The sequence below is a fragment of the Panthera tigris genome, chromosome D3 (assembly GCF_018350195.1).
Source record: "Panthera tigris isolate Pti1 chromosome D3, P.tigris_Pti1_mat1.1, whole genome shotgun sequence".
Taxonomy (NCBI): Eukaryota; Metazoa; Chordata; class Mammalia; order Carnivora; family Felidae; genus Panthera; species Panthera tigris.
The window spans coordinates 16437285-16578441 of NC_056671.1; the positions used below are offsets into that span (position 1 = coordinate 16437285).

Below are 141157 nucleotides of genomic sequence, written 5' to 3' on the forward strand. Positions count from 1 at the left end.
TTAATTGTAGGGAAAAAGGGGTGGATTTTTCAGGAAAAAAGGACAGCATGACAGATCACCTCCATAGAAGAGAGAACACAACAGGAGTGCCTGTGTGGCTCAGTTGGTTAAGCATGCAACCTAGGCTCAGGTCATGATCTCACATTTCTTCGGTTCAAGCCCTGCATCAGCCTCTGCACTGACAGCACAGAGCCTGTTTCAGATCCTCAATCTCCCTCTTTCTCTGCCCCTCTGCTCGCTCTCTCTCTCTCAAAAATAAGTAAACATTAAGAACAGAGCACATCAGACCAGGGGCAATCCCCACTGCCCTACCGTATAGCTGAGCAGAGGGTTCAAGTGGGGAAGATGGGGACAAGGAGCTGGCTGGGGCTTGCAAAGCCTAGTAGACCATGTTATAGAGTGTGGACTCTACTGAAAGCAGTGAGTAGCCATGAAGGGTTTTAAGGAGTTATGCTGGGATGAGATCTTTTCAGAAGGAAGTGGCAGTTGAGCAGATTAGAGATATGGAGTAGGAGTTACAGAGTCTCTGGGAGGAGACCAAGAGCTAATTTGACTAGAGGGCAGCTGCAGGATAGTAGGGAAAGGAAAGGGAGTGAAGGAGAGGTGTGGCAATAGCTGCCATAATGGGGGGTGGGGGGAGGAGGAGAATCTTGGGCAGAGATGAGAGACCAGAAGTCTCTGGTAGGAAGTATTGCTATGTAATTGCAGTGTAAGCCCCCTCCTGTGACTTCATAGATTCCTTCATTTAAAGCTACATTGTCCACTAATGACTTTGGAGTTGGGTTTTTATTGTTCTGGGAAGATATGACAATGTAGTCAGGTTAGCCTAAAGGTGAGTATAGGCAAGAACAGGGATAGCCCCAAATGGCCCATTGACTAGCAGGTTACACAGAGAAGTAACATGGGAGCTGGCACAGGGAGACACCAGTTGGAAGACTGTGGCAGTCCTCCAAGCAAGAGATGTCAGTGGCCTGATGTAAGGTGATAGATACTAAGGAGATGGGTTATCTCAAGGAAAAGATACCATAAGGACATGGGAGATGAGATGGGTTGGGTGTGGGGCCTGAGAGAAGAGGAGTCCAGGTTGATTTCCAAGTCTCTGGCTTAGAGAACTGGTTATGCAATAGTAGCATTCTAAAATGGGAATAAAGCAGGAGGTGATCTATAGGGGATGGACGATGATGATGAGTTCAGATGTGTATGGAAAACATAAAGAAGGATAAGAAATGTGATGGCTCTAGGCTCTATGTGTCCACTGAAAACAGAATTCCAGGTGCATGACCTAATGATGGTGGATGGGCATCAGAGTCCTCAGATACATGGGATAGGACTGCTGTTCCCACAGGGATAAGCTTTCACCTAAAATACATAGGAGCTCAATAATGTCAATCATTCGTACCATGAAGATAAGAATGGCACCAATGGAATTATCTTCATCTTGAAGACTTTCATCTTGGCAGACTATGAAGAGTTAATGTATTTCCCACAGCAAGCCGTTCACCCCAAAAAATAATAAAACAATTATCAGTAGGGATAAAACATTCTGCGAACCAGCCCATCTGGTTTTCTCCCTTTCCCTATGACATCAGTTCCCTCTGGCATGCCAACAAAATGTTTTCTTCTGTGTCAGGCTCAGTCATGAGTTTCTCCCAGACTCTGGTCCTTGGGAGCAGCGGACTGAAGAAGTGATGGGGGAGTAGACCATTGGTGGGAAAATGAGTCATCTGAGAAAAACTGGTCCAGGCTGCCAGGGAGAGCTGTGGGTTGTGTCACTGTGGAACATGTGCCTAGTCACATCACCCAGGGAGCCTTCTCTTTGTTATTCTTTGCCACTGTATTTGTGTGATGGAGTAAAATAAAACATATTCTGCAGAGGTCCCTAATAGAGAAATTTGCTGTGCAGGGGAGGAAGGGGAGAAGCAGCAGCAGACTAGGTTTGGAGAGGGTTTGGATGGGGGTGCAGAGAGCTTTCAGGAAGCAAGTGCCACGTGTGGGAGGATGAGAAGAGGAAAAAGATAGGAAAGATAATTCAAGAAGATTTGCAGTGTGTTGTGAATATTATTCCCCTTTGTTGTCTCCTTAAGAGACTGCAGAAAATCCTTAGTATTTGTTTTTCAATTATTTTTGGATAAGCTGATGTTTCTTTGAATGTGACCATCCAGGTAGGAACCCTGGTTTTACATGAGGAGGTACATTTAAAGCAGTGAGCATACTGAATTTGTAACAGCTTTGTTGCTTTATTTTTGTCAGCTTGCTCTATTCTGAGATGGAGTGTTCAAATAGCTTGTCATATCAGGGCTTCTTTGTCTTGGATTCAGGGGCATCAGGGACCAGTCAATGACGACTGCCCCCCCGCCACACACACACACACTCAACTCCCACCCCAATCTTTCAACATTGTAAAAATTGTAAAGTCAGATGTAAAGGATTGCACATTGAAAGAAGAGTCTTTTTTTCTGGGGAGAATAGCCATGTGATGCTGTCCAATCGAACTTTGTATGGTGATGGGAACATTTGATATCTAAGTTCTGTGTGGTAGCCATTAGCCACATTTGGCTATTGAGCACTTGAAATGTAAGAACTCCAACTAAGATGCTGAACTTTTCATTGTGTTTAATTGTAATTAGTTAATATGACTTTAAATAGCCAAATGTGGCCAGTGGCTACCATATAGGATGGTGCAGTTCATCATTCTCAAAGGTCACACCCCCCAGAAAAGGTTAAGAACCACTGAGACCAATCACTTCCCTTTACAGCCATGTCATGTTGGCACATAGTAGGTGCTGTTAAATAACAACAACAAAAACAAATTTTAAAGATCTAAATGACTTTATTTTTTTTTTAATTTTTGGTTTTTTTAATTTTATTTTTGAGGGGGGGGGAGAGAGAGAGAGACAGAGAGAGAGAGAGAGACAGAGAGAGAGGGAGAGGGAATGAGTGGGGAAGGGGCAGAGAGAGAGGGAGACACAGAATCCGAAGCAGACTCCAGGCTCTGAGCTATCCACACAGAGCCTGACACAGGGCTTGAACCCATGAACTGTGAGATCATGACCAGAGCTGAAGTTGGATGCTTAACCAGCTGAGCCACCCAGGTGCCCCTGACTTTAGTTTTTTGACTTTATTTATTTTTTAGTAATCTCTGCACCCAACATGGGTCAAACTCAAGACCCCAAAATCAAGAGTCACATGCCACTCTGAGGCAGCCAGGCACCTCTCTAATTGGCTTTATTTATCAATTCATGAATCAGGCAGCATCCAGTCTAGCTAGTAAACAAGAATTCCAAAGGGCTATAGAAGAGGAAACATTTTTAAAGGTAGAGAGGGAGTGGAAAAAAGCAAATTATTAGCAAAGAATCCATTGTTTTAAGCAAAGTCATCCTCCTGAGGGGAACTGAAGGGAGCCTATCAGTAAATTTCCTTGTGTTAACCAGAAAATTCCCATGTTGACTGGTTAAAGTTTTCATTTCTGGGGGGGTTGGAAACTGCAGTTAGGTTAGGTGTTAAGTCTTGGTTTACTGACTTGGAGCCTTAACCTCAGTGACACTATTTTGGGCCTGTGGTTTTCTTTTTAACAGTGCTTAATAAACACCTGTTGACTTTATTAACTAGTACTTAAAAAAGATTTATTCTAGCTCCAGAAAAGGGGAACTAAGATACAAAATGACAGACGGACTCTTCAAGTTCACCAAGTTTTGTTTTCTCAGCCCCAAATTCCTTACCCTCAACCCAGAAATTTTCCCTAAACATTCTCCACCCTATCACGTACCTTTGAAACTTATTTCACAGCCGAATTAAACCAGAAACACAAGCAAAGGGTTGAAAGGGTGTGAAATGATTAATGAGAGTGCTAATGATTTTTTTTTTGATGCAGCAAGAAGATACATTTATTTAATAGAATCTTAATGTTTTTGGACTCAAATCAATTTTTTACTAAGCAGATTTCTAATGAGCTGTGTCAATATAATTTGGTAATGGCACCTCAAAAATAAAAACACTCCTTAAAGCTAAACAACCAAACAAACAAACAAACAAATATGGGAAATATCTGGAGATTTTATTTAATTTTTATTTATTTATTTTCAATATATGAAATTTATTGTCAAATTGGTTTCCATACAACACCCAGTGCTCATCCCAAAAGGTGCCCTCCTCAATACCCATCACCCACCCTCCCCTCCCTCCCACCCCCCATCAACCCTCAGTTTGTTCTCAGTTTTTAAGAGTCTCTTATGCTGGAGATTTTATTTAAGTAAAAAAAAAGAAGAAGAAGAAGGAAGAGCCGAGAAGCTTCTAAGCCACACATCCCTCAGTGCTAACACATGCACAGTAGCTGAACCTGCTTCTGTCTGGCTGAGGCTGGCTCTCCCCCTCAGTCAGCACATGTGCAGGGCTTCTGTCAATGTCACACTGACAAACATTCCCTGAAGCTAGGCAGCTGGGGACCAGTTTCTTTTGTTATTCCATCCTTTCTCTTGGGTTGCCAGACACACTCCTTGAAGGTACCTGCAGGAAACCAGATTTTTGTCCCATTTTGTCCAGATTTTTGCTTCTTCCCCAGCTCTAAGAGCCTACAGTGGTGCATGTAGCATCTGGGACATTGGTGGCTTCCCCACTGCTTGCCCACTTGACATTTGTTCATTCATTCAACTGATACTTATTGAGCCACAGAACCGCCTGGTGCTGTCATGGGCGCCAGGGACAAAACAGTGAACAAGACCCAAACTTGGGGCGCTTGGCTGGCTCAGTCAGTAGAGCGTGCGACTCTTGATCCAGGGGTTGTAAATTCAAGCCCTGCGTTGGGTATAGAGATTACTTACAAATAAAATCTTGGGGCACCTGGGTGGTTCGGTCAGTTAAGCTTCTGACTTCGGCTCAGGTCATAATCCTGCGGTTCATGACTTCGAGCCCCGTGTCAGGCTCTGTGCTAACAGCTTGGAGCCTGGAGCCTGCTTCAGATTCTGTGTCTCCTTCACTCCCTGCCCTTCCCCCGCTCTCTCTGTCTCTCTGCTGTCTCTCTATCTTTCTCTCTCAAAAATAAACAAACAATGGGGTGCCTGGGTGGCTCCGTCGGTTGAGCGTCCGACTTCGGCTCAGGTCATGATATCGAGGTCCGTGAGTTTGAGCCCTGCGTCGGGCTCTGTGCTGACAGCTTAGAGCCTGGAGTCTGCTTCGGATTCTGTCTCTCTCTCTCTCTCTCTCTCTCTGCCCCTCCCCGCTCATGCTGTCTCTCTCTCTCTCTCTCTCTCTCTCTCTCTGTCAAAAATAAATAAACTTTAAATAAATAAATAAATAAATAAACAAACAAACATTAAAAATAGTAAAAAATAAAATAAAATCTTAAAAAACAAAATAAAACAAAACCAACCAAAAACCGCCAAACTCTGCCCTCACACTGTTCACAAACTACTAAAAACGAAATTGCAGTGAAGTGGGATATGTGCTACAAGAAGTACAGGGTGCTTCTGTAGCTCTTAACCCAGACTGGAGTGGGGTGTTCAGGGAAGGCTTCCGGTGGGGGCAAGGGGCTTGGGAATGGCTTCTAGGACCTGAAGAAGAAGCTGGTGTTACCCAGACACGAGAGGAGAGGAAAAGGAAAAGCATGTGCAAAGAAAGCTGGGAGGGTCGGAAGAGAGCTGGGTGCTCTGGGGGAAACTAAATAGTTCAGCACAATAAGGCCAAGGGTTGAGGGTGAGGGGTGTTCTTTCTCCTTCTAGAACCACAGGTGACTTAGGGTGAGAAGCCCTAATGTAAATCAGAACCAAGCTGGGTTAGAGTATACATTAAGTCCTAAGTATTTCAGCGCTCAATGGAAATCAGTGTGAGTTGCCTTTACCATACAAATGTTTATTGTATATCCCTGAATAGCATGATTGTAAAGGGGAGTTGATGTGCGGGCTGGGGGGAGGAGAAGGCCTGAGGGGAATATAGTCTCACAGTCTCAGAGGGGACCATGAATAGCAAAAGGGTGCTTGTTTGGGAACCAGAAGGAGAGCAGAACAGGACCAAGCAAAAAAAAAAATCCAATGATCCCTCTTGGCCCTGGGGAGGAAAGGCCACAGGAGGAATCACTGAATACAAGGATCCTGAGTACAGGAGAGCTGTATTCAAAATGCTAGGATATTTCTTAATAATAACTATGATTCCCAGGGCGCCTGGGTGGCTCAGTCGGTTAAGTGTCCAACTTCGTCTCAGGTCATGATCTCATGGTTTGTGAGTTCAAGCTCTGGGCTCTGGGCCGAGAGCTTGGAGCCTGGATCCTGCTTCAGATTCTGTGTCTCCCTCTCTCTCCGTGCTCCTCCCCCACTCACACTCTGTTTCTCTCTCTCTCTGTCTGTCTCTCTCTCTTTCTCTCAATAATAATAATAATAATAATAATATGATTCCCTAATAATAACTGGAAGCAATCTCAAGGTCTATCCAGAGGGGACCTGTCACATGGGAAATGTGGAAGCCTGAACACTTATCAGAAGTTACAAAAAACAAGTCCGTTTATACAGGTATGAAGAGATCTCCAAGATATTTGTAGAACACCTACTGCGTGCACTGGGTTAGTTGCTAGGGACTCAGCAGTGGAGGAGACAAAGTGACTGCCCCCTGGAGAGATACCCTATTTCCACATCCTTATCTTGGCTCTTCATGATGTGCCTCCCCCAGCTTCTCTTCACCTCCCACTGCTCCTCAGCCAGCTTCTCTAGGATCTGCTGTGTCTGAAAGCATACACTTGTTCTACCTCTTGAAACACTGATTTCTCCACCTCTGCCTCCCCAGTCTTTTGCCTGGCCAAACCCTCCGCGGCCTCCAGGTCCCTGATTTGGTGACTTGGTATTCAGTGGTGGCAAGAACAGTGACCCCAGTCTAGAACTTTCCTCCTAATTTGTACCTCTGGAAGGCTTAGTTCTGTTGCCAATCTGTCTAAGCATAATCTAGCATCTTTCTATCAAGTTTTGTACATCTTATTGGTATTTTAATTGGAACGGTGTTAAATCTACAAATTTACACGTGGAAAATTTTTTCATTCACGCTATATTTGGCCTTCCCATCTAGAACCTTGATGTTACTTTCCATTTATTCACATCTTTTTTTTTTAATTCTCTCCTATTTGTGGCTTATAATTTTTATATCAGTTGAAGTCCGTGTATCTAACACTGTGCTAATACTCAGTGATTTTCTCTGGTGTCTTTTTTTTTTTTTTTTGATACGTAATGTGTCATTTTTCCATATCAATTCTCCAATTCTCCCACACCAACTCTGTGTCCAACAATTCAATTCAATTCTGACACTACCCAGAGTTAGTGCAGAACCCCACAGGCTAAGGGCTCAGCCCTGTAAGACTTATCTTTACTTTAGGAGAGGGCTGCAAATGGGGTTCTCAGTTTACCCACAATTTTTTTTCTGGCTGACTACAAATTTGAAGGCTCCAGCAGACTGAATGTTTATGTACCCCCCAAATTCATATGTTGAAACCTGTCCCCCAGTGTGATAGGATTAGGAGGTGGGGCTTTGGAGAAATATTAGGTCATAAGGGTAGAACTCTCATGAATAGGAATATTCTCATGAATAGGCCCTTATAAGAGAGACCTCAGGAAGATCCCCCTACTCCTTCCACCATGTGAGGACACAGGGACAGCCGGCTATAAACCAGGAAGTGGGCTCTCACCAGAACCCAACTGTGTCAGCATCCTGATCTTGGACTTCCAGCCTCCAGAACTGTGAGAAATGAATTTTGGTTGTTTAGAAGCCATCCAGGTTCTGGTGTTCTGTTATGGCAGCCCAAGCAGACTGAAACAGGAGTCCCAGACATGGAGATGGTTTTTAGAGCCAGGAAAATAGAGACTATGAGAAGTGGCCCAAAGAGTGAGACCCAAAGAGTGAGACTCCTTCCTTCAGAGGTCAGGGACAAGGGGTGGAACAAATAGGTGAAGCTGAGGAGCACCCAGGGAGATAAGAGAACTGTCAGAGTCCAGGGGGTCCTGGAACCTAAGCAAAGAATGAACTTCAGAAAGAAAGAAAGCAGGAGCGCCTGGGTGGCTCAGTCAGTTGAGCCTCTGACTTCGGCTCAGGTCATGATCTCGTGGTCTGTGGGTTCGAGCCCCGCGTCGGGCTCCGTGCTGACAGCTCAGAGCCTGGAGCCTGCTTCAGATTCTGTGTCTCCCTCACTCTCTGCCCCTCCCCTGCTCATGCTCTGTCTCTGTCAAAAAAAAAAAAAAAAAAATTAAAATTAAAAAAAAAAAAGAAAGGAAGAAAGCAACTGTGACGAATACATCAATGAAAATGCTAAGAACGAGTCACCAGATTTAGCACATGGCAGTCACTGGGCACCTTGATGAGCCGTTTTGGTGCAATAAATGGAGGAGACAATGGACAATGGCAGATGGCTCAGTCCTTTCAGGTTGCTATAACAAAATACCACTCACTGGGTGGCATGTAAACAACCAAAATTCATTTCTCATAGTTCCGAATAGGAGATATTGAGAGAATAATCCTCCAGCCTTATCCGCGGTTTCACTTTCCACCATCTCTGTTACCCGCGGTCTCAGTTACCCACGGTTAACTGAGGTCTGGAAGCAGATGATCCTCCTTCTAACTATACTCAGAAGGTCACTAGTAGCCTAACACTGTGTCACAATGCCTGTGCCATCACCTCAATTCATCCCATCACGTAGGCACTTTATCATATTATCCTCTCACATCGTCACAAGAAGGGGAGTCCAGTACAATAAGGTATTTTGAGAGAGATCATATTGACACAACTTTTACTACAGTATATTGTTATAATTGTTCTATTTTATTATTGTTGTTAATTGTTAGCAGAGTCATTGTTGTTAATCTCTTACTCTGCCTGATTAAGAAATTAAACTTTATCATAGGCATGTCCGTATCGTAAAAACATAGTATATATCTAGGATTCGGTAGCATCTGCAGTTTCAGGCATCCACTGGGGTCTTGGAATGCATCCCCCACAGATAAGGGGGGACTAATTATATAGGTAACTCTTTGGAGCTGAATGGGATGGTAGCTAGAGGAGAATGTATAGTTAAGAGAAAGGCATTTATGAAAGATGGAGAATGCTGCAGGATGTGTGTACACTAATAGGAATAATCTAGTAGATGGGAGAAATTAAATGATGCAGAATTTGACCAAGTAGCAATCACAGGAGTGAGAGAAGATGGGCTCAGTACCAGGGAGATGACTTTAGATAGGAGCACTCATGGTTCATGCCTGGTACCTGGAGGGGAGGCAGTACGTGCATACACCTGAGCGTGGGCAGGTGGAAATGGTGGGAATGTAGGGAAGTTAATTAAAAGAATGAAGCAGATTTATACGTCATGACATGGAAAACTCAGAAGCACCCCATTTTGGTAAAAAGAAGAAAAAAGGCTATTAAATACGTTTTTAAAAATCTAACTTTAACAGCTGTTATCTTTGAATTGCAAGATTACCAGGAATGTTCTTTTCCAGATTCTAAATTGCTGCGGTGTTTGACTTTCATACAATGAGTACCTATTGCTTCTGAAAGTAGAATAAAACAAAGATTATTTTTAACTTTGAAGGATGTTCATCAGAACAAAGCATTGTTACAATGCTGAGGAATTGAAACAACCCGAGTGTTCAATGATAAGAGCTTGTTTCAAAAAGTTATGGATGGAAAATAGTTATGGATGGATTATTGAGGATCTATGAAAAATTATGTTGTAGAAGTCTTCCAAGGGCATAAATAGCCTTTCAGAGTGAATGGTGGCCTCAGGACAGTCCATGTGTCTTCACCAGGCTCACAAGATGCCAAAGGTCTGGCTGCTGCCCCCTCTTCCAGCCTCATGTCTCCCACTCCCCAGATCGCTGCTCTGTAGCCATGTTGGCCTTCCTTCAGTTGCCAGTCTCCTTCGAGCCTTCAGGCCTTTGACTGTGCTATTCCTTCCACCCGAGAAGCTTCTGTACATCCCCTTCTGCACGTTCCTGTTCCTTTAGATTGCTCCTCAACTGTGACTTCCCAGGAAAGCCTTCCTTGCCTCCCAGGCTTGGTCACAGCCCTCATTAACAGAACTCATACTAGCCTACCTTCTCCGTCTTTGCATTTGTCACAACTACACTCACATTATCACACGCATCTTGTTCGACGCCCGCCTCCTCCACGTATAAAATGTGAACACCATTAGGATGGAGTGATATCTGACTTACTTCCTTTCATGTCCCTAGTGCCTAGATGGGAAACTTGTACAAATAGGTATTTAATAAGTATCTGTTGAAAAAAGTGAATAAATGACTAAGGGCACGACAGGAACTCTCAATGTTTATCCTTTAAATGGCCAAAGCACTTAGGAAAAATTAATAGAGCGTCTCTTGGGCAGGTGCCTAGGGATATACATCTTTATACCTAGCACCTACCTTAGGGCCTGGCCCATGTTAAAAGCTCAGATAATGTGACTAGCTGAATAAGCATAACGTCTTCCATCTTCAAGTACTTCTCCCTCAGTGGTGATCTCATCCAGTCCCATGGCTTTAAATGTCATCTATAAGCTGATGACTCCCCAAATTATAGCACCAGCCTGGACCTCTTCCCAGAACTTATATATCCAACTACTTATTTATCCAACTCTCCACTTATATATCCAACTACTTACTTATCCAACTCTCCACTTGGAATGTCTAATAGGCATCTCAAACTTAACATGGCCAAAACAACTTTTTGTTCCTGATTTGGCCAGCCTTCCCCAACCCAATCTATTCTTCTGGTTGCTTAAGCCACAAGTCTTAGAGTCATGCTTGACTCCTCTCTTCCCTCACACCTTGCATTCAATTAATCAGCAAATCTGTCAGCTCCACCCTCAGAATACATCCAGAAGTCAACCACCTCTCATCCTAACTCCTGCCTGGTTCAAGCCATCTGATGTCTGGCCTCTCTGCCTCCACTGGCTTCTGTACACTCTATCCTCCACCCAGTAGCCAGGTCATCAAATCTTGGCTCAAATTGCACCTTATCAGAGAGTCCTTCCCAGAAACCTCTATTTAAAATAAGACTCCTGGGGCGCCTGGGTGGCTTAGTCGGTTGAGCATCCGACTTTGGCTGAGGTCATGATCTCACTGTTCCCTAGTTTGAGCCCCGCGTCGGGCTCTGTGCTGACAGCTCAGAGCCTGGAGCCTGCTTTGGATTCTGTGTCTCCCTCTCTCTCTCTGCCCCTCCCCCACTCATGCTCTGTCTCTGTCTCAGAAATAAATAAACATTTAAAAAAATAAATAAAATAAGACTCCTCATCCTGTCACCCTTGGTTCTCTTGTTCTACTATATTATCATCCATTGCACTTATCAGGGTATGACGTATTTTTGCTTGTTTATTATCTTTATTCTCCTGTTAGAATATAAGTTCCATGAAGAAGGGACTTTGTCCATTTTGTTCTCTTGTACATTCCTAATAGGGTTCTGGTCACCAATCACTATATATGGGGAGGATGTTTTCCCTCACACCAACAAGCAATTCTCTGGACACCAGCTGGATGTTCTGTAGTTCAACTCAATTCTGACACTATCTACTTGGAGATAGCATTAGAACCCACAGGTTAAGGGCTCAGTCCTCTTAAGACTGCCGCACCCGCCCCACTTCAGAAGCCAGTCTCAAGCCCAGGTTGTTACCTGTACTTCTGACTAACTGGCTATAAATCAGAGATTTCCACGCCCCTCTCCTTGGGTTTGATTAATTTGCTCAAGCAACTCGCAGAAACCAGAGAAACATTTTATTTACTAGATCACCAGTTTATTATGAAAGGATATAACTCAGGAACAGCCAGATGGATGAGACACATAGGGCAAGGTATGGGGAGAGGGCTCAGAGCTTCCATGCCCTCTCCCGGCATGCCATTCTCCCTGCATCTCCACGTGTTCACCAACCCAGAAACTCTCCAAACCCTGTCCTTCTAGGGTTTTATGGAGGCTTCATAACATAGGCACGATTGACTAAATCACTGCCCATCAGTGATTGAACTCAATTTCCAGCCCCTCACCCCTCCCCTGGAGGTCAGAGTGGAGCTGAAAGTTCCAACCTTCTGATCACGTGGTTGGCTCCACTGGCAATCAACTCTCCTTAAGTACTTTCCAAAAGTCACTTTATTAACATAAACAGTAGAGAAGGACTTATTATGATAACAAGACACCCATTTCACCCATTTCAGGAACTGAGACTAGAGACCAAATGTCATGACAAAAATGCTGCCATAGAGATGCAAACTGATTATTTGCAAATAAAATGACAGAATAGCTGAGATTTGTTTAAAAAGAAAAAAAAAAAAGCTGCTGCCATTTCTGTAACTGCTCAGGAAATTCCAAGATTTTGGGAGCTGTGAGCCAGGAACCTGGGTGAAAGATATATTTATATATTATTTATTTATATATATAAAAATATACATATATATAATTTATATATTATATATATACATATTTCTCATTATAAATCACAATATCATAATCCTCAGCACCCTGAACAATGACTGACATCTAGTTCTCTCAAAAATCTCTCAGCAGTCAGGAATGAAGGTCTGAATGAACTCTTGAGTTCTGGAGAATCAACTTTTCTCCCAGTCAGTGAAAAAGAATGCAGATGCCAGAAATCAGATACCAGCTACCTGTCCCTTTGTCTGGGCCCTAGAATAATTGAGATTTAACTCAGGCCACTTTGCATAGAATTAAAGAGTAACACTGAGGTCACTAGTGAGTCAGAGGGGGCTGTTAGCTCCTAGAGCAAACCTAGGTCCAGCTTCTTAGTGTTCTCTGGAGGGAACCTGTTCTGTAATTGTTGGATGTCTCATCCTTTCATCCGTAGTAGGCCTACCTGCCTTGTCTTTACACGGGGCTGTGAGTTTGGGATTTGTGACATTTGGACTCAGTCTAGGTTGTTTAGAACAATAGTTCTCAACTGGGGCCGTGTCACCCACCAGGGGACTTTTGGTGCTGTCTACAGACATTTTTGGTTGACAGTGGGTATGAAGTGCACTTGGCATCCAGTAGGTAGAGGCTATGGATGCTGATAACATCCTCCAATGCACAGGATGGCCCCCTAACAAAAAACTTTCTGGTCCAAAATGTTAGTGGAAAAATCCTGGTTTAGGGTAACAATGATAATTGGTAGCTGGCATTGTTGACTTCTGCCGTGTGCCAAGTCTTGCACTGTCTACTTTACACACACCATCTCAATCTCCAAATTGTTCCTAAGAAACAAGGACTATTGCAATCCCCATTTTACAAATGAGAAAACTGAAGCTCAGAGAGGTGGACTTACCTAAGATTACACACCTTAGAAAGGGTAGAGGAGGTTGAGGTGGGCTACTAGGCTTCTCTGGCTGGATGTTCCTGAATTTATCTGCTGCCACCATGGACAGGAGACTGAACAGTAAGCCTTCAGAGGGGTCTGTCCACTCAGTCAAGGCTTGGCTATTGGCCAGAGAGGAGATTTTTCTTCCCTGAGTTGTCCTAGCCTGCATGGCCTCACTCTCCCTGCACTGCAGTACAGTACTTGGCTCTAAAGCTCAGTTCCCCTGCCAGCCCCAGGCTAGTGCCAGCCCTTCTCCATGGGGAAGAAGCTTCTGGATTCAAACCTAGGCCTTATCCACTCTCCCATGAAGCCCATCCTTTCTGGGCAGGAGTCCTTGAATCAACTCTGGGGGCTGTAAGGCCATATCTCACATGTCCTTTCAGGTAGGGAGGGCTAGGGCTGCTAGGTTGGTGACAGAACTGATCCAAGAAAGGGCTTGAGGTCCCAGAAAACCTCAGAAAGTAATCGCTGCACAGGACTGGGGACGGTGTAATCCTGGACCAGTGGCGAGTGGAGGTGGAGCAGGTAGTCACCCTTTCTAGCCTGTTTGTGTGAGGGTAGAGCTCCAAGCCCTGCAAGGAATCCCCCAACCTGCTTATGAACAATCCCAAAGGGCTTTCTGAAGGCCCTGGGAAAGTGTGGTGGCTAAAATACAAAGGTAGTTTTTCCAGAGAAGATCAAGACAGTCAAGGATCAATCTAGGGTCAAGTGTGAGAGGAAGCAATGCTGAATCAGTTTGAAATATCCATCCCTTCCATCCATCCATCCATCCATCCATCCAACATATATGTAGGGGACTTCTGCCAGGAGCCAGGGATGCTTAAAAGTCTCCAGGAACACCCATCAGCTCATTTTGTCTGGGGAGGTGGGACAGCTCAGAGGTTCCATCTATCATATGTGACTGTGGAGTCAGACCCAGCTCTTTTATTTCTGAGCAGGGTGACTTCTGGCAAGGGACCTCACCTCTCTGACCCTCTTTCCTCCTATGTGTAATGGAGAGACCAGCAGTTCTTGATATCCTTGTCATAGAGTTGTGAAAACTCGGTGAGACAATGTGTCCCAAATGCCTGGCATATAGTAGGGTCTCAATACACAACAGCAATAGCTACCTGTTTTTGTTTTTGTTTTTGTTTTTTTTTTTGGACCTTGGTTAGGTCTTTAGACACTTTATTTATTTATTTATTTATTTATTTATTTAAATGTTTACTTAGAGGGGGAGAGAGAGCAAGCAAGCATGAGCAGGGAAGGGGAAGGGAGAGAGGGAGAGAATCACAAGCAGGCTCCACGCTGTCTGCAGAGCCTGACTAGGGGCTTGATCTCACCAACCATGAGATCATGACCTGAAATCAAGAGTCAAGAGTTGAACACTTAACTGACTGAGCTACCTCTGTATGAATTATTTAATACAATCCTTACCACCACCTTATCATGAAGGTATTAACTCCATTTAAAAATCGGGAACGTGCCCCTCTAGAGGTTAACTAACTTGCAGGAGGATGCACAACTTAGGTTTTTCCTAGGCAGATCTGTCTGATCCCAAAGCCTATGTTTGTAGAAATTTTGCCTCCTGCTAATTGTGATTTCCCATGGTAGGAATATAAAATGCATGTTTTCAGGTTTAGAAGGTTTTTCAAGCAAATTTAGCACCTAGAAGTGGAGTAGAGTGAGTTGCCCAGACTGGTGAAGCTCTGGAACGCCAGGTGGGCCAATTCAGTGGGATCTGGTGAGGGAATTGTGACATTCATTCCAGGAGTTTGGGTTATTCTAGGGCAATTGTTCTTTATCTTCCGTGGGTTCTAAATCCCTTCATGCATCTGATGGAAACTATAGATCCTCTCGCTGGAAAATGCCTGTGAGCACAACACACATTTTGTGCATAATTCTAGGGGGATTGTAAAACCCAACCATGGACCCCTTCTAAGAACCCTCCTCCACTAGGGCAGCACATCCCAAGTGTGGGACCATATCACTAGTGGTCTCCAAGATCAGTTAAGCAATATGAGGACAAAATGTTTTATATTCAAATATTTATTTTATAGTTACTTACCTTACATTTATAACAAATGAGACTGGTTTTCCATTTATGGTCATAACATACATTTGCCTTTTAAAACATACTTATTTAAGAAAATAAAAGTTTAATTAAAGAAAAATATGGAATAAATAGTAGTAGAGGTAGGGTGCAGGTTTGGCAAAAATCATGAAGGATGATTTCGGAAACTTCTCTGAGGTTTCTATTTGGTGGCGTCATAGTGGTTTTACTCTGGTGTCATCTGAACTTCCAGAGGACCCTGGAAATGACCTATTCTCAGGCTTTCTAAATCTGATCAGATGGTTCTGATCAAACAAGAATGTGGTTTGTTGAGTCTCTGCTATAATGAGTTGTCCCCTTCCTGCTGCCAATCAAAACTACACCAGATATCATCTTTGTGGGGCTCTACGTGTAGGCATTTTGGTGCTATATCCATTCATTTATTCAGCATTCATTTAGCAAACATTATGTGCCAATTAGCAAGCATACACCACACTCCACTCACTCCCAGAAAATATAAAATCCTCAGCACCCAAGGACAAGCCAGTCTGTATGATGTGACAGAATACCAGATTTGGAGTCAGACCAGGTTCCATAAGTAGCTCGCTATGTAATCATGAGCAGGTCCCTTTACTTCTGTAGTATCTTTTTTCCTGACACAGTTTTTCCCCTCACCCCCAACACTAAGTACTTATTTTTCCATACCAATTCTTCAATTCTCCAACATCAACTGGGTGTCCAACAATTCAATTCTGACACTGACTTCCAGAGTTAGCACAGACCCCACAGGCTAAGGGCTCAGTCCCATAAGACTGCCCCCACTTCAGGTGTCCCTGCCCATGGGCTTCCCAGGCTACCTTCACTTCACCCAGGAGACTAAAAATTTGGGGATTCCCATGACAGCTTCTTCAGGTGTGATAATTCTCTAGAACAACTCACAAAATTCAAGAAAGCACTCTACTTACAGGAGCAGCCAAATGGAGGAGAAGTATATTGGGGGTGGGGGTATTGCAGATTTCCACGCCCTCTCCAGGGGCACCACCCTCACAGCACTTCAAGGTTTTGGAGCTTTTATGGAGATCTCATTATATAACATGGACACTGGAGATTCAATGTAATCTCCAGCCCCTCTCCCTTCCCAGGTGAGGAGATGGGGAGGGTCAGGGAAGGGGACATGACTGGGGTGGGAACAGAAAGTTTCAAACCTCTAATAACAGGGTTGGTTCCTCTTGTGACTAGCTATCTAGATATTTGAAGCTATCCAGCACCCTCCTCACAAAGAGTCACCTCATTGGCATCAACTCAGGTATCAGTAGTTAATAGGGGCTCATTATGAATAACAAAAGATGCTCTTATCACTCAGAAAATTCTAAGGGTATTTAGAGCTCTGTGTCAGGAATTCTAGACAAAGACTATATGTTTATATATTATACCTTCTCTGAGTCTCCTGAATACAAAAAGAGAGTATTCAACTAGATGAGAGGACCATAGGCCATATCTAGCCTGCACTGTATTTTATTTTATTTTTTAATGTATATTTTGAGAGAGAGTGAGCAGGGAATGGGCAGAGTGAGAGAATGAATCCCAAGCAGGCTCCATGCTGTCAGTATAGAGCCCAAAAAATATTAAAACATTTTTTTAAAAATATTTTTTAAAATTTTATTTTAGGGAGAGAGAGCACAAGTGAGGGAAAGGGGGAGGGGGAGAGAGAGAGAGAGAGAGAGAGAGAGAGACTGACTCCTAAGCAGGCTCATGCTGAGCCTGGAGCCCAAAGTGGAGCTCGATCCCATGACCCTGGGATTATGACCTGAGCCAAAATCAAGAGTGGGACGTTCAACTGACTGAGCCACCCAGGTACACTAAAAACAATATTTACCACAAAAATAATCCAGGTCTCTGATCTCTCTTGAAAATCAGAAGATTTAGCATCACTGGGGCAGCATTCCCAAATGGCAGTATCCGCCTCACACCTTTGAAAGGGTTTTTCTATTTGTCATAGTTCCTACCACTCCCACCTATCTCACCTCACTAAGAGTTAGTGGCTGGGCCCCTGCATTCTGAAGTCCCTTCAAACCCCAAACCTATGATACTAGAAGGTTTAGGTTACTATTGACTAGAAGCTCCTTGAGGATGGGAGTGTAACTGATTCTAGGCACATATTTGAAGCATCCTTACTGCACAGTACATTTCTCTGATAATTAGGGGATACCTCACTGTGGAATGAATAGATAGGAAATAAGAAATAACTCTGCAAAAGTAAGTGCTAAAGGAATGAAAAAGGCAGCAAGGTTTTTGGTTCCTAGAAACCTAGGAGTTTCTAGGGGTTAAGCATAGCCCAGGAAGGCAAGGGTCTCTGGTAGTACCCTACTTTCCAATTTAAAATAATTAGAGTCAAGAGCTGGTTGAGATGAGTGGTACAAACACAGGAGATGCTAGGGAAGGCAGGTGCCACAAATGGAGGGAAAGTTATAGGCATTTATTAAAGAAAATCCTACTCTCTGTTAGAAAACTTTAGGAACACCTGTGTGACTCAGTCGGCTAAATGTCCGGCTCTTGATTTAGGCTCAGGTCATGATCTTATGGTTTGTGGGATTGAGCCCCTAGTCAGACTCCTTGCTGACAGTGTGGAGCCTGCTTGGGATTCTCTCTCTTCCTCTCTCTTTCTCAAAATAAAAAAATAAACTTAAAAAAAAAATAAAATTTTAACATTATCCCATTTCAAACTCCTTATCTTCAAAGTTATAAATAAGAAAAAGGCAGATTGTCTACTCAGCTAACTATAATAACACTGAAGTTAAGAGAATGGATTTTAGGTCATCCAGACCTAGAACTTATTAACAATGTGACCTTGAGAAAATCAACTTCCTAATCTATTAAATGGGGATATAAGACCTGGTAATTTTAATTCCACACATATTTAATTCAATGCATACTATATATTCAATGCAGACATTGAATTAGATGCTGAAGATACAGCAGTGAACAAGACAGGGATGGAGAGACAATAACCAAGCAAATAAATACATGAGATAATTCTTCTGAAGGAATAAATGCAACAAGTACAATGGAGTAAAAATAAGCGTTGTAGAAAGTCACTGAAGCGTGGTGGTAGAGGGCAGGTAGAGATGGGATGTCAGGGAAGGTGGCATTTGGGCTGTAATCTAAATGAGCAAAGGGGGGTGCCTAGGTGGCTCAGTCAGCGAAGCGTCCGACTTCGGCTCAGGTCATGATCTCACGGTCCGTGGGTTTGAGCCCCGCATGGGGCTCCTGTGCTGACAGCTCAGAGCCCGGAGCCTGTTTCAGATTCTGTGTCTCCCTATCTCTCTGCCCCTCCCCAGCTTGTGCTCTCTCTCGCTTTCAAAAATAAATATTAAAAAAAAAAAAAAAAAAAGCAAAGAGGAAAACAGGAGGAAAGGGGTCCTAGGTCCAGCTGTTGTGAGGAATAACTGAGTGAATGAAAGCACTTGGTGGTAAACAACCACTCAATAAACAGTTGCTATTCTTATTATGGCATATACTTTACTCTCAGCTCCTTCTGTTCAAACAGAAGCTGGCCAAGCCATAGATCAGAGAGATAAATACATATATTTGAAAAAATATATAAGTGTGTGTGTGCGTGTGTATATATATACATATATACACACACACACACACACACATATATATGTATAAATATATATATATATATACAGGCCCCCAAGACAGTACAGGCTCTGGAATCATGAGATTCCACAGCTCTGAATCATGCACCCAAGTCAGGTAGAAGCAGCAACCCAGCCTCACCCCTATTTCCAGCCCAACTTCTTCCTCAGGAGCAACACCATACAGAATTATTTTAACTCCTGAGACTCATAATCCCTCCATTGGAAACCTGGAACTTGGAAAAGCCTCTTAATTTTACTTAATTGATACGCACATGTGATGCCTGAGGCGCTCATTATTCCCATCTGTTTCTCTTTGGAGTTATGTGCCTGTCTGGTCCAATTGTTTTAAGGGGTTCTGGGTTAATGAGAGTGAGTGGTCAAGAAGAAAAATGCAGAAATGTAAACAGAAAGCTTCTGGTTGCATGATGAGTCTGGTAACTTGCTTATTGAAGTTCAAAAACACATCATGGGCATTTAAGGGTTGGTCAAAATCTTGCTGGACTCTTGGGACAGTTCCATCAGCTGATAGTCTTTTATAAGATTCATTGAGCACCTAGTACATGTCAAACATTGTGTTGAAGAACTTTAAAGGCATTATTCCTTCAATATTCCCAACATGCCTATGAAGTGGTTTCCTTTTATATTTAGTCCCCCTTCACAGATAAGAAAACTGACATTCAAACAGCTAGTAAATAACAATGCTGGGATATAAATCCAGATCTGACCCTGCTCCCCAACCCTCCAAGACCTAGCTTTTTTAACCACATAGTGGTTGGTCTCCCAAAGCCAGAGGAAAATACCTCTGAGGGATGCCTTTCTATCCATTTGGGCACCTCCGCCCTGGAGAAAATCCTCAACCAAGAAACTCCCACACAGGAAAGACTGCCTCATCAAAGCAAGAAGCCCCACCCTAGACACACACACCTGGGATCAGCACTCCCAAATCCACCCAGATGGCCCCCTAGCCCCTTAAAGGAAGTCTCCATTGCCCAGCAGGATAAAGAAACCCTCTCCCATTCCTGAAGACCTCCCCACCTCCCTTGGCCCACTACCCCAAATTTCAGAAGAGGAACGGCTATAGAATTTGCAGGACCTACTGCAAAATGAAAATGTGGGATCCCTTGTTAAAAAAACAAACAAAAAAAAATCAATAATTTCAAGAATTCGAGAGTAGAGCATTAAACCAAACCCTGGGGCCCCTCTTCTCCGACTGCACTGGTCACTTGCTCATAAAGCCGGCCCTGCTTCAGAGATACACTTTCAATGAAGGGACTGGCTACCTCAGTCAGAATCCCCAAATCCTTGGGACCTGGGGTGGAGGTGAGACGTACGTAGGACACCCAACTTCCCAAGATATTCGAGAACACCTTCGCAAATTTGGGACAAACTTCGAAAATTTGAAGGCACTTCTCCCGGCTTGGGCACAAAGTCTCCTCGCACCCCTCTGGTCTCTGGGTGGTCCTTACGACCCCGCCCCAGCTCCACCTTCGGGGTGTGTGGGCCTCACCGCGTGCAGCCCATTGCCGGGGCAACCGACGCCGCGAGAGATGCATTGTGGTCCGCAACAAAATGCAGGAGAAAGATCCTGAGGGAACCATTGAGGTCATGGGCCAATGGGAGAGTCCTGGGGGCTGCGTCAAGCCAATGGGGACGTTCGATGGGGGGCGGGGCCGGCGGGAGCAGGGCGGGGCCTAGGCACTAGGCGGCGGCGGCTGGCGTGGGGCTCCTTAGATGCGCCACGGCTTCGGTAGCGACGGTAGCTTCAGCCGGCTGTGAGCGTCGCCAGCCCCTCCCCCAGGAGACCGTTGCAGTTGGCCACCCCCTGCTCCTCGGTGAGGGACTCGGGGGCTGCGGTCGGCTTCTTCGCCTGGTTACATCCCCCGACAGACTTCTCCCGCCGTTCGGTCCGCGCGGCCCGCGCTTTCTGAGAAGTGGGGTGGGGGGCGGGAGGAGCGGGCTGGGGGAGCTGGCGCCTCAGGCACAACCTGCACCCCAACTTCTTACCCCTTGCCGGGGCCTCGCCCCCCCCAGGTAACCATGTGTGACCGAAAGGCCGTGATCAAAAACGCCGACATGTCGGAGGAGATGCAACAGGACTCGGTGGAGTGTGCGACCCAGGCATTGGAGAAATACAACATAGAGAAGGACATTGCGGCCCATATTAAGAAGGTGAGGACGGAGTGCGGGCGGGGGGCTCGAGCCGTTTGCGCACAGCTGGGGCGAATCACAACTTAGTCCTTCTCCCCGATGCTGCGTCCCCAGGGCGCTTGGCAGAGGTCCTTGGAGGCACGCAGGGCAGCTCGGGTGTAGAGGATTCCAGAAAGGACGCAGATGAATTTTGCGCTCCTGATGAGAAGACCAGACCCTCGGCTCCTGAAGTTTTTTTATTACCCAGCTCGGCGGGGGGAAAGCGCCACCTAGCAACGGTTTCTAGGATCATGGAGCAGCGATTCCCCCTTCTGCAGGATTCCTGCGCGGAGGATCCATCTGGGTGTTCCGGAGGGGCGGGGGGGGGGGGGTGCTGCGTGGGTGTTTCCAGCCGGGCCGGAGGGGGATGTTGCCAGCCTTTCAGTGGGGAGTTTAGTCGGCAGTTGAGGGAAAGTGGGTGGTGGTGGTGGTGGTGGTTAGGGGGCTGGGGTGAGGGCTTGGTAAACAGCATTCTGTAGAAAGCTGGCAGGACTGCCAATTTCTCCGAGCTGTGTTTTCTGGAAGGGAAGGAAGCTGGCAGCCTAAGCCGTGGGAGGGTTCCCAGTTGAGAATAGGGAGATGAAAGACTTCAGATGGAACAGAAATACCTTTTTTGACCAACGCAGCAGTGCGTTCATCTAGCTTGTAAGAATGTTATACCAATAGGTCTGAAAGATGTTCATGCTGCATGCACTGTATAAGAGCCGACTTTTGTGTAACTCATCACAGAGACTTGTAAGAATTTTATAGACAAAGGTTAGCTTTGGTCCCTGCCCTACAGTCGCCTAAGTGAAGAAATCATCACGGGCGTTTTGCTCCTCAGAGCCCCTTTGGGTGAGGAAAACAGGGAAAGTTGTTTCTGCAATTTGCTGTCCTTGTGTACCAGGTGGTAGATGGGCACCATCAGGATAGATGTGGCAGAGAGGGCTACTGAAATTACAATTAAGGATAAAATCTGACCAGGTGGCTGTCGGATTCTGCTTCTAGCATCCTTTCTGTAGAAACAGTGGATTGCTGTGCCCCTTTCAAATTTTCACACAGTGGTTTAGATGTTAATTGAGGCTTTGCCCTTTTGGACATATTTTTGTTTTCATTGATACTGGAGCGCGCTAAGGAATGGGGTATTTTCAGCTAAATAGTGACCATTTTGGATTTTGTGGTGCATGACCTACAGAGGGATAATTTTGACTTGTTCTGTTTACACATGACTTGATAGACTGAAACTGTTATCACCTGCTGTTAATTAACAATATCATAAAAGATACGGAGGTGAAATTACCATGATAACAAAGCGCCCTTTGAGGCTGCCCTTTCTGCCTTTTACCTCCCCAACCCCCATTCTCAGCTTAGCTCAGACTGCAAGTATGTTTGCCTTAATGCACTATGTAGGCGACTTGGAGCTGGGGAACATTCTTTCATGCTAAGAATTTGCAGATGCTAACGTTCCTCCTTTCTGCCCCTACAGGCTCTACTTATCTAGGAGGCAAACTGACCTCTGGTTTAGCACTGAAATTCTAGTGTTCTCTTTTTCTTCCTCCCTCTCCCCCCACCAGGAGTTTGACAAGAAGTACAACCCCACCTGGCACTGCATCGTGGGGAGGAACTTCGGTAGTTATGTGACACATGAAACCAAACACTTCATCTACTTCTACCTGGGCCAAGTGGCCATTCTTCTGTTCAAATCTGGTTAATCGCATGGACTGTGTCACACACCCAGTGATCCATCCAAAAACAAGGACTGCAGCCTAAATTCCAAATACCAGAGACTGAAATCTTCAGCCTTGCCTAGGGGAACACCTCGATCTTTGAACCTTTATTGTGTTGTTTTGTACAGGGCATTCTCTGTACGAATTTGTTGTGGTTATAAAACAATTAGCAAAACAGCTTACATTTGTATTTATTTTCTATTCCATATCTCTATCCCATGTTTTTCCTCCTCAAAATCCATTCCTTTCAAAAATAAATCTGTTGGAGAAGTGTGTGTTAGTTACGATTTGTTCAAATCTAGGTTTCAAGATGGCGCATCACTTGATCTTGACTAGGTTAGTGGGAGTCAGTCTTCGAAGTTGGTTTCTGTGGGATTTAATAGACTGGCCTGTGCCTCGTGCTCTTGAGTCTTTCATCTCTCCCATCCTGCAGCTGTTCTGCATGGAAGACCTACTCAGAAGTGCATGTTGAGAAATACATGGCAGAGAAACTTTCGGATTAAATATTATGGCTAATCTGATAAATATTATCCTTAAGTGCTCATTTTGTTAAAAGATGTAGAATGTTCTGGACCTTGGGCCTTGGGAGGTGATGAATGAATGTGTAGAACTTCACCAAAGCTTTCTATGGCTGTAAAATAAGCCAATTACAAAGTTGAGCTAATGAGAAATTTTCTGGGGTGTGGGCTATCCGCGCCCCCCCCCCCCCCTTTTCCTGCCTTGTCCCAAAAGGACACTCAAGATTAAAAGTGGTCTTAAAAAGGAAAATGAAAGTTTCTGAGCAGCAGCCGTCCATGTGATTCTAATAAACTCTTTGCAGGAATTTAAACGTGTAAGCCTGCTGTGCTGTGCTTAACTAGCTGTACTTAGAAACCCCATTAACAATTAAATGTGAATTGAGGCTTTCATTAAAAGACCCAATTAAAGCTGTGGATAAGTAACTTTCATTAAAGGTTTCCTGCTATCAATTTTAAGAAGACTTAAGTCGTTTCTATGAAGAAAAACAAATATAGCAGACTTGACTTTTGTAGGTATAAAGGAAATATGCTGGAGGCTGAAACAACCCACGCTCATCTTGGGAAGTTGCAAGGAAGGTCCTGGCTTTCTGGTTTCCCTATATTTTCAGTGTTCACGTGAAGTCAGGCTTTTTATTTTACTTTGGATCTGTGAGATGCAATTAGGATTTCTGAGCAGCTGAGCTATTGCTAGCACAGAAGGGGAGGATAGAGTTGAGAGGACTCCAGCTTAAGAACAGCATTAGGTTGTAATATCTTTGGGAGATTATTATTACCAGAACTTGGCGTTTTAGGAATCGTAGTGAAATTGAGCTATGTTAGGATTGGGAAAGTTTCAGGGTAAAGAGGCAAACCATTGTTTTTCCTGTTTATTACAGTAGTTAAAATGGGAGGATTTCCCCCCTGCTTGCTGCAGGGAAGAAGGATGAGGTTCTGTGGAACAATACAACTGAGTTGATTTAGGTTTGTATTTATATAAACAGACTGAAGATGTTCCCATAGTTCATTTTTCTTTTTCTCCTCTTTCTATATTTCTATATTTCCTCTTTTTTCTCCTCTTTCTATATTTCGATTTGAAGCTTTTAAAGATGTATCAGTCCTGTTCAGTTATCTCTACTTCCAAATAGTCTGCCAGCAATAGATCCTAGAGCTGGTAGAAGTCCACAAATGGCTGGACATTGGGGAGTTCTAATTTGATCAGGCCCATATCTACTGCCTGAAAGTGGCAGTTTTTAATTATTTTATTTTTAAATGTTTGAGAGAGAGTATGCAGGTTCAGGGGAGGGGCAGAGAGAGAATCTTAAGCAGGCTCTGGGCTGTCAGCACAGAGCTGCCCAATGCAGGGCTTGATCCCATCAATGGAAAGATCATGACCCAAGCCAAAAATCACGAGTCATGCTTAACTGACTGAGCCACCCAGGTACCCCTATGTTTTTGATTCAGATGTGAGAAAACCACTTTGCCAGGGAGATAGAACTGGGCTGATGGTTTATGAAATTTCTTCCAGTGTCTGCTGCCTGTTAATTGTAATTTCAAAGGCCAGCTGGCTGAGAAAATGTAAGCTAAAAGTTTATCTAAGGGTTAAGGCTTGTCAAATGTTCTTTTGCTATTCTTTGAGATAGTTGTATATAGATAGCTGTGTGTCTGAAAACTTTATTTATTTTTAATATTAGAGAATGTATACTTGTGAGCCGGGAAGGGGAAGAGAGAGAATCGCAAGCAGGCTCCACACTGTCAGCTTGGAATCCAGCGTGGGGCTTGATCTCACGAACCGTGAGACCTGAGCCGAAATGCTGAACTGATTGAGCCACCCAGGTGCCCCTGAAAGCTTTTCAATGACAGGGCAAGATCTTGTGAGTGAAGGTACATAAATGACCCCCACTGTGCTGGACCAAGACGCAGCATATACCTGAAGGCTTCTGAAATACCCTTGAACTAAGTTCACCACAATTAATACATGGCCAGCCAAGTCACAGGTTGCTTTCTGCAGTTTCTTACTAAAATCCCTTAAAAACCATAAGCTTCATTCACTTCGCAATATTTATGGCCTCGCTTTAACATCAAACAGTAGACTGTACTGAGGAGATGAGTGCTCTGCCCAGCTCTGCCCCTTAGTACTGGGGCGGAGAGGGTGGGTAGGCTAGATAGTTTTCAAACTTTTATAATTTTTTTGGCTATAGAACCCTTCAAACGTATTCTGATAAAGAAGCTCTCGAGGGGTGCCTGGGTGGCTCAGTTAAGTGTCCAACTCTTGATTTTGGCTCTGGTCAAGATCTCAAGGTTGTGAGATTGAGCCCCATGTTGGGCTTGATGCCGGGAGTGGAACCTGCTTGGGATTTTCTCCCTGCTCCTCCCCTTCCTGGTCTCCTGCTTGTGCGCGCGCCCTCTCTCTCTCTCAAAAAAAAAAAAGCTCTCCATATAAAACACAAAAGCAGGAGTTGGCTGGTACATTTATTCTTTCAACAAGGATTTATTGTTTTCTTCATGACAGGCACTGAGGATACAGTAGTCGTTTTTGGTGGAAGAGGAATGAGTGAGTGTTGACAAAAATGTATTTCCCTCACTGATCCCTCCCCAAGAAGAAATAACAAATAGTGCACAAATTGTAAACTCCTTTAGTGGTTCAGTTCATAATTCTAGTTGTGATTGTTAGCCCTCTGACTTGGGCCCTGGTTTTTGGCCCCAGACTTAGTCCTAGGCTGGAAGGCTGACTCAGGTACAGCTAGGACATTTTCTAGTTCACATAATCATTGGATTCAAATGATTCATTATCCCTCTGGAAGGCAGCACCAGCAGAGAAGCTACAAATACACTTAAAAAATGAGAAGTTTTACCTCAACTACACACTGCACGGCCAAGAAAAATTAGCAGGAGTTGAGCACAAAATATAGACCAAATACCTCTGGGAGAAGGCCTGAAGCAGCTCCCAATGAAAGTTGCAACAAAGTGACAGGAATCTGGTTCTTCCACTTGGAGATTGGTCACATCAGAACATGAGTCCAAGGCCCACCTCCTTAAGAGGAGATGTTCTGCTACTGGTCTCACTTCCTTTACTTCCAGGCTTTCGACAGGATGTGACTGGTACACACTCCAGAACAGCAAAGGAGTTACAGTTTGAAGCCAGAATGAATGGCCACAATGCCTGACGTGAGACTTTCGTAAGTCACTTTCTCAAAACCCGCATCCTCTATCATCTCTTTGAACTCCTCCTAAAACACAAAGAAAGATACAGCAAGGATCACCTGGATTTAAACTCCAGGCCCTTTGTTGTAAAATTATGGTTTTGTACCTGAGGTGGGAACTGTCGGATACTCTCTACAAGGTACTGGTAGGACTTCCAATCTCCTGCGATGACTTCTCCCAGGACAGGAATGACCTGGAAGCTATACAGATCATAAAGCCTAAAGAAAAGGATGAAAGATTAAGATTAGAACATGACCCCTGATAAGCAAGAAGTTTTAGGCCTGGAGTCATAAATCCAAATGCCTTGTAGGGTCAGTACCTGAAATAAGCGATGCGGGCCAGGTGCAAGACCAATAGGGAGTAACAAGGTACAATTAGGAAGTAGCATAAAAGTGGAGAAGGCGTGGGGCGCCTGGGTGGCTCAGTTGGTCGAGTGTCTGACTTCGGCTCAGGTCATGATCTCGCAGGTTCATGGGTTCGAGCCCCTGCATTGGGCTCTCTGCTATCAGCGTGGAGCCCACTTTGGATCCTCTGTCCCCATCTCTCTCTGCCCTTTCCCCACTTGTGCTCTGTCTCTCTCAAAATAAGTAAATCTAAAAAAAAGTGGAGAAGGGACAAGCACTACTCAGCTCTGACTACTGCCATGTGGGAATAAGTGCTTTCTCAGTGTTGCCATACATCTGATTTCTCAATTGAAGCTGGAAATTTTCATGTAAAACTTCCTGATTTTTAAATATGAACATCTAAGTCAATTTCTTAAAAACTGATGAGTCAAAATACATCTGTGGGCCAACTTGAGCCTTTGAAATTCTTCTGGCTTAGGTGTTGTCGTTAGAACTGGCTGACCTGAGGTGGCACTGTGTCCCCTAGAGACTCTGAACTATGAGGTTCATGCTTCTAGCTTACTGGCTATTTTCTGTCCATTTGGGGATGGGAAGCCCTTGGCTAGACAATGAGAATAAAGCCCTGTTAACAGTGCCAACCTGGAAATGAGGGGATTGTTCACTTGGCTAAACTCCAGACAGAGAAACCGTCCTCCTGGCTTCAGGACTCGATGGGCTTCCTGGAGTGCCTGAGCAAGACAAGGAACAAGAGAACATACTCCTCAGCAGAACTCACTCAATTCCATGAGGCCAAGACAGCTCGAGCTTCGGTGGGCATTATAAAAGTTAGCATTTCCCATAGCTCCCTTGTGCATTCTTAGCTGGAAAGCTGTAGTAGCAGAGATAACCCTACACTATTCTAAATTTTATAGGCACGAAAAGAAGGTTACTTGGAGCATTCAGACTGGTATAACCACATGGTGGCCAATTTCACAATTATTATTTATTAAAAGCTTATTTCAGGATTTTTTTTCTTTATTTTTTAATGTTTGTTTATTTTTGAGAGAGACAGAGTATGAGCAGGGGAGGGGCAGAAAGAGAGGGAGACACAGAATCCGAAGCAGGCTCCAGCCTCTGAGCTGTCAGCACACAGCCGGACATGGGGCTTGAACTCACGGACCTTGAGATTATGACCTCAGCCAAAGTCAGATGCTGAACTGACTGAGCCACCCAGGCGCCCCTTTTTTCTTTATTTTTAAAAGTAAACTCTTGGGCACCTGGGTGGTTCGGGTGGTTCAGTTGGTTCAGTGTCCTACTTCAGCTCGGGTCATGATCTCATGGTTCATGGGTTTAAGTCTTGAATCGGGCTTGGTGCTGTCAGCACAGAGCCTGCTTTGGATCCTCTGTATCTCCCCACCCCTCCTCTGCTGTGCTCTCTGTCTCAAAAATAAACATTAAAAAAAAAAAAAAGTAAACTCTGCCCAACGTGGGGTTCAAACTTACAACCCCGAGATCAAGGGTTACATGCTCTACCAACAGAGCCAGCCAGGCATCCCTACAATTACTTATTTAAATCACAGTGGATATCCTTTTTGATCTAGCAATTTTACTTCAAGGAACCTATCTTATAGAAATGCATCTATTGGGATATGCATAAAATAAATGTTTATTTTTAAGAGAGAGAGAGAGAGAAAGAGAGAGAATGTGTGTATGTGAGCAGGGGAGGAGGAGAGAGTGAGAGAGGGGGTCAGAGGATCCGAAGTGGGCTCTGTGCTGATATCAGCTAGCCCAATGCGGGGCTTGAACTCCTGAACCACGAGATCATGACCACGAGTTGAAGTAGGACACTCAACTGACTGAACCACCCAGGTGCCCCTCCAAGATACATATTTAATGGAAAAAAGCAATGAGCAAAATGTTTCATATGCTAATATTTGTATAAAAAAAGAAAAAACCGATAAAGACATTGACACAAGAAATTGGTGATTGTCTGGAGGGAGGGGATGCACTGAATGGTTGGGACACATGGATAGGAGGCATACTTTCACTGATACACCTTTTTGTACTTTGAACCTATTCAAAAACATTTTTTTAAATTAACATAATAAACTGGCTACATACACAAGCAGGTCATAAAAACCAAGCTGCAGTGCATCATAAAGATGTCCCACCAAGGTGGCTGAGTGGCTCAGTCGGTTAAGAGTCCAACTTCAGCTCAGGTCATGATCTTACGGTTTGGGAGTTCAAGCCCCATGTCAGGCTCTGTGCTGACAGGTGAGAGCCTGTGTCTTCCTCTCTCTCTCTGCCCTTCCCCCGCCCACACTGTCTCTCTCTCTCTCAAAAATAAATAAACACTAAAAAAAAAAAAAAAAAAGTCCCACCGAAAGCAGAGAAACCAGATAACTAGAGCCCCCATTATAGAACCAAAACGTGGCACCTTGCCTATTACCTTCAAATGCTTTGGGATAGAATGTTGAAGTAGAAATAAAGAAGAACTGCATCAGGTGGTGCCTGGCTGGCTCAGTCAGTGGAGCATGGGACTCTTGATCTCAGGGTTTTGAGTTTGAGCCCCAAGTTGGATGCAGAAATTACTTAAATATAGGGGCGCCTGGGTGGCTCAGTCAGTTAAGCATCTGACTTCGGTTCAGGTGATGATCTCATGGTTTGTGGGTTTGAGCCCAGCATCAGGCTCTGCGCTGGCAGTATGGAGGCTACTTGGGATTCTCTTCTTCCTCTCTGCCCCTCCCCAACTCATGCTGTCTCTCCCTCTCTCAAAATAAATAAACAAACAAATTACTTAAAAATAAAATCTTAAAAAGAAGAACAAAAAGCTGTGTCAGATTACAAGCTGAATGTTCCCTTCTCCCTATAGAGGAACCCATTACTCTAGCTACCTTCTGCCAAAATAGTGTTTGCCTTTTTCTGTGTTGGCCTTGGAAATGCCACTGATCTGCAAACTCAGAGTCAGACAACTTCACAAATGAGAGGAAACAGACGGAATGCCAGAGCAAGACAGACAGCTCAAAGATGTGAATACCAACCCAAGCAACAAAGGCTTCTATGAGGATCTGCTCTGTGGTCTTGGTCTTTTTCAATTTTGTGAGTAGGAAAATTGGCAACTTCAAGGATTGAAGCCCCTAAGCCTGACATGGTCATTCCACTCAAGAGCCGGTTCGAGTGAAGAATCTCTCCCTCCTTCCTCCTTTTCCGTGGGGCCATTCCAGGAGATCTAATATCGTGAGAGTCACTCAAGCTGAGGATGCAGCCATTCATACCTGATCAATGTGTGTGACATTCCGGATCCCAAAGGCAATAGTGTAAACATCAAACTTGTCATCATCAAAGGGCAGTTCTTCAGCATCTCCCAATACCCAAGCAAGTCCTGAAAGAGAAAATCATTTCTGGTCTCAGTCTGGGTAGCTGTCTCTTCTGCACCCAGTGAATTGTCAAACCTGAGGAGGGCATCATGGGAACCCCCCAATTTGTGTAGTCAGCCAGGCAGAATCATGGGCAGCCTGGACACCCCCTAGATGGCTGACTTCTCAAGTGGGGGGAGTCTTATAGTACGGAGCCTCTAAATCTGTGGAATCTGAGACTAACTCTGGATTAGTCTCAGAATTGAACTGAATCATTGGACACCTACCTAGTTGGTGTGGGAGAAATGGAGAACAGTTTGGCGCTGGGCAAATACCATACATGTGGTATCAGCAACCATCACACGCCTGCCTTCATCACTGGGTTCCTGGCCACTGTCTTCAAGGTGTCCTGTCCCCCTGAGGATTTCTTGAAGTCAGCAGGAAGTTCTTTCCCCAAGGGTCTCAGAGTAAAACCTGATGAATACTTAGTTATGCCCACCCTCAAGCAACCTTTACCCAACTAAGTGTTTTGTGTAAAGCACCGTGGTTAAGATCCCGGGTCCTGGGGTTAGACTGCCCGGGTTCTAACTCCAGCTTCACCATTTATTAGCTATATAATCTTGAATAAACTACTTTGACTTGGTTTCCTCATCTGTAAAGTGGAGTTAATAAGAGTATCAGAGGAAATGAAACATTAAAAAAAAATGTTTTTAAAGGGCACCTGGGTGGCTTAGTCGGTTAAGTGTCTGACTTTGGCTCAAGCCATGATCTCATAGTTCATGGGTTCGGGCCCCAGGTTGGGCTCCGTGCTGACAGCTCAGAGCCTGGAGCCTGCTTCGTGGATTCTGTCTCCCTCTCTCTCTGCCCCTCCCCCACTCACATTCTGTCTCTCTCTTGAAAATAAATAAAATGTTAAAAATAATTTTAAAAAATAAAAAAATAAGAGTATCAGAGTGTCATTGGAAGTATTCTAAGTACACAATTTAGCCTAGTTATATTGGTTCTATTGGAGAATTAAAGGGTCAAGACCCAAGTCTGGTCACAAATTCAGAAAACACCCAAGGGAACCCTATAACGGTGGCTATGTCCTCTAAGGATACTGATTCGGCTTTAGTATTACCCAACTTGCAGTGAATTAGACATAAAATGCAATATAGAAGGAAAGCTCTGTAGAGGACAGTAAATGAAAATAACCTCCCTGGAAAGCAAACTGGCAGTAGTTAACAAGCATAAATAAAATAAAATAAAAATAAAATAAAAATAAGCATACCCTTTGACCCAGCTATTTGATTTTTAGGAGGAGGACATTGATGACATCATCATCATCATCATCATTGCAACTGCTCCGACCCCTTGGTGGCAGGGTCTGTATTATCACTTTAAATACATTATCTTATCACATTCTCATACCAACTCCATGGGATAGCTCTTATTATCATCCTCACGTTTTAGATGAGCAAAGCTGAGTATCAGAAAGGTTAAAGCAGCTTACCCAAGGTCATATGGAGGGACTGGAACTCAGGTTGTTTTATCCCAGAGCCTGTGTTTTTCAATAGCTATGGTATATTACCTCCTTCTATAAGGTGGTTTTTATTCTCTTTATTTAAAAATTTTTTTTAAGTTTATTTATTTTTGAGAGAGACAGAGACACAGTGTGAGTGAATGAGAGGGTGAGAGAGAGGGAGACACAGAATCCAAAGCAGGCTCCAGGCTCTAAGCTGTTAGCACAGTGCTCGATGCAGGGCTTGAACTTACGAACCGCGAGATCATGACCTGAGCTGAAGTCGGCCGCTTAACTGACTGAGCCACCCAGGCGTCCCTATTCTCTCCATTTTATAGATAAAGTAATTGAAATGTAAAGAGTTTAAACAATTGTCCAAGGTTATATAGAAGGTAAAAAAATTAACAAACGCATGCAAAAATTTACAAATATGGATGTTACAATGCTGTGCAATGTGCAAAAACACTAGAAAAAAAAATGAAAGATCAGTTGGTTATTGGTTATGTAAATTGGTTATGTGAAATCTTCATGATTCACATCCATACAGGAGAATATAATAAATAATGATTTTAAGGAATTTTTAATGACATAGAAAAATCTCATGATACAATGCTGAATTAGGGCAGGATACTAAATTTGTATATACAGGAAGGCTTTAATTTCATAAAAAGGAAATGAAAGTGATTTGCAATTATAGGTAACATTTACTTTCTTCTTAATACTTTTCCAAAATCCAAAAGTTCTCCTAAATATACCACTTTTATAACCTATGAAATAATTTGTTTAAAGCTCCAGCCCACAGAGCTTACATTTGGGGAAGAAGTGCTCCACATAAAATACAAATAAACAGCGCTACACATAAATATGCCTTTCACATTAACTTTTACTATTACAAAATAATTTCTAGGATCCTCCTTAGTTTCAACTCTTTTTGCATGAGAGTTTTTACAAAGACATCATTATCGGAGACTGACAAAGCCAGGAGGAAAGATAAAAAACTGTCCTATGCAGCACTTGGTAATTCCTATGCCAGTGGATTTGTCTTGGCAGTTGGGAGAGGCTGAAGGGCAAGCTATGGTATGGAAGAGGTGAATCCAGAAATGGAACACTGCCTATCATTTCTTTCGTTGTTCTCCATTCTTTACGGCTAAGCACCAGAGGGAAGGGAAACACGTTTTTCAGTAGGAGTAAGGAAACATAGTGCCTTTGTCTAAAAACACTAGGGACTGTCTGCTTTCTGATCAGCGTTGATGGTTAACAAAAGAGCCCTTCATCTTGTAGGCCAAGTGGGTTGTTCGTCTAGGCAGCTTGTTCTGGGGGTGGGAGGAGGAGGAGGAGGAAGAATTGAACTAAAATAACCATAGACACTCCTGGTGGGGGAAGGGGAGGCCAGGAACGCTGATGGTGACCTGAGGGACTTTATTTTCTTTGTCCTATCCCACTGTCTCACACAGTGGCTGCCTGCAGTGCTTGGCGAGCTGGGAAGAGGGCAGTGCAGCAGCTGTGAAAAGTGAGCTAAACGGTGGTGTGGCTGCCGGATCCTTACTTCTACTTGGAAAAAACTGGGGGAGAGTATTTTAAAATATGAAAACAAACAGAAAGCGAAATGTGAAATCTAGGTCTTTAAGCCAGGGCACAAACTGCCCATTTTCAGGTTGCAGTGGGTTCCCAGAGATGTGCAGTCACCCTCCTGTCTGCTGCTGAGAGTACTGTTTACAGGTGTTTCTTTAACTCTATCAGCTGGGGCCTCTGAAAAACAGATGCTGATAAAATAATTAAAAAAAAAAAAAAAAAAGCAAGGAACATGCTGAGATGATGGAGGAGTGCAAATGTTTTGTTTGTTTGTTTGTTTGTTTTGGAGGGGGAGTGCAGGGGAGAACACCCAGGGAAGATAAAAGGAAGAGGAAGCAAGACTGAGCAGAGAAAGCCTACAGATCAGTGCAGATCTGATAAAGCTTAGCCAAGCCAATAGGGAGCTCTGGAACCCTGCCAGAAAAGAGCCCAACTTGGAAGCTGAGGCAGAGCCTAAAAGTTGTAAGAGCTGGAGGCTGTCAGCTGCTTGCACTCCTTGTGTCTGAAGGACATGTTTCTGCTTTAGGGGCAAAGCACCTTCTCAGCTACCACATCTGTCAACCCCTTTGAGTACTGATGGGATATGATATGGCTCAAAAACAGGACACTGGGGTCAGCAGGGAGTTGCCGGGAATTGAAAGCAAAACTGTCTCAGGGCCTAAGGGCTAAGATCAGAAGATTCAGCTCCAAATTGGGGTCTGCCTATTTAAAAGTTGTGTGACTTGAGTAGGACACTTCAACTTTTTGGGCTTTGGTTATCCGCTCAGTCACATGGGGCTGATAATCTAACTCCCTGGGTTGCTGAAATAACGTACATAACAGCATACAAACTGGATTCATGCAAATTATCATTGATTCCTGCCTATCTGTACGTTTTTGGAAGCTGAAAAATAAAGCTCTTCAACATTTTATATATCTTATTTCATAAACATACAAAAATGGGGCGCCTGGTTGACTCAGTTGGTTAAGTGTCTGACTTCAGCTCAGGTCATAATCTCCTGGTTTGTGGGTTCCAGCCCTGCGTTGGGCTCTGTGCTGACAGCTCAGAGCCTGGAGCTTACCTTGGTTTCTGTGTCTCCCTCTCTGTCTGCCCCTCCTCTGCTCGTGCTCTGTCTCTTTCTGTCTCTCAAAAATAAATGTTTTTTTTTAATTTTTTTTAATGTTTATTTATTTTTGAGACAGAGAGAGACAGAGTATGAACGGGGGAGGGGCAGAGAGAGAGAGGGAGACACAGAATCGGAAGCAGGCTCCAGGCTCTAAGCCATCAGCCCAGAGCCTGACGCGGGGCTCGAACTCACGGACTGCGAGATCGTGACCTGAGCTGAAGTTAGACGCTTAACCGACTGAGCCACCCAGGCGCCCCTCAAAAATAAATGTTAAAAAAAACCCCAAAAAACAAAAAGGACACAAACATTTCTGTAGTGTCTACTTTCTGTAGGACTGACTTACCAGCTTTGTATCCCCGAGCATGGGCTTTCTGCTTTCCAATCTTTAGCATCTCCTTGTTGATGTCACAGACCACAACCCGGGAACCGCCCAAGGGGTCCTCTTCATTTTGGTACTTTTTGGCAATTTCTTCCCAGGATAAATTTTGCTGGGCCCGTAACTGCCTCTTCTGCTTTCCCTTATGCTGTGCCTGAACATAATTAAGGAACCGGAATGCAATGTCACCTGTGGAAAGCCAACAGGAGGAAAGATGCAAACACAAATACAAACAAAACCCCAGCATTTCCAAAACCCAAACAGAGATACAAAGGGACAAGATTTGAGGAGTGTACAAAAATTGAAATTTCTCTTCATTTATATAGTAACTACTAACATCAATTTTTAAAAACTTCATATATATATATATATATATATATATACATTTAAAGCTTACTTATTTAATTTTGAGAGAGAGAAAAAGCAAGCACAAACAGGGGAGGGGGGAGAGAGAGGATCCCAAGCAGGCTCTGTGCTGCCAGCGCAGAACCTGACATGGGGCTCGAACCCACAAACTGTGAGAACTTGACCTGAACTGGAACCAAGAGTTAGCTGGATGCTTAACCAACTGAGCCACCCAGGTGTCCCTTCTAATATATTTTTTAAGATTTCATTTTATTTTTTAATGTTTATTTTATTTATTTTGAGAGAGAGAGCACGCACATACGCAGGAGTGGCAGAGGGGCAGAGAGAGAGAGAGAGAGAGACCCAAGCAGGTTCTGTGCTGTCAGCGCAAAGCTCGACATGTCCATCCCATGAACCGTGAGATCATGACCTGGGCTGAAATCAAGAGTCAGACACTTGGGACACCTGGGTGGCTCAGTTGTTGAACATCCAACTCTTGATTTTGGCTTAGGTCATGATCCCAGGGTCGTGGGATTGAGTCCCGAGTCGGGTTCTGCGCTGAGTGTGGAGGCTGCTTAGGATTCTCTCTCTCTCTCTCTCTCTCTCTCTCTCTCTCTCTCTCTCTCTCTCTCCCCCTGCCCCTCCCCTGCTTGTGCTCTCTCACTCTCTCTCTCTCTCAAATAAAAAATTGAGAAAAAAAGAGTTGCATGTTCTATCAACTGAACCAGCCAGGTTCCCTGTTAACTTCTAATATTCTTAAAAACCTTTTAAGGCGCCTGGGTGGCTCAGTTGGTTGAGCATCCAACTCTTGATTTTAGCTCAGGTCTTGATCTCAGCATCGTGAGTTCAAGCCCCCCGCTGGGTTCCACGCTGGGCATCGAGCCTACTTAAAGAAAAACAAAAAACAAAAAACAAAACTTAAAAAAAAATAGCATAAGTAATGCACGGATACGTTCTCACTACAAAAGACTCATCTAAATATTTAGAAGAAAACATAAAAGTTCCATTCTTTCTCCATACCCTCTCCAGACACAACCAGTGTCAAGTGCTTAGTGTGAAGCCCTTCTAGTCTCTAATAATTGTTAGGAAAGCAACATAAGGGTATAGTTACCAGCAATGGTTCCCTGCCCTACCACTTCCCATGCCCAGTTCAGCTCCCTAGAGACCGTCTTTCTCAACTCTTTCAGCTGTTCCTCCTGTTGGTTCCAGCTCTTTACTTACCGTGCTTATAATGATACCCCGCCCCTCTTCTCTGGTTGCCTCCATCTTCCCAATATATTTGTATCACATTTCATAGTTCCTCACAGATCCCTTTGTAAACTAGAGTAACAGACTAATTAATATTTTATTTCTATCTCATCAGCTACAGATGGTACCTCTTGAACCCCTTCAGCCTTCTATTGTGTGAAGTTTAATGCCGTCATGACTGATAACATACATTGTTCTACCGCTATAATTATGTCTCCTCTGCTTTGTTGGTTAGAGTCTAAAAGCTGAAAATCAAAAGTGTTTATGTTATCGTGACCAGGTAAATACTGTTTGGGCCAAAACAGTGCTTTCTAGGATCGCATTTCCTTTGTTACAAAGTTGTCTTTGTTATCCTTACGCTATTTGCAAGAAATATATCTTCTTAAGTTTTTCCAGTCTCTGCAACAAATTAGGCATTCTCTGGTCACTTTTCTATATATTTAAGTACTTTATACGTACTCCTATAAAACAACTTAAAACCTACACAGGGATATTCTACACATAGTTACACAACTTGTTTTCTTTCTCTTCCCACTGAATATGTCCTTGAGAACTTTCCACCAGTATTTATAGCATCCATTTAAATAGCTACATAATATTTCGTAGAAGGGATGTATCTTAATTTAAAACAATTTCTTTACTGAGGCAGAAATAGGTTACTTCCAATTTTTCACTACTACTAAAAATGATGCAGTGAGCATATTTGTAGCTATATATTTTTAAAATGTCTTTTTTAATATATGGGATTACCTTCTAATTACATTTTCTAAATGGGCAGTTGCCAGTATGCAGTAATGTTACGGGTTAAGCCACAGATGTAAGCAGCTCTGACTGAACCCTTTCTATATCTGTATCTTTGTGCAAGTTATTTTTTTCTTTTTTTTAGACTACACATGGAGAATTGGAATTGTAGGATCCTAGACTATAAAGATTCTAGATTTTTAAAAAAGTTTTATTTATTTTTGAGAAAGAGAGCGCACAGGAGCAGGGAACAGGGGGAGAGGGAGAGAAAGAATCCCAAGTAGGCTCCGCACTATCAGCGTGGAGCCTGATGAAGAGCTGGGTCTCATAAGGCTTGAGATCATGACCTGAGCTGAAACCACAAGTCAGATGCTTAACCAACTGAGCCACCCAGGAGCCCCTAAAGATTCTAAATTGTAATAGATTCTGTTAAATTGTCTTCCACTGAACAAGGTGTCTTACTGCTTTCTGAGCTTCCATTGAGGAGAGGACCAGACAGAAACATGTTTCACACATGGAGACTGTTCTGTAATTTGTTATTCCATATTATTCAATTGGTATAGATTATGACATTATTACATTGTATGACACATTATTCTAATGTAATTTAACATGTAAATTAACCATTTGATAACATCCCAAGATGCATTTTAGAAACCCGTGACATTTTCTCCCCAAATGCCTAGTGTGCACCAAGTAACAAAGAACCACATATAAACAATTGAGCTTTTGGGGCATTCACTTTCAAACGTCCCCTGTCTGTAAAGAGAGTTTTCCTACAATTCTTTCTAATCTTATATTCTAATAAACTTTTGCCTGCTGCTCAAAAAAAACAAAACACAATTGAGATTTTGATTTCTGATGTGGTAGTGGATTGAGCAGAAAAGGTTGTCTAGAGAGCTTATGGAATATTGTAAAAGGCATCCCCCCCAAAGAAAAAGGGAAAGTGGATTAAAGGTTAAACAGAATATAAAATGGTCGGGTGCCTGGGTGGCTCAGTCGGTTAAGCATCCGACTTTGGCTGAGGTCGTGATCTCACAGCTTGTGAGTTCGAGCCGCACATCGGGCTCTGTGCTGACAGCTCACAGCTTGGAGCCTGCAGTCTGCTTCAGATTCTGTGTCTCCCTATCTCTATGTCACTTGCCCTGCTCGTGCTCTCTCTCTCTCTCTCTCTCTCAAAAATAAATACAAAAAGAAAAGAAAATGGTCAAGTAGAGGGTGAGATGTTGCTGGAGTAAAAAGTAATCTATTTACTTTGTAACCTGTGCATTTTAGAAAAATGATAGGCATAAAGTTGATATTTTGTGCTTTTGAGTGATATTTAGTTAAACGTTTCTTAGAAGTATATTGATTTTGGGGGTACCTAAGTGGCTCAGTGGGCTAAGCATCCAACTCTTGATCTAGACTCAATTTATGATCTCACCATTTCATGAATTTGAGCCCCACATCAGGCTCTGTGCTGACAGCGGTGTGGATTCTCTCTCTCCTCTCTCTGTGCCCCTCCCCCACTCTCTCTCCTCTCTCTGCCCCTCCCCCATGCACACTGTCTCTCTCTCTCTCTCTCTCTCTCTCTCAAAATAAATAAACATTAAAAAAATTTAAAGAAAGAAGTATATTGATTTTCAATTACCATCTTCAGCCTAATGGTAGTTAAGCTAGCTCATTCCAACAAGAAACACTAACTTCCGTAAAATAATGCTCAGGATACTCAAGGATTCTCAACTGGACATTACCTGTGCCTCCAGCAACATCGAGCAGCTGGGTCCCAGGAAACGGGCGCATCTTCCAGAGCAGCAAATCCTTCCAAATACGGTGGATACCAAGGCTCATCATATCATTCATCACATCATACTTCTTGGCCACACTTTCAAACACATGATAGACTGACATAGGAGAAATACAACACAATTAATTGTGCTATTAACACGATTAACTTGGGGAAGTCCTAAATGAAAGAGGATGAAGCTTTTCTCCCCTGAAGTTGCCTGTCTTTGTTGAAATTAAGCTATAATGCTTGATGCCCAAATCTACCACCCCCCCCTTTTTTTAATGTTTATTTATTTTTGAGAGAGTGCAGCGGGTGCAGAAAGAGGGAGACAGAAAATCCGAAGTGGGCTCTGTGCTGACAGCAGCAAGCCCAATGTGGGGCTCGAACTCACAAACCGCAAGATCATCGAATCTTGAGCCGAATTCAGACGCTCAACAAACTGAGCCACCCAGGTGCCCCCTCAATCTACCCCTTAACCTCTTTTTAAAAAGGCTTAAATTATTCTAGGTAGGAAACCAACTTCTTTTCTGCTGTCTTAGTTACCTTTATCTAGGACCAATGCCTCAATAATGCCACACACCTACTTGGTACTAAATAGGTTTCCAGTTCTTAGAGGATGTCGTGGGGTGGGGGGGTATGGAATTTTTCTAATGGTTATTATAGTAGAAAAACAACAAAACCATTGGAAAGACATGGCTAATAGATGGGAAGGTCTCAGTTCATCTCTGCTGGGATCACAGAGAAAAACAACAGGTACAATTTAGGGCCAAGCCACACTGCAGAGGGCCCTCCTAAATTTTCTCATTAATCTAATAGGATCAAGGGTGAATGTGGAATCTGAGCTAACTGGAAAAGGAATTTACTATCCAAAACACTTTAAAGCACAGGCTACATTTAACTGCTTTACACCTGTTTCTCTGCCCATAAGATGAAAAACTCAGTGTCAGCTCCCTATCACCCTGCCATAAGGCTAAATTAGGTAATGAAGGAGAGACGCTTTGAGTTTCAGATGAAATGTGCGGCATAGATCCAAACCATCACTGTCCTCTGCTGAATCAGCACACTACAGGGCTCCTCCTTTAACTCCATCTTGAGTGCCTTTCTCAACCCCAGGATCTCCAAGCTTGCTTTTTTCTTTTGAACACCTTTTGGGGTATTGAGGGACACTAAGGCTCAACCCCCTGAGTATAAGCAATTTTTGCTTTGCATGGTTCTGATATACATGAATTTCAGTTATGGTGGCTTAGTTAAATAACATCAGTCCCCCAGCAACATCATTCAGTTCCAATGGTATGTAAACTGTGAGTAATTGCATACAGTGCAAACTCCGCTGGTAGTTCTTCAGTTCATAAATCAATCTGTAAATAACAGACATATCACGATCAGTAACCAATCGTGTCACTTCTTTAAGTTTGTGGTTGCTAGGTCACTGCACATCAGTCATTCAGTTCACACACAGACAGCAAAGCATGTAGTTGTGTTACCTCCTTATCTCTCAGTTGTAAACACATGCGGCATTTTACAAAACTAGGTAATTCAAAGAGGAAATTGGCCGGGGCGCCTGCATGGCTCAGTCAGTTAAGCGTCTGACTTCAACTCAGGTCTAATCTCACTGTTGTTGAGTCTGAGCCCCATGTTGGGCTCTGCGCTGACAGCTGGGAGCCTGGAGCCTGCTTCAGGTTCTGCGTCTCCCTCTCTCTCTGCCCCACCCCCGCTCATGCTCTGTCTCTCTCTGTCTCTCAAAAATGAATAAATGTTAAAAAGATATTAAAAAAAAAGAGGAAATTGGCCAACGAAAATGAAAGCACCGCAAAGAAGTGAAAAGTGGTAATACTGGAAGTGAAATGTCCATGGGATTATAGGAGAAACAGCTGACAACGTTGATACTCGAGAGACTCTAGCTACGCAGCTGGAAAAACTTTGTGAAGATGAACTTATGGACATAAATGAGGATGTGGTTGTGACAAAAGGTTGAAGATGTCCCAGAGGAAATGATGCCAGTGAAAAAATCTCACACTAAAGGAATTCCTGGAGATATTTCATGACCCTTGAAAGTGAAAAGATAAAATGTTACAAGCTGATTGAAACTTAGAAAGGAGTATGGCAATTTGCCAAGGCATAGAGAAGATGCTTGCTCCCTATTGTAAATACATGACCAGAAGGTAGCAAACACTGTTCAAACTACTCTTCATTCATTTTTTTATGAAGGAATAAAACAGCTTAATGTTTCTAATTTTATTAGAATTTTAACTCAATTGAAAAATTTAAAATTTGAAAATCCTAATAAAGATTTTTTTATGTGTTACATCTTTATAATATTTTTAAATGTTTATTTATTTTTGAGAGAGAGAGTGTGAGCAGGGGAGGGTTAGAGAGCAAGGGAGACACAGAATGCAAAGCAGGCTCCAGGTTCTGAGCTGTCCGCACAGAGCCCGACATGACGCTCAAGTTCACAAACCGTGAGATCATGACCCGAGCCAAAGTCGGATGCTCAACCCACTGAGCCACCCAGGTGCCCCTACATTAAATAAGTTAAAATTAAACCTAATCTGGGGGCATTTGGCTGGCTCAGTCAGTAGAGCATCTGACTCTTTATCTCAGGGTTGTGTGTTCAAGCCCCAGGTTGGGTGTGTAGCCCACTTAAAAAAAAAAAAAAGAATAAAAACAAATTAAACCTAATTTTAAATTATAGTGTGCTGAGTAAATATTGACTTTACTATTTGTTTCATTGGCCCTATACATTTATAATTAACAGTGAGGAAGTTTTTGATGTTCAATAATTTAAAAAAAAATTTTTTTACATATATTTATTTTTGAGAAACAGAGTGAGACAAAGCGTGAGCGGGAGAGGGGCAGAGAGAGAGAAGGAGACACAGAATCTGAAGCAGGCTCCAGGCTCTGAGCAAGCGGTCAGCACAGAGCCTGATGCGGGGCATGAACTCACGAACTGTGAGATCATGACCTGAGCTAAAGTCAGACGCTCAACAGACTGAGCCACCCAGGCGCCCCAACAATTTTTTTTTTTAAGTAAGCTCTATGCCCTCGTGACCCTGAGGTCAAGAGTCACATGCTCCACCAACTGAGCCAGCCAGGTGACCCTGATGTTCAATAATTTTTAGAGGTCATGGAACAGTTGCAATTTTTCTCATTGATAATTAAGATCATTGTACATGATTTCAGCGTGCATGGTCATTTTTATAGTCCTGCAATAGTGTGCAAGAGGAAGACTGCCTGCACTTCAATGTTGGCTCCCAAGGTGGGAGATCTAGATTTAGCTCAGTGGGTAATTTCTTCCTTGCTTGTCATTGTGTGAGATGTTGTTTATATGTTGTAAAGTACAATACAGAGGTTAGGCATTATCATTTTGGAAGCAACCCACCTGAATTCAAGTCCCCAATTTTGCCACTTATTAGCAGAACCTTGGGCAAGTGACTTAACATCTCTGTTTCATGAATGAGCCACTGTACTAGCTTTCTGGGGACTCACAGTTCTATGAAATAAATGTTAATTTAAAATAAATATTCAAAGAGTTACTACAGTAAAGCTATGTATTTAGTAAGGCGGAGGTGAGAGGTAAGACAACGAAGTGGTCTTTAGAAGGATGGGACATTCCATTGTGAATTCTTTCTCTTTATTTCCTGGGTGACCATAGGCCAAGTGAAGGAAACTCTCAGAGCCTCACCATACCCATCTGTAAAATGGGCACAATACCTTCCCCATTATAAGTGGTACAGATGGGAGTTTTAAAATAGTTCTTTTCCTTTCCCATGCCTATAGCACAATGGACACAAAGAAAGTGCTCAACAATACCTAACCTTTATCTAGCAGTTATGAAGTGCCAGGCGTTGTTCAAAATACTTTAACTTATGAAGTAATCTAATCCTTATTATAACTCTAAGAGAAAGGTTACCATTATTCCTACATATAAAACTTGGAAGCTGAGGCCCAGAGAAGTTAGTTTCCTTCTTCCTTTCTAGAAAAAATGGTCCATCCCTTTAGCAAGAGGTGAAAAACATGAGCTGTGTGGTCACACCAAACTGAGTTGGAATGCTGGTTCCACCATGTTAAATTGGGCAAATTGTTGTTTGATCTTTAAGTCTCAGTTTCCTCATGTGTAACTTGGGCATAACAATACCCACTGTCGGGAGGTTGAAATGAGAAGTGGAAATAATATCTGCATGGTGCCTGGCACATCACAAACATCCAACTGATGGGATTTAGTGAGAATTATTGTGTTCAATAAGAGGAGGCATCTAAGCTCTGAGGAGTCAGGCTGAGGTGACTCCTTGAAGGTCAGGACTGCACAGGCCACGGCATACGGGTCAACAGGACGTAAAACCAACTCCTAGCTGAGCAGAAGAAACTAGATCGCAGATAGATCCCTCCATCCGCCCTCTCGCCCCTTTCACCTTTGCCCCCCTTCTCTTCCTCCGACACAGTCTCAAATCCGAAGTGTGTTTCCGTTGCCTGCTTCTCTTGGGATAATTGCCGCGCACCCAGCGGACCCCCAGGCCAGGAGCTACGAAGCCCGGGGAGCTCGCAGCACCGCATCAGCCGCGACCACCTACGACCGCAATAGCTCCAGAGAGCGCAGCTCCTGGGGGCCGCCATCTTGGCAGTAGGGTGACAGCAGCCGGACCGTACGTCATGTTGCATCACTAGAGGGTCGACGGCGGCCGGTAGGAGACAGTAGTGATCGAACGCGCCCTGAAACCCTTTACTAGAGAGCTATGCATGATCTCTGGGATCCAGAGGCTAGTCTTTGAGCACCCGAAATCCTTTTTCTTTCTTCCCACGTTGAATATAGAATTTACCAGAAATGAAGGGACCTTAGGAAGAGCCCCCAGTCGCGTCTCAGCGGCCATGTCTCTGAATCTTGTCGACCAGTAGTGTGAATGCTAACTCACAAGATCTACAGTAACTCTGGTTTTCTGATGCAGAAGGAGGAAATTGAGATACGGTGTGGTTTCCAAGTAGCTTACAAGGTCAATTCTCTAAAACTTTGATGTGCCTAAGAATCACCTGGTTTGATGTTTAAAATGCAGATTCCTGGGCCCCCAATACCAGAGATTTTGAATCCGTAAATCTGGGATGGGTATTGGGAATCTTTATTGAACAAGCTTCTCTGATGATTCTGATGCAAAGAATTCGCAGACCTTTCTTGAGAAACATATGCTAGACTACTCTGAAAAATAAACATATGAAAGGCTGTTCTTTGGTCATTCCATTTTTTGAACTTAAGAAGTTCATAAATGGGAAGGAAAGCTCTGGTGACTGTTTAGCGAGGCAGACACAATCACCACTCACCCTCCCTCTTCTGCTGTCACAAAGCTACACTTTTAGCACCAACTGGCAGAGCATGGATGTTTACTTCAACCCCAGATTTTCCTGTTCTTTTTTTATGGAAAGGGTAATGTAGACCATCTTGCTCAAAAGAGGATGGAGGTGGTGAGTTTTGCTTGGATTTCTATATGTTTCTGCTTTGATTCTCTTTTTAAATGTATGTTTCCTGTAAATATTTCACAAGGAGAAAGCGCCAAGGACCCTAAGAAACTATTTTGAAAATGAAAAATCTCTTCCTGGTTTAATGTGTAGCCTGACAGATGGACACCCACTGCTTTCTTTTGGAAGAACTGCACAGGCTTTTCCTCTTTCCCTCTCTTTTATTTTTAAGAGTGATAGAAGGAATGATTCATCCATGTAATCAGAGTTCTCACATTGTTGTTAAAGGAAATAAAAATTCATCAAGGAACCGTAGTATATCTTCCTTATCTAGTCATATATAAGGATGGAGCTCAGGATTTGGGACTGTTCCTTCTAGACATCAAAGTAAGTTTTCAGACCAACATTATGTACCTGTTCTCTCATTTCAATATGATTTGTGGGGAAAAAACTGCAAAGAGTGAAGCAAGACAAGCATTTTAAGGAAATTTAAAAATATGAGATCAGTACCTAATTTTCTTAATTTCAGTTAAAACTTAATTTCAAGAAATTGATTGATTTATATATACAGTACTTACTAATGTTTTGTATCACGTGTGATGATAAATAAGGAGCCAAAAAGGATCCAATTAGGGGAATTCCAGAATTTTGGAATTTTGTCTATTTATTTGTTCATATATGACTGCTGAAATTCCACTCATCCTTCCATGCTCAGCTCAAGTGACACCTCTCTGGGAAGCCTTCTTCTACCTGCCCTCACCTCTTTGTACTTCTCTCCTTGGAGCCTTTGCTACAGTCAGCATTTTGTATTAACTTTACTATAGCTCTTTTCTTTTTTAAAGGAATTAGAGGGGTTTTTTTTTCTTCAGTTTATTTATTTATTTAGAGAGAGAGCATGTGCATGTGTGCATGTGCAATTTGGGGAGGGGCAGAGAGAGGGAGAGAGAGAATCCCAGGCAGGCACTGTTAGCCTGATGATGCGGGGCTCACAAACCATGAGATCATGACCTAAGCCAAAGTCAGACGCTTAACCCACTGAGCCACCCAGGTGCCCCTATTATAGCTCTTACTACCATTTTCCATTGTAGTTTGCTGGCTGGCTTGCTTGCTTTCTGTGAATGATATGTTTTTCAGTTAGTTTTGTTTACAAGTGAAACTCGGGGAATTCAAAATTAACATCCTTTCCAGTGAGCTTGTTATAGACAGGAAAAGTTTCACCTTTGTGTTCCACATTGTTCTGCTATGCTTTATCCAAATGAACCTTTATGAGCTGGCTGCCATCCAGTTTCATGTGGACTCTCTTGTGCACAATTTTACTTGGGAAGACTAAGCTCTCCAGGATTGCATCGTGCACAGCTGCCAGAGTGTGGAACGCTTGCTTATTTTTTGTACAGCTTTTTTTGAGTTGGCTCAGGCAACTCTGGGCAATAAAGATATCGTACTTCCCACTGAACTTTTTCTCCAGTGTACTTACTAGCTGGACTTGGATTTTCTGGAAAGATTTAAGTTGAGGAATGCAAACAAAGATTATAATAGCTTTCTGACCACCACTAACTTAAGTTTTCTTGGCTGTTGTTACATTTGGCTCCCTTAGCTGGGCCTTGAACACGTGTTCATCTGCAGCTCAAACAGAGCCTCGAAGGTGCTGGACTCATCCATAGCCATTCGGCTTCATGATATTTGGGTGCGAACTGAACATGGCCTTGCCCTTGATGAGCACTGGCCTAGCCACTGTAGTTTCTTATTTGCTTAATTCACTTAGGAAACTGTGAATATATTAAAGACCTCAATATGAATATATTTTGGCATTCCTTGTGCTCAGCACAGTGCCGGGCGTATAATAGGTTTCTAACTAGTTGAGGTTATTCTGAAAAATTATTTGTTCATCTCTTTAATGATGTTTGTATGTGATCCTTCGAATCTCACTGCTATGGTTGGAAGGAATCATTTATAATTTTCCAAAGTACAGATGGATGTGACAAGATTTTCTAAGTCGCAGTGTCCATATCTGTGAAATAGAGAACCGCTTATCTCATAGGTAGTTGAGAACATCATTTGTTAGCCGTGTGATCGTGGGTAATCGATGGAAGCTTTTTAAGCCAGTTTCCTTGTCTTTATATTTGCGTTAATGTGAGGATTAAGTGTGATGATTCATATAACCCACAGTGCAATGCCTGTTAATGACAAGCACTCGTGTTATTAACAATGAAATGTAATATTAACAATGACTTATATTAATAAATGACTTGTTAACAATGAAATGAAATTTTGTATGAAGTGTTGTAAAATGATATTACATGTAAGGTTTTGTCATTATTATTATTAGGTAAGATAAGGACCATGAATAAATTGATATTAATACTAGAATAAGAACTACAAATTAAATAATGAGTAAATAAAAGGATTTCACAGGTATTCCAATGTTTGGATTCGTTATTAGTAGTGCATATTATTATACACATTCTTAGCGTTCTAAAGCTAAAACCTGAACTACAAGTCCCATCATCTTTTCGGGGGGGGGGGAGGGGGGGAGGGGGTGGAATCACTGGGCCCGGATGTAGACAGAAAACTACATTTCCCAGAGGGCTTCACTCCCACATCGCCATTATATATATAGTCCATCCGGGTTCTTCGAGATGCTGTTTGGCGACTCGTCGCCATTCCCGGAGCACCTCGGCCTCGGCCCAGAGGCGAGTGTCGGTCGCTGTGTCGGAGACACCGGTCCCCGACACCAAGACAGCCAGCCCTCTCCCCTGCCCCGCGGCGGGAGAGCGTGTCCGGCCGGCCGGCGGGGCTCGCACACCTTCCCTCGACTCCCCTTCCCCCGTAGCCTCCGCCCCGCCAGGCCCGGCCCGGACCTCCGAGCCCCGGCCTCCTCCTTCTCTGTCACCGCCGCCGCTGCCGCCGGGCTCGACAGCCCCGCCCGCTGCTTCTCTTTCCAGTTTGAGAAGCCGAGGAAGGAAACAGGGAAAAATGTCGCCATGAAGGCCGAGAACCGCTGCCGCCGCCGACCCCCGCCGGCCCCGAACGCCATGAGCCTGGGTCCCCGCCGCGCCCGCTCCACTCCGACCGCCGCCGCCGCCGAGGCCCCCGTTGATGCCGCAGAGCTCCCCCAACGCCGCCGCCACCGCTTCCGACATGGACAAGAACAGCGGCTCCAGCAGCTCCTCCGCCTCTTCGGGCAGCAGCAAAGGGCAACAGCCGCCCCGCTCCGCCTCGGCGGGGCCGGCCGGAGAGTCTAAACCCAAGAGTGGTAAGGGCGGGCTCCCAGGGCGGTGGGCGGGGGGCGGGGGTGACTGTCCCGAAGGCTGGGGAGGATCCTCGCTCTGGTGTCTGGGTCACCCAGGTACAGCTCCGCTTGCCACTGTCGTTCTTCCCTTACTCCCGTTTTCTATAGCTCCCATTATTTAAAAATTAACACTAAGAGTACTGTACAGAGTGGTTTATGTGAATCCTTGCATTATCCTTGCTTTACTACTCGGAAGAGATTGGTGAACTAAGTGCTACTTTTATCCCCATTTTGCGGATGAGGAAACTGAGGTTCACAAAAGGTAAGGTCACCCAGCTAGTATGTGCCTCACAGCAGGCCTTACTTAAGACCTGCTTTGTCTGACTCACCAGTCCACACTCCTAAACCACTAAGTTGTTTTACCCTTTAATGTTGAATTAGCATTGGATAGTGTTCAAGTTTAAACAGGGGAGGGTGGGGCCCAAGGACTTTTGAAACTCAAATTTCATGTTTAATAACCTGGCCCAAGATCCATCCCTCTGTTGAAGAGGAGTCATCCTTGAATGGTTTTGTTCAGTGCGGAGTTGTGGTTACGAGCAGTAGCTGTGATTCAGTTTTTTTAGATTTGCCAGACCTTGAGCGTCTGAATTTCCTTTTTTGTAAAGGTGGAGATAATCAGAATTAAGTAAATTATCTCAGAAAACAAATGAGCTAAGAGCTTGGAAGAGTATCTGACAGCTATTATGCACCAAACACACATCATGCCTATTTCCTTGTGTTAGTGGAGTGCTAACACTCTAGTGCTAACACACTAGAGTGTGTCCTTTTACAGGGAAGATTTTGTCATTTTTGTAGTCCTGCCTCTCATTATTAAATTAAGACCGTCATGATAATAGTTACCATTTATTGAGGGCTCACCATGTGCCAGGTCCTGGCTTAGGTTTGTACATCTCTTATCCATACTCCAGTTATTAACCTGTCCAGCAAAGTGGAATTGTTCATCTCTAAAGAAGGAAAAAGCTGAGAAGCCAAGAGTTTAGGAGTTGGCAGAGTCGAGTGGAATGTTCTCCATGTTACTTCAAAGCCCGTGTACTAGTCTCTGCTATTTCATGCTATAATGTTATTAGCAGTAATAGGAAGATGTTTTCGGTGGGAGTGGGGATATGTGGCAGACAGGGGAACATTTGGACTCCCAGATGTAGAGTTCCAGTTTAAAGCTTTTTAAGATTAAAAAACTGTAAGGCTGACTTGAGTTCAGAGCTGATCTACTGGATAGAGCAAACTTGTTTACCTGGTATGCTGAGGACTTCTAGAAATTGCTTATAGAATTCCGGGTGGAGGCCAGGTGTCTCGATAATAAACGAATGCTTTAAATACCTAAGCAGGGATTAGTGTGGACTTTCAGGCAGTATTATGTAGATTAATTTTGGGGTTTTGTACATGTGTAGCTTTATCACAGATCCCTCTAGAGAGAGAGGGTAGCCAGGCCTCTTGGCTAGTGTTGGAACTACTGGTTTAGTGTAGTCTGAATAGTTCTCAATGTAGTTGATAAAGAACTTTACTTTTGCACTCAATTCCCAGTTGTAAAGTTAAAGATTGTGATTTTCTAGCTATCTGAATTCTCAAGTAGTTTTTCTGGGGCTCCTGTTTAAGCCACTAACATGCAATCATGAGTCTGTTGCAATAAATGCCTTCAGTTTATTCTGTAATGAGGCAGTAGTGAAAGTTGGTGACAGTCCAAACAAGGAAACTGAGGTATTTAAGGCATTTACTCATTTTGTCCTTTGAATGTTGATTAGTAGAACTAACTCTGATTATCCAACAGGATGATATAGAATTCTGTTGTAATTTGACCAAGAAAATATTTATCAGTGTTAAGGTTTCAGAATAAGAAGACTTATTGTTGGGTTCATTCTGACTAAAGTGATTTTTTTAAACAGTTAAATACTATAAAATACTCTTAAAAGCATTTGTTTACCTTCTTAATTGAAAGCTTCTGAGGAAGGAAATAAAAGCTCTTATAAAGGATTTTTGCTAGGTTTTGTAAAATACACAGGGTGCCTCTGGTAACAGTAGTTTTTAATATGTTTGTTAGAAAGCTTGCCATTGCCAGTGTCTACCATTCTGGCTACTGCTATGTATGTTTCCTTAGCGAAAAGGAAGGATAGGTTTGTAGCTAAATAAAAAGTTCATTAGCCATAATCCACGGCATGAATTTAAGAACAAATCAAAGGCAGAGTGGGTAGAGATTGAAAATAGTTTAGGAAACTCTGGATATTGGCTTTTAAGGTTGAACTGAGGGTTAGCATATGCTACCTTAACATTACAGCAAAGATCAATGCTGCCATGACAGATATCATTCAGGATCTCTTATATAGTGATACTAGATCGTTGTTCTAGCAAAACAGTGGACTCAAATTCAGCATAATTCCATAAAAGGTTTCTGTAGTATTTCAAAAGCTGAGTCAATACTTCATACTTGATTTTGCTGGAAGTTGTTGAAAGGACTGAGTTGAAGAAAGGAAATGGAGGGTAAGGTGAAAAGACAACTTTCTTTTGTGAAAGTAACAAGAACAAGGGTTGCTCAGATTTTAAATACTTAATTTCCCTTTCCTCTCACCTTACCTCACATATGAAAAAATCTGTTCTATTCTCTAAACTGCATGTCATAAATGGTCATTTGCTTCCTATCTACATGTTTAATATACTTGAGTCTTTGTTCCTGCAGTTGGCTTAAGTTTCCTCTTCATGCACACAGGAAATAGGTGAATTTGGCTCCTGGGATTTAATTGATCTTTTTGGCCAGAGTGGCATACCGCAGTTCCTTTGCCTTGGCTAATTGCTTCAGACATTCACATAACATTCCCTTCCTTGGATATTTTCCTCTAGCTTTGTTCCAGTAGGGCTAAGATGCAGTTCTAAGAACATTTACAGTGAATAGCCCAGAATATAATCCAGAGGAGAAAGGTATGTTTGGGTTTAGGGAAAGTCATTTAGAAAGAGCAAAGAAAGTAAAAAGAGGCAAGAGAGTAGGCTGTTTACGGACAAACAATGGACCCTGGCCCAGAACCAAGGTCTTGCCCCATTCCTCTGGGTGGGGGATGGTACTACCATGGAGGTTAAGGGAAGGTCAGGTATTATGAAGCAGTTATTTTGAGGTTGGTGATATGAAGCGCTGTCCTGACACACTTCCTCTTATTCCGGTACCAGGAGCCAGGTTACTAGTGGTAATCTGCCTTGAAGAATGCTTCTGGGCTGTAAATGGACCTGGAGGTTTTGATGGCTTTGAAAATTGAGGTGACTTGAAGCCTTTAATAAAAACCACTTAGAGAAGTTGCAAGAATTTCTGGGCCTGTTAGCTGGAGTCCTTGGTTTATATGGCTTTGTCGGGAGTCTGGTGGGGGCTCTTTGACAGGAATGATTTAGATTTATTAATAATAGGCTTCCAAATAATAATGGCAGCTTTGTGCCAACCACTGTGGTAGGCATTTTACAGTTTTTTCTTAATCTTCATGACCCGATGAGGCACCCTAGAGATAAGCCCGATTTCACAGACAAGAAAACCCAGGCTTTAAAGGGGTTAGAGTGATTGGTTCAAGTGAATTCTTAAGAAGTCCTAGGCAAGGGGCACCTGGGTGGCTCAGTCGGTTGGGCGGCCGACTTCGGCTCAGGTCATGATCTCGGGGTCTGCGAGTTCGAGCCCCGCGTCGGGCTCTGTGCTGAGAGCTCAGAGCCTGGAGCCTGTTTCCGATTCTGTGTCTCCCTCTCTCTGACCCTCCCCCGTTCATGCTCTGTCTCTCTCTGTCTCAAAAAAAAAAAAAAAACGTTAAAAAAAAAGAAGTCCTAGGCAATATTTGTAAGTTACGCTTTGTATAAATTAACTTAGCAGACAGGTAACTTGGCACGTGTCATTCTTGATACCACTTCCTTCTTCCTTTCACTCAGAATTACTAATTTCAGCTGAATTCAATTTGTTGTCAGTTGTTTTTATAGTAAGGCCGTATGTTGCCCCTCCAGAGGTGCTTGTCAACCACTCTGAATGATGGGTAAGCAAACTTGCTTGTGATTACAGCATGAATCAGCAGCAGAAACTTCCTGGTTGGTATTCTGACCTAGGTTGTGCCACCTGTTAGAACTAGAGCTAGAAATGTTGATGATGCCAAATTATTGAAGTGGAAAATTTATGGTCTTTAATTTGGTAATGGAGGGAAGACATTGAGATATATTTACTGTAATTTCGTAGAGACCTTTCTGTTAGGGAAATGTGGGAGAACTGAGACACTGGAGTAAGTTTTCAAGTCTCTTGTTGACTCTGGGATCCTGAGTTCTGGATTTGAGCCATGTAACTAGTGGTCTTGTCCATTTTGGAATGTATCTTGACAGTAGTTCTCGGGCAGTTGTTCTCAGCTCTGGCTGTGCATTAGAATCTCCTGAGGAACTTTTTTTTTTTTTTTTTTTTAAGTAGGCTCCACTCACAGTGTGGAGCCCAATGCCAGGCTTGAACTCATGACCCTGAGATCAAGACCTGAGCTGAGATGGAGTCAGATGCTTAACTGACTGAGCCACCTAAGTGCCCCTCCTGAGGATCTTTTTTAAAAATGGAGATGTATGGAGCTCTTCCTTAAGGATTCTTTCTGATTCTTTCGATCTGGGTTGGGTTCTTGGGCCCTGGCATCCATAGTTTTAAAAGTCTCTGCCAGTGATTTTTTTTTGTGCAGCCAGGATTAAGAACCACCACTTGGAAACTAAAACTTGAAACCGAGAATGTTTCTCCTAGGAACTTGACTTTTTTTGTCTGCTTTTTAAAATCTGAAGCAGATCATCTTATTGCTATCTCCTTTTAGAGAAAGGAGGACAGATTCCACCCCCATGTTATTCACATGTGTATGCTGGCAAGTTATCTACAAGCCATCCCCAAAACAGTACTCTGAATTTTATCTCTCGGTCACAGGCCTGTCTGTACTTTCAATCTTTAGTTGCCTGTTGCCTGGGTCTAGAGATAAGAGCCAGCCTCTCACTTTAAATTCTGTAACTTCATACCATTAGGCAAGTGGAAGACAAGATGAGGGAGTTGATTTAAAAAAAAATTTTGGGGCGGGGGGCACCTGGGTGGCTCAGTCGGTTGAGCGTCCGACTTCGGCTCAGGTCATGATCTCATGGTCTGTGGGTTCGAGCCCCGTTTCGGGCTCTGTGTTGATAGCTCAGAGCCTGGAGCTTCCTTCGGATTCTGTGCCTCCCTCTCTCTCTGCCCCTCCCCCGCTCATGCTCTGTTCTCCTTCAAAAATAAATAAACGTTAAAAAATTTTTTTTTAAATTTTTTTTTGTATTTAAAACAAAAAAAATTTTTTTTTTAATGTTTATATATTTTTAAGAGACAGAGAGAGACAGAGCATGAGCAGGGGGAGGCAGAAAGAGAAGGAGACACAGAATCCGAAGTAGGCTCCAGGCTCTGAGCTGTTAGCACAGAGCCTGACATGGGGCTCGAACCCACAGAATGTGAGATCATGACCTGAGCCGAAGTCAGACGCCCAACCGACTGAGCCACCCAGGTGCCCCGAGGGGGTTGATTTTAATAACTAAAATTGTAGATCCATATGTGGTCGGTTGTTGTAATCTGTTTTAGAAATGGGTAGTTCACTGTCCATCAGAGAGCATTTCTGTAAGCATGATGAAACTGTTTCCTTGTGTGTGTGGTAATAAATGAAGAAATGAAAACTGCACCTGCTGAGGGCCAGCTTACTTTCTTGAGCCGTTGAAGTGTAGAATCTGGCTCTACCTAAATCTGTGGAATCTATTAGGTGCTTGTCTTGAAAGTATTAGAGTCAAATGCAGTATCATCTGAAACAGTCTTAGGTAATGAGGTTTGGGGAAAATGTGTTCTCCATTTATGCTGTTTTCATAAAGCCTCCTCATTTGTTCTCATGGTAAAGTTAGCTTGGACTCTATCCGTCTGAATTTTCTGTTTATTTGAAATCTTATTATCAACTAACTCCATAGGTAAGAAAAAATTTCTAAGAGATCTGAAGCTTCACTTTCTGTTACCAGAGATGCTGTGTTTGACAATAGCTGTTGCTAACTGGATTAGTAGGTAAAAGTATAGTTCTTAAATTCTAGTTTCAGATTAAACTCTGGTCACTTTCCCTAACTGGGATTTAAAGGTAACTGGGAGGAATAAACCTAGCTTTGCAGTGTTTCTCTGACCATCTGTTCTCTGTTTGCATTGCTGCCATCTCACGTGACTTATTAGCTCGCCTCCTGGATTGTGGTTTGGTCAGTTTTGGAGAGGATGGCATACCTCTCATTTATTCCATGGTGGTGACAAATCATGGTGAAGTGGTTGCTTTCAAAATTTGGACTTTGATTTGTTAGCTCACGTTTTCTTTTTTTCTTTGAGGATACACACCACCTTGGATTTATTTAGCTTCCTATAAAATAAGCTAGTCATCTTACCAAAAAATAATTTTTTCTAGGCACTTAATAGTTTAAAAAAAAATTTCTTTTACATTTATTATTATTTTTTTTTTTTAAATTTTTTTTTTTCAACGTTTTTTATTTATTTTTGGGACAGAGAGAGACAGAGCATGAACGGGGGAGGGTCAGAGAGAGAGGGAGACACAGAATCGGAAACAGGCTCCAGGCTCCGAGCCATCAGCCCAGAGCCTGACGCGGGGCTCGAACTCACGGACCGCGAGAACGTGACCTGGCTGAAGTCGGACGCTTAACCGACTGCGCCACCCAGGCGCCCCTACATTTATTATTTTTGAGAAAGAGTGAGACAAAGTGTGAGCAGGAGAGGGGCAGAGAGAGAAGGAGGGGCAGAGAGAGACAGAATCTGAAGCAGGCTCCAGGCTCTGAGCAAGCTGGTCAGCCCAGAGCTTGATGCGGGACTCTAACCCACGAACTGTGAGATCATGACCTGAGCCGAAGTTGACACTCAACTTAGTGAGCCACTCAGGCGCCCTGGCATTTAATACTTTTTAAAATTACCCAGACAATAAGTGTACAGAACTTTTTGTATACTTAAAAGTCAGAATCTTAGAGGGTGAGGCCTGAGCATAGGAATCCCTTAAAAGCTCAGTTGAGGTATTCAAACTGGCAGGATTGAGAACCACTCGATTAGGTAAAAATGAAGCTCCATTTCCCAAAGTTAATTAATGGTCATTAACAGACTGCTGTGTTGCCTTTCCAGACATGTTTCTATGAGTTTTGTTTATGTATGTGTGTTTTATGAATTTTATTGAGAATAACAGTTGTACTAATACGCTTTGTGATGGTCAGTGCTCATTGAAAGATATCTGATATAAAGAAAGCTTAATAAATGACCTTTTTTACATATCTGGGGGGACATTATGGACCTTTTTGTGACGTAGTAACAGATGTGATATCCAGTGTTTCATAAAATTTATTTCCAGGTCACCTGGGTGGCTCAGTCGGTTGAGTGTCAAGACTTCAGCTCAGGTCATGATCTCAGGTTCATGAGTTTGAGCCCTGCATCAGGCTCTCTGCTGTCAACGTGGAACCTGCTTGGGATTCTCTGTCCTCCCCTCTCTCTGCTCTCTGGCTTGTCTGCTCTCTCTCAAAAACAAATATTTAAAAAAAAAAAAAAAATTAAAATAAAAAATATTTTCATTAGGTTATGAAACCTAATAATGGAAATGTTAAAAAGTTTTAAAAACAATCCTCACATAGAAGTTTTTTTTGTTTTTTTTTTTTTAGTAGGCTCCACACCCAACATGGGACTGAAACTCATGACCCTGAGAACAGGACTCGCATGCTGTACTGAGTGAGCCAGCCAGGTGCCCCTCAAAAATTTTTTTTTAATTAAGTTTTTAATTTTAATTCCATATAGTTAACATACAGTGTTATAGTAGTTTCAGGTGTACAATATAGTGATTCAACAATTCTGTACATTACTTAGTGCTCATCATGATAAATGTACTCTTTAATCCTTCACTTCTTTCACCCATCTCCTCACCCACCTCCCCTCTGGTAGCTGTGAGTTTGTTCTTTATAGTTAAGAGTCTGTTTCTTGGTTTGTCTCTCTCTTTATTTTTCTGTGAATTATATATTTTTATTTATGTGTGTATTTTTTAATTTATTTTTTAAATTGTTTTTAGTGTTTATTTTTGAGAGAGAGAGACAGAGAGACAGCACAAGCAGGAGAGGGGCAGAGAGAGAGGGAGACACAGAATCCGAAGAAGGCTTCAGGCTCTGAGCTGTCAGCACAGAGCCCGATGTGGGGCTCGAACTCACAGAATGTGAGATCATGACCTGAGCCGAAGTCGGACGCCCAACCGACTGAGCCACCCAGGCGCCCTGAGTTATATATTTTTAACATGCAGGATTAAGCTATATTTGGGTGGGGAAACTTTGTAGTTTCTGAGGCTCATGGTAGAATCATCTTGGCTTTGTAAACTATCACCCTCTTAAAGTAAGCCTAATCAGTTTCTTCATTAAAAGTCCCCCAACTTTCATTCTAAGTTTCTGCTTAAATTAAAGCCATTAAATTAGTATGCAGACTTAATTTGGTCAAATTTCCATATTGAAATAAAACAACATGGAGTGAATAGACAAATCTAAAACAGGATGGAAATCTTTTTTAAATAAATTTTATTCTGAGGAAAAAAAAAAGACAACATGGAATGGGCAAAGGGACAAGAAAGATAAAGTAGTTTTTTTTTTTTTGTCCAAAGACTAATTTGGGGACCTTTAGTTATTTAGGTGTATATGGTTCTCAGATAGGTTTCATTTTACCTTTTTTTTTTTTTTTTTAAGCCAGTAAACTTTGGCACATGTTAGATGTGTCTGGTCAGGAATCTTTGTTCAACTTGGGACAAAATAATCTATGTAGTTCAGCACCCGAATAGAAAAAAATGGGGCAAAGAGTACAAACAAGCGCTCTTTACACAAAATACAAATGGTTAGCAGACTGGGAAAGTATTTGTTGGTACTCACCAGAGAAAGTCAAATTTAAAACAAATAATTTTGACCCTTCAGTTTAATAAAGTGTATTCAACTCTATTTTGTCAACATTGCAGTGACCTAGATGTTCTCTGTTACAGTGTTGTTAGAATATAAATGAATAGGTATAATGGTTCTAGAAAGCACCTTGAGGATGTGTAAAAGGTAATGCTGATCATACTTAACCTGCTGATTTCACAATGAGAATTTGACATCATACAGGTGTCTGTATAAAGAGGCTAACTAGCAAAAAACTAGAAACCACCTAAATGTACAGCAGTGGAGATTGGTTATGTTATACTGTAAGTATATGATAGACAGTGCAGCCATTAATCATGCTTTTGAAGACTAGAGGTAGAAATGTGTGAAAATGCTCATGGAGTAATAGAAGATAGTATATCCTGTGTGTCTGTCATTTTGTGGGAGACGTGGCAAGTATACAAAAATAGAGAGTAAAAGGAAATTATGCACTGTTTATAAGTTGGTATTCTATGCCTAGTGGCAAATTTATTCTTCCAAATTTCATTTAAAAAAAAAAAATTTTTTTTTAACCTTTATTTATTTTTGAGACAGAGAGAGACAGAGCATGAACGGGGGAGGGTCAGAGAGAGGGAGACACAGAATCTGAAACAGGCTCCAGGTTCTGAGCTGTCAGCACAGAGCCCGACGCGGGGCTCGAATTCACAGACCGCGAGATCATGACCTGAGCCGAAGTCGGCCGCTTAACCAACTGAGCCACCCAGGCGCCCCTATTCTTCCAAATTTCAACATCGAACATACGTTCTTACAACTGGAGGAAAAAAAGCAAGAAATATTTTTTAAAAGGACGTAATTTATGCTGATCTAATATGCTCTTAGAGCTCAACTTCTTTTGTCAATTTAATGGCTTCTCAGTTTGACCTCTAGAACATATGTAAATACTGCTTTGCTGTTATGCTTCTTGAATATATCTGCTAAGGCCTAGGCGTTGCACTATAGAATCTAGCTGTGTTATAGTAATTTAAGGAGAATTTTTTTTTTTAATTTCTTTAAGTTTATTTAGTTTTTTGAGAGAGTCAGAGACAGCGTCAGCAGGGGAGGGGGAGAGAGAGAATCACAAGCAGGCTCCATACTGTCAGCACAGAGCCCAGTGTGGGGGCTTGAATTCATGAAATCATGAGATAGTTACCTGAGCTGAAACCGAGAGTCGGCACGTAACTGAGCCACCCATGCGCCCGGAGAGTAATATCTTCTATCCTACTTTCAGATGAAATATTTTCCCCTAATACAGATAGGCTGTTCTTTTTTAAAAAAAATTTAAGTAGGCTCAACACCCAAGTAGGGCTCAAAATCATGACCCCCAGATCAAGAGTTGCATGCTGTACAGACAGAGCTAGCCAGGTGCTCCAGGCTGTTCCCTTTTCTATCACTTCATCTAAATGGACTTTTATAAGAGCAGTGGTTAAGTTGCGCAAAAAAGAGAGATACTGTGAACTATTTGGGTGGTTTGACCTGCATTTGTATCCCTCCTGAAGGAGGGACTGTTTAGGCTTCATCATTTAAAAAACAAAAGTAAGGGGCACCTGGTTGCCTCAGTAAGTTAAGCAGCCAGTTTCCCCTCAGGTCATGATCTCGCGGTTTGTGGGTTTGAGCCCCACGTTGAGCTCGATGTGTAGCTTGAACTTAGGATCCTGAGATCAAGAGTCACATGCTCTTCTGACTGAGCCACCCAGGATCCCCTATGTTTCCTTCCTTCCTTCCTTCCTTCCTTCCTTCCTTCCTTCCTTCCTTCCTTCCTTCCTTCCTTCCTTCCTTCCTTCCAGAGGGGGGGAGGGGGAGAGGGAATCCCAAGCAGGCTCCACCCTGTTAGCACAGAGCCCGATGTGGAGCTTGATTTCACAAATTGTGAAATCATGACCTGAGCTGAGTCGGATGCTCAACTGACTGAGCCACCCAGGCACTTCTCTGGGTCATTTCTTAACTAATTCTTTACATTTCTTGCTTTCAGATGGAAAGAACTCAAGTGGATCCAAGCGTTTTAATCGCAAACGTGAACCTTCCTATCCCAAAAATGAAAATTTTAGCAACCAGTCCCGTCGCTCCAATTCACAGAAAAGCAAAACTTTTAACAAGATGCCTCCACAGAGGGGCGGCGGCAGCAGCAAAGTCTTTAGCTCTTCTTTTAATGGTGGAAGACGCGATGAGGTATGGAATTTAGGAATGTCCTTTCTAGAACACAAGAAGCATGAACTCTGATTCCCCTGCCTCCCAGTTTATCAGTAGTTGGGGAGGAGGGGAGAAAGAGGTGAAAGTAAATAACCAAAGCAGTCTTGAGTAGTTGAGGATTAACTAGGTTTGGAACTTTGCCTCCTTTCTTCTCTTGAAAGTTGTGAAAATTTCTTTGGAGGAAGAAGACATCATCATCATGGGTTGTGAGAAATTATAGCAAGATACTATAAATGTACCCTAGATACTATAGATGGTACCTTTTATTATCACTCTTGAATTAGAGGTGCCTCTTGAATATTTAAGTAATACAATGACTTTAATGACATTTGCTCTGTAGTATCTATAGCAAATTGTAAGATGCTATATCCTTAGTCCTAGGTACTCTGATTTTAGGAGTTTCTTAGATATCCTTTTGGGAGTACATAAAGACTTCTGTACAAAGGAGTTCACTGTTGCATTGTTTGTAGTTGCAGAATCTAGGAAACGACCTAAATTAGCAAGGCATTGGTTAGATGAATTATCCTCCTGTTTGAATGTTCCGTACTATGTAACTATTACAAAATAAAGCAGATTTAATGTACTCATGGAAGAATTCATTCACCAAAAATTTTGTCCTCTCCTGTTCATCAAATACCACATGGGAGTTTGGCATACAATACTGAGTAGAACATTGTAACTTATATTTTAGTTTACGGAGAAAATAGACCATTACACAGTTGGCCCTTGAACAATACAGGTTTGAACTGCATTGGGCCACTTATGTGGACTTTTTTTTCTTAATATAAATACAGTGTCATAAATGTGTTTTTTTTTTTTTAATTGTCTTAAATAACATTTTCTTTTCTCCAGCTTTATTGTAAAAATATACTTTGTAATATATATAACATAAAATATGTGTTAACTGTTATTGGTGAGGCTTCCAGTCAACAGGTTATTAGCAGTTAAGTGTTTTGGGGAGTCAAAAGTTATACGTGTATTTTCAGTTGCGCCAGGGATCAATGCTGCTAATGCCTGTATTGTTCAGGTGTCGATTGTATAATAAATCCAAAGGTAAGTGCTTATTGAATTAACAAAAAGTAGATTGAGAGAATTAAAGGGATAGAGAGTAACAAAGAGTACAGTTTTGGAGGGTGACGAAGGAAGGCTACTTACTCTGAGGAAGTGAATTCGGAGTAGAGTTCTGAACGAAGCAAGGGAGCACACCATACAGTTTTGAGGAGGATGTCTTGGCGAGAAGGAATAACAAGTGCACAAGTGCAAGGAACCAGAGGTGGTAATACTTTTGGTTTGTTTGAGGTCAAACATGTAGGCTACCATGAGTGGAGGAGTAGAGAATGAAGCCAAAGAATAGACAAGAAGGGTCAGATCGTGTTGGGCCTTGTGGGATTTTGGATTTTGTTGAGCGAGATGGGAAGCTATTGGGGGTTTAAGAAGGGAAGTTCTATAATCTGAGTTGGGAGTTTTAAAGGAGAGAGTGGAACCAGGAGGCTAGTTAGGAGGCTGTTAAGATATTTCTGGTGAGAGTGATGGAAGCTTTGAAACAGCGATAGTGGTGAGATGCTACACATTGGGGTGATGTTTGAAGATAGAGCCAACAGGATTGTTTAATATGTTAGTTGTGGGGTCTGAGCAGAGAAATGAATGACTTTGAAAAAAAATGTCTTCAGTGGGAGCTCAGTTCAGGTACTGTATGCTGAAGTGGGGAAGATTTCAAGAGAAGTAGAAAGTTTGGGGGTGGTGGGGAGGGAAGGAGAGTTGAGATAAAGAGCTTCATTTTGGAAATATGCTATTTGTGTGGAGATGCCTACTGGATCTCTAAGAGATAGACAGTTAATGGAATCTGGAGTTCAAGGAGGAGACCCAGGCTAGAGAGCCATCTGCATACATTTGGTGTTGGCAGCTATGGAACTAAGTAAGTCCTGCAGAAAGGGAATAGATTCAAGGACTGAGGTCTGAGTCAGGATCATGAGGCACCAGCAAAAAGGGAGGAAGAGAACTGAAAGCCATTTGGAGAAAGTGGCCAGTTTTGCCCTCTACTGATAGGCTACAGAAGATTAAGACTGAAAGTGGACTAGTAGATTTGATCATGTGAATATAGGCTGTTGGCTTTGAGCTGCTTTGGTGGAGTGGTGAGGACAAAAACCGGATAGGCATAGCTTCAGAGAATGGAAGGATGGGAGGAAGAAACATCAAGTTCAGACAGTACTTTTTAGGGGCTTTGCTCTAAAGGGGAGTGGAGAGGTGAGGCAGTAGCTTGAGGGAATGTGAAGTCGAGGATTTTTTTTTTTTTTTTTTTTAAGACAGAATGGGAGTGGGTTAGGACAGAGTGATAGGGAGACACAGAATCTGAGGCAGGCCACAGGCTCTGAGCTGTCAGCACAGAGCCCGACACGGGGCTCGAACTCATAAGCCACAAGATCATGACCTGAGCCAAAGTCGGAAGCCCAACCAAGTGAGCCACCCAGGTGCCCCTGAAGTCAAGAGATTTTAAAGTTAAAGAGATTCAAAAGAAAAATACAGCATATCTCTGCTAATGGGATTGTCTTGTTAGGGGGCAGACATGCAGAGGACAGGGCGAGAATTACTGTAACAGTGTCCTTGAGTCCTTGAGGAGTTGTGATCCTACTGTACAAGTGGAGGAGTTGGCTTAAATAGGAGCTTTGCCAGTTCATCCTCAGTAACCAGAAGAAGGCAGAGTACTGGTAGGAGGACATAGGAATTCTCTTCTGATTGTTCTTATTGTCTCTGTGAAATATGGAAGGTGAGCTGAGAGGGGAGCCTTGGAAGCCTTGCAGAATGGCATTGTCTGGGTGACTGGGAGTTAAGTGGGTACAGAAAGGTAACAGGGTTGTGGTAGGGCTGCTTCAGTGAGACTGGTCAGTGTGGTGTGGTTGTGTTCTTGTGTGTAACTGTTTGGTGCTGGTGTGGAAATACATAGAGAGTCAGATTAATTAGGGGAAGGTTCTGCTAGGTGAGTACAGATGACAGAGAGAAAGAAAGGGGTTGTGGACCATAGGCTTTAGGTCAAGTAAGGAAAGAAAATGGAAGAGATGGGTTGGATCACTGATTTGGAGATCCCAGTAGGGGTAAAGAATTGTTGGAATCAGGACTGAAGGGAACAAGCTGGGAAAGGAGGGAGTTGCTGCTTGAATGTTGGGTGCTCAAAATTATGATGGTGGGAGATGTGTGGTTGTTACCCTTATGGTCTAGATTATAGAGCAGTGCTGTCCAGTAGAAATGCAGGCCACATGTATAATTTAAAATTTTTTAGGGGCGCCTGGGTGGCTCAGTTGGTTAAGCAGCTGACTTCGGCTCAGGTCATGATCTTGTGGTCTGTGAGTTCGAGCCCCGCATCGGGCTCCGTGCTTGCAGCTTGGAGCCTGGAGCCTGCGTCGGATTCTGTGTCTCCCTCTCTCTCTGCCCCTTCCCCATTCGCACTCTGTCTCTCTCTTTCAGGAGTGAATAAATGTTAAAAAAAAAAAAAAAAAAAAAAAAAAAATTTTAGTTGCCACATTCAAAAAGGAAAATGGTGAAATTAATTTTAATGTTTTTACCCAATATAGCTAAAATGGTATTTCATGATGTGGCATTGGCCACATTTGGCTAGTAGTGGTTGCTGTAAAGGATGGCACAGCTCCAGATGGTATGTCTATGGGGATTGGATTCCTGAAGTAGAGGACAAGCTAATTGGAGGAGAGGGGGGGTCAAGGAAATGAGAGGTCAGTGTTGGAAGGATAATCAGGAGTTGTGATGGGCAGTATCAGAGAGAGTGGTAGTGGCAGCTAGGATAATAGTGGGACAATAGAAGGTTGAGGATGTGGAGGATTTTGTTGAGTGAGCACAAGCTCTTATCTAATTTGGGGGCATTGGGAGTGGAAGACTGATGAGAGGACAGCAGTCCCATGGAGATGATTTTCCAGGGGATAAGAGGCAAGGGATGACCTGGAAGTGGTGAGCTTCCTGTGGTGAGTTACATGAACAGTGTGTGGGGGGGTTGTCTCCCAGGATCTATTGTTGAAATGAAAGGAAATTGTTTAATTGTATGTTTTGCCACTGTATTTAATCATAAGGGTCATATGCTGTGGTCTATATGCATAGGGTATCGCAAGTCATATTTGTTGTCTCTGGGATGGAATGTATCTTTCACCATATCCCTTTTTGTACTCTTTAGCTTCTTTATGATGTCTGTGCGGGTGCTGCTTACTAATTTCTAAATATGACTAAGCAGCAAAAGCCTTAAATTTGTATTTCCTTTGACCCAGTAATTCCTACTATACATTCAAAAGAAACAATGATAGGTGACCAAATATTTGTGCACAAAGATCTATCCCAAAATGTGTTTATCATAACATTATTTTATTACAGTGGACAAGCTACTAACAGTCTGTGTCTGACACAAGGGCATTATAGTATACCTGTATGGCGTAATGGTATATAGCCATTTAAAGTGACTATGTGTTAATATGACTCACATGGCAAAGTGCTTATGACATTAAATTATAAATTGGGATTAGAAAATGCACTGGCTGACTTATAAGTACTTTCCACTTCAATTTGGAAATGTTAAAAAGCCCCAACGTGATTTTTTCCATCTTTATGTGCAGTGGTATTTCTCCTCTGCTGATTGGGTTTATTTCTGGACACAGAGGTAGTCTGCCTACATGTTCTAATTCTGTCAGTTTTAATTAACAATGAATAGCAGTGTGTGTCTTAGACGGGAGGTCTCTGGCAGGATTCTGAAGCCCGTGGCAGTTAGCAGCTGCTTGCAAGCCGCCTCCAGAGTATAGTTCCACAGACTTGTTTTTGCCAGAAACAAACCAGAGAACAAGTAGCTAACAAGAGTGAAGGTCTAGGAGTCCTATGGGATTGTCAAAAAATTAATCCAGTAAGTAAATCATTGTGCTTCCCAGTAGCTAGACGACTTCATGTTGGGTTTAGTCATTTAATAAATAGTTAATTGCCATTTAGCGGGGCAGGCTAAACAGTTTAATTATATGTTAAAGGCTCTTGTCCCCCTTTCTATTCCCATCCAGATCTTAGGTAGACTTTTGTATTCACCTTTCCTAGGAAGATTGTTTACTTTAAGCTGTGTTTCGTTTAGTTAATATTTTAAACCATGTAGAAGGAGGGTTGTGCTGGTTTCTGCTATCAATCAGTGTCATTCTATTCTGAAATACTCTGATTCATTCTTATTCTCTCTAGGTAGCAGAGGCTCAACGGGCAGAGTTTAGCCCTGCCCAGTTCTCTGGTCCGAAGAAGATCAATCTGAACCACTTGTTGAATTTCACTTTTGAACCCCGTGGCCAGGCGGGTCACTTTGAAGGCAGTGGACATGGCAGCTGGGGAAAGAGGAACAAATGGGGGCATAAGCCTTTTAACAAGGAACTCTTTTTACAGGCCAAGTGAGTATGTCTACTCTTGGGAGGAAAGTGCAGTTGAGCCTCTGGGTGGTTCTTGGTGCTGAGAAGAAGCTTCTTTTAAACTGCTATGGGAGAGAGGCAGAAAGGGAGTTGATCTGGTTCTTTTCCTCCTCTCTCTTTTTGGGGGGCAGTGCAGGTGTCGAAAACCAGCTTTTCAAGTGGATGTTCTTGGTGCTTAAAAGAATATAATGCTTAAATAAATACATTGATTAATGCTAAAATTAAATAATGCTTTAGTGTCATAATGAGATAGTAAAAGTATTTGTTTTGGAATTGGACCCACATTTGAATTTATTTTGACCTTTGATCTTGGGTAATTTATTTAGCCACGGTGAGATTCATCTTCTCCCTATAAAGGAGGAGGATTACTTAAAGGAGAATTGGATGATGGGTTGGAGTGTTTGGCATGGCATACGTTTGCTCAAATACTGATTCCCTTTTATTTCCTTTTGTGTGTCATTAGTTACAATGTAAGATTTGACCTTGGATCTAGACTGAAGTAACTGGTTAGTACTTTATATAAATTCGTAATCAAATGACTGAGCGAGAACAGTCTTTCTGCTGCCTTGAAGACTAGCTGTGTGCCATGGTTTCTCAGAGGGAGGGAGGAAATCTGGCTTCCTGCTGATTGATAGAGCTGCAGTCTGGGTTAATTTTAGCTCAGGGGAGGCCTGCAGGGCCTTGGCTAGGCTTGGAAGCAGAAGAAACAGAGTTCATGGATTTAGACTCCTACTTGGCAAGTCTTTGGATTCCCTCCAGAGCTGGGGCTCAGAACTGAGGCTGAAGTCCTAGTTCAGTGCTTCACAAACCATGGCTGCTAATGGCCTGTATTTGATTTCTAAGTGAAGGAGTAATGAGTTTCTGCTGAGGGCTTGTTGGTGGCTTTTGAGAGTCTGCCTTTTCCCTGTCCTCTTCCCTGTTTCCAGCTGCCAATTTGTGGTGTCTGAAGACCAAGACTACACAGTTCATTTTGCTGATCCTGATACCTTAGTCAACTGGGACTTTGTGGAACAAGTGGTGAGTAGCTCGGCTAAGCTTATAAACTGTTAGTGGGAGAGAGAACTAAGGAAAGGAACCATGGTGACACAGCAGCTGTTGGCTGGTATCACTGTTGATACCTTTTTTCTGCATGGCCTCACTGTAGAGATAAGTCCCCCAGAGATGAGTCCTGGTTTCTCCTGGAGTTCATTTTGTGCTAATTAGCACTAGCCTGCAGGATTGGGGAGTTGGAGGGCTCTCATCAAAGGTTCTATCTCATCAAAGCAGTTCTATCTACCGCCTCCTTTCTCCTGGGAAGAAATAACCAGAGAAATACATGAGGCACTCTGGTTACCTTCCTGACCTAGGGTGGGCTCATTGCATGAACATGGCTTCATCGGTAGCCATTTGTAGTAATCAATATCAAATTAGGCCTCAGTCTTGTGGCACATGAGTGAGCCACCAGGTACACTACTCTCTAAGCCACTGCTGCAGTTTGTTTTCTGTTGAAGTAATGAGTTCTGGGTATTCCTTTGCTGCTCTTAGGTTATAGGGATGTAAATTTTTTTTTTTTTTTTTTTTTTTTTTTTGAGAGCACAAGTGAGCCTGAGTGGGGGTGGGGCAGAGGGAGAGAGAGAATCCTAAGCAGGCTCTGTGCCTGGCATGAAGCCCAAAGGGAGCTTGATCATGTCAGTGGGCCTGACATGGAGCTCGATCCCACGACTGTGAGACCATGACCTGAGCATAAATCAAGAGTTGGATGTTTAACTGACTGAGCCACCCAGGCACCCCATACAATACTTTTCAAAGTGCTGGGTCTCCAAGCCTGGCTACTCATTAACTATGAAAATTGGTAAAAACATCAGAGAATGACAAGGCCTATGAAACCTAAGTTCTATATTTATTGGTTAAAAAAAAAATAGAGATGCATATAAAGTGTAGGTCTGATAGACTTCTCTATTGGAAATTATTGGTACATTACTTTTCGACCTTTTATAAGCCTTTGTGTACGTGTACGTATAAAGTTTCTTTTTATAAGTGGGATTATATATTGATTTCTGTTCCTTTTTCCTTTGTGGAACCTCTAAAGTACTTGTTATGTAGTTATTAAACCATTATTGTGATTTCCTTAACGATTTACTTAAAGTGTTATTATATACTTGCATTTTGAACAATTCTGTGAAGATGTGTTGAGTAGAGATGTTCAGGGATGGGGGTGGGAGAGGAGAGGCTTTAACTTTGACAATCCCATGTCACTTTGAAAGCAGTGTAACTCGTGGTGCCCTTTTGTTGCAGCGCATTTGTAGCCATGAAGTGCCATCTTGCCCAATATGCCTATATCCACCTACTGCAGCCAAGATAACCCGTTGTGGACACATCTTCTGCTGGGCATGCATTCTGCACTACCTTTCACTGAGTGAGAAGACCTGGAGTAAATGTCCCATCTGTTACAGTTCTGTGCATAAGAAGGATCTCAAGAGGTGAGAAGGAGACATTTACTAGGTTAGACCCCAGTCTGCTAACTTCTTGCTCTTTTACATCTAAATGTCCATGTTACAGTGTTGTTGCCACCGAGTCACGTCAGTATGTTGTTGGTGACACTATTACAATGCAGCTGATGAAGAGGGAGAAAGGGGTGTTGTTGGCCTTGCCCAAATCCAAATGGATGAATGTAGACCATCCTATTCATCTAGGAGGTGAGTTCTGTTAATTTAGGGGGTAATAATCTTGGGTACATCTTTTAAGGCTATCAAATATATCTATCTACTATCAAAATTTGAGCCTTTGGGCAAGCCATTTCTATCATTTGCAGGTCAGTTTTAGGATTTTAGTAGGTTAGAGGGGAGTTTACAGAGAGTGGTTTAACTCTTGGTTTCAGGTGTGGTTTAGTTATGTATTTTTTAATTTTTAATTTTGTTGAAATAGTGCCTGGCATTGTGCCCAGCCTTGAGGATTCCACAGTCAGCCAGACTGGCCACTTGTTGTCAAGAAACTCAGTAGTCTAGTAGAAGACACACAGAGAGGGAGGGAGAGACTCCCAAGCCTGCTGTGTGCTGTCAGCACAGAGTGCGATGCTGGGCTCAATCTCAAACCATGAGATCATGACCTGAGCCGAAGTCAAGAGTCAGACACTTAACTGGCTGAGCCATCTAGGCGCCCCTAAACTTTAAAAAATCTAAAACTCTTAAGAGAACATATAGGATAGTATCTCTGTAAATCCTCAGATAGGGATGGGTTTTTGAACCAGGCTGAAACCGTAGATCCTAGAAAAGAAAAGACAGATACACTTGATTTTATAAGAATGAAATCTGACAAGATTCCTTAAAGTCAGTAGGTGATTAACTAGGGGAAGATTTACACATTTGATACTAAAGATTAATGTCTGGAATATACAGGTGTTCTATAAGTTATATTAACAGTCCAGTAGAAGAATGGGCTAAGCATATGAAAGTATTTCCCAGAAAAGGATACTAGAATAACTTCCCAAGAATTAGGTTTAACTTTGCTAAGAGTTATGCAAATCAAAATCCCTATCAGATTGACGCAAAAAAAAAAGAAGAAAAAAAAAGACATTAGAAGCACTAGGTTTTTGGCAGGTGTAGGAAAATGAGTACTGTATACAGGGTGGCAATGTAAGTCAATACAGCTTTTGGGGGGGTGCAATTTGGTAGTATTTAAAATATGCACAACCTTTGGTCCAGCTTTTGTACTTAATATAAAGAAATTATATGCACCAAGGAATACGTATAAGGAATTTTTGTTACAATGTAATAGAAGCTGTCAATAAGCTAAATAAACGTTCCATAAGGAACTCACTCAGTGTTTGTTATGCTGTGGAACACAATACAGAAGGTAAAAATAGGATCTCTGTATTAACATACAAAAAAAATTTTTTTTTAACATTTATTTATTTTTGAAAGAGCACGAATGGGGGAGGGGCAGAGAGAGAGAGAGGGAAACACAGAATCCGAAGCAGGCTCCAGGCTCTGACATGTCAGCACAGGGTCTGACACGGGGCTTGAACCCAAGGAACCGTGAGATCATGACCTGAGCCGAAATCAGACACTCAACCAACTGAGCCACCCAGGCACCCCTCTGTATTAATGTTTTGAAAGAATTTAATACAGGTTGGATGAAAAACACAGAACAACTTAAAGTTTATCATTTATGGAAAAACCTTTGTTTTCTTAAGTGATTATGGATTTATAAATGTATAGAAAAAGATTTGGCAAATACGTATCACAATTTGTAAATGGTTATCTCTGGGCAGATACTAGGATCGGAGGGTGGGAAAACAGGGCATTTCAAGAGTTTCCCAAAAGTTAACATTGTCCTAAAGTTTTTAAAAAGTACAGAAAATATGGGGGAGGGAAGTAAACAAATCATCCATGGTCCTTTTACTCAGAGATATCCCAAAGTTGTAGATTATTTTCCTATTCATGTATATTTTTGCAAGATTGGGATTAAATTTTCTAGTTTTGGTGTCTGCTTTATATTCATGTAATGTAGGTATTTCTACATGTCACTAAATGTCATCTCACAAAACCATTTTTATTTAAAAATTTTTAAAGCTTATTTTTTTATCTTTAAATTTTTTTTATTAAAAAGTTTTTTTTAGTTTATTTATTTTTGAGAGAGAGCACAAGTTGGGGAGGGGCAGAGAGAGAGGGAAACACAGAATCTGAAGCAGGCTCCAGGCTCTGAGCTGTCAGCACAGAGCCCGACGTGGGGCTCGAACCCAAGAATTGTGAGATCGTGATCTGAGCCAAAGTCGGACGCTTAACCAACTGAGCCACCCAGGTGCCCCATTAAATAAACTTTTTTTTTTCTTTTTAATATTCATTTTTGAGAGAGACAGAGTGTGAGTTGGGGAGGGACAGAGAGAGGGAGACACAGAATCCAAAGCAGGCTTCAGGCTCAGAGGCGTCAGAACAGAGCCTGATGTGGGGCTTAAACCCACGAACCACGAGATCATGACCTGAGCTGAAGTCAGATGCCTAACAGACTGAGCCAGCCAGGCACCCCTGTTTTGTTTTGTTTTTTGTTTTGTTTTATTTCAAATATCTCTACACCCATCATGGGGCTCGAACTCACAACCCCGGGATCAAGAGTCGCATGCTCTTCCAACTGAGTCAGCCACGTGCCCCAGAAAACCATTTTTAATGTCTGAAAAATTCTCTTTAATGAATATGCCATCATGTCATTAACCGTTTCTTTATTATTGGACTTAACTGGTTGATGTAGCATTTTTTGGTATTACAGATGATAGGGTAATCAGTAGTTTGGCTAAAACATTTTTAGTGCGTCTTTGGTTTTCTTGGATTCCTTGTGTTATGGGGTCAGAGTTATAAACCTTTTATTTAAGGTCATTGCTAAATTATTTTTAGAAAATTAGCCTGATTACTCCATCTTCACTTTGGGGGATAAAAGCTGTGTAAATTCCTGTGTAGCCACAAGGTTGCAAAGCTCCGACTGTTGCATTTTTGTGATCTTGCTGGCTTTCTTGTAGATGAACCGCACAGCCAGTACTCCAAGTTGCTGCTGGCCTCTAAGGAGCAGGTGCTGCACCGGGTAGTTCAGGAAGAGAAAATAGCTTTGGAGCAGCAGCTGGCAGAGGAGAAGCACACTCCCGAGTCCTGCTTTATTGAGGCAGCTATCCAGGAGCTCAAGGTAGGATGACAGGACAGGATGGTGGGGATAAGTTATCTTGGTCCTGAATTTAAGATAACGCATAGTTAATGGCTAAAATAGCCAGTTTGCTCTGGCCGTTGGTGATGTGAGGGAATGGTTGACCTAGTGGTTTTTAAAGCACTCTCTGGAGCTGAAAGGAACAAATTAAAATCGTCTTATAACTAGTTGAGTCACTGGAGTCTCTTAGTCTTAGGTTAGCTATGTTCTTAGTTAAGCAAAGTAGGTTTTTTTCCTAAGGAAACACTTGGATTTATTTTTAGAGATGTTTTATTTGAGGCGCATTTTGAAGAGAGTGTTATGGCCTATCCAGCAGTCCCTAGTAATACCTGCTGAGGATTTTGAAGCAGGAAAAATTACCCAAATAGAGAATTTCCTGTGCTGTGTATCCTTACCAGGCATCAGAATCAGGGCATTGGCCTCCACCCTGAGATGTGAATTCAGTCAAATATGGGCTCCGTAGGCTTAATAATTTGTGTTATAATGAGTTCCAGACTGATTCTAATGTTCATCCTCAGACCATATTTTGAGAATCACTGATCTGTGTTAGAACAGTGAAAGCCCTTGTATCTTGAGTAATTGGCATGTGACAGGTCCTGTGTTAAGGTACTGTACTTACATTTATGTCACATGAGCTGCATATCCCGGTGTGAACTATCCCCTTTCACGGATGAGGAAATGGAGTCATGGGTTAGGTAATTTGCTTGAGGACATAATAACTAATACGAGATGAAGCTGGTATTTGAATTCCTGTCTTTCTGACTTCTGAGTCTTCCTTTAGTAGGTCCTGTGTATTTTGTTTTTAATTAAATGCAGAGCATTCGTTCAAGTGCATTTCAGAGAAGACGAGCTGTATAGAAGTAGAGCTGTCCAGGTTGAGATGGCAGTTGGCCAAACCCCTGCCTCCCGCACTGGGGCTCTTTCTTTAAGAGTAGCTTGTAAAAACTAGAGGACTAGTTCTGTGTTCTTGGTTTTTTTGTTCAGGAAACTTTTGTGTAGTATTGTCACTGTCAGATTGTAAGTAGAATACCATCCCATTTGGGTGTCAGGTGCTTTTTGCTCCCTGTTTCCTTGAAGGATTGAGGATTTTAAGTACTTTTCCTATTGGGTCTTGTTGCCTTTTAACTTTTGCTCCTGTTGAGAAAGGCCATTGTAAGCCCTTGCCCTACAAACTAAGTGTGTTTCTAGAAACTTAGCTTTCTCTGGTCTTCTCTCTGGTGGTTTAGACTCGGGAAGAGGCTCTGTCAGGATTGGCTGAAAGCAGAGGGGAGGTCCTTAGTGTTGTGCCTGCTCTGGAACAACTGGTGCTGATGGCTCCCTTGGCGAAGGAGTCCGTTTTTCAACCCAGGAAGGTGAGTGTGACCCCGTTACAGACTAAATGGCTGCCGTTCCTCAAGGCTGCTGTTGAGTTGGTAGGTGATGTTGTGAAATCGCCTCTCCATGGGAGAGGAGGGGGGACTATGAGTATTTCCCGTGTGCTTATTAGTTCTTTACCTAGGGATGTTAAATCCATGAATGTGACAGCTAAGAAAACCTTCCAGAGAACTTGGTTCATGTGTCTACCTTTGCCACATGTACTTTCTGTTGACATAGAATTTGTCTCAACAGGGTGTGTTAGACTATCTGTCTGCTTTTGATGAAGAGACCACCGAAGTTTGTTCTCTGGGTTCTCCTCGTCCTCTTGCTCTCCCTCTGGTAGAGGAAGAGGAAGCAGTGTCTGAACCGGAGCCTGAAGCCTGTGATGACTCAGAGTTAGCAGATGACAGTCTTGGAGAGGGGACCATTTGTACTGAGTCCAGCCAGCAGGAACCCATCACCAAGCCAGGCTTCACACACCTGAGTGGCTCTCCTTGTTACTACTTTTACCAAGGTGAGGGTTCCTGAGAGGAGGGCTGGGTTGCCATGGAGATGTTTCAGCAAGGTGGCCTGGCCTCTTAGCAGGAGGAGGTATTGCTGCTAGATGTGGGTGCTTGGGTCTGTTTTGCCTTTGGCCTCGGGGAGGGAGAGGCAGGCCTAGCTGTACGGGGGGCCCTGTCTTGAGGACTGGCCACGACTGTTGTGTGAGAGAGCCGCTTGTCTTCAGCGGAGGACGGGCAGCACATGTTCCTGCACCCTGTGAATGTGCGCTGCCTTGTGAGGGAGTACGGCAGCCTGGAGCAGAGCCCGGAGAAGATCTCGGCAGTAGTGGTGGAGATCGCCGGCTACTCCATGTCTGAGGTAAGGTCCTGCCTTGTCCCTGTGGCACGGTTCTGGAGTGTCATCAACCTGATCTTTTTTGATATGGGCCTGAGCAGCCCATGCTCACAGTTCTTCAAAGAGCTTAGCTTTTGTATTTAAGTCTATTTTTGTCACTGATTCTGTGCCTGCAAAGATTTTAGAGGTTAAATGGGGCTCTCTTACCATGTCGGGGTTCTGTTAGTCACCCCTTGCTCTCTGTTTTTAGGTTCATTTATTGTGGTTTGGGAACATAGATGTCTCCCACTTTCATTCAAGATGAGTTTGTTTTTCTCTTTTTCCTTATGGCTTGGGAGAAATGTCCAAGGAATCGAAGAGTTATTGGAGGCTCTATACTAGGTTATACAAGATTGAAACACCTTTTCGGCTTAACAGATACTATCAATTATTATCTGATAATTTATATATGCGAGGTTTTGCCCTTTGAGAGTTATCCTTATATTGATCACAAATTTGTTACGCTGTAAACTTTCCATCAAACATGCAGAAAGAGAATGGAAAAGAAAATTAAACTGAAATTGATGGGCTTTTTTTTTTTCTTACTGTTTCAGGCCAAGCTTTATTCAGTAGGGAAATCTGCTTTTTCCACCTTCCCAGTTATTAATTGTCAGTGGATCTCAGGTTTTTTGCCAACAAATACTCTTTATCTTCCCCTGTTCTCTCTCCTCAGTTGTGGGCTCCAGAAAATCAGAAACAGCTGATCAGCTTTAAATCATTTATTACCAGGCTTGATTTATTTATGTGCAGCACAAACCTAAAAACTGCTTTTGGTTGATCATTTACCTTATTGAATGTCAATTGACGGTTTCTGTTTGGCTTTGCAAAATGATGATACCTTGAGCACTACTCTTTGAGCCCCAAAGAGTTAGCTGTCTGGGATGGGAACCTCTGTCCTTACAGTTTGGCCTGGTGTTAGTTGAGTTTTGGTCCCTTTTCCACGGTAGGATGTTCGGCAGCGTCATAGATACCTCTCTCACCTGCCGCTCACCTGTGAGTTCAGCATCTGTGAACTGGCTCTGCAGCCTCCTGTGGTCTCTAAGGAAACTCTGGAGATATTCTCAGGTAAGAATGCACCCACTCTGCTTCTCTTTATAGTGAAGCTCAGGGTTTCTTCTGATTGGAAACCCAGTATGGGAGGAATTTAGGAGCTCTGTCTTGAGTCTCCATACCATACTCCATTCATCCAGGCCAGCTGCCTCCTTTTGTGGCCTTAGTGACTAGTCACCTGGGAGGAGTTAATGGCCAGGCTGTCCTTGGTCTGCCTGCTCACTGTCTGACCATCCCACAGATGACATTGAGAAGAGGAAGCGTCAGCGCCAGAAGAAGGCTCGGGAGGAACGCCGCCGGGAGCGCAGGATTGAGATGGAGGAGAACAAGAAACAGGGCAAGTGTAAGTTCAGAAACTCTATTAGACTAGTACAGCTGTGCATCCTCATGGAGATACTCAGTGCTTGGGCCCAGGAGCCAGACTATTTGGTTCACATCTCAGTTCTGCCACTTGTTTTTTGTTTTTTTGTTTTTTTGTTTTTTTTTTTTAGCTCTTAAATGTGAATCATGAGAGTACTTCGTTCATAGACTTGAGAATTAAGTGAATTACTGGGGGTCAAAGTTCATAGCTTTTAATAAGGAATGAGATTAAATTCATCCTTGGTATAGTAGGTGAGAAAACCTGTTCTGGGGAAGGCAATTGGAGATCTGCTGAATTTAGGGGATAATTGTCTCCTGTGTGTTCTGAATGGAACATTGATCCCACCGTTGACTCTATTAAAGGAGACCTCTGTATACCGCAAGTCTGCCAAGAGAGTAAGATATAGTAGAAACCTTGACAAACTAGGAAATCTATGCAGGAGGTTAGATTTAAGAGCTCTTTCATGTAAGTACAGAGTCTTTTGATCTGCTTCTTCAACATAAGCTTCATTGAATCCAGGAGATTAGTGTGACATGAGAGTGTACTTACTTATCCTCCAGAAAACAAAGAATCGAGTCCTCAGCCAGGGAAAGGACTTCACTGTTTTGACTACATGTTTATGGTGGTAAACATAAATTTTACTTCTCCAACTGGGATAAGTGTATAGCTGGGGTCCCAATGCTGTGTAGGTATTTGGCACATTTCCTAAATAATTGAAAAAAACTGATGTTTCAGGTACAGGGGCTTTTTTAATTTTACCTTCTTTATTATAGAAACACCCAAAGACAAGTACATAGAATAATATAATTAACCATCATGTATAATATTTGGCTTCAGTTAAGAACAGAGCAAAGATTTTTTTATTTTTACTTACTTTTTAAGATTTTATTTTAAATGTTTTTTTTTTTGAGAGAGAGAGGGATGGAGAGAACACGTGCATGAGTGGGGGAGGGGCAGAAAGAGAGGGAGACAAAGAATCCGAAGCAGGCTGAAGGTGCAGAGCTTGATGAGGGACTCGAACCCACGAACCGTGAGATCATGACCTGAGCTGAAGTCAGATGCTTAACTGACTGAGCCACCCAGGTGTGCCTAAGATTTTATTTTTAAGTGATCTCTACACCTAATGTGGGGCTTGAACTTAACCCTGAGATTAAGAGTTGCATGCTCTACCAACTGAGCCAGCCAGGTGCCCCCAAAAAGGGTTTTATTTAAAAAAAAATATATATAGGGGTCCTGGGTGGCTCATTTGGTTAAGTGTCAGACTTCAGCTCAGGTCATGATCTCACAGTTTGTGAGTTGAAGCCTCACATCGGGCTTTCTCTCTGCCCCTCCCGTGCTTATGCGTGTGTGTGCACGTTCTCTTTCTCAAAGTAAACATTTCAAAAAATCAATAAAAATATAAAGTGACAATTACTATAAATTTGGGTTTTAAAGCGTGTTTACATACCTTAGAGCCTTGGGGGATTCATATTGACTATCCACAACTGTTGGAAAAGATTTGAGGAATATTCTAAATGGCCCTACTGTACTCTTCTTTTTTCTTTGTAGATCCAGAAGTCCACATTCCCCTAGAGAATCTACAGCAGTTTCCTGCCTTCAATTCCTATACCTGCACCTCTGATTCTGCTTTGGGTCCCACCAGCACCGAGGGCCATGGTGCCCTCTCCCTGTCTCCTCTTAGCAGAAGTCCAGGTTCCCAAGCAGGTAAATGAGTTGGGATTTAAAGAATGAAGTTGCCCACCAGCCACAGACCTTAAGCAAGGCCCTAGTGTCTGAATTTGTTAACTCTAACCTACTCAGTATGGTGGGATTTTTAGGTGATTAACCTTACTTTGGGTAGTTAATATATTTCTGGGGTACATCAGATTTTTGCCATTTGATTCACCTTTCTGATTGGCTGTACTACTTTATACCCTGCTGTTTTCTAAAAACCTCAAAACCTCAAGGCAGCTCATATGGCAGGAAAGTTAAACTTAGATTCTTCCCTGTGACCCAGCTGTTTTATTTCTAAAGATTTTTTAAGTGTTTTATTTAATCAATTTACTATTATTATTATTATTATTATTATTATTATTATTATTTTGGAGAAGGAGAGAGCACGTAAGCAGGGGAGAGATTGAGGAGGATAGAGGATCTGAAGCAGGCTCCATGCTGACAGCTGAGAGCCTGATGTGGGGCTCAAACTCATGAACTGTGAGATCATGACCTGAGCCGAAGTTGGATACATAACCAACTGAGCCACGCAGGTGCCCCTCTGCCAGCCATTTTAAATAAAATGTCCAAGAGCAGAATATTTAAAGCTCTTGGTGACTGCTATGATCATATGCCTGTCACTTTGCAGATTAGGAACCTGAGGCTGAGGCAGGGGCTTAGTGACAGGGACTGTGACTGTAACCTGCATCTTGAGGGCTGTATGCACAACTATTATGCTTTTTAGTCTAAGAAGAGAGCTGAAATACAGAGGAATATGGCAGAACATCAACTACATTATCTGTGATAAAAAATTGGTTGTGTATGTGCTTTCACATACTAGCTTTTTTGAAGGAATGGGCTTTAATGTATTGAAGCAAGAGCAGCTGGATAGTCCTAGGACTGAAAGTACTGAATAGCCCTGGCTGACTGTGGAAGGGCCTGCTACTGGGAGAGTGAATAGAGGCCTCTCCCTTCCAGCAGTGATCAGGGCAGTGGGTAGACCTGTGGGAAATGCCCAACTCTATCTAGGTCAGAAAGGATGGAGAAGACTGTTACCTGGGGAGTATCGGGGGAAAGCTTGCATCTTCCTGTTGGATATTGCCCATTTGGATGTGTGTTTTGGATACTAACTGAATAGTGCAGGTCATACCCATCTGGCTGGAACATAAAGGCTGACCTGATTAAATTTTATCTTTTTGTTAGAACATTTTCATTCACATAAAACCAGTCCATGACATACCGGTACCTAGGCCTTGAGAGTCAGCTGGTGTGGAAAGGGGTTTTTTTTTTGGCATGGAAATAGATTCTGCCATGTTTTCTAGTATTACTGTGATCACTAAACTTTTGTTTCCCTAGATCACTAGTATGAATAATAGGCCATGTTCTTGACTTTATAAGAACATGGCAGAATTGAAATTGGATCAAGGTTTGCTTTTTGTGGTGGGGCTGGTAATTATCTAGACCTGATTCAGGGTTCATCTCTTCTCTCTTGGAACTCGACTTATATAATCAGGTCTCTGGTTTCTTTTCAGACTTTCTGCTGACCCCTCTGTCACCGACTGCCAGTCAGGGCAGTCCTTCATTCTGCGTTGGGAGTCTGGAAGAAGACTCTCCCTTCCCTTCCTTTGCCCAGGTAAATCTTTGCTTGTGAAGCAGTTCACAGGTATTTAACGTGAGCTCTGCTGCTTGTACTTTCTGGAAATCTTTGCGCTGGAGGAGAGACTTCCAGGCTAATGTTGTATTGATAGTAATAATCATGGAAAGCTTTTTTTAAGAGGAAATCTTCTAGTTTTAGTTTCAGATGTTATTGTAGACTTCCCAAAGAAAGAGGCCAAGAGTAGCTGAGGGAGAATCAGAGCTTTAGTTTTTTAACAGATCATTAAATACTTGGGTACTAAGTGTTGTTTTAGGGGCTGGGGAGATACCAATTTCAGCTGGTCCCTGGTTCTAGGACTTCTGATTCAGGTGGTATGTACCTGTTACATATAATAAACCATTTCTCTTTGCTTTGGGAAGGGAAAGGTGGTCTTGGTTGTCCTATAACTAGCCAAACTGTCTTCCTTGGGCAGCTGAGTTAGAGGAACACTAGGCTAGTGAAACTTGATGTCAGATCTTTTTGTGTTCTGTTTTATTCTTTAAGTGTTTTTATTTTATGTAAAACAAGATGGCATTAAGGTAGGTTTCTTGGATGACCCATTCAAGGAAGTTCACTTAATCCAATTTACTGAAGCCTGTATCCTTTGCAAACCGACGGAAACACTGGCAGCACATAGGCTGTATTTCTGAATCAGACCATGCCGGTTTGGCAGACACAGCAAACCCTGGCCAGATTTCCTCAGCCGGCTCCCATAAAGCTGGTGACCCATCTTGTTCTCTTGGATGCAGTGAGGCAGAGATGTCAGATCATTTTATTAACCTTTAAAATAACAAACACTCAGTATTCCTGCATTAAGATAACTGAGGAGGATGGATGGACAGCTTGCTGAACACCCCCTTTAGAAGTTAGTATTAACCTTTTGGGGCTAGTTTGGGATCATTAGCTTAACAGTTCTTTAGAGCGGGTGATAGTGGAGGTTTCTCACGTTTCTCAGTGTGTGCTGAGATAGAAGCAGGAATTGGACTTTGGTAAGTCGAGTCCTGAAGTCAAGGAGGAAGAAATAATTGAGAGCAATCTTGAGTATTAACTGATAGGTTTCAGAAGTTATAAGCAAGTGGTTCCCAGGAATTATGTCAAATGCTTAAATTTGTTTTTGTTTTTTAGTGTTTATTTATAGAGAGAGAGTGATCGAGCAGGGGGAGGGGCAGAGAGAGAGGGGAGAGAAAATCCCAAGCAGGCTCCATGCTGTCAGTGTTGAGTCTGATGCGGGGCTTGATCTCACAAACTGTGAGATTATGACCTGAGCCGAAATCAGGAGTTGGACGCTTAACTGACTTGAGCCTACCCATGGACCCCTGAAGTTGTTTTTTAAACTAGGTTTTATTGCTGTTGCTTTTTTCAGCTTTATATGTTGAACAACTTCAAACTTAAAAGTGTTGAATAGCATAATGAACGCTCATACCTTTCACCTAGGTTCACCCGTTGTTAGCATTTTGCTATATGTGCTTTCTCTTTTTATTGTTATACTGTATTGAAAACATTAGACCTCCTGAATGAGTTTACCACCAACTGTTTACGAGATAAGTGCCCCCAAATGATATTCTTCTATATGATCACATTTGTCATGATCACATAAAAGAAATTCAGCTAATTGAGTATCTAATACAGTACTTATTTCTTATTTCTCCATGTCTCAGTGGTCTTGTATTGTTTTCAGTCCGGTCGAAAAAAAAGACTGCTCATTGCATGTGTTTGTCAAGTCTCTTTAGTCTTCTGTGATCTGTAACAGTTTCTCTAGCCTCTCTTTGTTTTCTTCCTGTGGCATGGATATTTTTGAAGCATCCAGGCCAGTTGTTGTATATAGTGTCCTGCAGTTTGGATTTGTCTGTTTATTTTTTCATGAGTGGATTCAGGTTAAACATTTAAACATTTATGGCAAGAGTAACACATAGGTGATAGATGTTTTAATGGCCTTTTAAGATGATTCAGATTCCATACTCTTTGGACCCCTAACTCCCAAGGACCGAGGGAAAAGATCATCCAAGTGGTACATGATGAAGAAAGGTTATTCAGTGAAATAAACCTCTGCCAACCCAACTCCATTTGAATAATATTGTACCTCACTTCGGGACACTTACTTTAGGATGACGCATTCTTATTTGAATCTCATGGGGCTTGTCTCTTGGTAGTTTTCCAGGGATAAAATTCAGCCTGCTTTGAGTTGCATGACACGTGTGGCCCTCAATAATTAAGAAGCTGGCCTTAGCCACCTGAGATGAAAGAATTCCTCATTCAGGGGCAGGAGGGATGGTTCTGATTTTATTGTACATGGAGGAATCTGGTCTATGATTGGATCTAAAAGTTAATTAAGGAGCTATTAGAAAAGCAGAGACTGAAGGGTAATGGCAGCTGTTGGAGCAGTTTTAGGATAAAGTTAAATTGATTTTCTTGGCCTTAAGTAACTGGAGTTCAATAACCAGGTGGTTCGTTTTGCTTATTCCAAGAGGTTTATATTTTAGGGGTCCCAAGAAGAGCAGGAAAAACTTACCAGAAGAAGGGAATGACACAGTCAGGATTCCCAGCTTGAGAGTCTGAGTAAGAACCTCTTGTCTAGTGAGTCCATGCACTGTTCTTTATCTGTTTCCTAAGGAACAACACAGGCTTTGGTTTCCCACCTTGGGGGTTTACTGCTAGTTCTCTTGGTCAGGATATAGAGGACATGACTGAAACAGTATGTTAAGGAGAGAAGTACTTGGAAAATCCTTTTTTCCAGAGGTGATAGTTCTTTGTGCCCTTAGCCAGTTAGTGTCAAGACATAAGTCTGGGAAAGAAATTGGATCAGTTGCTTAAATTCTTCTCTCCCTTCTTTCCCACCTTGGCAGATGCTGAGAGTTGGAAAAGCAAAAGCAGATGTGTGGCCCAAAACTGCTCCAAAGAAAGGTGAGAATGGCCCTCTGGTGGAAGGGGAGTTTGGCTCCTTTCAGAAAGTAAATTAACACTGGTATTTTATAGATGAAAACAGCTTAGTTCCTCCTGCTCCTGTGGACAGCGATGGGGAGAGTGATAACTCAGACCGTGTTCCTGTGCCCAGTTTCCAAAATTCCTTCAGCCAAGCTATTGAAGCAGCCTTCATGAAACTGGACACACCAGCTACTTCAGATCCCCTCTCTGGTAAAGGCAAAGAAACGGAGTGCTCAGTACAGAGTTGTCATTCCCACCTGGATCCAGTGGTGGGCATCACTAATTAGTCAGGCACTTTTCTCTTGAGCCCCTAGGCTCACATGCTCATGTCAGCTAATAGTCCATTTAGTATGTCAGCTAGGACGTTTTTGCCACCCCAAATTAACTGTTGAGGCCCAGCTGTGAAATTCTGAAAAACTCTGTATTTTTTCCCTCTAAGACGTAGTGGAGAGTAGATTTTAGAATCCTGAGTTTGGTAGAAGGTGGCCAATAGGTGGAGAAGTCAGGCTTGAAGCCCACGCCACTCTGTAGTATTCAGTTAGACAAGATCACTAGCATTCGTGGTGTGCCTTTGCTGTGCCTACCTAGCCTTGTGCTCATTTTATTCTCCCAACGACCATATTAAATGGGTAGGACTATGTTACAGATGAGGAAACGGGTCTAGGGATGTAAAGTGACTTGCCCAGATCCCTGGAGTGTGCAAGGACTGGTATCTGGATCCAGGGGGGTCTTCATCCTAGAACCTTAACTGCCACTCTGAGACTCTCCGGGACGAAACTGGCTGGGGTAAGGGGATGGCATTCTAAGCAAGTTCTTTCTGTGTTTCCATTTAGAAGAGAAAGGAGGAAAGAAAAGAAAAAAACAGAAACAAAAGCTCCTGTTCAGCACCTCAGTCGTCCACACCAAGTGACACTACTGGCCCCGGCTACCTTCTCCATCTGGTTTTCTTTTTCCTGTGCTTTTGTTTTGCTGCTGTAATTTTTAAGTATTTGAGTTTGAACAGATTAGCTCTGGGGGGGAGGGGGTTTCCACAGCGTGAGGGGGAACCAAGAAAATTTTAAATACAGTGTATTTTCCAGCTTCCCGTCTTTACACCAAAATAAAGTATTGACACACAAGAGATCTCTCTTCCTGCCAAGATTTTTAGTTTGTTACCAGGTTAGTCTTTTTGCCCCATGTAATTAGTTTTTCTCAACCCAAATAAGTTTGAGTTCCTTCAACATCCCGCAGAGCAGCCCAAACCAGAGTGTTCTATGTTCTAGCACTGTTCTACTGACATGTCAGGGCATCATGGCTTCAACACACCTATCAGTGTGTCTTTTAAAAACAGTTGAATCTTTCCTGTTTAGTTCTCCTCTTGTTAAAGAAACAGAAGGATGGGAATAAAACAGACTTAGGATACCCAGCCTGAATTGCAGTTTTTCTTCTGAGAAATGGTCAGCTGTGGTGCCAGACCTGGGTTGCTTACATATGTGATGGAGGGTTTTACACCTCTTGAATGTGGCTTCTGTTTGGCAAGGAAAGGTGTAATTGTCACTAAAGAAGGCCTGGAACCTGCCAACTTTTAGGTCAAGCCTGTTAAAAGTGACAGTGGCCTCAGTTGTAGGAGCGGCAGAGCAGGGCAGGTTTGAAAGCGGTGGGGTACCCACTGCCTCCTTTTGTCTGAAGTGGTCTATGCCTTGGTTTCAGCTGAATTTGAGTGATGTGAATTATTTTGCTGCTTAATAAAGTGACCTCTAGGTATAGTAGAATGTGAAGGCAAATAGTTGCAATAAATCACTTGCACAAGCAATGCGAACTTTCTGGTTTTTTAAAGTTCATTATAGGTTAGATAGACATACCTCTTAAATAGGTTAAGACTTTTTTTTTTTTTTAAGTTTATTCTGAGAGAGTGTGGGAGAGGGGAGAGAGAGAGAGAGAATCCCTCAAGCAGGCCCTGCACTGTCAGCACAGTCCCTGACAGTGGGGGCCCGAACTCACGAACCCTGAGAACATGACTTGAAAAAAATCAAGAGTCAGATGGACATTTAACTGACTGAGCCACCCAGGCTCCCCCTTAAATAGGTTAAAGTAACAACACTAGAAGTTTGAGCACTCTTATCATGGAGCAATGTCTCTCCTGGTGTCAGGCCCAAAGGGTTCTTGAGTTGGGCTTAGCTTTAACCCGTCATTCTTAAAAGGAAGAGGTTCAGAAATTCTGGAATAGGAACTCTCCTGGGTGGATGAGTGTGTTTCAGCCCTGAAAATGAGGGAACATGTTGAAACAAAAATTACAAATCCTTCTGTTAAATGTGTAAGGGACTCCGAATAACATGTTTTATTCAAAAAAACATCCTAGAAATGTCATTAGTAGGTAGTAGATCAAAACCTTCCTGCTTCTGTGAGTCTGGCAGGGTCACGGGTTTTCAGGTACCTGTCAGGTGAAAGACAGGGAAGGGAGGAATTGCAGAAAACTACTGGAAGTTGGCAACTGCTGCTTGGCTTTGTAGTGATGTCAGGCAAGGCTAGGTTTTGTTTCCCCTCAAGAAAAGTGCAAAAACTGTCATCCTGTTACCTGATTATTATTGGTAAGGAATCTGGCATTTTTAAGGCCCTGTGGGTCAGGACTGAGACCAGCTATAAATTTGTACCAGTTCACTTGCTGTGTCTCACCAATACACTTACTCTGAGTGACTTGGGATACTTAGGGTTCATCCTAGGGATTGGGGCACAGGGCTCAAGTGGGGGGCTATGCATCTGCTATCCTATAGGGGAGCCAGTCTTCCCAGTGAGGCCAGGGGTTGAGGGGGAAGGAGACCTGGCCAAACTTGAACGTAAGTAAGCTAAATGCTACAGAAGCCAAGGACATTTATTAAACCTACTCTGGCCAGGCAATTAGATACAGAGATGTCTGTAACCACAGGGGCTTCACCTGCAGAACCACTTAACCAGGCACTAGTAGGTAAAAGTGACTTCAGTTTAAGTGAACACATCCTCCATTTTAAGCTGATAACCTGGCCTCTGGTCAGCAGTCCTCCAGTTTGGGAAACCGTAGTAGATGCTGCTGCCTCCCAAAATGTCCTGTTCCAACAAGTGGGCCCTGAATCTTGGGCATAGCATAGCCTGCAGAAATTCACTCCATTGCTTCAGAAGGCTCCTCACTGCCACTATCTGAAAGCTGCTCCTCATCTGACCTCTCCTCTAGTAAACAGCTTCTTGTGACAGACTTCTGGATAGCTTCCCGCTCTCCTGGAAAGGCAGACAGCAGGGATGAAAGAGGTCTTTGGGAGTGACCTCTTACTCAGGTTAGTTACTGTTCAGTGGGCACTGGGCTAATGTCACTTACCTTCATCAGTGCAGTTCTGCAATAACATCAATAGCTGTCTCCTGTTGTAACGAATCAGGAACTTCTGACATGTTCGGATTGTACCTGGCACATGAAAGAGCTTTGTGGTCAACAGCTTGTGAAAGGTGTCTGCTTCAAGTCTTTCCAAGCTAGGTGAAAACGTCTTGTTCTTGGCAGGATAGCAGGAAGACCCACCCGCTGTCAAGGCTGAACCCTGAACCTGTTAGTATTAGAAATCAGCAACCATACCATATGCACCCCTACCTCCCACGTGCAAAGTGTTAAGAAAACACGGGTAACGGTGTCCTTTGTTCTCCAAGTATGTGATGAAAGGAAGAGCTGAGCACACGAGTTGGTAGAATTCTTTCCGGCATCGAAGTAGCACTATTCCAGTATAGGCATTGAGGTATCGCACTACAGGGAACAAAATCATTTTGGGAGACTTTGGATTCACTTAAAAATCTTAAGACTAATTGAGAGTCTACTAGGTGACAGGCAGTGGCACTTGGGATGTATTATCAAGTGGGTAAAAACAAATTCCTAAAGGAAAAGAGCTTTAGAACACACCTTCATTTATGGAAAGGGGATAAACCATATCCAGTGCTTTGCACACCACTCGGAACTGGTGAATGAACTCAGAATTATAAATGCTCTTCTAAATCACTGATAAGTGAGGTTGGGGCTAGCAGAGATCCACCTTCCTCAGAGAAAACTCTTGGCTGAAAGGTGGTTCTATTGCAACTGGGCTCTGTAGGTCTTGAAGCAGCCAACTGCAAATGACCTGATGTAGAATTGTGCCTGTCTGCATGCATGTGATTCTCCAGTATTCAATTTTGAGCACAGGGTAAAGGAGGGAACGAATTTAAAAAACTTGATGCTGTGGGAAGAATCCTCTTCCTCATTTAGATACACACAATTATGAGTTCTATACTCTACCTGCCTGTACTATTAAGGGCTTTTTGGAGGTAATTTTGACAATTTTTCCCACCATAGGATGTCAATGTAACAAACAGCTTTCTCGGAACTATACACGTCTTCCCCCATTTAACTCATTATCCTGCTTAATTCAATCGCAATCCCCCAATATACTATGTCAAATAGGCAAAGGAGATTCTTGCCCCAAGCCCCATCGCCTTCTGCTTTTAGTTTTTTTTCCTTAAAAAAATTTTTTTTACTGCTTATTTTTGGGAGAGCGTGAGCGGGGTAGGGGCAGAGAGAGGGAGACACAGAATCCGAAGCAGGGGCTCCAGGCTCTGAGCTGTCAGCACAAGAGCTCTACCTGGGGCTGGAACTCACTGTCAGATCATGACCTGAGCTGAGGTCCGACGACACTTAACCAACTGAGCCACCCAGGCGCCCCCGCTTTTAGCTTTCTGCCTAACTTCGGACTCGTTCAGACTTCCGGCTCAGGCTTCAAGTGGCCTCAAGAGGACGATATCGTACAGTGAGGATTGTGTATCAGCTTGGAAGCTCCTGCGGTCACTCCTACCCCTTCCTTCTCCCTTTCCGCCCCCGTTCCCTCCCAAACCCGCCGTCCACCTAGTTCCCCAGCACCCTCGCACCCGCGAAGCCGATGGAGCAGGAGGCGGCGCCGAAAGTCCCGTGCACGCGAGCGATTGTGTCTCGTACGAGGCCGCCCAGCACTCGGTCCTCCAGACTCAGACGGCAGCGGGGGTCATCAGACACGACTTCGCAGAGCAGGTACCTGCGGAGGGCAGCAGGGAAGTGAGCGTGGAGCCGGGGCCGCGAGGACCTAACAGGGCAGGATTTGTCGAGCCGCCGCCGCTTACCTGTGCTTGAATCGCACCATGGCGGTCTCTGCTCCGGCTGCCCTACGCCCAAAGCGGATGTCGGCTTCGCTGGCGGCAAATGGGAAATTAGTTTCCGTAATCTTGCAGCCACTCAGAGAGGGAAGCAGGGTAAGAAGGCGGGGCTAGAGTGTTGGGAGGCCGAGCCCAATGTCAGTCTCCCTTAAGCCCCACCTCCCGCAAACGTTTGGAGGGCGCATGCGCCCTGCTGGACTGCCTCGTTGAGGTTTAGATATTCCGTGGTTGAGGTCCGCGGTTCCGTGGTGTATGGTTGCGTTGGGTGGTTCTGTTCCACGCCGGAGTTTGCAAATCTGTGTAGGAGGCAGCTGCTGCATTTGGGACTCTCGGGATGTCTGCTTTCTGTTACCTTGCAATACAGTTGTGTATGCATTTATATTCACTCCCTAAACTAGACGGTGGAATTTAAGAGGGCAAGACCCTGCACTTACACGCCTGGGATTGACACGGGAAATCGGACCCTTAGTTTCAGGTTAGAGCTCAGTTTAATTTTTTATTACAGCCAAATATGTTATTACTGTTTGGGTCTTTCAACAATGTTATGGAGACGGGTGTACTGTCTTGGTTTTTGTTTGCAAAAACAACCCTTGGTCGTTAAATTTTACTTTTTTTTTTTTAATGTTTACTTTTTTTAGAGAGCGCGAGTGGGGGAGGGGCAGAGAGAGAGAGAGAGAGGGAGAGCGAGAGAGAGAGAATTCAAAGCAGGCTCCCGGGCTCCAAGCTCTGAGCTGTCAGCACCAAGCCCTACGTGGGGCTTGAACCCTGGAACTGCGAGACCATGACCTGAGCCAAAATGGAACACTTAAGGGACTGAGCCACCCACGCGCCCCACATTTTACTTTTTTTAAACAGAAAAGTACAAAGAAGCAAATAAAAATAAATTATAATCCCAGCACTGAGAGCGAATAATTTATCATGTAGTGTATTTTCTTCCTGCTCTTTCCCCCTGTGCCAGTAATTCTCAAAGTGAGGTCCAGGGACCACTGGATTTTCTGAGACCCTTTCAGGAGTCCCCAAGGTCAAATACTTTAATAATAATACTAAGATGTTATTTGCCTTTTTCACTGTCTCAGAGTGGACAGTAAGGTTTTCCAGAGACTATGTGACATGTGCTGGCATCATTCTGATGGCTAATGGGATTTTGTATTGTTTTAAACATTTCTCAGTTTTATTTTGTTCATATGTACTTGAAATCTTCACATTTCTCAGTTTTAGTATCAATGGTAAGTATCAATATATCCTACAAAAGCAAAAACTCTTTGGGATCCTCAATAAATTTAAGAATGTAAAGGGGTCCTGACACAAAAAACAGAACTGCTGCCCTATGTTAAATTATATTTTTCCTTTTATTTTCTTACTAAGAATAGGATCAAGGGGCAGCCTGCATGGCTCAGTTGAGCATCTGACTCTTGATTTTGACTCAAGTCATGATCTCACAGTTGTGAGATTGAGTCCCGAGGTGGGCTCTCCTCTGACAGCACAAAACCTGCTTAGGATTCTCTCTCTCTCCCTCTCTCCCCACCCTTCCCCTGCTTGTACTCCCTCTCTCTCTCAAAATATATAAACAAACATTTAAAAATCTATGCAAAAAAAAAAAAAAGGTCGAAGTGTTTAGCACTTTTTATGGCTTTTTTTTTACAACTCTATTATTGAGGTATACCATGTATAATGTACATATTAAGTGTAAAGCTCAATGAATTTTTACATATGTCTAGACTGACTTTTGTAACTACCACCCCGATTAAGAGGGAGCATTTCCATACCTAAGAAATTTCCTTGCTTTCTAAAACCTTCCCAGAAGTAGCCTCTGTTCTGACTTCTCTCATAAGCTTTGCTTGTACTTGAACTTTATATGGATATCCAACAGCACGTGTGTGTGTCTCCTTTTGCTAAACCTAATGTCTTTAAGTTTCAGTCTGTTTGACTATATTTTCATGTCAGCCATTATGCAATGTTATTTTTCAGCTGCACAGTATTGCATTGTTTGGATGTAACAGTGCTAAAATGGTCACTGTTCCAATGACAGACATTCAAATTAGTCCCAGACTTTTTTGTCAGACCCGGTACTCTGGTGCACAGCTTTGTACCTTGGTCTTAATACTCATTCCTGTTTGTAGAATTGTGGAACTGGCTGGCCCTGTGAGGTCCGTGGAGGGAGGCCATTTATTTGCAAAATCTGGAAGGAATCCTCAGTTTTCCCCATCTCTCAACTCCTCGCCACCTTAAAGGAGGCATGTTGAGGAAGGAAGGGGTGGAGGGGAGGCGAGAGGGCAGTGGCTCTGCTGGGGGACCTGTGTCTTCTGCTACCTTTCCTCCTCCAAGAACAACCTGTTTATCCCCAAAAGGTCTCGCCAGCGTCCCCATTTGGCCAGCAGGGGGCGTCAGAGGCCTGTTGTGCGCTGAATAGAAAAAGAGCCTCAGAGCACCGCCCCCCTCCCGCCCACTCCGCTCGCGTCCCTAAAATAATTCCCCCAATACTTCCTAGCTTTCAATTCACTTAATCCCAACATCACGCCCATTTTATTGATGCAGCTGGGGCTCAGACCAAAGTTACATCCAGGAAGGAGCTAGATTAGAATTCGAACCCAAGGCCATCCGACTCGAGTCCTTGCCGTCGTCTATCCGGCTGCTGTCCGCTGTCCGGTGCACGGTTTTGTCTGTTCCCTCTCCATTTTCCAGCCACGTGCTGCCCGGGAGTTTAATTCATGTCCCTAGACCTCAGTTTCCTCATCTGTGCCGCAGGATGACGATGGTTCCTCGCAGTAGGGTGGATATGAGATAAACGAGATAACGGGGGCAAAACGCCTGGCACGGGGGGTGCACACAGGACACGCAATTTTGAGTGAAAATGATCTAGCCTTCCGCCCAGGCGTAGCCCCCGGAGCCGGCACACTGGAGCCGTCCTGGGCCTCCCCTCCTCCGGACCAGGTCCGTTTCCTCTGTCCGCCCCACGAGGGTCCAGACACCAACGGTGGCCCGGCGGCGGGGGCGGGCGGCGTGGGCGGTGCAGCCTGCTCCCCGCGGTAATTAGCCCGTGCCGGCTCCGGCTCCGCCAGCCGCTAATTACACGTCTCCTAATGAGGCCGGCGGCTGTTTGCAATCACCCGGGTCCCCGCCGCGCGGCGCGGGAGGCCGCTAGGGAATCCGCCCCCGGAGGCGTGGAGGGCGGCTGCCTCCTCCCGGGCGGCGGACGCGCGGGGCGCGACGCATATGTGCCCCGGGGGTGCGGGGTGCGGAAGGTCAGCCCGGCAGGGGCGGGGCGCTCACCCGCAGTCTCGCCTCGAATCTCTCCCACAGAGCCAGTATTCTCCCCACTTTACAGGTGAGGAAGGGCGCTGAGGCTCGAACTCCTGGGCACAAGGCTCAGGCCCAAGTAGGTTAATCGTGATTGGACCCCGAACCTGTGCGCTTACCTGATTCAGGTTCTTCCTGGAGCAGTGGAGGTACTTGCTGTTGTTTCCCCGGGACTTCTCTGAAGAGTAGGTCCCGGACCAGACAAACGAGGGGAAGATGGGGGTGCTTGGGAAACTTTCTCCAAGTGTCTTTTTTTTCCTTCTCATTTGAGAGTTCCCACCCTCATTTTGCCCTTTTGGATCAGACACAAGATGGAATATTAGCTTTGGCAAGAACTTTAAAACTTACTTGGAAACATAAGTCACAAGTCCCATTTCACAGACTAGAGCATCTGGAAGTTCCCTAGGACGTGGGTGAGGCAACTGCTAAAACGCTCTCTTTACATAGGGGATGGGAAGCTACCACTGTGCACGGTGTCCCAGGGGCTTATGGGGTGGGGTCCAGAGTAGCTGCTTTTAGTCTTCCTGGGGATCTTCTGCCCTTGCATGTCTTAGGCTCTCACTGTGTGCCAGGCACCGTGTAAGCACGTCGTGTTTGACTTCATTTAGTCCTCCGGACAACCCTGCGAGGGTGGGTCACGTTCTTCTCTGCGTTCAGGGAGCAAATGACTTGCCCAAGGTCATGCCGTAATTTCAGCAGACTAAAGACCTTTTGTCTTACCCCCACACCTGTGCTCTTAACCCCCTGTTCTCTACCTCCTCTGGGATGTCTGTGACCTAGAAGGATGTTCAGAGAAGGTGAACCCAATCAGGGCGTCGATCTGAAGGGACTTTGGCATCCAGGGGTCCCTATCAAGAGCCTGGATGCTGCCATGGTGGATAGTGGCAAAGGAAAATTGTATCTGCTTTGACATTTTGCTAAGCAGCTGCTGCTCATTAGGGGCTCCTGCTCCTCTAATCCAATCAACCAATTCCCTGTAAAACCTTTATGGGAACAATCTGGATGAAATTAAACCCTCCATCTGCCTGACCAGGGGCCTAGGGAACTGCTGCATCCTTGAGGCTGCATCCCTCAGACATGGCCCTCTCTGGACCTCAGAGACAGAGCACTGCATCTCACTCCTCGCTCATCTTCCCTGCCTTGTGGACCATTTCCCCCTCTCCCCAGCCTGCTGCGGGGACTCACTCATCCAACAATTAATTGAAACTACAAGGGCACTACTGTTTGACCCAGCAGTTTCTCCGCCAGGAATTTATCGCACAGAGATCCTCGCACTTGTGCCAAATGACAGGTGAATGAGGATACATCTTGTGGCGTTGTTTGTGCAAAAGCCTATCTCAGTGTCTATCAGAAAGGATCTACTGTATGTGTATTGTATTGGACATGTGCCAGAGAGTGTTCTAAACACTTTACATAGATTGACTCATTTAACCCCCACAACTGCCCTTTAAACTAGGAACTTAATTTTATTAACTAATTTCCAGGTGAGGAAACTGAGGCCCAGAGAGAACACATAGCTTGCCCATGCTTCACGTGCTTAGTAAGCGGCAGTACCACAGTCCATGTTCTAAATCACTATCCGATAGAACTTCTGTCTTTCTGTGCATGGAGAATTTCCACAAAGTGATACAAAAGCAATTGATGATGGTGGCCTCTGGGGGGAGGAATTGAATATGTGGAGTAGGAGGGGAACTCCCTTTTTACTGGGACCCCTTTTGTACCAGACTATGTTACCATGGGCATATGTTAGTTTCATAATTCAGAGGAGTTTCTGAGCCGCAGGCCTTAAAGCGTGTTATTACTAATCCTTACCTCAACCCTGGAAGTGGATGATATCACCCTCATTTTGCAGGTGAGGACGTTTGCAGGCCTCACCACATGGTCTGGCCAGGCTACATGACTGGGAATGACATGGCGGGGGCAGGCGGGTTGGCTCTCAAGCCAGTGCTCTTTCCCCTAATTTATATTTAGCCCCCTGGGCTTGCAAGGTTCAGAGGGAAGAAAAGTGGTTAAAAGCATGAACTCTGGGGCCAGCTTGCCTGTGTTCAAGTCCTGACTCAGCCACTCACCATCTGTACAACCTTGGGCAAATCACTTACCCTCTGAACCTCAGAGATGTTTTCCTCTTGATGAGGATTAAGTGACTTCCTTCCATGCCGAGTGCTTAGAACAGGGCCTGTCTCATCACGAGCACTCAAGCAATGCTTGGTAGTTTTATATTATTGCCCCGAACACTGTCTTCCTCAACTTCAAGCTCAGAGCAGTCCCTTCTCCCAGCTGGTGTGTCCAGCTGTGGCTGCTCCAGTCCTCTCCGCGAAGGGCAAGGCCCAGCCACCCTGTGCTCCAGCCTCTAGCAGAAGTCCTTTGGGATCAGTTCTCCTGGGTTATCCCACTCTGGTGGCTATGATCAGAAGCGATCACATCGCCAGAGCTGGAAAAAGGGGCAGAGCCACAGGGATGGTGTGGCCCAGATCCAGGGTGAGGCTGCGCCGGGCAGCCTCCTAGTTCGGGATGTTCCCAGCGCCTTCCCACCGCTTATACTTGGAGGGAGAAGGGCCTCAAAATAGCTGTTGCTTCCCCAGCACGGCGCTAGGCCAGGGACAGGAATAGACATCTGGGGGTGGCCGCCTCAGCTTCCCTCAGGGGCCCTGGGGGGGGGGGCAGGAATAAGCAGAGGCCAGGCTCCTCCCAATGTGGGGATATAGTGTAGCCACCAGTACGCAGTGACCACCTGTGACAGTCTAGCCCATGGAAAACGTTGCCTTAGCTGGGGCTGGCTGGACAGCAGGTCACCAGCACCGGCCAGACGCTGGCCAGGGCCTGGATTCTTAGACCGATAGAAAGTGCCCTTCAACATTGTCTCCTACGATTCTCTCTTGGCAGGCGGGGAAACTGAGGCCCAGAGAGAGATTCATGTGTTTGAAATCACAAAGCTGGGTAGAAGCCCAAGCTGACAGGAGAAGCAGACCTTGGGTGTTGAGAGGTAGTCTAGGGTGGCGGTTGAAGGGGGAAAGGACTCAGACCGTCTAGGTTCGATCCAACCTCCACTACTTACCAACACTGCATGTTCTTGGGCCTCAATCTCCTTACCTGTAAAATGTGCAAAATAATAGTCCTACCTCCTTTAGTGGTAGCGAAGATTGGATGAGTTAGAACTTGTGTGCTGTTATGATTGTCATGTTTTCTCACCAGATTCCTTATTCATTTCAGGCTTTGGCTGAACGCCTGCCATGTGCCAGGCACAGTGCTGGGCCTCGATCCTCTAGCTTCACAGCATGGCAAGAACAGACCAATTGACATTTCAGGGAGCCTGCCATGTGCCAGTCACTGTGCTAAGCATTTTAACCTATGTCATCTCATTGATCTCTCCCTATGAGGAGCCATTATCATGCTCTGTCTTACAGATGACGGGAGTGTGCTCAGAGAGGTGAAGTCACTTCTTCAGGGTCACACAGCTAGGAGGTAGCAGAGCCAGGATGTGAAACCCGAGCTGCCCACCTGTGTAACTCATTACAGGTAACCACTGCATGTCATTGTCTCTTTCCTGGGGAGACAGGCAAGTTGTTCATTTGGTGCAGTAAGGAGCTGGGCACATGGGGGAGGGCTCCACTCTCCCAGCCTTGACATTGATCACCCCCCAACACAGTCCCATATGAGATGTGAGGTGGCCCTCAGCCCACACTACCTAATTCCTTTGGGTTTCTCTGGGGACCTACTATGTGCCGGACCTGTGCTAGGCTCTGAGAACACAAAGAAGACTTTGTTCCTACCCTGAAATTGCTCACGGTGTGGTGAGAGACAGGTTGCTAAAATGTCAAGAGCAATTCAGAGGCAGCTACTGTGATGAGGCCAAGAAAGGAGACAAGGTATCATGAGGAGGTACCTAACTCAGTCTGGGAGGTCAGGGAGGGCTTCCTGGAAGTGGCGATGTCCGAGCTGAGGCCCAAGGACAAAAAGAGCCAGGAGAGAAGGGTGGCAGGGAAGAGGGTTGTAGACAGAGCGACAGCTTGTGGTGGTGCTGAGTCATAGGAAGTGTGAGTAGTAGGGGCTGGAGGTGTGGGTGAGGGGGGCCAGAGCTACAGAGATGGATGGGGTCAGGTCATTCAGGGCTTTGCTGCCCACACTAAGGGGCTTGGCTGCTATCTGGAAGGCTGAGAGAATGTGCTTGGGGGCTAGAAGTCCCTCTGGCTTTGGAGGAGGGGGAACCCCAAGAGGCTGAACTGAAGGTGGGGAGACAGTGAGGAGGTGGCTGCCTGGAGGGAGAAGAGAGACTTGGCCTAGGGGTGCTGGGGGTGGGGGTGGAGAGCAATGGGTGGCCTCGTGATGTTTGCAGAAGTGGAATTGGTTATGTGTTGTGTACTAAATCACCCCAAAACTCTGTGGCTTAAAACAACAACTTTTTAAATGATTCTGTGGGGGTGACAGGGCAGTTCTGTCTGATGTGGTGTTGGCTGGGGGCACAGGGGTGCCCCAAGGGTTCCAAAATGGCCTCATCCACATGGCTGGCGGTCGGCGTTGGCCGCTGGCTGGGCATACTGTTGGCTGCGGGGCCTCAGTTCACCTCCATGTGGGCCTCTCCATGGGGCTCGGGCTTCTCACAGAGTAGCAGGTGGCTTCCAAGAAGACGCTGCCATGATTTTTAAGGCCTGGGCTCAAAGTCTCAGAACATTACTTTTGCTGCATCCTAATGGTGAAAACCAGTCCCAAGACTAGCCTGATTCAAGGGGAGGGGAAACAACACTTCTTCCTTTCCTCCTCCTTCTCCTCCTGCACAATGTAGTGGCATTTGATGCATTCACAATGTTTTGCAACCAACATCTCTCCTTAATTTCAGCTTCTAAGAAAAAGCTTATTTGTTTCTGAGAGAGAGAGAGAAAACAAGTGGGGGCAGGGCAGAGAGAGAGGGAGACAGAGGATCCGCATTGTCAGTGCAAAGCCTGATGTGGGGCTTAAACTCATTAACCAATAAGCCGAAGTTAAGAGTCTGACGCTTAACTGACTGAACCACCCAGGCTCTCCTCCTTAATTTCAACTTTTTAATCACCTTATAAGAACACTCCATACTCATTATGCCATTACTCCCTGCCTCCCTCCCCAGTCTCTGTGAACCTGCTTTCTGTCCCTGTGGATTTGCCTGTTCTGGGTATTTCATATAAAAGGAATCCTATAAATGTGACTTTTTGTGTCTAGCTTCTTTCACTTAGCGTAATGTCTTCAAGGTTCATCCAAATTGCATGCATGGGTGCTTCATTCCTTTTTATGGCTGAATAATATTCCATTGTATGGATAGACCATAACTTGTTCATTCATCTGTTGAAAGGCATTTGGGTTGTTTCTACCATATTGTGAATAATGTTGCTATGAACATCAGTAAATAATTATCTGTTTGAGTCTCTGGGGTTTTTTTAAATTTATTTTTTATTTTTAAAAAATATTTTAAGGTTCTTTTTTAATGTTTATTTATTTTTGAGAGAGAGAGAGAGCATGAGCAGGGAAGGGGCAGAGAGATAGGGGGATACAGAGGATCTGAAGCAGGGTCTGAACTGACAGCAGCAAACCTGATGCGGGGCTCGAACTCACGAACCGTGAGATTGACCTGAGCCAAAGTTGGATGCTCAACCGACTGAGCCACCCAGGCGCCCCTTGTTTGTTTGTTTGCTTTTTTAAGTTTATTTATTTATTTTGAGACACAGAGAGAGCATGGGGGAGGGGGAGAGAGAGGGGAAGAGAAAGAGAGAAGCCCCAGTAGGCTCCACGCTATCAGTGCAGAGCCCGACAAGGTGCTCGATCTCATGAACCGTGAGATCTTGACCTGAGCCCAAATCAAGAGTCCGATGCTTAACTGACTGAGCCACCAGGTACCCCAACTGCCTGTTTTTCATTCTTTTGGGTATATACCTAGCAATGGAATTGTTGGGTCATATGGTGACTCTATGTTTAACTTTTCGAGGAACCACCAAGCTGTTTTCTGCAGTGGCTGAACATTTTACATTCCCACCAGTATGTATGAGGGTTCCTATTTCTCTACATCCTTGCTGACACCTACTGTTTACTATTTTTATTTTTATTAAAGCCAACCTAATATGGGGCACCTGGGTGGCTTAGTTGGTTAAGTGTCCGACTTCGGCTTAGGTCATGATCTCACGGTTCACAAGTTCGAGCCCTGTGTCAGGCTCTGTGCTGACAGCTCAGAGCCTGGAGCCTGCCTTGGATTCTGTGTCTCCTTCTCTCTCACTGCCTCTTCTCCTCTCTCTCTCTCTCAAAAAATAAATAAACATTAAATTTTTAAAAAATGAAGCCATCCTAATAGATGTGAGGCAGTATCTCATTATGGTTTTGATTTGCCTTTGCTTAATTACCAGGGGTGTTGAACATCTTTTCATGTGCTTTTTGGCCTGTTGTATCTCTTCTTTGTCCATTGTTTAGTTGGGTCGTTTGTCTTTTTGTTGTTGAGTTGCTAAGAGTTTTTTATATATTCGGGAACCTAAACCCTTATCAGGGGTTTAGTATCAGAAATGTTTGTGAACATTTCTTCCCCTTCTGTAGGCTGTCTTTTCACTTTTTATTTATTTTTCTTTTTTATTTTTTTAAAACGTTTATTTTTGAGAGAGCGAGAGAGAGCGAGAGAGAGCGAGCATGAGTGGGGGAGGGGCAGAGAGAGAGGGAGACACAGAATCTGAAGCAGGCTCCAGGCTCTAAGCTGTGAGTATAGAGCCCGACACAGGGCTTGAACTCATGAACTGGGAGATCGTGACCTGAGCCGAAGTCAGACGCTTAACTGATTGAGCCACCCAGGCGCCCCCATCTTTTCACTTAAAAATTTTTTTATTTTTTTTTAACGTTTTATTTATTTTTGAGACAGAGAGAGACAGAGCATGAACGGGGGAGGGTCAGAGAGAGGGAGACACAGAATCTGAAGCAGGCTCCAGGCTCTGAGTTGTCAGTACGGAGCCCGACGCGGGGCTTGAACTCACGGACCGCGAGATCATGACCTGAGCCGAAGTCGGCCGCTTAACCGACTGAGCCACCCAGGCGCCCCCAAATTTTTTTATTTTAAGTAAGCTCCATGTCCAATGTGGGGCTTGAACTCACACCCCTAGATGGAGAGTCACATGCTGTACTGATACAGCCAGCCAGGTGCCCCCTTTAACTTTCTTGATAATGTCCTTTGCACACAGATTTTTACTTTTCATAAAATCCCACTTATCTATTTTTTTTTTTAATTGCTTGTGCTTTTGGTGTCAAATCTAAGAATCCACTGCCAAGTCTGAGGTCATGAATATTTACCCTTATCTTTCCTTCTAATTGTTTTGTAGTTTTAGCTCCTAACATTTAGGACATTGATCCAATGAGTTCATTTTTGTCCATGGAGTGAGACAGGGGTCCAGCTTCATTCTTTTGCATGTGGTTAAGCTCTATCTCATGACTGCCGGTCAGCAGGCTCTTTCAGTGAGGGGAAGGAATTGTTGGGGTCTCTCTTTGGAGAGAGTTTTGGTGGTGGGTTGGCTGTGAGGGCTTGGGGAAGGAGGGCAGAAGAACAGGCGGGCCCAGTGACATCCACATTTCTGATCTGGGCGGATGGGGAAGCCTTGGGGAAGAGCAAGACTCAAGTGAAGGGAAGAGCTCAGTCCTGGATGTGTTAAGTTTGGGCTCCCTTAGCATCCAGTCACCAAGAGCACTGGGAATCACATACGTGATAAATGAAATAGGGAAGGATACTAAAGTTTTCATTCAAGGAATAGTTACAGAACACCTGACACTAATACTAGGTGACATTTACATGGTGCTAATCGTGGGCCAGGCACTTAGCCCTTTTTAAAAAACTGAGCTATAATGGTCATAGTATAAAATGGACAAACCTACAGTGCACACTTCATTAACTGTTATACACACTACCTCCTAGGTAGAGCTATACAGAACATTTCCAGCCCTCAGAAGCTCGCTCTCAGGCCCATTATATTTAATTCTCAAAGTGACCCTATGGGGCATTATTCCCAGTTTTTGGATGTAGACACTGAGGCTTCCAGAGGTGAAGCTACTTGACCAAGAGCACATGAGGTGGAATTTGGATTCTAACTCCGACCTATAGGACTAGGCCAGGCTGAGGAACACTCCACCCTCTTGCTTGGCTTGGACTAGACTCAGGCCTAGGTGATCCCTGAGGGCAGGAGCGAGGCAGTCTGGCCTCTGCTGGGGAACAAGAGGCCCTCATTCGTGTGTCTGCGGGAAGGCCAAGGCCAGGGATGATGTGGATTTAGGAATGAGAGTGAGGAATGGTGGGGGTAGTCCTTCCGGTCTCCATCAGTCATGGAGGTGGCCGCCTAGGGGAGGTGCGACAGCAGATAAACAGCAGGCAGGCAGGCAGGCTCTTTCCCAGCAATAGACCCTGTGGGAAGCTCAGCTCTGCCTGGACCAAATTGGCCTGAAGCAGGGAGAGGAGGGTGTCATGCCTGTCGGTGCCACTTTAGACCATGCTTCTCAGCATCCCAGCTGAGAAGATCCTGGGAGCAACCCCTGTGCCTCCCCTCTCCCTCCATGTGTCTGCACTGTACCCCTCTGACCTCTTCTGTCCTCTGCTCCAGCTGAAACTGGCCTCCTTGCTCTTCCTCCAACCTGTTAAGCTCCTAGCTGCCTCAGGGCCTTTGCATTGAGTACAAAGTACTCTTTGTACTCAGTGCACTCAGTGCTCCATCTGGAACCTTCTGTCTCCTGGGCTTCCCATGGCTGGTGTCTTATTATGTGTCTTGGCTCAAATTTTACCTCTGTAGAGTGCTTTTCTCTGAATGAATTGCCCTACTTAATGCTCTCCCCACCAGCCAGCACAATGGAGCCAGATGGCCTGGGTTTGAATCTTAGTTCTGTTGCTTCCTGGCTGTGTGGCATTGGGCAAGTTAGGTGCCAGTTTCCTCAGCTGTAAAATCGGGATGATGATAATAGTGTGTACCTCGTAGGATCATGGTAAAAATAACATTATTTAACATCTGCTAACCATGCTTGGCCCCTAGTAGATGCTTTATAAGTATTTGCTATTATTCATAGAGCACTGGTCCCATCCTGAAACTATCCTGGTTAGTGGTGTTTACTTGGTTTTTCCATTTCCCCCAATTACAATGTGAGCTCCCAAAAGATGTGGTTTCATCTATGTTGATCTCTGCTGTGTCCCCAGTGCCTAAAACAATGTCTGGCTCAAAGTAATAAACAATGGTTGAATAATCGTATGGACGAATAAACCAGGCTCCTAGATTATCCTGCTTGCAGCTCCCCAGACATGCCATGCCTGCTCTCATTTTCCGACTTTTGCATTTGCTGTTCCCTCTGCCTAGACCCACTCCCCAGAGGAAGCAAAGGGAACATGCAGGGAAGACTGCCTTGTAGCTGCCCAGGTCTCTTTCTCAGCCCTTTCCTCACTGCCTCTTGCACCAGGCTCTGGGAGAGAACAGCGAGACAGAACCTAGACTCGCCAGGACTACAATCACCTATTACCACCCCTTTGTCTTGCAACTGGGGAATCAGAGGTCCAGAGAGGGGAAACGACTCAGCCAAGGTCATACAGTGAGTTGAAGGCAACGTTCTCCCTACTGGACCCCACATGTCTTACCCAGAGGCTGTTTCCAATGTCCACGCTGGATCTGCTTCCCTACACAGGGCCTGGAAGAGAGGTGGTGGGTGAGGGGCTGGGACCTGCCTGTAGACTATTGTCTTCCAAGCTGCCAACTAGGCGGGGCCAGGGCAGCTGGGCCTAGTGAACGCACAGGTTTCTGGTGTAGACTGACCTAAATCAGGCTCCTGACACTTATTAACCATGTAGCTTTGGGCTCTCTGAGCCTCAGTTTACCCCTTTGTAAGGTGAGGAGATGGAAGCCTACCACCCCGCTCCCCAAGGTTGCTGGTTAAAAGATCTCATGCACTGAAGGGCGCCTGGGTCCCTATGTCGGTTAAGCGTCTGACTTTGGCTCAGGTCATGATCTCATGGCTCGTGAGTTTGAGCCCTGCCTCGGGCTCTGTGCTGACAGCTCAGAGCCCTCTTTGGGTCTTCTGTCTCCCTCTCTTTCTGCCCCTCCCCCACCCCTCCCCCACTCTTGTGCATGCTCTCTCTCTCTCTCAAAAATAAACATTTAGAAAAAAAAGTTCTCATGCATTGACCTCTTATTCTCACCTATCCTATGGGGCAAGGGTGAATTTTATCCCTATTTTCCAGGTCAGGAAACAGGCTCAGAGCAGAGAAAAAGTGACTTGCTCAAGATCACACAGCCAGCAAGAAACAGAGCAGGGATCGATTCAAACCCAGGCAGGCTGACTGCAGAGCTCACATTTTTAGCTGTATGCTATAGCCCTGGGCACACAGTAGGCACTCAACTACTGTTGAGTGAGAGGGGAACCCTAGAAAGACCTTGCCTTCATGTTGGCACCATCTTCTAGGATGACAGCCCTTCACTGCAAACCACATCTTTTGTTAATTTCCCTCCTCTCCAATCCCTGCTTAGAGACGCAAGCCCTCTCAGCAACCTCTCTCTGATGGATTTTTGGATTATCCCTACCTTGATTAGTTCCAGAGCCTCCTGGCAGAAGTGAGAGTTATTTTGGGGCCTTGATGGCTCCCTCTGGCTGCCTCTGACCTCCCACCCCCAGTTGCAAACACCTCTCCTGTCATCTACAGAGTTCATTAGCTACTGTTCCGGCTGCTCCCTCTCTGCCCCCTGCAGCTCTCAGCTCAGACTCCAGCCTCAACACCTGCTCTCTGCTCCTCTCCTCCCCTGCCCCACAGCCATTCCTGCCTTCCCACTCTTTTTTCCAGGTGAAGGATGCCAACCCCTTCCTAATCCTTGGCCCCTGACTTTGCCGTATAGCAGTGACCCTCTCTTCGGTTTGAGGATTTTTCCAGACTTGAGCAAAATCTCACACACCATTTGGACACAAATTTTTTTGGCTGGTGATCTGACTCCCTGTTCCTGCTGGAATTCATTCCCCGATGTCAGTCAGCCTGGGTGGGAGGGGCTCAGAAATTCCCGAGGGTAAATTTTATAGGATGCATATCTTGCCGCAATTAATAAAAAATTCCCAAGGGGGGGATGCAAGACCCCCTCCCCCCCCCACGGTGTTATGTCACAGTGCGTGGGGCTGACGTCACAGGGACGGGGCGTGGGCTCTGCTGTATCTGTTCTCTCTGCTTCTGGCTCTCTCTTCCAGCTCTGCGCTCTGCCAGGGCCGCCCGCAGGCCTTGCTTGCTTTTCAAAAATAACTCTTGAGTCTCACTGAGGTGGGGGGCTGCTTCCTTGGTGTCCCAGGCTGTGTGTTAATCCTTCCAACGCAGGACTTCCTGAAGCCAGCTCTGGGCTGGGCTGGGGAGCTGGTTATCAGTTGTCTGGCTGAAGTAGTTCAGTTGCTGACATCCTGTTTTAGTATCCATAGCCTTCCAGGAAGTAGGGCAAATGAGTCCTTCCTGGTGCCTACCGAGTCATTCATTCACTCATTCATTCATTCAGTCAGTCAGTCAGTCAGTCAGCAAGTATGTATCAGTGCCCTTTGCCTGCAGAGTGCCCCTCTTGGGTGGCCTCTGTTGCCTTTCCATTTGTTTCTGAGTTATCTCCTTGGTCCTCTTTGGATTTCTACTTCCTTTGTAAAGTAGGGGGACTTTAATTAGGGTGGCCAGTCAGTCCTAGAAGGAAACAGATGGCATACTCAAATTGGATAATTTGAGGAAGGCTGAATAAAGGGACTATTTAGATGTCAGCGGGGTGTCAGGGAATCTCAAAGGGGTAGTTCATTCCTGGGCCAGTTGCAGTGTGAGAGCTCTTACCTCCCTAGGCCTGGCGGTCAAGGGAGCCTTCCAGGGCTCAGAAGGACTCAGTCAAGGGAGCCTTCCAGGGCTCAGAAGGACTCGTATGGAGTGAACCACCTTGAGGGAGAAGCTGTGACCTTCTGTTGAGGGACAGAGCCAGCCTGAGGTGCCCTGCAGGGAGGGAGCAGAGGAAGAAATAGCCTGACCTCTCTCTTCCCTCTCCCTTCCATCTCTTCCTCGGGGCTCCCCACTGGCCAAAAGATATAGGAGTCTGTTGACTCTGAACAGGTCAGTCTCCGTGGGCACAGAGCAGGCTGGGAAAGGATGGAGAGTGGTTCTGGACAGACAAATGGAAGCTATTCTGTTTCTCACCTACTAGTGGTTGTACTAGGTCATGTGGATAAATGCTCAAAAACGTCAGCTCTTATCATTACTGCTTATATCCGTTGTTCATCGGTGTGTAAAAATTCCCCCCAAAACTCAGTGGCTTTAAAAACCTTATAAACACTTACTACCTTGCACAGTTTCCGTGGGCCAAGAATTGGGAGCAACTCAGCGGGGGTGGTTTTGACTCCCAGTCTCCCCTGAGGTTGCGGTCAAGCTGTTAGCCAGTCATCAGAAGGGTCCAGCTGGCTCACCTCCATGGCTGGCAAGCTGGCGCTAGCTGTTGGCAGGCGCCCTTTGTTCCTTGCCATCCAGACCTCTCCACAGGGCTGTGTGAAAAGCCTCATGACTTGGTGGCTGGCTTCCCCTAGAAAGAGTGACCCAAGAGCAGCAGGCTCTATGCGTTTTCTGACCTAGTCTCCAAAACCACAGACCATCATTTTGACAATATCCCATTTGTTACACAGGTCAGCCTATTCGCTGTGGAGGGGACTGCGAGCGGGCAGGAATCCTCCGATGCCTTCTTAGAGGCTGGCTACCACAGTTCGTAATACATTTGCTCATTTAATCCTTTCAAAAGTCCCATGAGCTTATCTAACAAAACAAATGAAATGAAACAAAATCCAACCAACAAAAACAAAACAAAACAAAAAAAATCCTATGAGGGAAGTATTGTTATTACTGTTGTCACTTCTCTGTTGGGGAAATAGAGGCACAGAAAAATGAAACAATGTGCCCAAGATTATGCAGCTAGTAAGTAGCAAAACCAGGAATTCAACCCAAGTGGCCTTATTTTAGGGGCGCCTGGGTGGCTCAGTCTGTTAAGCGTCCGACTTTGGCTCAGGTCATGATCTCACGGTCTGTGAGTTCGAGCCCCACATCGGGCTCTGTGCTGGCAGCTCGGAGCCTGGAGTCTGCTTCGGATTCTGTGTCTCCCTCTCCCTCTGCTCCTCCCCTAGCTCACATTCTGTCTCTCTCTCTCAAAAATAAATAAATATTAAAAATTAAAATCAATTTTATTGGGATATAATTTACATGTGATAAAAAAACAATAATGAAGTTCTAGAACATTTTTCTTCCCGCAAATTTTCTCATGCCCCTTTGCAGTCATTCCTCCTGGGCCCTGTTCTAGGCAATCCCGGATCTGCTTTGTGTCACTATTGATGGTTTTGTCTGTTTTGAAACTTCATATAAATGAAATGATACAGTATGTTCCCTTTTTTGTTTTTTGAGTTTATTTATTTATTTTTGAGAGAGAGACAGGGAGGGGGCAGAGAAAGAGAAGGAGAGAGAGAATCCCAAGCAGGCTCCATGCTGTCAGTGCAGAGCCCGGTGTATGGCTCCAACTCACAAACCATGAGATCATGACCTAAATTAAGAGTCTGAGGCTTAACCAACTGAGCCATCCAGGTGCCTCTTGTTTTTGTTTTATTTTGTTTTGTTTGTTTTGTTTTTTTGAGAGAGAGTGAGGGAGGAGGGGCAGAGGGAAGGGGAGACTCTTAAGCAGGCTCCATGCCTAGTGCAGAGTGCTTAATGGACTGAGCAACCCAGGTGCCCCAGTATGTTCCCTTCTTTTAAAAAAATGTTTATTTATTTATTTTGAGAGAGAGAGAGAAAGAGAGCAAGGGCAGGCAGGGGAAGGGCAGAGAGAGGGAGAGAGAGAGAATTCCATGCGGGCTGCTTGCAGAGCCTGATGCCTCGGAACTCAATCCCACGAATGAACCGTGAGGTCGTGACCTGAGCTGAAATCAAGGGTGAGCCACCCAGGTGCCCCTAAACACCTGCTGAAATTTTGATTAGGATTGCACTGAATCTGTAGCCTCAGTATGGGGAGAAGGGACATTTTATACATGAACATGGTATGTCTCTTCATTTATTTATGTCTTTCACGTCTTTTAAGATTTTGTAGTTTTTGGTGTACAAATATTGCACGTGTTTTACGAACTGCATCCCTAAATATTTTATTTTTTCGATACTATTAGAAATGTTTTCATACATTTCACTTTCCAATTTTTCATTGCTAGTATAGAGAAATGCCTTTTTATATATTGATCCTGTATCCTTTCATCTTGCTAAATAACGTGATTAGTTCCAAGAGATTTCTTTCTTTTGTGAATTCCCAGGATATTCTACATGCATAATCATGTCATCTGCAAATAAACACAATTTAACTTCATCCTTTCCCCCATTTTTTTCTTCCCTTCTTGTCCTGGCTAAGGACCTCCAGTCCAACGTTGCAGAGAAGTGGTGAGAGCAGATATTTTTGCCTCGTTCCCAGTCTTAGGGCTGACAGCGTTTAGACTTTCAGCATATGTTAGCTGTAGGTTTTAAAGATTAAAAAAAATTTTTTTTAAAGTAATCTCTTCATGGGGCCCTTCATGGGGCTTGACCCTGAGATCGAGATTGCACGCTGGACAGCCTGAGCCAGCCAGGCACCCCAGCTGCAGGTGTTTTGAAAAATCCCTTCAACAGGTTGAAGAAGTCCTCTTTATTTTGACCCTGATCACATTTGTTTTTGTTTTTATTTTTTAAATGTTTAGTTATTTAGAGAGACAGAGAGATAAATGATAACTTATAATTATTGTTATTACTATTGTTATTACAGAGAGAGAGCATGAGCGCAAGCACAGGAGAGGTAGAGAGAGAGGGAGAGGGAATCCCAAGCAGGCTCCATGCTGACAGAGCAGAGCCTGATGCAGGGCTTGATCTCATGAAGCACGAGATCATGACCTGAGCGGAAGTCAAGAGTGGGACACTTAGCCGACTGAGCCACCCAGACACCCCAGTTTGTTTTTGTTTTTAAATCATGAATAGGTGTCAATTTCATCAAATGTTTTCTCACATCAATTGACATGACCATGAAGTGGACCCATATATGTCCTTTTAAAAAGAAAATTGAGGTAAGATTCATATAACATACAATTAACCATTTTTATTTTTTAAGTTCATTTATTTATTCTGAGCTGGGTGGGGTGAGAGAGAGAGAGAGAGGGGGAGAGAGAGAGAGAGAGGGAATCCTAAGCAGGCTCTGTGCTGTCAGCGCAGAGCCCGATGAGGGGCTCGATCTCACGAACCATGAGATCATGATCTCAGCCCTGAACCAAAACCAAGAGTCGGACACTTAACCAACTGAGCCACCCAGGCACCCCAGAATTAACCATTTTTAAAATGAACAATTCAGTGGCATTGCACAGCCACCACCTCTATCCAGTTCCAAAAACACCTTTTATCACCCCAAAAGGAGACCTTGCACCCCATTAAGAAGTTACTTCCCATTCTCCCTCACAGCTCCTGGCAGCCATCAATTTGCATTCTTTCTCTATGGATTTACCTATTCTGGATGCTTCATATAAATGGAGTTGTGCAGTATGTGACCTTACACATCTGGCTTCTTTCACTTAGCATAACGTTTTTGAGGTTGATTAACACTATAGCATGTGTTAAGTACTTTATTCCTTTTTATGGAGGAATAGTATTTCATTGTATGGACATAACACAATTTCTTTACCCAGATATATTCTTTTTTTTTAAGTTCATTTATTTATTTTGATAGGGTGAGCATGGGAGGGGCAGAGAGAGAGGGAGAGAGAGAGAGAATTCCAAGCAGGCTCTGCATTGTCAGCTCAGAGCCCTAGGTGAGGTTTGAACCCATGAACTGTGAGATCATGACCTGAGTCAAAATCAAGAGCCGGATGCCTAATTGAGCCACCCAGGCGCCCCTACCCAGATATATTCTTAACCACTATTTGATGCTGTCTTTCCACGTGCCAGGTGCTGTCTTTAGCTCTACAGATACAGCAGAGAACAAAGGAGAATTGGCCTTGCCCAAGTGGAGCTAAAGTCTCTTCTGGAACGTGGTATGTTCTCTGTCCATTTCTGATCACATTGGAGGCCCCATATGTTCCTGCTCATTCCTCTCCATAGCCCCAGTGTCTAGCCCACTGCTCTTAGCTGACCAGATAGGTTTTAATCTGGGAAGGCTTCATGGAGGAAGCGGCTTTTGAGCGGAGCCTTGAAGTTTGAGGAGATGAACAGTTTCCTTGAGCCAACAGTGATTAATAACAATAACTATCATTTATCAAGCACATAGTATGTGTCACACACACTCTAATGAACACGTTAATTTCCCCAGGAGCAGGCAGCTAGTGAGGGGCAGAGGAGAGTTTGGCTTTGAACCAGGACTCACACCCCTAATGACTGCCTTGTACTGACTGCCTTTCCAAGCCTGGTTCCAGATTGGGGTTGGGGGTTTCTCTTCTCTGTATTCTATCTCCCCTGTCTTTCTTCTTCTGGGGACATCTGGATGGGACTAGAGAGTGGGCAAGCCTGGACTTGGGGCACCCCAAATCCTGGAAAGGACTCTTCAGATCTTACCCTTCCGGGTCCTTTGGACTTAGCCGAGCCCCGGGCCTCTGGGGGACCCTTCTGTCCTTTGCGGCACCCTTTCCTCCCCCAGCCTCCCCTCTTCTCCTTCCTTAGCCCCTCTAGCTCTTTGGGCTGTGTTGGAGTCTGTGGGGAAAGGAGCAGGATTTCGGCTAAATATAAACCAGGCTGTTCCAGTTTCCAAATAGAACAAAGGAGCAGGGTGTTAAGTTGATTTTTATAAATAAAGAGAGAGGGAGTGAGAGAATATTTTTTCGAGATGTTTAATAAAATCGCCTGTGAGAGGCAGGAAAATCACTGGGCTGCAGTGGGAGGGTTTGGAGGGGGAAGGGGTGAGGGAGGGTGGGGACTACTTTCTCCTTCCTGCTATGATGCTTGCCAGTGTCCTTGTCCTTTTCCTGGGACCAGGGAGAGCCGGTGGGGTCAAGGGGGTTGAGAGGCAGGGGAGGGACACGAGGGTCCCTGGGCGGTGGAGGAAGACAAGGAAGGCTCCGAATCATAACAGTTACTGCGTATCGAGCACCCACTGTATGCCAGGCCCTGTGTAGATGATGCATCATCTCACCAAATGCGCACAAGTGCACAAACTTGGGATGCTCGTCATTAGGCGCTCTGTGATCTAGCCCCTGCCTACCTCTCTGACCTCATCTCCTCACCCTGTCCCCCTGGCTCACTTCACTCCCACCATGCCGGCTCTGACACAAAACCCACTCCCTTCCTGAGGCCCATATGCCTCCTCTCCCCTCTGCCTTGAGGTCTCCCAGCCGGCTCCTTCTCATTATTCAGAAGAATCGCCATCACCGCTTCCCTGACCACCTTATCTGATGAGAGAGAGAGAGCTCACCCTCGCCCCCACCTCAGTTATGAGTGCATTGCCTGGTTTCATTGTCTTCATTCACACATCACTTCTGAAATCGTTTGCTTATGCCTCTCCTCTACTCGGCCAGAACGAAAGCCCCCATGAAGAAAGACAGAGGTTCTGTCTCTCTCATCCACGGCTCCAGCACCAGGAGCCACAGCAGAGCCTGGGGCAAGGTTGACGTTGCTGGGTATGCATTTGCTGAATGAATGGATAAGTGAATGAGGCTCAGAGAGGTAAAGTGACTTGCTTGAGCTCACACAGCAGGGAATGACAGAGCCAGAAGGGAGCCCAGATTTGTCTGACTCCCAAATGCATGCCCTTTCTACTACTTTACAAGGCTTTCAGCATGGAGGAAGAAGGGACTTACAGGGATGTCTCTGGAACCTGGGATTTGCCGGGGGGGGGGGGGGGGTGACCAGACACAATCCTGTAGGATCAAAGTGGGGGTGTCAATGAAGCCAAATTATCACTGTCCCCTTCGTCTTTTTTTTTTTTTTTAAGTTTATTTACTTATTTTGAAAGAGAGAGAGAGCAAGGGAGGGGCAGAGAGAGAGAGGGAGAGACAGAATCCCAAGGAGGCTCTGCACTAACAGCCCTGCTGACACGGGGGCTCGATCTCACGAATCATGGGATCGTGACCTGAGTGATCAAGAGCCACACGCTTAACTGACTGAGCCATCCAGGTGCCCCACTATCACCTTCCTCTTTAAACAATGTGTGTGACGTATAAAAATTATTAAACAGACAGATCTTTGGCGAAGCTGTTAGTAGAGAGAGTTTCACTCAATATCACCCAGAGGAGAGCTAGTCTAAGCTTTGGGGGGTGGGGTGGCAGAGAGCTTCTCAGCTCAAGAAAGCGGAAGGGATGTCAGAGGAAGCAGAGATATTTTGCACCCCCACCTGCCTGCTCCCCTCCCCCCCCCAACAGCGGTATGCAGATATGGGGTGGGCTAGGAACACGTGGCCACCTGCACCCACCACACCCCCCTCCCCCCGCCCTCACCAGGCTATGCCTTTCTGCTGACACCAGATTCCGCCTCACCTGGCATCGGCACCGTGCGGCTTGGACAGTCACACAGCTCTCTCTCTGGGTCTCAGTTCCTTCCTCCGTGAGATGGAGATGGTGCAACGTGCTCGGTTACGAGTATGAGGGATCCTGCAACATAAGTCAGGAACCGACCTTCAAACACACGGTAGATACGCCGCAGAATGACTGAAGCTGCCATTTTCTTACTTATCGTTACCTTTCTCTGGATTCCAATCTAGTTGAGCACAGGGACTATCATTCCATTAACTGAAGAGCTACTGTATGCCAGCTTCTGGGCGAAGCGCTCTAGGTGGGGTATCTTGGTGAATCCCCATACTACTTCCACAAAGTGAGTACTATCATGATTAGCGTCATCATACTACCATAATATCCTATTATTATCATAATTCTATTATTACTATGGATGAGGAAAATGGGGCGCCCAAGGGGGAAGTGACTTGCCTAAGGTCACACAGTCAGAAAAGAGAGCGCTGGGCCTGGAATCCAGGTGGGCTCCAGATCTTGGGTGTTTCAACATCATGCGATCCTGCCCCTCGGAACTAAGGAACCAGTGGGCTTCCTAGTGCTCCAGGAGGTACAACCTGGGGTAAGTGGGGAGTGACAGGGTCAGAGGGGGTCCTGGTGAGAAGCAGAGGCCTGGCCTTGACGAAGAGGCCAGTGAGGGAGCCGGGTGGGGGGGTGGTGGGGTTAGGGAGTGATGTTGCAGTTTGAGGGGCTGTGGCTCCAAGCTTCTGACTCACTCAGAGCAGCTCGATTCGCAGCGCAGGAGATGCTATTTATAACCCGCAGGTTCTAGCAGCCTCTGGAGCATGGAGCCTTGCAGCTACCTGGGGCCCCTCTGCCCAGGCTGCAGGGCCAGGCGGGGAAGGCAAGTGGTGGGGGGAAGGCCACCAGCTGAGCCTCCTTTCTCTTTGCTCTGGACTCTCTAGTCAGCACAAAATGCACACGCAGGTGCCCCGTGGCTCACTCTGGGGCTGTCCGGCTTGTCATCAGCAGAGTGCCTGGCACCTAGGACATGGCTGAGTGAGTGAATGAAGAGCAGCAGCTCTAGGCTTTTTTATTGGGTCAGATCGTGTCATTTCTCTGCCCCAGACTCTCCAGTGGTTTTTCATCCGGAGTAAAAGCTAAAGTCCTCCTAGTGGCCTACAAAGCTCAGACACCATCTGGATCCTGCTTCCTCTGACTTCCTACCCTCTCTCACACTTACTTCACTCCAGAAGCCTCTTTGCTGCTCCTAGGAACACACTAGGTATGTTCCTGCCTTGGGGCCACCACTCTCTTTCCTCCTTTTGGGACGCTCTTCCCCCAGAGACCAGCGTGTCTCCCTCCCTCACCTCCTTCAGGCCTTTTTTTTTTTTTTTTTTTTAAATTATTTTTAATGTTTATTTATTTTTGAGACAGAGAGAGACAGAGCATGAACGGGGGAGGGTCAGAGAGAGAGAGACACAGAATCCGAAACAGGCTGCAGGCTCTGAGCGGTCAGCACAGAGCCCGACGCGGGGCTCGAATTCACAGACCGCGAGATCATGACCTGAGCCGAAGACGGCCGCTTAACCGACTGAGCCACCCAGGCGCCCCTTCAGGTCTTTGCTTAAATGCCAACTTCTTGTGAGGCCTTCCCTGACCATTCTATTTAAAACTGAGCCCAGGGGCGCTTGGGTAGCTCAGTCGGTTGAGCATCCGACTTCAGCTCAGGTCATGATCTCACAGCCTGTGGGTTCAAGCCCCGCGTCGGGCTCTGTGCTGACAGCTCGGAGACTGGAACCTGCTTCGGATTCTGTGTCTCCCTTTCTCTCTGCCCCTCCCCAACTCATGCTCTGTCTCTCTCCATCTCTCAAAAATGAATAAACATTAAGAAAAGAATTAAAAAAAAAAACTGAGCCCGTGCAATACATTCCTTATTGTTTCTCTGCTCATGTTTTTTCTCCATGACAGTTCCATTATCTAACATACTACATGTATTACTAGTTTATCCTTTCATTGTCTCTCTCGTTCTATCAGAATGTCCATTGCAGAGGGTAGGAATTGTTGTCTGTTTTGATCGCTGCCTCACACCTAGTGTCAGGAACAGTGCCCGGTGCATATATAGTGCTCAAAACATTTTTGTTGACTGCATGAGTTCACTGAGATTTTCTTGGACTTGCTGGGTGAGCTTGGGCAGCTAACTTCACCTCTCTGGGCCTCGGTCTATTGGACTCAGTGGCCTCCCGTTTGGACAGTCCTAGGGCTCTATCCCTTCAGCCTGGCTCCTGAGGATTCTTTTCAGAATACTTGCTAAAAGGAGAGCTGCCCAAGGCCTGGCTTGATATTTTTCTCCCAGACTCGACTTTTCCGTGCAAAGTGTTCAAGCCTGGGAGCGGGTGTGTGCCAGCACTCTTGTATCTGTTAGGGGTTCTGAGCAGATGCCTTTGTGTGAATGAGCCTCAACATGTATTTGGGAACCCGGCTGAGATAGGACATTCCAGAAAAATGTCAGCACAGGTCCTAATCCTGTCTTCCTGCTTCTTTTTGGTTTCAATGGAGCAGAAAGTAGAAATTTCCAAGGGCATGGCAGACCCTTCTTGAGTCAACTGATAGAAACACCTGCTTCTCTGGAGATGCAAGGAAGAGGCTTGTTGACTGTGAATCCCTATACCTGTAACAGGCTGTTTCCACTTCCCCAGGACCAGCTGTGAGAAACCCACAGTAGAGCTTCCCACCTTCCAATGAGGGAAGCCCACAGAACTGCAAGCTTCAATGGGGATGCCAGGCCCATTTTTAGATCTCATCTGTTCTTAATGGGAGATGGGTCCAAACTCTCCCAGGTTTCTAGAATAATCTCTGGCAGGTCTTCCTCCCTCAGCTCCTCAGGTCTTGGCTCAAATGCCAACTGCTCATGAGGCCTTCCCTGACCATTCTACTTAAACCTGTGCCCATGCAATACATTCCTTATTCCATTTCCCTGCTCAATTTTTTTCATGACACTTGCCATTATGTAACCTCCTGTATATATTCTTGATGGGCTTTGGAATTTATTAGCATCTCCTATTATACACTATCTTTTAATGACATGATCTCTTCTGCTTTGGTACACCCCAGGCCTACCTAGTGCAGTACCTGGCATCTGGTAGGCATGACCAAATTTTTTTCTAGAAAAGTTAATTTTCAGGGCACCCAGGTGGCTCAGTCAGTTAAGCGCTGGACTCTTGACTTCGGCTCAGGTCACGATCCCCAGGTTTGTGAGTTAAAGCCCATATCAGGCTCTGTGCTGACAGCTCAGAGTCTGCTTGGGAGTCTCTCTCTCTCTCTCTCTCCCTCTCCCTCTCCCTCTCCCTCTCCCTCTCCCTCTCCCTCTCCCTCTCCCTCTCCCTCTCCCTCTCCCTCTCCCTCTCTCCCCCCCCCTTGCCCCTCCCTTGGTGTTGCGTGCACTCTCTCAACATAAATAAATAACCTTAAAAAAAGTTAATTTTCATAAGTAATGGCCAGAGGGCAATACTGTCATCTTACAGATGATGAAACTGAGGCTCAGCGGTGACATGACTTGCCCAAAGTCACACAGCCAGGACATGAACCCCTGAGGTTCAACAGGGAAGGAGAGAGGGCATCCCTCCCTTTACTGTTGAAGGATGATCAAGGACATAAGAAGACTTGGTGTCTGGGAGACAGAAAATGGAGTTCAGATCCAAAGATTGTCATTAGACAAGTCCCTGGTTTTTGCCACACGAGCTTCCGTTTCTCCATCTGTAAAACGGACATATCAATCCCTACACTACACAAAGGCATTGGGAGTATTCAGTGAGATATTTTAGCCCAGTGCCTGCTACTGGGCGATGCCCAATGCAACCCAACCCCGCCTTGGCCTCCCAAGTGACCTCGCAAACCCCTCTCCTAATTCTGCCAGCCCTCAAGCGGGCCAGGTTGAAATTCCCCAACATCTGGGCTAGGGAAGAGAGATCCCGTGAGGAACACTTCTCGGGCACATGCACAGCTTCTGCATCACGTGGCTGATACAAGTGGGCAGTTGTGAGGTGGGAGGAAGGTCATGACCCTGTTGGGATAAGTGGGGCCGTTTTATTCTCACCTCAGCTAGAGGGTCCTGGAGCGACTGTAGGTCCGCTTGATGGGCAGAGAGAAAGCTAAGACCTTCTTGAACCTCAAAGGAGGTTCTTTTGGCCTTTCCGTTTTTGAGGGAGGCTTTGGCAGGCCCCTGGGGCGAAGGCAACCCCCTCCTAGGGAAATGGTAGATCTGGCCCCCATGAGGCTGGGCAGCCCCGCTGGGCAACCCTTCCCCATTCGTTGCGACGGGGCACAAATGAGCGTTCAGCCCTTCTCTGGTGTTTGGCACTAGGGATGCAGTGACATAGGCCCAGCTGGGGAGACAGACATTCCCTGGGAAGTGTAAACTGAGCAGAAACCAGAGGGATGAGTATGAGTTAGCCTGGAAAAGAAGGGAGAAGAAGAGGTTGCAGACAGATGTAGGAACAGAGGTCAAAGGCCTTCAAGTGGGAAGAAGCCTGGCTGGTGGAGAGAACTGAGGCGGGAGCAGTGACAGTGTAAAGAATTTTGGACTTGATCCTAAGCAGTGGGAAGCCAGCGAAGCTGAGGAGTAATATGATCTTTAGAGTCCTGCATTGAATGTTTTTGCTTTGCTTTCTTGTTAAAAAAAAATGGATTTTGAATTCATACCTGCCATTCTAATTTTTTTTTTTTTTAGAAGTAGAAAATAAGGGAACAATGGAACACGTATATACCTCCAGGATTAAATATGCTAACAGATGCAAACTTCCTGGCATTCTATATGTGGTCTATAAATGGTACTTCCCTTATCTTCCCTCTAAATTCTATTCCACAATTTTTCCTATTCCAGGAGCACGGAAGGAGACCAATCTTCCCTACAGACCAAAGATAAATTTCTTTTGAAGTACTCTGGATGGACAAAAAATCTGTTCAAAAGATCAAAGGGTGATTATTTTACCAAATTATTATTTGAAGAATACGCTCACCATGATCATACAACTATTTTTTGATTTATGGAAATACAATTGGTATTCAACTTTTTAGGAGTATGTTTAGCGTGTGAAACAAGAACAAATTGCATGAAGTAAGAGCCCACGTCTGTGTTGTTTCTCACTAAGATCAGCACCTTTCTGGCCACCTAGTAGGCTTTTGAATATCTGTGTGATTGATTTCAATACTGGAATATGTTTTCTGTTAAATCTCAAGGGCATCAGTTCTGCAGTTCTCCCTTTATAGTTGTTAACATGAATTTTGATGACACGAAAAAGCTTGTTCTCCGAATTATATTTAGCTCATACAAACTCTACTGCACAATTATGTTGTAAAGAGGAATTAGGTTTTATCTTTAAGTTGTTATTATAGCCTTGTGAGAAGGTGAACATTGAGAATAAGTACAAAGTAGTAGCATATCGTATTATTAATTTTGCTACTTTTTTAAAAACACTGCGGTGCAGGGCCTAGAACAGGCTGACACATGTGGTAGGTGTATCAGTCAGGGTCTGCATAAGAAACAGATGGCACACTCAAAATAGATAATTAGGGGAGGATTTAATAGAGACACTATATGCAAGGGTTGGTAAGGTGTAGGGAAACCATAAGGATAGTGCAGTATCCAAGAGGCTCGTAATAGCTGGGGTCTTTGTCATTTTTTAAAAAATTTGTTTACTTATTTTGAGAGAGACAGAGATGGCACGTGTGGGGGAGGGCAGAGAGAGAGGGAGACAGAGAATCCCAAGCGGGCTCCGCACTGACACAGGGCTCAAACCCACAAGACCAAAACCAAGAGATCTTGACCTGAAGCCAACAGCAAGAGTCGGACGCTTAACCCACTGAGCCACCCAGGCGCCCCAGTCTTTATCATCTCTAGATCTGGAAGTTCAAAGGAGGGAGAAATGACAGAACCCAGGAAGAGAGGACCACCTTGAGAAGGAGCGGTGGTGAGCTATTATCAATAGCACAACCAACCCGTGGTGATCTGGCAGGGAGGGAACTGGGGGAATAAATACTTTGACCTCACCCTCCTTCTGCCCTCCACGCCTCTGCTGCTGCCTCCCATTGGCTGGAAGCTAAGAGGACTAAGGAGTGAGTTGATGTAGGAGGGGTAGAAAAGTGGACCTGAAGGGGCAATTGGAAAATACCTGTTATAGAAGACTTCATTTCCTTGTTGAGTGAAGACTTGACGTTTAAATCTTGGTATTTTAGTAAGAAAATGAAACCTTTGGGAATGGCACCTATGGCAGTAAGTTCAGGGTCATTCATTCATTCATTCTTCTACTGACCATACTATAAAAAAGTACTGTGCTGGGCATTTTGAGAGAAGCCCAGCCATGGCAAAAGAATCCTAGACATGCAATGAATTTTCCTTCTCGATGCATGTATTTAAAAGAAATTATTATCAAAGTATAGTTGATATGCAATGTTATATTAGTTTTAGGTGCAACCGCATAGTGATTCAACAATTCTATACATTACTCAGTGCTCTCCAAGATGAGTGGAGTTTTACCATCTGTCACCATACAATGTTACTGACGCGTGTATTTTTAAGAACACATCCCCACTCTATCAAAGCACCTGTCTAGAGCTCTGAATAGTAAACACGACCCCACCGGTCTCAAAATTAGGTACTGCTCCCCCAGAAGCAAGTGAGTTCAGTTCAGGCAAAGCTCAAAGGTTCTGAATCTTGTGGCTGGCCACTGGCAACAGTTAAATTCCTTGCCGTGTTGGTACCTAGGAGGTAGCTGAATAGTCATTTTTCAGGCAAGCAGAGTGGGATTTATCAGTGCAACTCTGGAAATTAGACTTGCTCTTATGAATGGAGTCAATTGTGGTCTCACATGGTCTGAATCTGTGAAATCGTGTCCCTCTTTAATGAGGTCCTCTCAGAGGAGGAGGGAACGGGTCTCCTTTAGTGACATGACTCTGACAAGCAAATCAATTCGTTCCATTTGTTTCCTCTTTGAAAACAGCAATCCTCAAGCGTTACATAATCTAATCTTCATGCCTCGCTGGTTTGTTCTGTCCTCCTGAGGAATTGGCAGATGGTGCCAATGCGGAGACCCGCGCACACGCCTCGCAAGCCTCATGGTAACGGGAGAGATGCTCACAGTGTCTGTCTCTTTGCTGTGGGGTCCCTTGCTGGCATTTGTTTCCCTGGATCGGTTTGCTCTTTAGCATTCCTCAGGCACCACTGGCTTCTTGCCTTGGGCTCTCATTCCAAGATTAATTGGAAATGCTGAAAGCAGATAAAAAGAGAACAGAAAGTGAAGTTGAAAGGGCAGAGAATTTGCCAGATCTTTTCTAAAAGCCCTTCTCCATTAAAGGCTGAGCGTCTTTGGGGTTTTAGCTTCAGACCTTCCTCATCCAGCCTGGTCCCGGTATATATCTTTGTTGCTGGGTTACACATAGCCCGGGGACAGGACGGGGCTGTGTCAGTTCTGGGGGAGCAGAGCTCTGCTTCATAAGGTGTCTCAATTTCTCTCTCTCCCAGTGACTCATTTACCAGCAGGAATGATTGTTCTCCAGATAGGGCAGTTGCCTAGAACCCACCTTTAGGTCAGTGATGTCAGCCTCGCTAAAGGAAAATTATCTCAGAACTCTGTAAGGCGAGGGGCCTCCCGTCAAGGTCCTGCCGGCCAGAACCGTGATGTTTAGATGTCCGGGCAAAGATGTTGCCTGTACATCTCATCTGCAAACTGGGAAACGGCAGCTTCCGAGAAGGCAGGCGGCTGCTCAGACATCCTGTGGTGGGGATGGTTCTGCTGATGCTCAGGACCAGAAATCAGCTGATGGGTGCTGGTGGTGCCTTTCAATTGTTAAAATACCGAAATACTTCCACATGAGTTGGTAAATAGTTCCATCTGTGAGCTCCCAGTGCTTCCTATCCCTCTGCTCATACTTAAGTCTGTTGAGAGGGTCTTACTTCAGGTAATTTTATGAGTAGCCCGACCATTCCCCGCAGCAAGGTGAGCCTTCTTTGCTGAACCCACATTGTTTCCAACCTTGCGGTCCGGGGAGGTCTGCTCGGTGTGGGACCGGGCACAATTCCAAGTGCCACAGATGTAACCGCCCTGCTCACAGACTGCACTGTTGGCTGACTCTGATTTTGGATGAAACCTCCAGGCAATTAAAACATAGAACCCTCCTGCCTGTGGCAAAAACATGCCGGGTCCTTAAAGGTCACATGTACTTTTGTGCTGGCTGGTCACTCAGGATCCAGGTTCTATATAGGAAAACAGAAATGATCTGTCTGAAAGGGAAAAGCAAACCTTGCAGAATCATGTTTCAATTCCATTTCCACCCCCTCCGCTGAGTCCAAGCACAGGAGACTCATCTCTATAAAAACAGCAATGCGTTGCTTCTTTTGATTTGTTACTCCTTCACTAAGTATTAGGTGAACACCTGTAATGTGGCAGTTACTGTGCTAAGTGCTGGATATCCTGGAGTGAGGAAATCAGGCCTGTCTCTGCTTTCATGGAACATACAGTCTAGTGGGAGAGACAGATAATAAAGGAGGCCATGTGGTTGGAGTGTTGTTAGGTCACCCGAACACGGGTTGCATTTCAGCTAATGGAAACTGCACGGATGTAATGGTAACTTCCAGTGTGTTGTATACTGATGGTATATATCTCCACCAATTGAGTGTAGGGGTGTGTGGTATTGTATTAAAGGAATAAGGCATTGAGGGTGGGAGTGCGGAGTGATCACTCCTGCATCCAATCAAGATCTCAGAGAGGCTAAGAACTGCTCTGGATTAAGGAAGGAAAGTGAGGGGGGCCTGGGTGGCTCAGTCGGTTGAGCGTCCGACTTCAGCTCAGGTCATGATCCAACGGTCTGTGGGTTCGAGCCCCGCGTCAGGCTCTGTGCTGACAGCTCAGAGGCTGGAGCCTGCTTCACATTCTGTGTCTCCCTCCCCAACTCGCGCTCGCTCTCTCTCTCTCTCAAACATTAAAAAAAAAAAAAAAAGAAGGAAAGCGAGGAGCATTCTGAATGAGACTGATGGTGATGATATGTTCTAACATCTGGAGATCAGATATGCTGTTCTTAGAAGAAGATGGTAACCAGTTGTGGAATGAGTTAAGTCACAGCACAGGGAATACAGTCAGTGGTACTGTCATGACATTGTCTGGTGACAGATGGCAGCTACACTGGTGATGAGCCCCGCACAACGTGTAGAGTCGTCAAATCCCTATGTCGTACACCTGAAACTACTGTAACATAGGGTGTCAGCTGTGCTTCAATAATAATGACAAAAAAGATGGTAACTCCTCACCAGTCATCCATAGGGGACCGAATTTCCCTGCTCTATACTTTCTCTCTCCTTTGCCCTTGAAATCAGGAAACAAATACAGAACTTGCTAGTAGGATGAGTGGTACCAACTGCCCCCACAAAACCGTGGCGAGCAAATGGCCTACATAGGAATCAGCTCGTGACAACCTTGGCCTCACGTCAGAGGCTCTTACTGACTGAGTTTAGCTGCTATTATTTTGAAAAATCATAACTCACATCCCTAAGACAGTCCAGTGGTTGGTTCTATTTGTCGGTATTATTTTTGCTCTGCCTGTCTTGCTTGTCTGATTTATCTTTTTATTGAGTTCCAATGTGTACACGGAGCAGTCTTCCATGCACAGTGCGGTTTTGGCACATGCATATATGCCTGTAACCCACATCTCTTTTCATTTTATTTTAAAAATCTTGGAATCCTCTTAAGGGATGAACATTTGGGTCCAAAGGCAGATTTCCACAAAGGAATCCCCTATTCAGTCCACTGACTGCCCCTTCCCCACCAAAAAAAAAAAAACCCTCAAAAACCAAAATCTCATCCAATCCTTTCCTGAGTTCTCCAATCACCACAGAGGACTTAAAGCCATAAGAACATTTTGTAATCCCAGCTTTCTGAAACCTAACAGAGAGATTTTGTCATCTGAAAACAAGGGAGAGATTAAGTGCAGAATCTGATTCTGAAAACAGCAGAAAGGAGTGAGCTAGGCGGGAAACGTCATGGAGAATTAATTTAAGCACCACTGTGCAAAGGCTCCACAGCCTTTTTCTAGACTCTAAATATGACACACCGTCCTGGTCAGGAAAGTACATTTTTTTTAGAGGAGTTTGCTACAGGGACATGACGTTATCAGAGTGACAGGTGTTAAAAGAGAGACCCAGGTACATTTTTAAGAATTTTGCCCTGGGGCGCCTGGGTGGCTCAGTTGGTTCAGCGACCGACTTGAGCTCAGGTCATGATCTCACAGTTCATGAGTTCGAGCCCCACATTGGGCTCTGTGCTGACAGCTCAGAGCCTAGAGACTGCTTCAGATTCTGTGTCTCCCTCTCTCTCTGCCCCTCCCTGCTTGTGCTCTCTCAGAAATAAATAAACGTTAAAAAACTAAAAAAAGAAAAGAATTTTGCCTTTCACCCTGCCTCACTCCTTCTGAATGGATTCTCTTAGAAATTAAGACATACAGACAGCTACACACACTTTTCTCTCTAGACTGGTGCCATGGTCTCGGACGTATTATCTCTTATTTAACTGCCCTCGTATGCTAGGATGTTTTTCCAGTGCTCCAAAGCAGCTATCCTTTTGCAGAACTTTGGCCAAGGGCTATAGAGTCAAATAATATTACAACATATAATTATTTAATAATTACAATCTGTAAAACACTTAAGGGCAAGTGAGAAATTTTATGAGGAAATGCTCTTAAAGCTATAAAGGGTATATATGTATATATATAATCCATATGGATTATTTAAAAATTATTTCTACATGGCAGGATCCTTTGCAGTAACTATATTCCCATTATATCTCACAATCAGAAAGCCAAGCCATTCTCATTTTCCACATGCAGAACTTTCCCTGTCTTTACGATGGTACTTCTGAAATATTTCCTGAATCTGACCAAGCCTCTACATTTAGTCCTCTTTTATTTTTATGTTTATTTGAGAGAGAGACAGAGTGTGAGCAGGGAATGGCAGAGAGAGAGAGAGAGAGAGAGAGAGAGAGAGAGAGAGAGACAGAACCCAAAGCAGGCTCCAGGCTCTGAGCTGTCAGTACAGAGCCCGATGTGGGGCTCGAACTCACAAACTGTGAGATCATGACCTGAGCCGAAGTTGGATGCTCAACCGACTGAGCCACCCAGGCGCCCCGCTACATTTAGTTCTTATTACCTCCCCACCAGACCTAAAATCCATAAAGAAAGGCAGGATGGTCATTTGTTTACTGCTCTCTTCCTGATGCATAGTGTACATGGTGGGCACTTGCTCATTTTTGTGAAATGAATGAACCACATTTCCTAAGGTCCTTCCAGTCTACTCCATAATGCATCAGAACACAGTTCTGCCTGTGTCTGGTACCTACTTGTAAAGCCTTCCAGGCCTCTCTACTGTTGATAGAATAAAGGACTTGCTCCTGAATGATGTCACATTCAAATTCCTTCCCAGTCTTGTTCCAACCACTTTTCTGGGCTATCTTCCTCGTCCCCCACCCTCCCCCCCACCCGCCGAATGATTCCAAAACACACCGTGCAGCCTCATGCTCCCAAGGCTTCACGTAAGCTGTTCCCCCTGCCTGCAATGACCTTCCTTTTACATCTGGTGGAATTTCACTTCTCCAAACACGGCTCAAATGTCACCTTCTTCAACGCCTTCCCCAACCCCCCTGAAGGTGCTGCTCAACCCAGCCTGTCTTTCCCTTATTGCCTGTTTCCCATTACATTATAGTGGCTTTCATTCTCTCTTGATTTTCCTGTGAATTCCTTGAGAGCAGGGACTGAATCTTACCGTCATTCTTTAAATATCTCCCAAACCTGACCGCTGCTCACCCCTTGCCTCCAATCATTCTAGCTAAACTGCCACCTTCTCCCACCTGTTCCGCATGACAGCACCTGACTGGATCCATGTTGCCAGACTGCCGTCCAACAGGGGACCTGCCACGAAGCAGCCAATGATCCTTTAACAATGTAAACAACCACATGCCACTCCTCTACCACAAGCCTGCAGGCCTGCTGGCTTCCCTTCACACTTAGAAAAAACCCAAAGTCCTTGGCTGTCTGGCCCTTTCTCTCTAATTTCACCTGTACCACCCTCCCCCTTGTTCACTCCAGCTCCATTTGCCTCTTTGCTTCTTCTCGAACATGCCAAGCTGTTCTCTTCCTGGGACTTTTGAATCATCTCCCCTCTGCCAGGAAAGCTCTTCCCCTGGGTATATACGTGGCTTGCTCCCTTACTTCCTTGTGGTCCCTGCTCAAATGTCCCCACCTCAGAGAGGTCCCCCGTAATCACTGTCCAAGAGAACCTCCTCCATTAAGCCCTTCTCTCCTACCTGCTTTATTTCTTTTCACAGCACTAAATGCCACCAGTGTGTCACCATCAACTTTCCATGCATTTCTATGGTTCACTTGTCACTGAGGATAGAGACTGTTTTGTTTAGCACCATGTCTCTGATATCGAGAACAGTGCCCGGCAAATAACAGGCACTCAAGTGTTTGTTGAATACGTGGATGAATCTTGGTATATCAGGTGCCTAACACAGTGCCCGGTTCTAGAAATCTTTAAGTGAACGAACAAATCAGCAAATTTTACAAATGAAATGGAACCTTGGCATATATCCAGGATTCCCCAGGATCTGAGTGCAAGTGTTTTATGCATTGGCTCCATGAACATAATCTTAATTGCTTTTATTTACTCTAATATCATAGGTGATGCAACCAGGTCCCTCACTTTTCCAGAAATCGGTTGTGGACAGAGGTGTTGGCCAGCAAATTCGGGAATTTCGGAAAGATGACCAAGAGCGGCACAGCAGGGATTCCAAATACCCTTCGTTGACTCTCATCAGCAACTAAGGGACCCTGATAAGGTATTTTATCTCCTGTGATTTATGCAGAGTGTGCACTTGCTGTTAATCCTGCTGAACACCGATTATTCCGAGGGCTGGAACAGGTGAGACATTGGTCCCAAACTGTGAGAGCGTGGGCCCTTTATGCCCTTCATATCTGAGTGGATGATACAGTGAGGCTCCTGGGCTGCTGGACCCCAGCTCGCCTCAGTATTTGTGCTTTAGGAACCTGAGTGGCTTTGATATGCCAATTCAGTCCCTCATAGGTGAGCTGGGGAACAATTTGCCACACTTTCCTTGTTCACTTTGGCCTCTGGCTGTTACTTTTTCCTGCCCATTCTGTTTGTTTTTTTCTTAATTCCTTGCACATGGGTATGTCAAAGAAGCAGGCAGTGCAGAGTAGGGTGAACCCTTGGCATGAGTGAAGTGAAACATATTGGTAGTCTGTCCATCTATCCTTCTCTTGAGGCTAAGCAGTGATCAGATGTGCCCAATTCTCATGCATGGATGGCATCAGGGCCAGAGACCAGAACAGGGAGATCCTGGGAGGTTCCCATCCCACCCCTTCCCTTCAAATCTCCAGTATCCCATTACTAAACAAGAGTGGGAGATGGGGCTTCATAAGGTGTAGAGGGAAGGGAACTAGGTTAACTGCACGTGGGCCCTATTCTAAGCCCTCGGCCAGGCCTTTTATGTGCATGGCATCATTGGATGTTACCGAGGAGTTGGTTATGATCATTTACCTGCATTTTAGAGAAGAGAGAGAGGGGGAAAAAAAAAACAAACAAGGTCCAAGAGGTTGATGACACTTGTCCAAGTTACCCAGATGGTAAGTGGCAGAGCTGGGATCTGAGATTCAAACCAGGCCTTTGTGACTCCCTGGCTGCCCACCAAGAGCAGGAATTTCTCTAACATCTGGAAAGACACGAAGGCAGGGGGGAGGGGGGCAACAGCTGGAGGGGTAGCAAATGGCTCCTACCTGAGATTTCATCATCACCAGGCCCTGCAAAGTCCAGGTTACACTGATGCCACCTGGCTTCTCTTCTGCTTTGACAACTGAAAACTCTCTGGCTGATTTACCAGGGTCATCCTGGTCACACTCCGTGGTACTGGAGTGGATGAAGCGCCCCATAGACGCTCCTTCCAGCGGTGTCCTTCCACGCCATTCTGGCTCCCGTGTCTGTTTACACAGTGCTGTCCTGGAGTGCCTTCACCCTTCTTGGGTCTCCAGTTCATGGCACCTCTCTCTCCTCGTTTCCAAAGTTGTACCCCCTGGGGAGTGCACCCCGCCTGCATTTCTGGAAGTTCCAGCGGTTCCGGGTCACTGTGGGAGCCTCCGGGCGCGTTAAGAGGCACTGCCGCCTACCAAGGTCTGGGCATCTTTGGGGCCATTTGCCGAACCCCTTCCCTAGCGCTCCCGGCTCCGCGCCGCAGTGCCCCCTCCGCCGCCAGAGGCCGCCCGGAAGCGGGACTCCTCGAGCGCGGGGCGGGGAAAGGGGCGGGGCGCGGCGGTACCTGGGCCGCCGAGGAGCCGGGGGTGGGCTCTTCGGGGACAGCCGGCAGCCCCCCCAGATCCGCACCGCCAGCCGCCGGGAAGCTCGGGGCTCCGGGCGTAGAGGCTGCGCTGTCACATGGGCGGCGGCGACGGGGCCGCATTTAAGCGGCCGGGGGACGGCGCCCGCCTCCAGCGCGTCCTCGGGCTTGGCTCCCGCCGGGCGCCCCGCTCTCTGCCCGCCGGGGGCCCCGCGCCGCGCCGCACCGCGCCGCCCCCGCCGGGCCATGCGAGCGCGGGCCCCGCCGCGATGAGCTCGCACATCGCCAAAAGCGAGTCCAAGACATCGCTGCTGAAGGCGGCGGCGGCCAGCGGGGGCAGCCGGGTTCCCCGCCACGGCCCTGCCCGGGAGCCAGGGCTGCCCGGCCGCCGGCTGCCCGGCACCGGCCCGGGCACGCCGCCGCCGTCCGGGGACCCCAGTTCGCGGAGGCCCCTGTGCCGGCCGGCGCCGCGAGAGGAGGGCGCGCGGGGGAGCAGGCGCGGGCTCCCCCAGGCGCACTGCAGGCCCCGGGAGGCGCTGCCGACCGCGGCGTCCCGACCTTCGCCGCCGTCGCCGCTGCCGCCGGCCCGCGGGCGGGATGGGGAGGAACGGGGGCTGTCCCCGGCGCTCGGCCTCCGGGGCTCGCTGCGAGCCCCGGGTCGCGGGGACTCAGCTCCAGCCGCCGCGTCCGAGGCAGACCCGTTCCTCCACCAGCTGCGCCCCATGCTCAGCTCCGCCTTCGGCCAGGTAAGGGCCGCGCCTCCCGTCCGCGCTCCCGGGAAAGGCGCTCGGGACCCTGCCGCGGCTGCGCGCGCCCACAGCCCTCCTCCCGCTGCCCGCGGCCCCCCAGTCACGCTCCCCGTAGTCCTTCCGCAGCCCTGCGCCCTGGCCGGCACTCCGCCTCCCCCGTGCCTGATTCAGCACCCTGTGCGCTGTCCACGCTCCGGGCCTCTTCTGGGCGAGGCACCAGCGCCTCGCCGCCCTCCACCTGCCAGAATAGGCCAGTCCTGCAAGGGAACGACCGCCACAAACCGTCTGGAGATTTTTGCAGGGGTCCGGAGGGGCGCTCCGAGCAGGTGGCGCCAACTCCGGTCTCCAGCCAAGACTGCCAGTGAGCCACCCAAGGGAGCAAAGGGTTTGGAGTCTGGGAGTCAAGAATGGCTACCGCGGGGACACACAGCCTTGCTTGGGGATGGAAGACACTAGTCATGAGCTGTCGTGGCCCCAGAGACCTGGGAAAAGTTTGGAGAGCTAGATGGAGACTGAAAAATATGAGAAAAGAGAAAGGTCTGGTGGGCATAGAGGGGCTACACAGAGCTATGGCTCACATCGGAACTTTGGGGAGATTTAAGAAGTTGTCACTCCAGGGATGTCACTAGGATGGCGGGTGGGCAGCTGTCAAGTTGTAGAACGTGGAATAACACCCTGGCCTGAGTTGATGTGCATTCTAGGGTCAGGAAGGTCACCAGGGGGTCACCAGTGGCTACTCTGGTTTCCTCTAGGCCTTTCTGTCAAGGGTCATTGGCAGCTGAGCATCCGTTCCCTAATCTAGGTCTACAGTTTGGGATGTGCTGCTGGGGAGCGAGGTTCTCAGAAGGGAACTGTGAACTCCTGCGCAAAGCCAGGGTTTCCTCTAGTGCTGAGTCCATAATTAATTCAAACTCACTGGCACAGCGTTGAGGCAGTTCTGCGGCAGCCGAGGAGGGGTGTAATGCAGAGGTCTGATGGGAGAGTTTGCGTGGTGTCTGGAGGAAGAGGGGCCCTGAGTGTTTCTGTGCTAGGATGTAGTGTAGAGAAGCCGTTTCAAGCTCCTGGCTTGCCATGCTGGATCCGAATTCCACGGAGGCCGTGTGTGTTCTGCTTCAGATCTGCACATTCCTTTTCAAAACACTACTCCGTGGTGGCTGATGCCGGCGGAGGTCTGACATGAAGGCAGCTGCACGTGGATTCGGGTTGCGCGGGGCTGCTGTGTGGTGTGATAGGGCAGCCGTGTGTGGCTTTGTTCCTGTGGGGAGCCCTCGTTAGCCGAGTTAGCTGGAAGCAGTTCTCCAGAGTAGAGATTTGGATGCAGGGCTTTGAGAGTTAGTGCAGCGACATGTTGAGGTGGAGTGGGTCTGGGCTGTGGAGTCAGTGACATCTATTCAAACATTTATCTGATATTTGGGGACATCTACTTTGCCCCAGCATTTGCTGGGACCAGGGAGCCAACAGCGGACAAGATAGCTGCGGTGCTGGCTGTTTGGGAGCTCACCATCTAGCAGTGTGGAGGGGGTAGGTCACGGGCCCGGAAGCACACATTTTCTGGCTGTTTTGCTAGCACTATGCCTTCGTTCCTAGAAAAAGAGTCTTTTCTTTTTCCAGTCTTCCAGAATTTGCCTTCATGGGCCCTTTGGGAGCTCAGAGCATTTCAGCTGCCTGCTTTCCATCCTCCTTCTACGTTCTTAGTCATTAATAGTCTCCAGCCCGGTGTTCTGAAATGTCACCAGGGTCACCTGAGTCAGGAAGGGCTGGAAGGTCCCATCAAATATTTACGACCTCTGTGTGGGAGCTCTTGCCTCTGGAGCTGCAGACTTTTTCTCTAAAGCTCAGCACATTCAGTGTGGGCTTCCTGCTGACAGCTCTCAGACATCTGCTTGAACAACAACAGCAATAACAACGGAACCTAGCCTGGGACTTTTGTGTCAGGGTCTCCAGTCTTCTTTGCTTCTCTTTGCTTTGAGATTTCTGTCCTTAGAGACAGGGCCAGGACCAAGAGAAGGGAAATGGGATTCTGAATACAAAAACATTCTGATAGAATCTGTTTAGGGCAAAACATAGTCGTGGGGAGGTCTATTTCTCACGTCTCCCAAGTTCTGTTATTTTTTTTAACCTTAAGCAAATTGTGTTAACCTTGTTAAAGCCTCTGTTTCTTTACCTGCAAAACTGGGGAAATCATAGTACTTCACTGGATTTTGGGGGAGTTAAGTGGAACATGGAGATAGATGTGTACAGATCTTGGCCGAGTGCATGGTTCAGAGCAAGGGCACTATCGATATTAGTTATTATTGCTATTGTTGATTAACTGCTAAGTGCTGTCCCGGACCTTCTTCTTTCCATTTGCAATAGAGTCAGGGAGAGCCAGGGCTCAAAGTGACACTGAAAGGACCAAGCTAGACTCCTACATTAGGGGGAACAGGAATCAGGATGCTTTCAGTGACCTCCTAGAGCTGCCTGACTGCCTGCAAGGAGATGATGTGGTTTTGAGGTGAAGCCAGGGAATGGTGGTGTGGGAGAAAGAAGAGTTGCAAATTCTAGTCCCAAGTCGGTCACTTCCCATTGCTGTGACCTTGGGTCTGTTATTCTCTCCCTCTGGTCTGGGTTTCTTCCTCCAGAAATGAGACTGACAAAAACTACCTTGCAGAGCTATTAATGAGGGTCACACAAGATTAAGGATGTCAAAATGCCTGGCTTGAGTAGGTGCTGGGAAAAAAGGGCAGCCTTCATTAATGTTATTGTTAATAGAGTAACTATCTGAATGTGGGCCTGTGTAAGATACTTTGAAAGCTGTCTCTGAGCAGGGCAAGAAAGGCCATTAAATGAGCTGAATGACAAGAGACCTTCCCAAGTACCCTCTTTGTGGCCAGCTGAGGACATGCTACCCAGCTGCCTAGAGAGATGCGGCATGAGACATGAACTCAGAATAGGCATGATTTGGGGCAACTCTTGGCATTGGGTTTTGTAAAACTATTTTAAGAACATTTTTTTTTTTGTTTTGTTTTGGTTTGGGTTTTTTTCTGCTCCTTAGTCTAAGCTAAGGAAGAAACACCCCTTGTAGAGGAGGCAACTGTGTATAAAACCCACAGCTCTGTTCCATCTTTTCCCTTTCTCTACCCGTAGAGACATCTCTTCTGATTTGACTAGATTAGCCCAATTCCCAAACTGCTTTGCACATAACATGATCACCATATCTAATGAGCAAATGACCAGTATCTCTAGCCTCTGGTCTGCAGAGGTTTCTTAGTTCCTATAGTTCAGATGAGGGAGGGAGACTATATGGAAGCTTGGGTCCTAATAGATTCAATCGTACTAGGTCTGTGTTCCTAGGATGAGGGCTGTGTATTTTGTTTATTCCTGCCCTGCCCAGTCTCTCCCTACTGCTCTCTCGGAGGGCTGGGATACCCTCTTGCCTTTCATCGGGGGCCTGGGGAAAATGAAAGAGGAGGTCATCTTGGGGTTAATATCAATCCTATACAGTCCTCCAGGACATCCACTTTGGCCTTTAGCTGTTTTGGGGAAGCAACAAGAGTGGCCTGAGACCTCCGTCAGGAGCTCACTAAACATTTGTCAAAGTATCTTCTCATGATCTTATCTTCACAGCAGTCTGTGAAGGTTGGCATTATCACCCCCCCACTCCCCCCACCCCCATTTTAGAGATGAGGAAACAGGCTCGAGAGAGGGGAGTGGCTTGTCCAAAGGTCACACAGTAAGTAAATGGCAGGGCTGTGATCTCTGAAGAACCTGCCTGTGCTGCTCCATGCCAGTTCGGTGGGGAGTCACATAAGTGTGTTTCCTATTTGTCAGAAACATCCACAAAGCACCTCTTAGGTTATGACCCAGCTTTCCCTGAGTGTGTTCACACCGGGCTGTCATCCAAGCTCAAATGCTGGTGATAGAACTGATCAGGGCTAGAGGCCAGCCTCCCTCCTAATCAGGAATAATCAGCAAAGGGTTTATCCTTCTCATCCCTCTGATCCTATTATTCCATTCCAGAACTCAAAGTGTAGGCTTCTGGAGGCCCAGGGGCTGCTGTCCCAGTGAAGAGGGATGGGAAGGTGGGGCCACATGATATGCTCCTTAGAGAAGCCCCCACTGTTCGATCCTTTTATTTTTTTTTAATGTTTTTATCTATTTTTGAGAGACAGAGAGAGACAGAGCAAGTCGGGGAGGGAGCAGAGAGAGAGAGAGAGAGAGAGAGAGAGAGGGAGACACAGAATCCAAAGCAGGCTCCAGGCTCAGGGCTGTCAGCACAGAGCCCAATGCGATGCGGGCTCCAACTCAGGAGCTGTGAGATCATGACCTGAGCTGAAGGTGGACGCTCAACCGACTGACCCACCCGGGTGCCCCGATCCTTTTAAAAAATTTCTCCTAAAGGTCAAACCACCTGCTCCCTCTAGATCACCAGTTATCCTATGGTCACTCAGGACCACCATAACCTGACCTGTCCAGCCCAAAATAGCTTAAGCAAGCTCTGAGTTAGAATCCCTGAATCCCTTGCTGCCTTAAGCCTCAAGCTAGCAGCATCCTTCCCCCTGAAGAAGGATGGGATTTCTTCAAAGTGCATGACTTTTTCCATAGGGGCCTGTTTTTGCCATTTCCCGTCTCCTGTTTCCAAGGACAGGCGTATTCCAAGGTTGACAAATGGGGGCTGTACTCTGGGCTGGCCTGCAGGGGGCAGAAGTCACCAGGTCTGACTGAGTGGGTGTTTTGCTGAGTATGGGGGAAGGGAGCGCACAGCTGGCCCTTTAAGATCAATCCTGGGCAGGGGAAGGGGCACCTTCTAGGTGCCTGGCACTGTGCCAAGCCCTTTGTGTGTGTATTATCTCATTAACTGCTCACAACAGCCCAAGAGGGAAGGGTTATTAGTGTACCCATTTTATAAAGAAACTGAGGCTCAAAGAGATTCACAAGTTTTCAAGGTCATAGAGTTTGCTAGGCAGAAGGGCAAGATTTGAACCAGGTCAGCCGGCCTCTGCTTTCCAAGCTCTTAGCATCCGTGTCAGTGGTCTTCAACACTGGCTGCAGATTACATTTACCTGGAGCACTAAACACCACCAATGTCTGGAGCTTACCTACACCTATTAAACCAGAATCTCTGGGGAGGCTCCCCAGAGATTCTCAGCTTCAGCTAGCATTGAGAATCTCTGCTTGATGCTGTGGCTGCCTTTCCGTGTATCTGCCCAGGTTGTTAATATGAACTGGGTCTGTACCTGAAACCTAACCCAACTTCCCTCTGGGGTCCCTGGTGAGCCCCAGCTTTTCAAGAGTCTGCAGATGGTTGGTGTTCTAGGTTTGACCTCCAAGTCTTTCCGAAACCCCCAGACTAAGTCGGATTCCTCTGTCTCACATTCTCGGAGGTTTTGTGTTTCCCCTTCATAGCATTTACCTGAAATGTAATTAAATAAGTGCCTTCCTAGCTCTTTAATAGCTCTCGCCTGCCTGCTAGAGCGTAAGCTCCCTGAAAGCAGGGACCGTGTTTATCTTGTTCTCCCCACAGCATTCCCAGAGCCAGGCACAGTGACTGGCACACAAACACTGGACAAATGTTACTTCCTCCTTCCATTTTAATAATTCCTCTCTGAGTATCTACCATGCGCCGGGTACTTGCCCACATCTGCTTTAGAAGCAAGATAAGGGGAAACCCCATTTTTCCAGGCAAGGAAACAGAAGCTCTGGAATGTGAGAAGTCAGAAGCTGGCAGACCCTTCTCATGCACCTGAGTCTCGTGACCCTGACCCCCCTGCCCCGCAGAGAGGCTGCTTTGTGCTCTCTTCTGGAGGAACACGTCTTTGGAGAAGACACTTATGTTAGCTGCTCACTCATCTGTTTCATCTCCCCGGTGTTTTTCCTGCCCTTTGGGAGTCAACGCCTCCCCGGTCTCCTCCCTCTGTCCTCAGGGGCTGCCCCTCCTTCTCCGTACCCCCCCTCTGGAGGTTTGGCCCAAACAAGGCTGCTGAGTAACTCCCCTGATTAAACCGTTCCGTCGTCAGCAGCAGCGCAGACGTCAGGAGCTATCCAGGGACTTCCTCCCCCGGCTCCCTGGGAGCGAGCCTGTGGCACCTTCTGGGCTGCGCCCCACCCACTCCCCTAATGGGGCTTCTGACCAGCCACTCAAGCTGGACAAAAAAATCCCTGGGAAAGCAGCCTCCCTGGACTGAAAACTCTTTCAGCGACCCGTGAAAGGGTTTTTGCACCGGGGCCGAGAAAGAGTTCGCCTTCCCAACCTGCCTCTGGTGCCCCCTGCTGGGAAAAGCTGGCTGCAGGGGGGAAACAGGGACGCCTCCTCTCTTGGGTCATCGGGCTCCGCCTGTAGGTCTTGAATGTAACATCTGAGGCTTGAGATGAGTTCACATCAAACCTGGAACCCAGAGGGACGAGGAAGAGCCACTCACCTAAAAAAGTTCCAGTCGTGGGACCTCGAAGACCACTCTGACAAGGGCAGCCTCTCAGCTTTGCACCCAGAGGAAGCCTGTGACAGATCTTCACTCAGGATTAGGCGGAGGATGGTTAGAGGGGTCACAGCCCTGGATCACACCTCTACCGGCACTACCTCCATCATGCCCCCCGCCCTCCCGGTGGTCTCTTGGTTTCCCTTGGGTCGGAGAGACCTGACATAGCAAAGGGAGCGAAGGACCTGATCACTGCTGTTGGCTCAGCTTCCAGCCCCGGAGCCTCATCCCCTTTTGGTAACGAGGCAAGTGTGAAAAATGGAGCGTGATGGGGATGTCACAGGATCTTCCAGGCCTTCAACTGGAACTGCCTGCTCTCAATCCAGCTGTGATTGCCAGGGGGCAATTAGGATGTGTGTCTGTCCCTGAGTTCTTGTGTGTGTGTGTGTGTGTGTGTGTGTGTGTGTGTGTGTGTGTGTGTGTGTGTGTATGCAAGCAAGCACAAGGCTGGGAGCTGGGAGGCACCCTGGCTTTGGTAGCCCAAACTAGCCTGCTTCCCCTTCTGGGTCTGCTGGCCTAATTCCCAGCTGCAGCTGCCATTCTGGGCCCCCCTCCCTGAAGCAATCTCCCTGCAGATTTGGCAGCAGGAGAGGAGGGGCTGAGGGAAGGGAAATGAACCGGAGAGAGGACTGAGCTCTAATCTGATGTAGATGATCCGGCAGCTTTCCCCAGCTTGCTGCCCTCTGCCATCAGCTCTCCAGGCGATTTTCTCTGTGCCCTGCCCTCTCCCCTCCTGCCTTCGTGTCCTTAAGAAAGTGCCCAGAAAGTTAAACCCACACACACAAACATATACACAATCCACAAAAAAAAAAAAAAAAAAAAAAAAAAAAAAATCAGAGAGCAGGCAGACGAGTAAGAGAGCACGCGCGCAGGAGAGAGGGCTCAGAACGGTCCAGGAGGAAGAACCGCGCAGGCAGATGGAGGCTGGGGTTGGCTGTGACAGGGACTAAGGTCTCTTAGTCCCCAGGAGTCTCCTTCATGGACCCGGGGATCCTGAGAGGGGCTGCCTCAGCTTAGGATGGGCAACTGTGTCAAGTCTCCACTGAGAAATCTCTCAAGGAAGGTATGTTTCTGGAGTTCCCAAGATCTGGGGCAGGGGAGGGGGCATCTTGCCATCTGTGCCAGAGTTGGGGACGGAGGGGGTGGGCATCTGAAGCTTGCTACCCTTTCCGTGGGTTCTATCTAGAGCTGTTTCCCTGCCTCAATCTCTAGATTCCCTCCGATCCCAGTTTTCTGTGTCTCAGGCTCTGCGCTGAAGTTGGGACTTAACAGCTGCATGGGGGGCTGTGTTTGGGAATTAGCACAAGATTTAGGAAAGAAACCGAAGAGTTCCTGGGCTACAAAATAAAAAGCACAGATCCACAGCATGTGAGTGACCGGACCTTCCTGGGGCTGGTAGGATCAGAAGAGGGTTGAGCTGGGCTTTGCCTCTGTTGCTGCTGAGGTTCCTTCCCAGCCGTAGGACCAGGGACTCATTCCTCTCTTTGAGAGCATCTGGCCCTCTCTCTGGTGGTCTCTAAACCTTCAGAATTGTGGGTTTTGAAGTCAATCGCATTGCTACTGGGGTATCCCCCGCCACCCTCAATAATTCTTGAATCAGGTTAGAGAATCTCAACTAGGACCAGCTGGTTCAGAGCCCCGGATTGTTTCCACTGAGAAACAGGATGTTGAGCAAAGGTGTCTGTAAGTCGCTTTGTGTAGTGGATTTATTGCTTATCTACCAGGATGATATCCTTTTGCAAGGATTCCTTTTGGAAAGCAAATCACCACCTCCAAGACATTTTTCATGCAAAGCTGGGCTTACATCTATAGGGTTTTGCTTTAAATGGTCTCTGCTTGTATTTCTAGCCCTCTGTAGCTAAGCCATAGAAGAAACTCATGGATATTATTTAAAGGAAGGAGGAATGATAGGGATGTTTTCTTCCAGTTCTTTCATTTTCCAGATAAGGAACTTGATTGCCACTCAGGTAAAGTGACTTACCGAAGGTCTCAGGTTAACTAATGGCATCTCTGTCCCTAACCCCATACTACCTCCTGGGTCAGTTTGATAGTCTCTTCATTTAGGAAATTTTGAGCCTTTTTGCTCATCATCTTCCTCATTTAGCTAAGCTGCTCACACCAAATTCCCTTTCATCTCCACTGTTCCTTGGATCCTTTCGAGGGTTGACTGTTTCTTCTGTGCACACAGCCCCATCAGCTGTCATCTTAGGAGAGGATTTGGCCTCCACGCAGTTGCAGAGAAGCAGAAACTGACCTGAATTAGTCTAGAGGACCACAGGCTGAAAGCCTCCCCCCCCCCCCCCCGCCCCGGGTTCTGTCCAAAGCTTAAAGAGGTGAACTTAAGAACAAGATTTATCCCTCTGTTCTACCTCCCCTCTTCTCCCTGTACACAGCAGAGTGTTTAAGAGCCAGACTTCTCAAATCTGTTCTTTCCAGCCATGTGACTTTGGGCAAGTTACTTGACCTCTCTGGACCTCAATTCCCTTGTCCATCAAGTGGAAATACTAATATTTGCCTCCCAAGGTGATTGTCAGAAGCAAATAAAAGTGCTGTGCACACTGCCCAGAACCGAGTCCTCAATAAATGGTAATTAGTATTATTATCATCATGATCCTAATGTTGCCACTCTGGGTTTTCTTAGGATGGGGATGGAGGATAAAAAGAAAATAGGAGAGGTTTTGAGTCCACGGAATAAGGTAAAAGACAATAAAACTTCTTGCATTCAATTTCATTTTTCTTTTTGTAATAACAGCAGTTGCTTTCTTCTGAAAAGCCACAACACACCCAGCCTCTGTGATCTCGTTTGCTCTTTTCCACCAGGTAGTTCTCTTGGCTCTTTTATAGAGCAAGGAGCTGGGCTTAAGAGCGTTCCTAAGGTCACACAGCCGAGTGGAAGCGGAGTGGAGATTTTGGAAACGCTGGTCTGTGTGAATCCATAGCTGGTATTTTCTTTTTATTTTTGCCTCTGTGAGAGGCTGCGTCTCTCTCCTGCTGTCAGAAATGTTATTCGTAGATCCCCGCACCTGACCTTCCAGGTCGTCCGGATTCCCACTCACTGCAGCCATTCCTTCCTTCACCTCGCCAAGCGCTTGCTCACTTACTCCCCCGCTGCTTGAATACCTTCCAAGTGAGAGGAAGCTTTGACCTGCCTTCTCTTAGCCAGCTCGTGTTGTTAGAAAGCTGTAAGGTCATGAGGCAGGCTGACCCCTCCTGTTGCCATGCTCCTCTCGGGGAGATGTCCCCTCGGTGCCAGGGGACATTGTCAAGCCGCTGCCCACTTGGCTTCCTGAGCGTGGTAGCCGGGGGGCGCGTAATGGGGAGAGGCGGCCTGCTCCGGGCTCCGTGTGGGGCAGGACCAGGCTGTCAGGTGCCATCACTGGCCGGGGGAGAACAGCAGCCTCCCGGGGCGACTTGGTGCCAGGCAGTATTATGATCAAGAGACGCAGTGGAAATTCCCCAGCCACCGCGGGTCCCTTCTTCGTGGGAACACATTCTTCTCCATCCTTCTCCGTTCTTTCCTGATTGGCAAATATTCTCCCACTTCCTCTGGAGCCAGAAGTAAATGCCTTCTGGCTCCCGGCACCTCTTATGTTGCATCTCCATCATCGCCGTTGTCCTTATCATCGTCATTGTCATCCCCATGGCAACTCCATGCATTTGGCTCTTACAGTGCTCCAGGCACTGTGCAATAGCTCATTTATTTCTCACGAGAATCCTGCGAGGGGCCGCGTGTATCCCCGCCGGACTGAGAAGGAACCCAGAGCACAGAGAGGTGCAGTCACTTGCCCAAGGTCACATAGCAAGCAAGGGGCGGGGCCAGAATTTGTCCCCGAGACTGTTGGAGTCCAGAGCCAGGGTACTAAATCTCTTCTCTGAGCTCTGTGCCTCCGCTGTGCTGCCTCCTCCTTCCTGGCTTGTGCTCACTCTGAGCCAAGTGTACGAGACTCAGCCAGAAACGAAAAGGCGGATTCTCTGCACACATTCTCGGGAGCTTGTTTCATGGGGTCGAGCCGCTGTCTACTGCCAACATTCCTCTGAGCCAGTCTCCCAGTTGGGAAGGTCTCTCTGGATTTGCCCTTGCTCTAGCCTGGGTCCTGGGATCCTGTGAGAGTATGGCTGAGGCCCTGAACTCTTTCAGACATTAAACCAGAATGGCCCTCGGTCTGCCTGACCTCTCTGAAGTTCTGAGACAAGCAGAGACCCAAACCTATTGCATTCACTGAACTTGGGCCTTGCCCTGAGCATGAATTGCTGCCTCCCCTCTGAGGAACCAGGATACTGCTCCTGCCTCTCTAGGCCTGGGAGAGGCTTAGGAGGTTGGAAGGGAGTCTAGTCTGGAGCCCCAGAGCGCGGGGCTTTGGGGAGAAGATGCACTGGAGGAGAGGGGAGATGATGTAAGCTGGGAGAGACTGTTCAGGTTCTCAGCCTGGGAGGACAGGCCGCCCGCTACATCACAGGAACTTCTCCCGGGCATGACCTTCTGTGAGCTGGAGGAACCTGGCAGCAAGTGGGGTACAGTAGGACAGAGGGTAGGGTGGGCAGCTCTGGGGTTCTTGGGCAAAGACGGCCCTTCAAGTTTCAGCTGCTCTGTTTCTCCTTGAAAGGTTTGCCTCTAAGTCCAAGCTCATCCAAGCTCAGGACTGAAGGCAGAGTGCCCTGGCCTGGATCCTGGGGGGCCTTGGGCATCCTGGGGAGGCCAGGGTGGACTAGAATGTTGTGTCTGGATGCTGCTGTTGTCCTAAGGGGACCGTCTGTGGGGGGTGCTGACTTTTTATAGCTGCATGGGAACTGTCAGGGAGGAGGAGAGGAGGGCCAGGGCCTGAAAGCACAGCTATATTCGGTAAGCAGAGAGAGGGCCCCTGCCTCAGCCTCTAGAGGCCGGGCAGGCTGGGCCAGGCAGGGAGCCAGAGACAGGAGGGGGAAGAAGGAGAGCTGCTGGGGGCAGAGAGCGTCTAGTCTTGAGGCAGCAAACCGGGTAGACTCTGACCCTCGGATGGGCTTTGCTTGGCCCAGCTGAAGGTCTGGAAACCTTGGGCTGAGTTAAGTAGCACTGTCCTTCGGAGAGGACAGTCCCCCCTCTTGGTTATGTCGGCTAGGCTCATGTGTTTGCACCTGCCAGTCCGGCAGCCTACCCGAGCCTGCTCTGTGTGTTCCCAGCTCTGATTGTCGTCACTGCCTTCCAGTGGGGTCTGTTGAAGGCAGGGACAAAAGTCAGTTTGGGAACATCTTGGGCAAGGACCGTATTCATTAGTCTCTGAGCGAGCACTTCCCATTGGCTGGAACAGAAGCCTCCCTCTGCCTCCTTCTCTTTCTAATCTTCTGCATGCATGCGAGTGTGTGATTTTGTGCATGTGTGTGTGTTGTGAACACATGTGTGCCCGTGTTCCACACGACGGGTGTCACACCCAGCTCTCCCCGGAGCATCCGTTTCAGGCAAGGATCAGAGACTCCATTTCTTGAACCAGTTTCACTCCTGCCTCCCATGCATCCCGAGAGCTCTCCGAACCCTACTGTCTGACTCTCCAGGGTCTCCTCTTGAGGAGAGCCCCTTCTAGGACCAGCAGCCAGGCTGAGGCCAGGAGGGCCGGTTGGGCAGGGAGGTGACGCCCTTGCCTCTCTTTTGTATTTGCTTGGTGCTGGCTGAAGATGCGCCAGGAGGAGAAGAGCAGCTACACAGTGGTGCAGACGAGTGAGGAGGGGCTGGCGGCCAGCGGCGAGCTCCCAGGACCGCTCCTGATGCTGGCCCAGAACTGCGCGGTCATGCACAACCTGCTGGGCCCTGCCTGCATTTTCCTGCGCAAGGGCTTCGCTGAGAACAGGCAGCCTGTACGTAAGTTGGCCCCAGTGGAGCCTCACTCGACTTGCCTTCAAGGGCATAACGAGGTGCTGGGAAGAAGAGGGGCCCAGTACGCAGCAGCAACCTGTGTCCCCTAATGGAGGTACCCCAAACCCTCAACTTGGGAATCTGACCCCCAAAGTTTCCCACCCATGGCTGCAAAGCACTGGTGAGTCTACATCCACCAGCAAGAAGTAATAACAGCAGCTCATGTTTTTTGTTTGTTTGCTTGTTTTTTGTTTTTTGGGTTTTTTTTGTGTTATTTTTGAGCACTTGCTATGTGCAAGGCACTGTGCTAAGTGCTTTGGTGCATCTCTTCAATTAAGTCTCAGAGCAACCCTGAGAGGTAAGTACTATGATCATCTCCATTTGGCAGATGAGGAAACTGAGTCAAGGAGGTAACTCGAGATGACAGCTAGTGGGAGGCAGAGGTAGGGTTCGAACTTTGGGAGTCTGACTCAAGGGTTTCCTGTACTCTTAACAACCCTCCTGAATACAATGTCCAGTACTTCCTACAATAATGGAAATATTCTATAATTGATGCTGTCCAATATAGTAGCCACCAGCCACACGTGGCCATTGAGCTTTTGAAATGTGGCTAGTGCAACTGGGGAACCGAATTGTTAATTCTATTTGGTTCCAATTCCAATTCCGATAGCCACACGCGGCTACTATATGGGGCAACCTCCTTTTAGGTATCCGAGCGGTCACCGGGAGAGGGTGATAATCATAATGTCACCAATACGAATGTATGAAGGTTCCATTTATTGAATGCCACACGCTAAACACTTTATTTTTTTTAAGTTTATTTATTTTTGAGACAGAGACTGTGAGCAGGGGAAGGGCAGAGAGAGAGGGAGGCAGAGAATCCCAAGCATGCTCTGTGGTGTCAGTGCAGAGCCTGACATGGGGCTTGAACCCATGAACTGTGAGATCATGACCTGAGCCAAAATCAAGAGTCGGATGTTTAACAGACTGAGCCACCCAGACGCCCCCTAAGCACTTTATATATCTTGTCTCACGGGATGCTCACAAAGGTCTTATTAGGTGGGTACCAGTATCAACCCATTTTATTGATGAGACTATGGCTCAGAGAGCTGAAGTGACCTACCCAAGGCCCCACAGCTAGCAAGTTGCAGATCTGGGCTTTGCACTTGAGTTTGTCCGACGCTAGAGGCCAAGATCTTCTCCCAGACCACATAAGCTGGGGAGAGGGGTATTCGTGTGCTGTATTCCCATCTCACCCCTGAGGATGGTGCTCATGGTTTCCCTGTCACCTCGGTGGGCATCCCTGGCCCTGCTTCACACAGCAGAGTGTGTGATCCAGGGGCCAGCTCCCAGGACTCAGCCAGACCAGCACCACCACAGGCACCTGGAAAGGGGTACCTGGCCTTCCTGCTCCTGGCTCTGGCTGTGCACGAAGCAGAGGGGGCTGCCCTGGGGGTCAGCAGTACCCTATTCCCCTCCAGTCCTGCAGAACTGGGTCCTGGAAAAGTGGGAGCCTGCTTGAGGCTTGAAGGGGGGGCGGGGAAAGGACTCATGTCGAAGTGACTTATCCTAGCCAGTGTCCTCTGTGTGCATATGGACACACATACACTCACCTACTCGCTCACTTCACTTACCGGGGGTACAGGGCATGGCAAAAATCATCCTTTTCGGCCACCCAAGATCCAAGTCTGATTAGGAAGAGAGTGACGACAATGCACTGTGACAGGCTTTTACAGTGGAAGTCCCGACAGTCGTCTTGCAGAGACACGCATACCTTCAGTGAATCCTGCCCTCAGCTAGAAATACTACCTGAGGGCTGGATAGCTTGCAGCCTGCTCAGCCCCGGCTCATGTACACTCTCAACACTGTCCTGCCACATTTAGCCACTCCTGAGCACAGGGTCCTGTGCACCTGGTTGTCTCATAAGGGGTTGCTCAGCAGCCCCTTTCTAGAAGATTCTCAGATTTTCCGGAGCTGGGGTCCCTTGACCCAGGGCCAGTTTACAGTGGGTGGGCAGAAGCTGTCTCTTGCCTGCCCTGACCGTGTGGGCTAGAACAACCTGCGTGCACAGCTGAGATGCCTCATGCTCACTGTGGCCCACGTGCGTGTCTGTGTTCACGATAGGTGTGCCCACACCTGGTATGTGCTTCCTCAGGGGGGCACGCCCTGCCCCACGTTCCTCCTGCCCAAGGACGGAGAGCTGTGACAGGGAGGATGGGCCCAGTGTGCCAGTTTTGGAGCTGATTGAACAGGTCCAGTGGGGCATCAATTTCGTGCCAGTCTGTCTGCCTCCTGGGAAGGCCTAGGGTGACTGGCACCTCACCAGCCAGAGCTTACCCCATGCGTCCTCTGGGCCTGCTCTTTGGAGACCTCGCCGCCATCTGTTCAGATGCCTAGACCCAGGGTTTCCTTGACTCCCCAAGGAGATCTGGGCACTGCTTGAAGCTGGAGATGTGTGCTTTGGACCCTGGCAGCAGCCACTGGCACTGGCGGCCCCCAGGGTCCTATGCTGTGTCCCGTGACAGGGCCAGGTGTAGGATGGGGGTCAAACTGGAGAAGGTGGGCCGTGCCCAAGCAGCAGGGCACAGCCTGAAGTCTACCTCCACACCCTTCCTCCTCCTCCTCCTCTTCCTCCCTGTCTAGTCCCTGCTTTCTGTCCTCCCAGCCCCTCCCTCCTCCCATCGCCTTGCAGATTTCCACACTGTTGTGACCTCCCGCCCACCCTGCTTTATTTACAGGTTTTTGCCTCCAGACCAGCTCTGTTCCCTGACACATCCTTGTGTCTGGAATGGGGACACAGAGGTTCTCTGCCCAGGCTGGATGGGGCTCTGGGGTCCCTGGGCATCTCCCGTGTCTATGGGAGATGTGGGGCTGCAGCTTTTTCCCTTGAAGACGTGGTCCAGGCATGCGTCCCACTCGGTGCTTGCTGTCCCTTGGATGGCCTCCAGGTTGGGCATTTTGTAACTTCTAGGTCGCTCGCAGCTGCTAATAGGACACTTTCTTTTGTTTCAGGACAGATCGCTGCGGCCAGAGGAGATTGAAGGTAAGACGCAGCTCCTTAGGGGAAAGGGTTGCTCAGCTCTCCAGGCAGTTGAGGGAAGGGAGATTGGTGGGAAGAGAGGCAGAGACACGTTGGCTTCCTGGGGACAAGGCCTGGTACGGGGCTGGGTATCCTCTGTGGAGTCAGCTGTCAGAGGAGCGCCGTCCTGGCAGCTCCAGGGTCTGGCTCTCCGGGCCAGTGGGCACCCGGGCTGCCTCTGATCAGAGGCTCTGTGGATCCCACCCCCAGCCATGCCCACTTTTATTCTGTTCCTCAGAGCTCCGAGAGGCCTTCAGAGAATTTGACAAGGACAAGGATGGCTACATCAACTGCCGGGACCTGGGCAACTGCATGCGTACCATGGGCTACATGCCCACCGAGATGGAACTTATTGAACTTTCTCAGCAGATCAACATGAACCGTGAGTCCCTCCTCTGGGCACCCTCTTCCCTTCCCGTCCCCGCCCTCCAAGTCCTCTGCAGTCACACAGGCCCTGGGCTTAAGTTCTGGGCCCAGCTCTTTCCAGCTCTGTGACTTGGGGCAAACTACTTACCCTCTCTGAGCCTCCTTTTCCTCACCTGTAAACTGTACAATGAGAGGAGCACAGGAAGTCATTGAGAGACTGTCTGCAAAACAACGCTGTACGTGGCACACGGTGATTGTCGAACAGAAGGAAGTTCTCATTACTGTGTTATTCTCTGTCTTAGTTTTGGGGCTCTCCCAGAAGCAGGCCCCGAAACAAGGATTGGAGTGCAAGCAGTTTATTTGGAAGGTGAAGGGAAGCATCAGCAGGGAGTAGGCAAATGAGACCACAAAGAGAAGGAGCCACAAAGGGTGAACTCTCGAGCCAGCCAGCACCATGAGTGGCCAGAGTCTCATTCTGCTAGGCAGCTCAGGGAGTCAGTGTAGCAAGCCCACCTTGAAGTTAGAGCCCTCATCCCTTCAATGGGGGTGTTTCAGCAGTCACTGGCTGAAAGCTGCTGTGAGCAGGGGGTGGGGTGGGTGTTGGTTCTCCACCACTCCTACCTGCTGGGGGATCTTGTTGAACTTGAGCTTCCATTTGCACAACAAGAGTAAGGCTTGGGGCAGGTGGGCCAGGCTCTCATAACTTCTGTTTCTCTCTCCGCCTTTCTGCTCTGTCTCTGTCTCTCTGTCTCTCCGTCTCTCCGTCTCTGACATTCTTTGCCTGTCTCTGACCCAGTGTGTCTTTCGCCCGTATCTTTCTCTCTATCCACCTCCCGACTGGTTCCCTCCATCTAACCCTGGCCACTCCCCTGAGCCATTCTTTGATAAGCCACCTGTCCATGGTCACCTGTGTGCCCTCATTTGGCCTTTGGTTGTACCCTGGACCCAGCACTGGACCAGTCAAGGAGGGGTTCACAGTGCCTTCCTTTGCTTAGTTAGAGGTGGGGAGTGGTTGGATGGATGACCTAGCCCTTTCCTCTGTCTCCAGTGGGTGGCCATGTAGATTTCGATGACTTCGTAGAGCTAATGGGACCTAAACTCCTGGCGGAAACAGCAGATATGATTGGAGTGAAGGAACTTCGAGATGCTTTCCGAGAGGTAAGTGACGACCACTGGACAGGCACGGGCAGGGTGTTGTTAGAATTCCAACCCCAGGACAGTTACTTGAAAAGAGAAACTAGAGCCCCGGATCACAGGCCAAGGGAAGGAGCTTGGACAGAGAAGAGTCTCGGGGTAAGGGGGGGGGGCAATGATGCTAGAGAAGGGGCCCGACCTTGGGCCCCCCACGTTGTAGCTACCCCTTTCTCCTCCCTGCCCTCTCTAGTTTGACACCAATGGTGATGGAGAGATAAGCACCAGTGAGTTGCGGGAGGCCATGAGGAAACTCCTGGGCCATCAGGTGGGACACCGAGACATAGAGGAAATTATCCGAGATGTGGACCTCAACGGGGATGGACGAGTAGACTTTGAAGGTAGGTGGGGTTTGAACGTGGGAGAGAAGCCAAGGCAGTAGTGGCCATACGTGGAGACTTCCAACTGTGTATCCATCATGACTCCATCTTTCCATGCCCCTACCCTTCCATTCTTGTACCCCTCCATCTATGCACCCCTGTAATCCACCTTCCCATTCATCCCTTCACCCAACCATCCGTTGGTCCATCTTGCCAAATCTATCTCTCCATCTGTTCCATCCATCTCTTCATGTGTCCATGTGTCTATCCATTCATCCATCTCTAAAAAATTATCCATACAATCATTTATTCATACGTATGTATATGTTTATGTCTGTGTGTATATCTGGTTCCTCAGGCTGAATCCCTCTTTTCTGGGCTTTCGCAGCACCTCAGGCTCACCCTCATCCTTCACACTGCCCCCCCCCCCACGTGCTAGGTGTACCTCTGCTTGACTGAACTTTTTGAGAAGAACACCATTTTCTTTATCTCTGTATTTCCTCATAATTCAGTACCTGGCACATAGCTAATGCTCAGTAAAAGCTTTTGTTTCTTTTTTTTTTTTTTAAAGGAATCAGGAATCATTATACTAGTTACCATTTATTGTACATGTATTATGTACCAGTCACTGCACCAAGTACACTTACCTACATTATCCCATTTTATTTTCACAACAACTATCTGGATTGCCACTATTGTGGCCTCGTGTTACATATGAGGAAATTGAAGCTCAGAGAAGTCATAGGACTCGCTTGAAATTGCCAGACTGTTAAGACGCGGAGCTGGATCATAAACCAGGCCTGGGATCTCAACATATGTAACCCTGCAAGATACTGCTCAAGACAGCTATGGGATCTAGGGCAAAAATACAGTAAAACGTTCACTCTGTGCTCCGGGAACTTGCCTTCTGAGCAGAAAGACAAGATAAACATGTACCAGGACGTGCGTGTGTCCAGAACACAAAAGTTGGAAGGCCTTTTCTGGGGAGCACTTAGACTCAAGTTTGAGGAGAGTGTGGCTATGTGGAAAGAAGGCTTTGCTGCCACCAGATCTGAAAATTTCAGGTTGCCCGTGTCCCGGTAGTGCCCCCTCACAGATGACAGCCCTTCCCTGCAAGCCCAGCATCCCCCATCCATTCTGCTCGTATGTATTGCATACATAGTATGTATACCTACTGTGTGTTGAGATCTGCCTTGAGAGCCCAAGACCAGCAAGGAAGACAGATGCCAACGCTGTAGTCTCTGCTGTTTTGGGGGAAATACAGTGAGCTGTGGAGTACAGGGGCGAGGCATCTTGCCAAGCTGGAGGGGGGATCAGGGAAGGTTTCCTGGAGGAGGCTATAAATAAATAGAGCTCTAAGAGATGAGTAGGAGCCACCAGGTGAAGCAGAAGGAAAGGGTATTTACCCAAATGAATTGAAACTTACGTCCACACAGAAACCTGCACACAGATGTTTATAGCAGCGTTATTCATAATTGCCCAAACCTGGAAGCAACCAAGATGCCCTTCGGTTGGTGAGTGGATAAAGGGTGACAATGGCATATTATTCACACTAAAAATAAATGAGCCATCAAGCCGTGAAAAGACACGGAGAAATCTTAAGTGCATATCGCTAAGTGAGAGAAGTCAATCTGAAAAGGCTACGTAGTGTGTGATTCCAACTGTATGACATTCTTGAAAAGATAAAACTATGGAGACGGTGAAAAGATCAGTGGTTGCTAAGGGTTGTGCGGTGGGGGAGGTATGAATAGGTGGAGCACAGAGGATTTTCAAGCAGTGAAACCGTTCTGTATGACACTGTAATAGTGGATACACGTCATTATACATTCGCCCCAACCCACAGAATGTGCGGCACGAAGCCTGAACTTGAATGTTACTGTGGCCTCTGGGTGCTAATGCTGTGTCAGCGTGGGTTCATCGATTAGAACAAATGTCCCACTCTGGTGCTGGATGTCGATAGTAGGGGAGGCCGTATGCTGGGAAGGCAGGGTGCATATGGGAACTCTGTACTTTCTGCTTAATGTTGCTGTGAACCTAAAACTGCTCTAAAAAAAAAAAAATCAAGTCTAGTTAAAAGAAAAAGAAGAGAGAGGGGACGAGTGCAGGCAAGCTGAGAGGTGGAGGGAGAGTGAGTGTGCCAGCTGCACCGACAGGGAGATCCGTGTGTGGTTGGAGGGTAATGGATTGGGGGTGAGCT

The 141157-nt window shown here is 45.7% G+C and overlaps 5 protein-coding genes, 1 long non-coding RNA gene and 2 pseudogenes across 9 annotated transcripts in view; 4 read left to right on the forward strand and 4 right to left on the reverse strand.

Annotated features, from left to right (window-relative positions):
- Positions 1 to 8696: 8696 nt before the first annotated feature.
- Positions 8697 to 23140, forward strand: DYNLL1 (dynein light chain LC8-type 1). Of its 2 annotated transcripts, none has more exons than XM_042962739.1 (3): positions 8697 to 8721; positions 21006 to 21143; positions 22715 to 23140. In XM_042962739.1, exons 2-3 carry the CDS (start codon positions 21012 to 21014, stop codon positions 22850 to 22852), a joined length of 270 nt encoding a protein of 89 aa, XP_042818673.1. In that variant the 5' UTR covers positions 8697 to 8721; positions 21006 to 21011; the 3' UTR covers positions 22853 to 23140. The 2 variants fall into 2 exon arrangements, with proteins under 2 accessions (XP_042818673.1, XP_042818674.1); XM_042962740.1 differs by lacking the exon at positions 8697 to 8721 and adding an exon at positions 20658 to 20806.
- A 2685-nt stretch (positions 23141 to 25825) lies between these two features.
- Positions 25826 to 43551, reverse strand: COQ5 (coenzyme Q5, methyltransferase). Its single transcript, XM_007093553.2, has 7 exons — positions 43311 to 43551; positions 38867 to 39016; positions 34767 to 34988; positions 30164 to 30270; positions 27549 to 27637; positions 26672 to 26783; positions 25826 to 26591 (listed from the first exon to the last, which is right to left on the reverse strand). Exons 1-7 carry the CDS (start codon positions 43510 to 43512, stop codon positions 26490 to 26492), a joined length of 984 nt encoding a protein of 327 aa, XP_007093615.1. The 5' UTR covers positions 43513 to 43551; the 3' UTR covers positions 25826 to 26489.
- A 1885-nt stretch (positions 43552 to 45436) lies between these two features.
- On the reverse strand, positions 45437 to 46042 carry LOC102955562 (annotated as a pseudogene).
- A 1392-nt stretch (positions 46043 to 47434) lies between these two features.
- RNF10 (ring finger protein 10) lies at positions 47435 to 80841 on the forward strand. The gene is made up of 17 exons (XM_007093567.3): positions 47435 to 47596; positions 58521 to 58717; positions 63944 to 64143; positions 65088 to 65178; positions 66436 to 66620; positions 66700 to 66836; positions 69650 to 69810; positions 71055 to 71180; positions 71437 to 71698; positions 71912 to 72045; positions 73008 to 73125; positions 73352 to 73453; positions 75020 to 75175; positions 76696 to 76796; positions 79643 to 79700; positions 79773 to 79931; positions 80555 to 80841. Exons 1-17 carry the CDS (start codon positions 47440 to 47442, stop codon positions 80629 to 80631), a joined length of 2421 nt encoding a protein of 806 aa, XP_007093629.2. The 5' UTR covers positions 47435 to 47439; the 3' UTR covers positions 80632 to 80841.
- On the reverse strand, positions 77375 to 77655 carry LOC122232409 (annotated as a pseudogene).
- A 1165-nt stretch (positions 80842 to 82006) lies between the features above and the next one.
- Positions 82007 to 84954, reverse strand: POP5 (POP5 homolog, ribonuclease P/MRP subunit). Its single transcript, XM_007093554.3, has 5 exons — positions 84837 to 84954; positions 84609 to 84751; positions 83311 to 83460; positions 83047 to 83130; positions 82007 to 82949 (listed from the first exon to the last, which is right to left on the reverse strand). The coding sequence occupies exons 1-5, from the start codon at positions 84854 to 84856 to the stop codon at positions 82834 to 82836; spliced, it is 513 nt and encodes a 170-aa protein (XP_007093616.1). The 5' UTR covers positions 84857 to 84954; the 3' UTR covers positions 82007 to 82833.
- A 6399-nt stretch (positions 84955 to 91353) lies between these two features.
- LOC122232609 lies at positions 91354 to 119459 on the forward strand. Its single transcript, XR_006209972.1, has 4 exons — positions 91354 to 91682; positions 104101 to 104186; positions 111469 to 111563; positions 119307 to 119459. It is a non-coding gene; the product is annotated as an uncharacterized LOC122232609 (long non-coding RNA).
- Positions 119460 to 121074: 1615 nt separating this feature from the next.
- CABP1 (calcium binding protein 1) overlaps positions 121075 to 141157 on the forward strand; it is a 20854-nt gene continuing 771 nt past the window's right edge. Inside the window, exons 1-6 of one of the 3 annotated variants that reach the window (XM_042962301.1) lie at positions 121075 to 121722; positions 133827 to 134006; positions 137017 to 137047; positions 137322 to 137465; positions 138498 to 138607; positions 138834 to 138981. In XM_042962301.1, coding sequence (XP_042818235.1) covers positions 121075 to 121722; positions 133827 to 134006; positions 137017 to 137047; positions 137322 to 137465; positions 138498 to 138607; positions 138834 to 138981 — 1261 coding nt within the window. Of the gene's footprint in view, positions 121723 to 129043; positions 129244 to 133826; positions 134007 to 137016; positions 137048 to 137321; positions 137466 to 138497; positions 138608 to 138833; positions 138982 to 141157 lie in introns of those variants that run through there. The other 2 variants (XM_015542637.2, XM_042962302.1) reach the window with 2 other exon arrangements.

Coding starts and splice junctions, on each gene's coding strand:
- DYNLL1 (XM_042962739.1), top strand. CDS start 21,012: ATGTGTGACCGAAAGGCCGTGATCAAAAACGCCGACATGTCGGAGGAG. Junction 21,144..22,714: donor TTGCGGCCCATATTAAGAAG/GTGAGGACGGAG, acceptor TCCCCCCACCAG/GAGTTTGACAAGAAGTACAA.
- COQ5 (XM_007093553.2), bottom strand. CDS start 43,512: ATGGCGGCCCCCAGGAGCTGCGCTCTCTGGAGCTATTGCGGTCGTAGG. Junction 34,989..38,866: donor CGATGTTGCTGGAGGCACAG/GTAATGTCCAGT, acceptor GGCTTTCCACAG/GTGACATTGCATTCCGGTTC. Junction 26,784..27,548: donor AACAATCCCCTCATTTCCAG/GTTGGCACTGTT, acceptor CCTTTTCTTTAG/GCTTTATGATCTGTATAGCT.
- RNF10 (XM_007093567.3), top strand. CDS start 47,440: ATGCCGCAGAGCTCCCCCAACGCCGCCGCCACCGCTTCCGACATGGAC. Junction 58,718..63,943: donor ATGGTGGAAGACGCGATGAG/GTATGGAATTTA, acceptor TATTCTCTCTAG/GTAGCAGAGGCTCAACGGGC. Junction 71,181..71,436: donor CCGTTTTTCAACCCAGGAAG/GTGAGTGTGACC, acceptor TTGTCTCAACAG/GGTGTGTTAGACTATCTGTC.
- POP5 (XM_007093554.3), bottom strand. CDS start 84,856: ATGGTGCGATTCAAGCACAG. Junction 83,461..84,608: donor CTGCTCCATCGGCTTCGCGG/GTGCGAGGGTGC, acceptor TGTTCCCTGTAG/TGCGATACCTCAATGCCTAT. Junction 83,131..83,310: donor TAACACTTTGCACGTGGGAG/GTAGGGGTGCAT, acceptor TTCATGTGCCAG/GTACAATCCGAACATGTCAG.